The 143,268-nt window shown below is 44.1% G+C and overlaps 3 protein-coding genes and 5 long non-coding RNA genes across 15 annotated transcripts; 4 read left to right on the top strand and 4 right to left on the bottom strand.

The window, feature by feature from the left end:
* The first annotated feature begins 26,577 nt into the window (after positions 1–26,577).
* Positions 26,578–40,056, top strand: LOC116453148. 2 transcript variants are annotated; one of them, XR_004243692.1, is made up of 3 exons: positions 26,578–26,625; positions 33,735–33,987; positions 37,060–40,056. It is a non-coding gene; the product is annotated as an uncharacterized LOC116453148 (long non-coding RNA). The 2 variants fall into 2 exon arrangements; XR_004243690.1 differs by lacking the exon at positions 26,578–26,625 and having other exon boundaries at positions 27,039–33,987.
* Positions 40,057–52,120: 12,064 nt separating this feature from the next.
* On the bottom strand, positions 52,121–55,913 carry SDF2L1 (stromal cell derived factor 2 like 1). Its single transcript, XM_032128076.1, has 3 exons — positions 55,686–55,913; positions 54,761–54,957; positions 52,121–53,544 (listed from the first exon to the last, which is right to left on the bottom strand). Exons 1-3 carry the CDS (start codon positions 55,852–55,854, stop codon positions 53,266–53,268), a joined length of 645 nt encoding a protein of 214 aa, XP_031983967.1. The 5' UTR covers positions 55,855–55,913; the 3' UTR covers positions 52,121–53,265.
* Positions 55,914–56,184: 271 nt separating this feature from the next.
* LOC116452831 lies at positions 56,185–63,413 on the top strand. The gene is made up of 3 exons (XR_004243613.1): positions 56,185–56,270; positions 59,316–59,534; positions 63,327–63,413. It is a non-coding gene; the product is annotated as an uncharacterized LOC116452831 (long non-coding RNA).
* On the bottom strand, positions 59,608–66,218 carry LOC116452830. Of its 3 annotated transcripts, none has more exons than XR_004243611.1 (2): positions 65,588–66,218; positions 59,608–63,422 (listed from the first exon to the last, which is right to left on the bottom strand). It is a non-coding gene; the product is annotated as an uncharacterized LOC116452830 (long non-coding RNA). The 3 variants fall into 3 exon arrangements; XR_004243612.1 differs by having other exon boundaries at positions 65,599–66,218; XR_004243610.1 differs by lacking the exon at positions 65,588–66,218 and adding an exon at positions 63,815–63,921.
* On the top strand, positions 64,010–94,590 carry YDJC (YdjC chitooligosaccharide deacetylase homolog). Of its 5 annotated transcripts, none has more exons than XM_032127603.1 (6): positions 64,010–64,166; positions 64,781–64,953; positions 72,787–72,946; positions 73,655–73,754; positions 74,664–74,841; positions 92,895–94,590. In XM_032127603.1, the coding sequence occupies exons 2-6, from the start codon at positions 64,796–64,798 to the stop codon at positions 93,136–93,138; spliced, it is 840 nt and encodes a 279-aa protein (XP_031983494.1). In that variant the 5' UTR covers positions 64,010–64,166; positions 64,781–64,795; the 3' UTR covers positions 93,139–94,590. The 5 variants fall into 5 exon arrangements, with proteins under 5 accessions (XP_031983494.1, XP_031983492.1, XP_031983490.1 ...); XM_032127601.1 differs by lacking the exon at positions 92,895–94,590 and adding an exon at positions 76,305–77,787; XM_032127599.1 differs by lacking the exon at positions 92,895–94,590 and adding an exon at positions 76,272–77,787.
* UBE2L3 (ubiquitin conjugating enzyme E2 L3) lies at positions 78,659–96,701 on the bottom strand. The gene is made up of 4 exons (XM_032127604.1): positions 96,603–96,701; positions 88,088–88,183; positions 84,399–84,585; positions 78,659–81,367 (listed from the first exon to the last, which is right to left on the bottom strand). Exons 1-4 carry the CDS (start codon positions 96,627–96,629, stop codon positions 81,213–81,215), a joined length of 465 nt encoding a protein of 154 aa, XP_031983495.1. The 5' UTR covers positions 96,630–96,701; the 3' UTR covers positions 78,659–81,212.
* A 433-nt stretch (positions 96,702–97,134) lies between these two features.
* On the top strand, positions 97,135–102,829 carry LOC116453179. Its single transcript, XR_004243704.1, has 2 exons — positions 97,135–97,763; positions 98,312–102,829. It is a non-coding gene; the product is annotated as an uncharacterized LOC116453179 (long non-coding RNA).
* Positions 97,433–129,737, bottom strand: LOC116453178. The gene is made up of 4 exons (XR_004243703.1): positions 129,602–129,737; positions 124,244–124,390; positions 121,875–121,955; positions 97,433–97,506 (listed from the first exon to the last, which is right to left on the bottom strand). It is a non-coding gene; the product is annotated as an uncharacterized LOC116453178 (long non-coding RNA).
* Between the last annotated feature and the right edge of the window lie 13,531 nt (positions 129,738–143,268).

Here is a 143,268-nt window from a genome sequence, read left to right as displayed (position 1 = left end):
TCTGTCCATCTGCTAAGATCCATTATGCAATTTTTTCTGCATATTTTACCTACCAACGACTATCTCTGTAGGTGATACCCTACTCATCCAGCAGCAAGAAAGGAGCTTGTTTTCTGGACAATTCACCTGTTAGAGTCTGTTTGCTGAGCCCATTGAGAGGATACATTTTCTGATAAGGACATCTCTACATTAAGAACACAATCAATGAGTTTGTTTCACGCTCTGATTGCCATTACAGTACTTAGGTTTGGGGTCTGCAAGTCACGACCTGCATTCCTTATATAACATGGATACAGCAGAATTTCAGCAGCAATCTCCCTTGGACAGGGTAGTCACAAGAAAATAGCCTGCCTTGCATGTGAGAGCAGGTTGGGGAGGCAAACAGCTCTGTGGGGCATTACAAAACCAGTTTTCCAGTATGGCACAGCAGCCGACAGCTTTCCCATGTTCCCATGACTGTGTATCACGAAGTGTGTAACTGAGCACACACACTGCACAACCAACTCCAACCCCACACACCCAATTTCAGGAAAGCCTCCAAGAGCAAATATATTTCAGGTTCTTAGCTAATTCTTCTCCAGCACTGGAAAAGAACATGTGATATTTCCACTTAACCAGGTATAACAAGTTAAACATACTGCCACCAACACTTCACCAAAGGAGACCCTTTACAAAGGGTCTCCTACTCCTCTCATACCCCCATGATTTTACTATTTATGATTTCTCAGGGCAGAGGAAGCCAAAGCAAGAGTTTAACTATATTAGAAACCAAAGCAAGAATTATTAGGAGGGGTTTAATGGCACGTGGACATAGACTGCAGTCAGGTTCCAAAGACCCAGAAGACATTCCCCCATCAGTAAGGTGGTGGAGCAGAGGCTACGTGTCTGCCTCTTCCTCCAACTGAGAAATGCAGCCAGGACTCATAAGCACATACAGGAGTTAAGACATATGCAAATTGCTCCTGGAATAAAAACAAAGATGCAGAGACAGAGCAGCCTTAGCCCCAGCCAAGTCCCAGGTTAACCAGCCCCCGGCACCCTCCAGATGCCTCTAGACAGCCCTGGAGTCGCCAGGCTCTCAGCAAAGAGCAGAGGCTGCTTGAACTCGGCACCCCCGGCTGCTCCTGTGCTTGAGACACGAGCAAGCTGCACAGCCTTGGCATCCCAAGAAGACACAACAGCTGCCCAGAAAGCAGAAAAACCTTTAAAATGCATTAACTGCCTGTAGAGCTGCATTAGATCACTACTAACAAGCCAAAATAGGTTTCCAAATCAAAGGTGGTTGATTGCATTTTGCCTTCGTTTTCATCTTCCTTTTTTTTTTTTTTAAGTAGCTTTTTACAAAATAATCTTCAACTTTCCTAAATTGTTTTTTCCCCTCTTTTCCCCTTGTTGGTTAAATCTGGGCTGAGGTTTGATTGCTGTAGGACAGAGGTATGTTAGGAAATTTTATGCAAAGGACAAGAAAACAAAAATCAGAGGTATTTGGTCTGAAAAGAGGCTTTGTCCAAGGCATAATTCTTGTGTGTTTAAGGACAGAGTAATAGATTTGGAAGGATAAGTCATATATCTTAGGATTTTCTTCCCTGCCCCCTTTGATTGATTCATTCCAGTCTCTTCAGATCTTTGCCTGTTCCCACAAACCTGGAATCTCAGGATTGTTTGATTAAGTCATGGTTACCATGACAATAAAAGTGCCTCTGGCCAGTTTGACCTTTGACTGGATTCAATTCACTGAGAGAAATGGACAGAGACTATAGAAAAAGCTTCAGCTTCATGTCCACTACTGCATAAAACGGGCTCTCCCGCACTTTTAGAGAGCAAGCTGGCTGCCCTTTTAAAAACATAAATTGGGCTGGAATGCTTTGGAAGGCATTTCTAAGGTTTTGGTAACCAATTTTTTGATGAATATCACTTCAGATATAAAATGCACACAGTGGTATGGTTGGAGACTTATTTTAAAATGTGGTGTTTAGCACAACAAAAGCAAAAGCTGAAATCAGACTTTGAATGTCTGATCTATACCCACAGAATTTAAAAATTATGTCATATCCATATCCATCAAATATGTTATAGGTATTTGCAAACACCTAGTTCTTTGTAAATATGTGAACATGTATAAAAGAAGATTTCAGACTTGGGGCTCATTTCCTCTGATTGTAGCCCACCCCACTGCTGCAGGCTGCAGGCATTGTGCTGCTATTGCTCATATAGATAATTATTCCTTTTCAAATACTTTCATTGTAAATCCATTTCAGCAAAAATAAGGAGAGGAGGGGGGAGAAGAGAGAGATTTCAAAATTAAACCTGTTACGCGATTTGTAAATGGGCCTGACAGGATGACAGCCGAGTGGCTGCTGCAAGGCAATTCATGCATGCAAGATTGCCCGATCCCTGGTGGGAGAGTACGCGGTGCCCGCGCACGTGTGGGGCTCCGCTGGCCCTGCTCTCCACCTCCCTGTGCTGGGCAGCCCCTTGTTTTACTGCTTCCTCCTTGCAAAAGAGACAAATATATTCTTTGGTCTAGCTCAGAACAATAATTAAAGCCAGCTAAAAAACGGGCTTGCTTCTGGAGCCACTGGCTCCCCAAAATGCAGGTGGCAGGAGGAATCAAGGGCTCGAGCCATTTGGGAAGAGTGGGCTTCACTGGGCACACCATGGAGAGAGCAGTGAGGAGCCCTTCCCTGGTATATCCAGCCAAGGTGAATGTTATCCAACGAAATGGCACGGAGCCAAGCAGAGGGAAGTAAAATAAACCCAGGCACTCTGAAAACAAGGGGAAAAGGGTGTCTGGGCTGGGGCAATAGCTGCATTGACCTTGCTTGGGTAATAGACAGTGCTCGTTTAAAAGACAGACCCAAGTGGGCAAGCTGGAACTTAGAAATTCTTCTTCCCCAGTTAAAGAAATTTTTTTTTTGATTGATTTGTTGCTCATTTACTGTCATAAAGTTCTTCCTTCTTCTCACCTAGTTACCTTGAATTCTGAAGCCATGGGAAATGACTGAAGGGGATTATTTGTGCCCTCCCACAAAGGCTTTCGGATGCAGAATCCTCCTGTTTCCATGCTAGCCATCAGGACCATATCCTGTCAAGTGGCACAGTTTCAACAAGTTCAGTAGAGAGCTGCCATTGTTACAGGATTTTGGTTCCCAGACCAAGAACTGGAAGAGAGATTTGTCTGGGAGGGAATAGAGGATTTTGTTTGTCACTTTTTTCCCCCCCTCTTCTTTTTTGGCAAAAGACAACAGGGAAATTGTCAAGAAGTATATACAGGAAAATGATAAATCTGAAGAAATCTGTCCCTATTGGAAAAAATATTTTTGCCTCCAAGAGAAGTCAAAGTAAAATTTTGAAAGGCACTTACCTGACTTTCAAGGAATAAAAACTTCTAGAGATCCTCTGGCTTTGGAAAAGTGCATCTGAATCTTCCATAGTTCATAAATGAAACTCTTTGATTTGGATGAGAATGATTTCATCTCTGAAGAAATAGTGGGCACTCACCCCACTGGCTTGTTCACCATTCCCTGCTACAAGATGGGAGAACATTAATAAGCATAGAATATGCCTGATCCATCTTGGGCTTTCCCTCCCCTCATTCTTTTGATGCTGAGTGCTTCCAGTTGTGCCAGTCTGTAAACTCTCAGCAGTATTTTGTATTTTGCTTCAGTCTCTCTCTCCCTCTCTGTAAGATTTCATCAGCCTATTAGTGTTAGAACGTGAGTGTTTATTAAATCCAGATATCTATTTATCTATTGGTCTATCTTTATGCAATTCATATACATGTATGTCTGCTGAGGCATGGTCCTGGTTATAATGTTCCATTAGAGTGAAATGTTTACGTAAAGGAAACTGAGGAGTTTAGCTATTATAAACCTGGACACTGTCAGTTTACTTACGAGAATGTCACATGCAGCCCATGGCCAACCTTAAATTGAGACCCTATCACATCTCTCCTTTCATATCTGTCCCTTTACATCTTCACTTGTGGCCCATCACAGACACACCATGGCTTAGTTCAGATGCAACAAGAATCTTAATATCACGAGTAGCACGATTATTGGAAACACACTGTATCTGTGCAGGGTGAATATCAGACCATTCATTTTTTTCTGAGAGGATAACTATTTCCATAAACTCAGAAAATTATCACACAGTCTGTTACATCTCTCTCTCCCTCAGAAATAACTTTACACACAATAACTAATTTTTCTTCTTTATTGAATAAAAAACTACATGACAAGCCCCCAGTCCCCATCCATAGAAGGTAAGCAGGGATTTGAGAAGGGTTAGAGGAGTAGCAAGGGTTGTTGGGTGAACCAGAGGTACCTACCACATGGAAAGCAATTTGGAAATACATACCTTTTCCTACAAGCTGGATTCTCTGCTCTGGGAAAACACATTTTATTTTTAGATCCAGTAAACAACCAGATGTTAGGTGACCACCAAAGACAGGCACTGCTCTGTTTAAAATCCTGCCAGCTAGCCATACTCATTTCCAGAGTAACTCCTGGCACAACTACAAGCTGGTGTGATTTTAAACGTGAGCTCCTGGCTGTGGCCAGCAATGCCTTCAGCTGAGGAGAGGGAAATCCAGCCTTTTCCCCCTCATCCCTGCTGCCAAAGCCTGCTGATCGCACGGTGGCTCTCGCTTCCAGCAGCGATGCTCCTGCCTGCCCATTCCGCAGCCCAGCTCCCTCCTGCCTCACCCCCTGAAAGGCAGCAGAGCTCTAATGACCTCCCATGCACTTACATCTAACAGATATGTTCCTGAAAACAGAATCAGACCTCACACATCTACAACCACTTTAAAAGGTTTCTCACCACACCTTCTGCCCTCTGTTCTCTACACTCAAGTGGAAGAATGGCACAAAGTCCCCCTCACCCCGCTCTTTTCACCTAGTTCCTCCTGACAGCAAGAAAATCTTAGAAGAGCCAAAGGAAAGCTAAAGAAACAACTCTGGGTCCTGTCTTCTCAGGGAACAATTTCCACATCTGGCTTTTGCTGCTGCTGCTAGAGGGCTGGGTGCAGCTTTACTATCACTTCTCTTCCTCTGTGTCCTCTGCTTTCCATGGATCCATGCGGATTTTGTTTGTTGAGCCAGTCAATGGGAGAATCTTTCCATCACCAATTCCCAAAGACTGTCCTTCTTTCCATCGATGCTCACCCACTCATGAAAAGGGAAAACAAAAAATAATCACAGAATCTGTCTTGGTTCACCTCTTCTTTCTTTGTTACTCCCACCCACCAGTTTTATGGACTATCTTTTAATGACCACTGTGGGCTGATTCATGTGAGGACAAAATTGCAGGGATGCATTAGGCACATCATGTGTGACAAAAGGTGCATGATCAGAGGCTGAAGACAAACGTGCATTGCTGACGCCTTACTGGGACTATTCACAATTACACTGGTTAACATAAATAGTCAAAATTGGGCAACAGCATAACAGGCTCTGCATACTAAAATAAACAAGAGCTCTGTGGTAATGAGTCATGATATCCCACCTTAGCTGGTACACCCTTGTACCATCTCCGTGACAGAGAACTGAGATTATGTGCTATACCTCTGGACACATAAAGCAAAGCCAAAAGGGCTACTCAGTCCTTAGATAAGTCAGTAATAAAGAGGGAAACTAGCTGGCAGGTTTTAATCATTGATTGAGAAAAGCCACAACCTGATAAAAATCACTATTCGGATATAAATCCAATCTATGAGCTCTTAATTGATAACAGTTTGCTAGGGCAGTGCTCATGTTGAGATGTTTTACACCAGATCAGGTATCACCCTGTGGTATCACTCTGTGCCTTTTCCTCAGTGACGTGCCAGGTGTTCAGCAAAGCCAGGAAAGCCTCTGCTAAGTGCTCTGGGCAGTTCAGTGGGACCACAACCATGTGACCATGCCAAGAGTCTGGCAGTGCCCGATGACACCTGAGTTACTGTCCTTTGCTTACTCTGATTGTGACTTCTTCAAATAAATAATTCAGTAAGTTATTTTGTGAAAGTAGACCAAAAAGACAGCTACAATCCATTTACATTCAACTAGGGGAGAGCAACACACCTTTCTCCATGAGCTCCTCTGCTTTGTTACAATCCCCTCCTTCCCAGCAGTCATCTCCAGGGCTCTCTCAGTCCAGCACCACCTGAACCCAAATGGGTTCTTGGGAAATGGTTTCCCTTCCTCAGATGAAGACCTCAGGTTGCTTCTAACAAACCTTATCCCTTCCACTAATTATTCCCCTTGCTTTTGCAATCCCATTGCCTGCTCCTTTTTAGTCATCTCTTCCCAAATACCTCTTTAGTGACTAGAAGAGAACAGAAGCAGAGGAGATGATTCATACAAACTAAATTGGGGGTTGAACTTTGTTTAGTTCTGCATTTTTTTCTGAAACAGAGCAGGGGGAACTGCCAATAGAACCTCCTCAACCAGCCCATTCCCTCACTGCCACCCCAATGCTACCCCCATTTTTCTGCAAGCCACAAGAGCCACTGTTAAGAAGGTGGTGATTTTTTCTGTCATTCTGAGCCCAAAGAAAGTCTCTGGCTTGGCTGCATGCAAGGTGGCAAATTTAATTCTCTTCTCTTAACTGCTTCTTCACTAAATCTATGCTGCCTGCTAATCTCCTGCATCCCTGTAGAAAAGTCACGACTGACGACTCAAGTTGTCAAAACATCACTTGTCTTTTCCACCAGTGCTGGTGGAAGCATGGCTGTGCTCAGCCAGAGCAGAGTTGAGCGAGCTTTGAGAAAGTCCCTGTTTCCAATTTAGCACAGCTCCCAGGAGGTATTACATTTCCTGGTGCAGAGCAGAAAACGCTTTGAGATCCTCAAGCACAAAGCCTTGTTGTTTTATTCATTTGTACTGCTGAGCAAATTCTCTTTTCAAGGCTTCCAGTGGGAAAATTTCCTCCAGTTTCTCCATAGCAGAGTCCAGATTAAAGCTACCTTTACCCTTTTAAGGTCTAGAAAGCATGATTTCTTCAAAGACAGCCTTTATTTCTTGTACTCCTGGAAGATCTTTTTAATTGCAAGAAATACTCTCTTCCTAATTACAAAAGCATTTGAGCTCATCCTCTATTCTGTTGTGTTGGCAAAGCCTCTGGAAGAGTTCTCCAACCTGAAACTTCCAAGGAATCTGTTAGGAAACCCATCACAGCTTCCAGATAACAAGCTGCCAGCTTTATTAAAAGAGCAATGCTCGAGCAGGCTCACACTCGCATTGCAGTCATTCTTGGCACTCCCGCAGCCTCCTCCATCCAAGAATTCTGCACCGCTCATTCCACTGGCTGCCTCTTCCTACCATACCCACAACGAATATACCCAGCATCTCCCAGGATCACCTGGAGCACGTGATTTTTACAGCACCTCACAAATTGCATTTTTACAAAGACTCTCTGATGTCCTGCCCACTCCTCCCCAGGGAGCTGAGCAGAGCAGCAGCAGTCGGAGAGGGCTTTGCAGCACCAGCTGCGTGCAGGGTGGCTGTCTCATGATCCGGGGACAGCCTCGCTGATGTCCCACATGTTTCACACAACTGTCCCCAAGCACTGGGCTACAGTTAACCAACCAGATCCCAGGGTTATTCTTGAATTTTCCCCAGATTACCAGGGCAAGTTTGCTGCTGCTTCAAAACAATGTTTCTCTGATTACAACTAAGGCTGACAATTATAGTGATTTAAACCCTAACTAATTGTGAAGTACTTTGATCATGCTTAGCACAACTTGTGGTTTGTAGGCTGCAAATAGTTGAAAGGAACTCTTGGGTTCACAATTTCCTTGAATATAAATTTTATTTTTATATATAAAGTATTATTTAAATATTAAAATTAAGCTTATGTTTGTTTTTCCCCTCATTCCATTTATTCTTTGAATATTATTGCTGGTATAATTTTCTCTCCCCGAGCTTATTATTTACCACACAATTTGTTTTAGCTTAAACTTACTTTCCTTGTTCATTTGTTTTATTAAGAACAATTTTATAAAGGTGTTGCGGTTTTGTTTTGGGGTTTTTGTTTTGCTGGTTTGGGGTTTTTTTAGTCATGAAAGTTTTTGTTTTGGGGTTTGGTTTTTTTTTTTTTTTGTGTTGTTGCTCAGAGAACATGGGTTGGCAGCACAAATGGCTTTCTCTGGGGCAGAGGGAAGGTGTCCAGCAGCACTCAACTGACTCCAGACAGGGTTACTGAGAGGATCTCTGCAGGCTTTGCAAAAGTCCCAGCAGCAATTTGCACTGCACCAGTTCAGCCCATGCAGTTTTTGTTAACGTAGTATATGGGCAGTAAATCCTTCTATTTCTCTCTCCTTTCTTTGCGTTTTTAGGAGTTTAGGACACTTGCTTTGGCAACAGCAACAAGCTGCATCCGTTGGTTGCAGCCAAAGCTCCTCTAAATGCTTCTTGCCAGGCACCGCACATGGATCTGCTGTGCCTGCAGCATTCCTCGAGTACAACTAAAAAGTGGTGCAGATGCTGATCCTCTTTAGAGGAATTTTATGTTTCCCTCCATTACATTCTGCTGCTTTAGCCCATTCCCAGCACAAGCCTCCATCCAGGGCAGCCCTGGACCTTTCCCATCTCCAGCCAGTGAGTCCTTGCTTTCAACGGGGTTGCAGGTATGAGTGGCTGGTTCAAAGGGAGGTGCACATGTTGGCCCCATCCCCGAACTGGCGCCTCTCTGCCTGGGAAACCTGAGAGTTTCTGTCCTTGCTTATGAACCGTGACATCTGCACATTCCTCGGGCGCTGACCCCCGGGGGCCAGAGGTCACCCCAAGGTCAAGCAGTTTCCTCTTTCACCACCAATAGAGACCTTGACTAGAGGTAAATTATGTTGCAGTTTAAGGAAATAATTTGAAACACTCTTGTAATTATAATAAATTTTGCTGTTTACATTTTAATCTTCAACCCTTTCACCCTCTAGTTCTCTTGTTTAAGAAAAAAAAGTGGGGAATTACATATTTAACAGAAAAACTCCTGCCATGGTGGACAGTTGAATACATAGCTGAAGTTCCAATAGCACAACAGCTCCAAGGTCTTTGTCTGCCTTCAGCATGAGCATGCACTTTTTTAAGTGCAAAATCTACTTAAGCTTCAGATAAGTATGTTCATGCAGCAAGAACGGAAACATAATATTGTGTCAGGAATGTCACGTGATTCCCAATTCTCCATGTTGAGTAACTGTAAAGTTACTTGAAGAAAAATCTCAAGCACCTTACTCAGGCAAAATTCCAGTTGACGCCAATGAAATTTTACAGTAAAACAGATTTTGACTCATGGCTATGGCAAGAGCAGCTGTTTTACTGAGCATACGTTATCATTTGATCATTTTCTCTTGCAGCTCACAAGTGCTGATGGGCTTGGAAAACCTTTCTTTCAAAGGAAAATTATCAAATAACCTCAATAAAGTCCTGTTACTTTTCAACTGGGTACCATTATTCCATCTGATATTTTAAAACAAGACCCTGGACATGTACAACAATTCCTCATTTATCCAATACACACCGTTATCCAAAAACTAAGTTTAGAGCAAAGCAAAGAAGAAGCAGAGCAATTACATCAGCAAGGTCTACAGTGATGTTCGGAGTTGAGAGAATGAACACTTGAGGAAAGCAGAGAAAACAACAAAGCCACTTGGCACAAATGAAGACACAGGGCTTTCCTTGCAAGGTTATCTGAACTTTGTGCCAATCACTACCCTGAAAGAGAATGTACTCAAGTTCCATCTGCAGGTGTGGGGGGGTTTGCAATCCTACCTCACTCCAAGGACCCTGTCCGTGTGCTCCTGTAGCATAAGCACAACACGGCCAAGGAAGCAAACAGAGCAAGCGCAGTTGAGATCCGCACTCCAAAATCCGTGTTCTGTCCCAGATGAGATGCGTGTCTTAGGGCAGGCAACTTCACTCCTTTGCTACAGAAACAACAGTAGCAAAGGAGATACAACAATCACCTTCCTAAAATGCCTTGAGATTTACAATTGCAAGCTGCTATTCTGAACAACATGTGTCTGGGTCTATTGTGGCAGAGTCCACGTGTTTTGAGAACCTTGGATAACAACAGTTCATGAAGTGGTAAACATTGTGTTTAACAAAGAAAAAAAACAAAACACAGAGAACACAGGCTAAAGGCACTCACTCACCAGCAAGCAAAGAGGAATCTGCAGCAAGGAACAGTCAGAATAAAGTGATGTGGCCTGGACCTGCCAAGCTTAAAACCTGACCCCCAGTGCGCTGGGGCTTTCTGGGAAGGAGTTCCTATAATGGGAGGCTCCGTGCAGCTGGGTAAGTGCTAAGGGGCTTTGCACTTGCATGAATGGCTCGCTAACACCAGGTGATCCTAAAGCATAGGCAAGGTAAGGCACAATACAGCTTACTGGAAAGAGAAAAGGGAATATAAGGAATTCCTGACCAATCAATTTTTTGATCTTCATGTACTTTCTCCTGGGCTTGCTTGTGTGAATGAATGGTCTCTGCCACAGGAAGCTGCTGCCTATCAGTGCAGCTGTCTGCAGGAGCAGGGCCAAGGGCCCCCTTCAGTTCGTCCCCTCCCCGAGCACAGTCCTGCTTGGGGCAGCAGTGCAGCCCTGGCTGCCCCATTGCTGCTCCCTCCCCACACCAAATTCTGTGAGCTGTGCAAGTGATGGGCACACAGAGAGTTGTTTCTCTGTCCTCAGATGAAATAACTGAAGGGGTAACTGCGGCAGAGAGCAAGAGTGGACCTCTTCCTCTGCGGGAGGATGAGAGGAAGGTGCCTCTGCTTGAGAGCACAGGGAACAGCAAGACACTGCTCTGAAATTTGGCATGATTCTGCAGCCAGTGAGTGCCATCTTTGCGTTGACAAGACATGGTCTAAGTCTCTCTATCCTTTCTTTTTCATCCTGGGCTGCCCTTCTCTGGCCACCTGGAGTAGGGTACCGATATCTTGGTCTTCTGTCTTGCCAGAAAAAAAGGATCACTTTGTAGCAAGAACTGAGGGTGGTGTCCTGTGGCATTGAATAGACACTCTTCTTTGAGACACACAGGCAGCCTCCTCAACAAAAACTGTTTTGTCCAAAAGTGCAGTTCCAATCCTCACACTGATCCACATCAATGATTTCTACAGGAGATACTGTTGGCTGGGTAGGAGCTGGAAGCTCTCCAGACCTCTGTTCTGGACCTTAGTGGAAAGTCTGTTTCTTTAGCACTCTGGTGTACTTTTTGTGCTGCACTGACACAGCCTGACAGTGTAATTCTACCTGCATTCAAAATCAGCAGCTAAAGTCTCACTGCTTTCAGATGGAAACCGTCCCAAGCTCTTAATCTTAATGAAGTGTCCAAATTAGAAATTAATCAGCCTTCCATGTTCAAAGAGTTGGAAACAGTGATACTCTGTGTCTTCTTAAAACATGACAAATGAACCGTTTCTAAACACAGTGTATAAAACAAACCTGTACAGAAAAGCATTGAGCTGGTACACAAGCAGTAAAATAGAAACTCCTCTACATTGGACAGTACTGCTAAATCTGGTCAGTTCCCAGATCTGACCTCACAGTCGGTGCAGAGTATGGGAAATGAAACTTGGCTTCTGCAGTCCTCACTTTCCGTTCATAATGCCCATCTGTCGCTGAGAGATTTCTGAAAAGCAAACTCCATCTCCCAGTGCAGAGGATGTCCCAGTAATAGCTGGAATATGACTACAGGGACTCAGAGTTTTCCCCACCCTCAGTTTCTATGAGTACATTAAAATAAAACAGTCTCTTGATTTGGGATGAACCTAAGTAGATCACTCTTTTGGTGTACTGTGGTCATGTCTAAGTTCCTCTGATCACAGGTTGTCACAGAAATCATGCAGGAGTTTCCAAGGATGCTCCCAAGGAGTAGCAAAGATCTGTCATTCCTATCAGTAGTACTCAGAAAGCTCAGCAGCAGTGCTGATCCAGGGTCCCTCTGCACAGATTTGCATCAGTGGAAACAGTAGCAGACTCTTCACCAAAATGAAATGTTTTAGCGTTTAACTCCTATGAGATTTTGGGAAACAGTGTCAAGGAAGGAAAGGCAAGTGAAAACCTGTCAGTAGGCTGGACCACGTTTTTGTCCAGCCTTGGGCTGAACTCAGAATCCCACAGTTACTTTCCCCACAGGAGATGATGTCTCAGTCAAATTCTAGAGGCATGTTTCTCTGGGAATTCAGCCACGGGACTCCTGTCCTGCATTAGCTGTAAACATGAGACAAAAGGATGTAACTGAAATCCAAGAAGCCTGGACTGTGGACACACCAGATTATGAAAGCATCAGGGTACTGTGATCATTGGCAATCTCAGTGTTAAGAGCTAAGAACATATATTTAAGCAGATCCGTGTTCCGAAGATCCTCTTATTTACTTTTATGTTGACCAAGACACAGTTTATAAGATTCATGATCAAAACTTCAGCTCCCTTTCCCACTTTCTCTCCAGAGTGGAGAACTGTATGCCCCTCACACAGCTAACCAGAGGCCATGGATATGATGAGGCAAGACCAAGATGTTTGCTTTTTCCAGGAATATACAGGTACAGGACAGATCAGGGTAAGATGTGTCTGTGGTTTTATCCTCAAAGAAGGAAGCAAATGTCCCAGCAACAGACTCACAGGAACCCAGTATTACTCAGAGCATTTTCTCTTCTTGCGTCTAAAATATATGATCATGCATTGCCATGTCACAATAGGGATGTTCCCCCACGGGAAGATGGAGGGAAGGGCAGAAGGACAGATGTGGAAACATTCCTCTCAGAACCTTTCTACCCAGCTGAGCCAAGTCTAACATGCCAGTGATGGCTGTACAGTGCAGGAAAAGACAAAAGGAGCTTCTCTCCAAGAAGTACCCAAGTTCTTTCCCTTTCTTAGCAGAACAATTTTGGAAACCTGTTCCTTCCCTATCCGGAGACATCTGAAGTTTTATTTTCCATGTCATTGTGTGGAAGTTTTTAGGTTGGTCTGGATAATGCTTCCATCCCTCCTTTCTGATAATTTTTTTTCTTCTCTTACCTCCCTTAGTTTTAGTTCCTTGCTTACAATTGATTACTGTATCTCCATCTTTCATTTTAGTTTAGTGGTTAGAAGTCTAACAGAATGGGTTTTGCATCACAAAGACTCAATTTCATTCATTCTGGCTACTTTCTTGAAATAGCAAAGTTAGCTTTTAAAGTATTTTGGTGGATATTCAAGCAAATTCAAAACTCAGCAGGAGCTTAGGTATTCCTGTGGACCACAGCAGAGCATGGTGAGGAAGGGAATGGACAGAGCAGCTGATTCATCTTTCTAATGTCCAGATTTCTGTCAGTGTCTGGTACTCAGATGGGAAGTTAATACACTGCCTGCTCTCAGTTGTGCTGTCACGGTCACCTGCAAAGCAAAAACTGGTTGTGTTGGGATCAGCTCCTTGCCTGAGCTTTAAAGAATCACAGGAATGGGAATGGTCAGTCCCAGCCAACACTGAAAGGAAAACCAGAGCACAGAGAGAATGCCCTGGCACAGAGGAGCTGAGCTGATGTACTTCATGTTCTCTTCTGCCTGACTCCAAAGGGACACTCAGCTGTTCAGTCAAGGCTACCTACAACAATAAAAGGGCTCTAACCCCTGTGCTTCTTGTACAGGATAAACTTTGCCCACTCTCCCCTTTATTGAAACAACTATTCCTCTCCTGAATGAGTGCAAGCTGCTTGGGCTCTGACATTTCCTTCACTTACCCTTCCTGCAGGACACACAATTCAGGAACCCACTTCTGCTTCTGTTTGGGCAGTGCAGATCGTTCATTTATCTGTTGTCTGACTTAACCCTTTTCAGCTCCTGTATGCCCATTAAATGCAGAACTTTTGTTCTGTTGTATATGACAGTGTTGTTGGGAACTTGTCCTGATGCACTTGACATCTAAAGGAGGGAACTGCAAATTTTCATAGGAACTGAAAAAACCATGGTAGAGAAAAGAAGAATTTCACATCTCATATACAAGGGTTGCCTTACAATAAGTATGTAAAGCACCTGGCACCAGAAGCCCCCACCCCATCCGCTGCTGGGAGGCATGGTGGCAATGAGGGAACAGTGGAAATCTCACCAGGACAGATATTTATGTGAGTGACCTGTTCAGCCAGAGAAATCATTTTGAACAACAAGACAGCTTTTTTCAGTCTGAAGAAATCGGTACATTCACCCCAGCCACTATTTATTTTATAAGTGTCCTGCATATAATGAAAGGAACAATCTTTCTTACCATCTGCCTTGCTGAAAGGCACATTTTGTGTGTCGAACAGTTTCAGAGAGCTAATGGCAAAGTGCACATTACTAGCACAGCAGTGAAAGCATTTGTAAACATCATCATCATCATCAAAGAGGCCTAGAGCTGCAAAGGCTGTTTTTTGCCTTGTGAGTTTATGTCTGTAAATGACTAATTGGTAAAGTTTTATCTGCAGAAGGTGGTTGGTGGTGGAAGATATTTACAAGAAAGAAAAGCAGGAAATAATTCATCTTGAGAAGCTGAATCTAATCTGGGATGTTCATGAATTAAAATGGGCTCTAAAAATTGGTCTATTTTCTTTTTTAAAAATATGTAAAAATAAAATTTTACTTTTCATGAAATGAGAAATGAGAATGGACGGCCAGAGGATGTTAAAAACTGGGAAAACAGGTGAGAATGAGACCATATGTCTCTGGCATTTAGATCATGCAGGAGACACCACACAGGAGTGTTTTGGAATGGAGGAGCTGAGCACTTGCACCCACTTGCTGCACTTGCCATTAATTTATTAAAACCAAAGAAGATACCACATTTTGAGGGAAACAACAGCTGCACTGTGGAAAATAACCTTTTAGATTTTGTTTCATTATTTAGTACAACCTCCAAATATTCTTCTTCTTTGAAACAAAACCAAAAAGGAAGAAAAAGGTATTGTGGGCTGGAGAGCACTGTTTTCCTTTAGTTGTTAAAGTCATTTGAGATGAGCTTGGTGTTTAGTCTCCACTGCAGGATGTAATGCTCTACCTGTCTGAAATAGCTCTTATCAGGAAAATAATGCTCACTACCTCTACTGAAAAATTAAGAGGTGACTCTTTAAACCAGTTATATGATCTTTAAAAAGTACCCAAAATAAAGGAACAACAAGGATGCTGGAATCCCCATTAGTTAAATGGCCTCCTAGACTTTCACTGGGTTATGGATGTGTTTAACTAATAGAAAACATTGCCCAGTCTGATTCCTGTCCTAGAAGCAAAATAGGGATAATTTAGTATCAGGAGTCATTAATGTCATTTACTTACCCATTTTGTTATAGCTGTTACTGAATTTAAAATGCTACTCACAAATTAAATATTTTACAACCATTTTGCTCCTAATTAGTTGCAGATCATAGATTTCCTTTAAACATAATGGCTGTTTAGGTGGTGGGCTTTGCAATGCACATTGTTTTTTTACAATCAATTCTGACATTTTGAGAATTTGTTTAATTTTGATTAATTTCAGTTAAATGAGATGGGAGTGTACAATCTCTTTGGAATGGTCTGTTGTTTCAAAGTGTGGTTTAAGTGCACAACATCCTTTAGCTATTAATTTGCACACTTTGCCATATACATGTTGGACTTTAAGAGTCTGAATTAATGTAGCTTAAAGAGATGTTATCTTGATTGTTATTTGGATCAGGATAGTTTAACATACCCTTAATAAAAACAAATATCCTGTCACATAATGACCCTAAATTTTTAGGGATTTCTTTTGATGATATCTTTTAATGAAAACTTTAATTTGAATGAGAAATAGTGGAGCAGAGAGTGCACATCCTCTATATGAGCAGCAGAGAAAAGCCAGTTACTTTTTTCCAGCAGCTAATGAATAGCAATGTTAGGATGCCAGTGACTTCTGAAGGTTGTGCTGAAGCCAAGGTAGGTCTGCCAAGAGACAGGTAAAAGTAGTAAACAAACCTGATACTCTGTTTGAGTCTTCCCCTGGTAGAACAAAGTTTATGTGCATACTTGGAACAAACCTTAATAGTTTGTTTAAACTGTTATCAAGGTGTTCTTACTGTGTGGTGGTTTTTTTGTTTTGTTTTTGTCTTCTTTTATTTTGTTTTGTTTTAAATCACAGCTGTTCTACACCTTTATTCTCTTAAAAGTTTACATGGCAAAGAGAAAAACTGTCTGAGCTGGAACATAATGATGACTGAAGTTTCCACTGTTAGGTCTTAACAGAGAAAATTTTCTCTTAAATTCTGGACCTTTAAAAGGATTTTGGTGGTGTTCACAGCAAAAAAGTAGTTTCCTTCTAAGCTTAGATCAAAAAAATGTGCTACCTCTGGTGTCTGCCACAAAGGCACACCTTCATTGGTGATTTTAAATCAAGTATTTGGAAGAATTGCTGAACTGATTGCGCCCTGGGAATCTCTAGTTCCCTGTTAATATTGTCCACACAAAAATCAAAGCTTCCTTGAAGATAGTGCTAATTCCTCCCACTTTTAATCTGCCTCGTGGAATTGCCCAGTCATGAAATCCTTCAAACCTCCTCTGACCATTCGAGTAGCTGCTGTCCTTTCCTCCCCTTCCTGAAGCAGCTCTGCCATGTGACAACCTTTGCCCACCTCAAATCATGTGTGATGTGCTACAGCAACCACGCACAGGCTGCATTTGCCCCTTCCTTCCCAAATTCAAACATTTGCTCCCTGATCATCCAAATATTGATTTAAACAGTCTTTGATGTCATTTGGGGGAAAGCATTTGAATGTTTTAAATGTGGACTCAGCCCACTACAAGGAATACTCAGAGTATTGAGACAAACAGGGACCCTTTGCACTCTGTTAGCTAATGTCATATTCCCTGCAGCATTTGTTAAAATCATTTAGTCACAAAGATAACAGTGTGGATAAGGAATATTTTAAAATGTTTTGAAAAGACACTGTTATCTGTTTGATCTTAACAGATGACTTCTACAATCTGAATTCCATCTCCACGATAGAAAAAGCCCCTATTCTGTAAGAGAGTGTTTATAGAGAACTGTACATATCTGAATTTGTCCTGGGTTTGGTCACAGGCTCTTGACCAGTTTGAGCTCTGATTGAAAAATTAGTTCTTCTTCTGGATTGTTATTTTCCAGGTACAGATTTCAATTAGCATGAAGAAGCTCTCATTCTCACATAAATGTTCCCAGCTCCAGATTGGTATATTTAACCAGGACTTCCCAGCTCCTAGGTGTATAAACACCAAAATTTCATTGCTATTTTTTCCCCATTGACATGAACGGCAAACATAAACATGCTCAAGAGCTAGCAGTGTTGACTGAAATATTTCTAAAGGGTCTTCTACACCTTAAGCACCCTCCACTTTCCTGTGGTTAAATGCACAATATGCGTGAGACATGAAGAAAAGAAATTCTGTAATTGCAAAGATGATTTCTCAGGGCTTGTTAATTCATTTATTTCCATTTTTTCTCTTGTGCCAATAAAGTCTTGCTTAACTAATTCAGCATTTTTTATTACAAGTGATGAGGAATACTAAATTATAATGAAAGGTAGGTGCTCTCCTTGGTTAACCAGAGGTGCCTGGAAACTGGGTGTGAACTTATAAATGATATTTAAAATATAATTGAACCATTAATCCTTGATATACTTGAATAATTGGCACACAACTTGAGAAAAAATAATTTAGCAAAATGCCAATAACTATTGTTTTGGATTTGTGAGAAGAGCAAACCACACAAGTTGTAAGGGAAGGAGAAATTAATCTTGAAACAAAGTTTTTAATAAACATTGTTTAAAATTAAGCTTCACTGGTGCTAGTGAGGAATACAAAGATTAAATTTAACTTTGGAAGCATTCACTAAGTCTGCAAGTTTAAAACAAAGTTATATTGGTTAACACTAAAAGCAATGGAAATTAATTTTCAATTTAGTTCTAGGCTGCAATTCAGTCGCAAGCCAAGCAAAGCTGTGAATGTTTCTATCTGCAGTTTGCTACTTCGTTTTGAAAGGACAGTTTATGAGATAGTCAAACTAAGATCACAGCCACATGTTCACCCCTCTAAAACACCTTAATTTAAGCTGAAGCTTCATGAGCCCTTTAAACTAAACTGTTTGATAAGCAAACCATAATTTCATCATTCCATTTACATAGATCAGCTCCTTTTAAATATACCAAGTGCATCTGCACAACTGTTTACTGATGGGGTTTTAGAGTTAGAAAAGGGGAGGCTGATTTCAAAATTTAGCAGAGAAACAAAAAGCTCTGCTAACTCTGCCCAGAGACTGCTCTGACACCTCAACAAACACAGAAGTATCTTCATGTTTAGCACCTATTTTACAGATAGCAAAAGAAAGAGAAAACCTTTATAATTATTTCTTTCCATATTAAATTCTTAACTCAGAAGTGAGATGTGACCCTTAGATAAATCTCCCACAATACCTCACTGATTCCTCCCATTTGGTCAGGACTAAGAGAATCATATTAATTGGCAATTCTGCTTGGGGGTGGGAAAGAGGTGGGTTTTTCTTCAGTTACTTCTCTTGAATGTCAAACAGATTAGTGCCCTAAAATGCCTGGGAGATAAATATGCTGCAGTTTTCAAACAAATGAAATTCCAAAATAGTTTGTTAAGGTGAATTCAGTGAATGAAGGAAATAACCATCCTTTTTTTTCATGCTCTCTGAACTGCAAGTCGTTTGCTTTATGTTATTTTAGGTTGGTGTTGAAGGGTTTTTTAACTATTTGGGGGGAAAAAAGCAGCAACTAAGAAATAGATTTGGAAAGAAGGAAAGAACTGAATCCTATGTTCTGCTTCTGATTAAGTTTTGTGAATTGTCTTAATTTAAAAAATATATAAAATAAAATAATCTGAATGTTCTTATTGACACTAAAACAAAGAGTACTCCCCTGAAAGACAGAGAGTGTAGGTTTTGTAGCTGTAGTGCTCTCCTAAAACAATGCCTCAAATCCGTCGCAGCCCGGCTCCCTCCTCTCCCTGCCTGTCTGAAAGCACATTTTAATTGTTTGATAAAGCAAAATGACCTTCTTAATTTTGTTCCAAAAAGAGGTTAAAATACAAACCCACAGAATTTTGGAGATGGCCATGTCCTAGGGATTTTAGAAAGGCATTTTATTTTGTCAATATTTTGGTTTTGAGTGTACGTACAAAAGCTTGTAGAATGTTGAAAGGATGAAATTCCTGAAATTATCTAATAATGAAGAAGGTTCATTCTATTAAAAATCTTGTTTGTTACTAAAAAACATAGGATTTCCTATAAAGAAATCGTCCTGGAAAACTTCCTATTGCAAATTCTGGACAAGGTAGAAATAAGTGTTGCACATTAGTATGAATTAATATAAAATGTTTGGGCAGTTTGCTGTAATAAAATAATTAAATAAAATTAGCAAGCATTTGAACTAGGATTTAAATAAGAACTTTGAACTAGGATTTTTACACAAAACTATATATTAAAACCTGCTCTTTAAATCTGATAGTATTAGATATAAAAATAATTTTAAATACTCTTCATGGGTTTTTTTCCATGTACTGCTCCACTTAAATTATCTCATTCAAAATAGTGCACTTTTGAACCACTAAACTCATTCTTAAGTTAGTGTTACACTGATAAACTAATTTCAAACAAATGTTATTCAGTGCCAACACACAATTTCAACGAGAAGAAGAATTACAACAACAAATACCAAATAAACTATTTGACTGCTAGAGCCTCTGTGAAATCTGAGAAAGGTGGATTTCTCAAACAATTATTATAGGAACTTCGGGTTGTTTGTTCGTTTGGAGCTTTTTTCTGTTTGATGCAGACCTTTTACTGATGAAACACTTTCGAGTTGGGTTTTGGTTTTAAATTTTAGATTAAAATGAAGCTTCAAGGCACAGCTATGAATTTTCTTTTAAATGATGACTCAAAATTACTTGCTTTCTAAGGAGAGAACATAACTATTTGCTTTTATACCCATGCCAAACCTCTGCAGTATTTCTTTGAGCTAACCTTTATCCCCTTTCTGGACTTGTATTGGTCTCTGCTAGAAAGCAAGTCAGCTGTAATTACTTACAGGTGAGTTATTCCATCCTAATGAAATAGCTCTATGAAAACGATGTTATTGAATTGAAATGTAGATGGCAGAAACACATTGATTTATTTTGCATGGATTTTTTAATGCTTAACAATCGCTCCCTCTCCCCTCAACGCTAAAGAAATTAAGATCCAGCAGAGAGAGAAGTGAACATGAAGTTCACTTGTAACTTAGACTGGTATCATTTTTGCACAGTTTGGAGACAGAATGAAAAATAAACTCAGCTTAATAGTTTCCTAAAAAAAAGCCTCAATTTTTGTTTCAAAAAGCCCAGTGCTGGTCACAGCAAGGCACAACACCCTTGCACTCTTACCTTCATCCTGACATTAACTGAAAGATGAATTTGTTTACTCTCTTGTGCTTTTTAAAAAAGTGTGGATAACTCCACCCATAACCCTACAACTTCCCACTCACACAGTCCTTTTTAACCTTTTAAGCACTGCTTCTGACCCTCCATCCTCCCTGCCACTGGAGCAGGCATTTTCAAGCCACATCCATTTTTATTGACCAGAACCACACTGAAACCTCCAGCTCCTAACTGCAGCCCCCTCTGAAAGTGTCCCCAACAGCTGTAAAAATAGGGGCTCTTTCCACACCAGCCTGACACTGCCCTGCCCTGGGTTGGCAAAAGGAACTAACTGCCCCCTGCATTTGTCTGCAGGGAGGGGTGGCTCCTCCGGGGCTCTTTTTCCCCTCTCTCTCCCCCTATATAGGTGTATGTATATACATATATATATATAATTATTTTTTGTGCGACGGAGGGACAGGATTTTGTTTTGTTTTTACAGCAGCCATCCAGAGCCCTGGGTATTGATTTTCGGGCACATGAAAGGGATTTTTTACAGGCCTTCCCTGTGGAAGGGAGCAGTAGTAAAAGGTGATACCACCCACTCCGAAGGAATGCTGTGCATGCAATTAGGAGCAAGCTCCCAGCCAGGGGGTTAGAATTCAAAGCAAGGGAAAAGCTCCCCACCTCCCACAAACAACAAATCCATTAAAACTACCAAAGCCATCAATACTAATCAATGCATCCAGGGGCCATTAACTGTTTCGTTACTCGGGGCTTTTCTGCCTCACTCCCTCACACTCCTCCTTCCACGGCTCCGTAGTCCCGGGGGCTGCACCCCTGTGCTGAACCCCCCCACTTTTGGCTTGCTGGCGGATGATTTGACCACTTTTCCCCTCGCCCGGAGCCGTCCGGGCACTGCCGGCGCTGCAGCAGCCTCATTAAATACCATTAAGTGCCACTGACTTCAAAGGGCTGGTCCGGAGCGGCGGGAGCGCGGGGCCGGCTCCGGGCGCTGGGGCAGCGGCCCCGGGGCAGCCCCGGCCGCCTCCTCCCCGCGGCCCCGGCGCGCCCGAGCGCGGCTCCCCCGGCCCGGCCCGGCCCGGCCGGAGAGAGGCAGCGCCCAGGGGTAGCAGCGAAGTGGTTAATCAATACCAGGGCTGCAGGCAGAGGAGGGGCGGGGTGGAAGGGGGATAAAAAATGCAGAAAGGAAGGAAATGGAGGGAGTGAGAATTAGACTCACTATAAAACCTCCTCATTCTGATTTACAAAAGAGAGAGGGGGGAGAGATGGGGGACGAGTAAAGAGGGGGGAGAAGAAAATGTGAGCCGAAGAGCACAATGCCCCTCTTTCCTGTAGCGGGGATGTGTGTCGGGGTTTGGGCTGGAGATGGGTTTAACTACGGGTCCGCAGCCGCGGTGGGATCCGAGAGCGAAAGCATATCAATGTAAAACCGATGGAATTAAACTGATTTTTGCATTAGCTGCGTCGCTATTTTTTTTTTTCCTCCCATCCAATCCCTCATTCATAACTCGCATTTAGTGACTGGTTTTCTCATTGCCGCTCCCCTCCCTCTCGGACACTGTCAAGTCGAGCACAAGAGCCTGCTTTGTAGAGGTTCGATCAGGAGAGAGCTGAGCTCTTTGGGCTGGCTGCATTTCGGTTACATTCAATCAGTTTTGAAGCTATAGATTGGATATGTTTATGGAAACATGTAAGGTATTTTTGGCCATCTGCTAGCTAGGAAATTGTTAAGATTATTTATTTTTAGTAAAAGGTATGAGATTTCTCTGCCTTTCTTGTTTTCAATTCTGCAGATAGGAAAATACCCTGAAGAAAATATTGTATTTTTATCACATTAAAACGATTGTTTGGTCTAAAGAAAGATGTGGTTGGCGGGGGTGAGTTTGGGTGCATTTTAAACTTTTAGAAATCGTTTCTGACAGCTTTTAAATTACTAAAATGTTTCGGGGGATGTTTTTTTGTTGTGAATAGTGCTTTTGGTCTTGTTTTGTTTTGTTTGTTTGTTCCCTTAAAAATCCTTTAACAAGTTGCATTTGTTGAAAAACTATAAGAATCTGGGGGAAAATAGAGAAACAATTTGAATTTCAGCAATACCTAAACACATATATCTGGAGAGAGATATGCATATATGTAACAATTTTAAACTGTTTTATTCTCATGTGTCTGAATGAAAGTCCATTCAAAGAAAACTTTTTTTTTTTTTTTTTTTTTTTTTTTGTAAACTACTTGGGTAAAAATATGGGGATAGTGAAATATCCCATATTTAAGGGGCAAGTTTTAGGATCATTCAAATCAGTGTTTAAATAAAGGGTCCACTTAATTTTTCATGTTAGTGTGTTAAAACAGAAAAGTCAAGGTAGCTGTGCTAAATGAGAAGATAATTACTATTTTAGTTGAGCTCAGAGGAGACTTTGATTTCCAGCCCCTCTGAAGCAGTGGTACTGATTTTTTGAAGCTGAAGCAAACCAAAAGTCCAATCTGTTTAAGTTTAAACATGAATAGTCAATGCTGCCCTGTGAACATTTTATGAATCTATTTGTTCCGGTCTCCCATGGAGTTTTATCAATTAGTTTTGAATCCAACCTTATAGTTTCATCCACAGAAGCAAATGTTTGCAGCTAGGGAGCTGGGAATAAAACACAAAACACAAACCCCAAATCTATCCTTCCTATATGTAGCAATCTTCCACAAGGATGAAGTTTAAAGTTAATTTATAACTGCTTCTGTAAATATCTTCGGAAACTTCTGTGAAATTTTTCTTGCCCTCCTCTCTTCTCTTTGTTTCTGCCTGTCACCCACACCCACAAAGCATATGCATGTTCAAGACCTAATTAAGAAGGGTTTATATGAGTTTGTACATGTGTTTTCACACAGACGGTAACGGTGGAGCGTGTTACTGTGCTGCTCGTGTGGGACTGCATTAACCTTGCAGATGGGGAGAGTATTATGAAAGAAATCGTAATTAATAGCATTAAGAAGCTGATTAAAATAAAAAACGCGTTATTGCAGCAGGGGTCTCATTAAGGAATAGTCATGCCTGTCTGCCACAGATTTAAGAACTTTCAGCCACAAGGCCTTGAACTGAGGCAGCTCCAGTTTAAGCAAACGCAGCGGAGACTCCACCCCCAGTGACATCAGATTGAGTTACACTGCAAAAACACCCCAAGGTCTGGAGAAAAAAAAATCAGCTTTTCTCCCTTTCCTCCTTGATGTTTAAAAATTATAAAAACGCCATTCTTCTCCAGCATTGGACAATTGCAAGGAGCCCTTCTTGAAAGCAAACTAACAGCAGCACAAATGTCTTTCCTCAGCCTTCCTTTCCAAAGGGAGGGGAGAGCACAACTGCACATTTGCAGCAAAACACCACCAAAAAAAATCCAAAGAATTCCCCAGTGTCCCCCAGCCCTGAAACACAAAAATTAAATCAATCAATCCAGCATTACAACAGAGCAATCCTCCTTTCACAGAGCAGGAAGGAGCCCGTGGAAAGGGCTGTGGGGCACAGTGACAAATCTGGGGCTGGGGACCGAGGGTGGGCGATGGGGACCTTTCATTAACTTTATTTGCGATTCAGAGTTAAACTGACAAACCATTTCAGAGTTTGCTGCAAAGTTACACATTTTTCACGTAAACATCCAAGGCAGTCCTTTCTCTAGGATGTGTCATTTCCTGTGTAGCTATAATAATATATTAAGTAAAGGGATAGCAATGAATTTACATATTTACATACGTATAGACGCTGTGCATAGGAAAGATAGCAGGATATTGTGTAGATACAACAGCAGAAATCGGCGGAAAGCATTTTGTTAAAAAGTTTGGGAAATGACCACACTGAAATAAGAAACAGGCTTCAAATATTCTTGGCATTCAAGAGAAGGCTGGCAAGAAAAGATTTACAGAGAAGTGTGTGGGACAGGAAAGGCTCAGTGTTTAAAGATTCGGGGAGGTGGATGTCATGCTCAGGACACAGGTCACCAAAAAGAGCTACAAAACCAACTCAGTTCTTACCTGCTCCCCACGGGCTTTATTTTACTCTAAATCGTGCAATGCTAAACGTGTGGCAAGGCATAAGGAGACTCTCTGGCGACTGATAGCGAGCTGAAGGAATTAACTACAGGGATACAGGGGCTCACCTTTGCACCAGGAAGGACATCTTTCTTTTTGCTGTAAGATATCTACTTTTTTTTTCCCCCTCTTTTTTTCCCCAAGCAGTAAAGTGTCAAACCCACAAAGGAAGCGATATAATTAGTGCTGGTACCTACTACAAACTCGGATCTCTGAAGAGAGACCAGTGCAGCTTTTCAAATGTCTACCATTTTGAAATCAGAAAAACATTTTCTAACAGACAGAAGAATCCCTCTTGAATCCCCCCTGGCCCTTTTGAATTCACGCCCTGCCTTACATCAAACGCTTTTTTGCTGATTAACTGCACAATCAGGTCCCTGCAGATCAGGGGAAGAATGGAGAAGAGAAAAGCAACCTCTTTTCCAGAGAACAATACCATTATTTCAGCTCCATTGGACAGGAATGTGTGATTTCACAGCCCACTGCCCTTCTCTCCCATCTCCAAAAACACTGCCGGAGATCCACTGCTCCAAGTCCCCACCCATTAGTACCCAGATCCAGCATTTACAACTTGGGTTCAATGTTTGTGCGTGGGGGGCTACACACATATACGCATACATATATGGAGAAAATATCCAAATCAGAACCAACTCCCAAGCCCAAGAATAGATACAAAGGAAGTTTAGTTTATTTTTAAAAATAGCTAATATCCTTCTTCTTGTATAATGCAAAATTTTAGTTCACACAGACAGAAGTTATATTTTTGGGCTGGATTTGGTATGAAGGTAGTGAAAAAATGAAAGGAAAGGCTATTTTAAAATTAAAATAATGCAGGAATTTAGAAAGAAATATACTTAGTTTTTTCTTTTTTAATACAGGTAATTTACTAAAATGGCAATAAATACAGTTTATTATATTATTTATACAGTTTAAGAAAAAAAAAGCCTTCATGCACACAAAAGTGTATGAAAGTTTAGTGCTTTCTCACTGCTTAGTTTGTTTGCTGATAAGTTTGTCTCACTGATGTATGGCAACATTTCCATTTTACAAACATCTGTTGAAATCAGTTGTTGAAGAGGTGAGGAACTATGTATTTGGAAGGGGAAGCAACCTCACAGTCGTGAGTTTGTTAGTTAGCAATATGGCAGAAACCTTTCCAAAAAAGAGACTCACCAAGACCTTTCCCTGTGAGAGAGACTCTCACAGTCAATGACTCTCTCAGTCTTTTTTGATTAATGTTGCAACGATTCCTATGTTTTACAATTTGCAGGGCAAGAGAAATGCTACAGATCTTCCCTCCCTAGCCCTTAAACTTTGATATCCCCTGATTTCAGCTCAACCGCGCGTACAAAAGGAAAAGCTCTTGTCATGAAAGTGCACTGAAGTGACCTGGTGTGTTTCAGTCGGTCACAATTAAATCCCCTGCCTGGCTCAGCCCGCGGCTGCGGGAGGAGCGGGAGGGGAGCGTGGCCGTCCAGGGCGCTGCCCGCCGCACCGGGAGGGAGCGGAGCAGCCTCCCCCGCGGGCACGCACCCACCGAGCCCCCCCCGCAAACGCTCCCCACCCACAGCAATAATTACTATTCTAAATTTGACTAATTTAGCAGTTTGTTTGGCCCGAGCAGAGGTTGCTTTTCCTAATTGCGGGAAAGAGGTCCAGCTTTGAAACCGAAATAGACACAAAATAGTTGCAACCTCTCGGGCAGAGCAGATTTCCCGCCCCCCCCCCCCCCCCCCCGACCACATCTCTCCGATCCGGGACGCCTGGGGATCAGTTTTGTTCCCCCAACACCAGCACTGCCGAACAAAAGAGAGAAAGAGAGAGAAAATAATATTTGCTCAGGTCCCCCCTCTGTTCGCCTTTGATTTATCTGTTTACAACCGGGACCCCCTCAGTTGAAACAAAAAATCAATGAAAATGTAGTTGGAGAAAAGGCGGGCAAACTACTGAAAAAAAAAAAAATTTGTGAATGGAAGAATGTGTTTGTGCATTCATTGTTAAAATAAAGAGCGTGCCGTGACGTAAGCACCGGGCCGCCAATGGGCGCCGGGGTAATATTTTTAAACATCCTCCCCGGGAGCCAATGGCGGAGGCGGTGGCAAAGACTAGCGCAGGGCCGGGCCAATGGCGGGGGAGGTATGCTAATGAGGAGTTGGTCAGGCAGGAGCTGAATGTCAACTAGTCAAAGATGGAGGCTGGAGCGGGGAGGCCATGAGGTTGGTACCGGAGGATTTGCCCACGTTCGGATCGATCAGGGACCCGCGCCGAGGCGCGCCCGGGGCGGCGGCGGCGGGAGGCGGGCGGGGGGTTGCGGAGCCGCGCCGCTCTCGCCGCCTCTTTTGCGCCTCTTTTGGCAACTTTCCCCCCCGCGGCGCGGGGACCCGTCCGTCGTCCCTCTCGCCGCCAGGTACCGCGCGGGGCCCGGGGCCCGCCGGCCCTGCCGCCGCCCGCGGCCGCATCCGCCCGCCCGGGCGGAAATGGCGGGAGCGCGGGCCCGGGGGGGCGCGGGGTGCCGGGGGGCGCGGCGCTGACAATGGCCCGCGGGGCGAGCGGCGGCGGGACGGGGGCCGAGCGGCGCCCCCCGCCCTTGGCTGCGAGGGCGCGGGGCGGGGGGACCCGGCGGGGACCGTGGGGCCAGGCGGGGGAGGGGGAGCCGCTTGACGGCGGCGCCCCTCGCCCACCTCCCATGCGGAGGCTCTCCGGCGGGGCCGTGCGCTTCCCAGAGAGGTTTCCGCGCGGAGCGAGCAGTGCGGGAGCCCTTTCCTCCCGCATTGTAAGTGTGGCGATTCCCCGAGTGAAGTTTGGCTGGTCGGTTTGCGTTCTGGCGTGCGATCGATATGAGGTGCTGAAAGCAGCGGGCGGCCGGAGCCGCCGAGGGCGGCAGCGGGGTTGGGGATAAAACTTGCGAGCGGCAGGAGTGGGGAATGGGCGCCTGTTCCCGCCGGGAGCGGAGCGGGGACGGCATGGAGCGCATCGCCCGTGCGCCGAGCAGCGCCGGGAGAGAGACGAGTGCCGGCGGGCTGGGCTGGAAATCTCTAGATAGTGGCGAGCTTTTTTTTCCCCCCTTCCTTCTCTCAAACATTTCACCTATGCAAACACTCCTGAGAAACTGACTGGGATCCCACGAATGAAATTCTTGTCGCCGGAGCCGAGCTCTGCCTCCCCACCCCCAGCCCGCGCCGAGGGCTGTTTCACGGGAGGGTTCGCGGTTGCTGCCCGCTCTCATTGTGCCACAGCGCTCCTCCTGCAAAATACTATTCCCATTTTTAAACGTAGCAAAACTGCTGTCTCTCTAGATACCACGTAGAATTGCTTTGCTAAAAGATCCCGGTTTAGAAGCTCGCGCTTTTTTTTTTTTTTTTTCTAAAACCCCCAAAGAGCGAGGCAATAAGTCACATGCTATCTCCAGCCAGTATTTATATTGGCTTAATATTTAAATCTCGTAAAAGTAATGCTTTGCTTAAATAGTCCAGAGTTTTTGCAATAAACCAGGGTGCGCAGCCCAAAGTGTTTCTTTGGCATTCTTGCACTTTGCCCCAATTCCACTCCGTTTCCCTCCAGTGTGTGGTCTTTGAGTTGTGTAAGGAAAGCTCGTACCCTCGAACACAGACCTGGGGCTCTGGAATTAAGAAAACTTCCTAAGGTTTAACGCACATTCTTTTAGTTTTCCTTTTCTTTCCTTCTTTCTCTCTCTTTCTTTTTTCCTTTTTTTTTTAAAACATCTCCAAACCAGCCTAAATTTCTGGATTAGGGGTAAATTATTGTTAAGAAAAAAAAAATAAAAAAGAAGGAGGAAAAATTAAAATGAAGTGAGAAAACAAAAATGATACCATTTAAGATTCTAATTGGGTTGGGATGTTTCCAAATCAATTGGCTTTTTGTTAATACCACTATGATAAAGTGACAACTAGAATTCATGTAGTGCATTTTCTCACTCAGCCCAAACCCCCCCCAGAACCGAATCAGTTTAATTCATTTTAGCACTTGGTACGATTCTTACTTGTCTATACAATTCATGGAAAGTTGTTTTCAAGTTTGGATTTCTTTGCATAGAATTTCTTTGCATTGTTTGAAATAAAAGAATTTTATAATTTCTCAAGTGATTCTTATTTAACAAATAGTTACATTTTCCAGCTTTAAGTTTGAAATTGTCTAGAGAAACAAATGGTAAACAGTTTGAGCCTAAAGACTAACAAGTTGACTTTTAAATGTTACTTATTGCTAGAATTATTTCAAATGTCTGATTTGTAATGATTAACTGATGTTTTTTCCTTACTACCCATATATTCTTTTTGAAAAGGGAAAAATTACAATAGTAATGTTTTCATGAAGCAAGCAGGTGATTTTTAAAGACCTCTCACTGGTGGATGGCAGTTGTTTTGAAAGCTTGTTTAGATGCCTCTAAAATAGCAAGACTTCCTTAGCAATTGGAAGTGAATAATTTAAGGTACTAGAAGCATGTATGTAATAAATACCAATTATTTTAACAGCTGATTCAGATGAAAGCAAGAGAAAGGCTATTAACTCATCCTCCATTGTGTCTTTAAGACTTAGTTCATTACACTTACTTTTGTAAAATACTAGGGTGCTGAAATGCAAACAGGACAATCCCAGTTCCGGTATTTGCTTTCACATGCTCTAATGCAGTACATTTACTATTGATAAGGAAAAAAAAGTCCCTAAAGCAAGCTCATCTAAATTCTTGCTGAAGTTAATTGAAGAAGCAGTTGTGAAATATTAAAATCTAATTTTAAAGAATGACATTGATTCAATGTGGTTGTTGAAGAAACTCCTTTTTTTTTAATGTAACAAATCTGTTTTAGACTAAAACATGCACAGAAGCCATCACTTGGAGAAGTTTCTAACTGATTTATCATTTATTTTGGAAAGTCTCTGAAGTATGCTGTTGTCCAGAGCCCTTTTTCTGTTGTACTACTGGCAATTATGATGAGCAGTGCAATATTAAAAGGGCATTGGCTGGCAGAAACATGACCCCCTTTAGCAGCCCACCCTCTTCAGAGTGGGCAAACAACCCTAAAATAGATGCCTCCTCCAGTGTATTTATGCACGTGTGTGAAATAAGGTTTTATACATGTGGGAGTGGTTTTAAATAAGGAGTGAGATTCTGGGTTATACATTCTTATGTGTCTGTCTATAGAAATGGGTTGGAATAATTTAAACACATCCTATTTCAGACGTAAGCTCCAAACATTTCTGGGAGCTTTCAAGGTGTCCCATTACCTGCTTTGTTTACCAATAGCTTGTGAGTAATTAATTACTAATTTCTACACTCTTCCATAGAATATCTACACTGAAATTTTTGATGATTTCTTTATACTTTCTCCCCTTAGAGAAATTTTATCCTATGTATTTAAGGTGGTCCCTATTAATGTCTATATAGGTATTTAATGCTGTTGATTTGTTTCTAAGAATCTGTGGTGTTTATGCTGTAATTTTTGAGTGGTCACACACACAGATACGTGTGAGATTGGAGCACAGGCACTAGGTATTTTTGTACACAGGTCTCATCATTTCTGTAACATTTTCCATAGCAAATCAAAGCACTGTGTATTTATACCATTCTATATATACACCACACCCCCCAGGCTTTTTCATCTGTACTGGTCAACCATGATAAAATCACAGCACAATTAAGAAAACTTCTGAAGGCACAGGAAAGGGTTGGCACTTTCTGTGATTTATTTAAATTGTCTAGTTCAGATTCATTGACTGACCAATTTGGGTTTTATGGAAACACATACGTTTGGGGATGCTGAATTATGCCCCCTCTTGTTTTATTCTCCATTACTGTAGAAAAATATTTTGTTGTATAAAACCTTTATAACGTACCGTGCCTAGATATACTGGGCATGTAGCAGAAGACTGGAATGGTTTGTTTAACAAGCCATACTAACAGTGGTCTTTTTCTATCCCTCTCCCCTTTTTTCCTCTCTTTCTGTCATTTTTTAAACTAACTTTTTGTTGTTTTCTTTTTTTTTTTTCTTTTACTTTGTCTAATTACGATTGCAAATAAACTTTGTCATGCAGAGTTTTATTGGGGCTAAACATAAAAACGTTATTGTGGTTAACACTGTAGTGTAACAGTCCCTTACAAAAGGATGCAGGGACAGCTGTGCAGAACGTGACAGTGGCTGCTGGTATCGCTGGCTCTGACAATGTTGCACTACTGTCTGCACAAATAAAGCAGTGCAATAATATTGTCAAAGCATTTGGTTCCAGTCCTAATACATCCTTTATGATCAGTTACTGTTGCACACCCAGCCCCTGACATTATGGCATTCTGTAGTTATTTAATGCATTTTAGTAGGGAACCAGCCCCCTACTCTGATTTCTTCCCTCCACCACAAAGGCTCAAATGAGCATTAAAATACCAAGATCATGTAGAAATTGCTTTAAAAAAAATCCCTACCCTTGTGTTTGTTTGTTTATTTTGTGTTTGGGTTGAGTGGTCTGTATGGAAGTTCCTTGGGTTTTGTTCCCCGTTTTGACTGCTTCAGTGTACAAAATGGATTGCCCTTTCTGCCACTAGCTTGGGTTTGTGTGTCCAAGTTGTAAAATAAAAAGCTGGCCTATTCACATTTTAAAGCCCTCTTGTCCTCCTTCAGAGCAATCACCACCTTTAAAAATATCGTGACCAGCTTTGAATATTTTCTTCCTTTGCTCTAAAAATTAGGGGTTTATGAACGTAAGGGTGTTACTGTTGTATATAGAATTCAGTGACTTGAATATATACACGTGTATTTACAGACAATTTAATTTTTGCTTCCTATTGATGTATTTTTCAAGTTCCATCGTATTTCACTTTTAGAGAAATTACTGTTAAGATTAAAGGAATATTGGTACCTTCATTTTCATTTAAAAAAAAATAGTGCAAGATACCTAAACAATAATCAATAGGATTTGAAAGACAATCTGTCCCTGCCCTTCCCAATAGCAACGTGGAGCGAGGCTGAGAGATGCAAGGATGATGTAGGCCTAGGAACAGGAACACTGCATTCAGAATTGATCTTTAAATAACAATATGTTGGTGACTGTCACTCGTGGTGTAGTTGGAGGCAGATGTGGTATTTTCGCTTGCAGCTGCTAAGAAAGGGGTTTGGAGGGCTGGGGGATGGGACCTTCCTCTCTCTCTCTCTCTTTTTTTTTCCTGAAGCCTTGAGCTGTTACCTTGGGAGCAAAGGGTGGGGGTGGGGAGAGCCGTCATATTGGAAATCAAATCTAGGTAAACGAGTGCTTTCAGATTGCACAGCACATCCCAAGCCAGGCCAGGATGTGCTGGTGAGTTAGCCATGGGGAGGCAGAAAATGGAGGACCACATCCTAAGGGGGGGAGCGTGTCCCATTTTAGAGGGTCGAGGAGAAGCTGAATCCTCAATAACTCACTCCAGTTCTCCAATGAACGAGGGAGCAGACAAAAGACACCTTTTCAGCCCTTCTGTTTCTGGGGTGAGCTGAAGGCTGTGTCCCTTTCATGCCCAGAACAGAAGGCTAAGCCTCCATGCCTGAACCGGAGGGGCACGGTGCTGGTGGCCCATGCGGTGCACACCCAGGCCTCAGTGGAGGTAACCCGAGCCGGCATGGCTCCCTTTCTCTGGAGATTTTCTTTTCATCCATCTCTGCATTGTAGCATGGTTGCTATTTTTGTGTGTGCTAAGGAACGGAGAGGCCTATTTAGCTTTGGGACTTTCCCCTCTTCTTCCTTCTAATTCTTGGTTAATGAAGAGGTAGGAGAGAGTGAAATCTCTAAGGGCTTTGCTAGGGGGGTGTCTTCCCCCCATGCCATCAATAGAAGCACAAGAGTGACCAGGATGGGAGTGCGAAGGGCCTTTTGGTGCCCCTGGCCAAGGAGGAAGGGAAGAAGGGTGGACCAGCGAGGAGCTGGAAGCCACCGTGGAGGAGGGCAATGCTTTGTTCTCTGTGTGTGTGTGCGCTCGTGGAGCCCATCAGCAAGTGGAAATAAGTGCTAGTGAAAGCCTTGGTGGGGCTGATGCTGGGCTGTAAGATGGCCTCTCAGACATGCGAGCTTGCCTTGTTTGGAGGTGGAGGAATCACAGGGGGAATAGATGCATGGTTGTTTTTCTGTATGAACTTATGTCTTTAAAAATAATATGGTCATTACACTTCAAAACCTCCCCTGGGTGTGGGGGGAATTTGAGGCCTGTGATACAGGGAAAGGCCTGTGTGATGACAAGGACCATATCCCATTCGCAGAAGGAGAGGGACAACTTTCTGAGGGCTCCTGGCTCTGGCTGGGGCAATGGAGCCCGCAAACGCCCTTTGCTGAGCGCCAGCTCTCTGGAAGGCAGGCCCCAGGGCTGTGGGGGAAGAGGACGAGGTTCCCTGCAGATTTGGGCCTGGGATGGAGGTTACACATTCCAAACCCTCCCTTCCCCACTTTTTCTTTTTTTTTTTTTAACCCTGCCTGGCTGAGGAATGTAACAGCGAAAAAAAAGAAAAAAAGCACTGGAGGAAAGAAAAAAAAAAAAAAAAGAGAGGGGGGATTCGGAAGCAAAGGCCCCTTCAGGAGTCTGTATTTGTGCAAGGGAAACCATTTGCATGTGTGTGGAGATGCCAGAGTTTGTCTCCAGTTGGGTCGGAGGGGGAGGGCGCGGGAGGAATGCGGGGAATCAGGTCGGGCTGCGGGGGGAAGGGCTCCGGCAGAGCCTCCATCCTGTTGTTGCATAAACTTGTTAAAAGAACCCCTCCTCTGTGGAGGCAGCACACATAGGGTATTAGTGTGGTGGAGGAGGCCAGACCTGCGCCCTGGCTACACAACCAATTGGAGCGGAAAGTGAAATCAGATGGTTTAAGTTTTCAGAGGGATTTTTTTTTTTTTTTTCAGGGGGACTTTTTGAGTCATTGCATTGAGTGCTAGATCTGTGTTAAGGTCGCTCCTGCTCTGGCCGCTCTTGGGTGGTTTGGGGAAGAGAGGAGGCCGGGCGGGGGCAGGAGGTGCCGCTTCCCCTCGTGCCGTGCCACTGGCCCCGGCTGCGGAGACTCGGGCTTGGGGCCCCGGGGAGAAACCACACCCTGACCCTGCAGGCATGGGCGGGTTGGGGGCAGCCGGGTGTGTGGTGAGTGGAGTCTGGCCCTTGCCGTGGGGGAAAGAGTTATTTGGGGGACCTCAGGATCAGCCCCACATGTTCTGTTCCCCAAGCCAAGGCCTTTCACTTGCCCTGTACATGCAGGGCCAGCGGTGGGATCGGCACTTCCAGGGTGATAGTATTTAGCCCTATTTTCCTCCTGCATTTAGTACCATAAGTCGTCTTTTTTTTTTTTTTTTTTTTTTTTTTTTTTTCCATCAGACAGCAGAGCGCTGGTAAACACCATGCAGAAAAGCCGTATTGTGGGGTTACAAAGTCTGGGCTGTTTAAGGAGCTCTGTCATTCCTTTTAATGGAGCTCACTGACGCAGATCTGGGTTCTGCCAGCCGAGGAAATATTGCTGCTGAGAAAAGGGTTATTGAAACCCACAAACTAAATATTATAAGCAAGAATCAAATGGCAGGACATTCTGGAGTGTAATCCCTCCTGATTTCAGGAGAAGGGGAACATATTGGTAAGTGTCTGTGGGTGACAGAATCCCTGAGCTTGGTGGGTGAAACACACTTGGGAAGGTGATGTTTTCAGAGAGGATTATCAACCCTTACTCTCTGGAGTCTCACACCTGGACAAGTTGACTCTTGCATGGAAGCAAGAATCCCCTTTTTCTCTGGACAGATTTGTACAAACTTGCTAGATAGACTTAAGGAGCCAGGACTGGAATGCTAAGAATTTTCTCTCTCTTAAAAAAAAAAAAAAAAAAAAAAAAAAAAGAATTAAAAAGGCAACACTTCCCAGTTTTAAAACAATGATAAAATTATTAAATAGGATGGAAAACTCTAAATCAACTTTCAGCCTACAGCTGTTTCCAAAGTGTTTGCTTTGACCTTTGGTAATAGTGTCAATTCCGCTGCAGAAAATATTGTAGACTATAGAAGGTATTTAATTGCAAGATGGCTTTTAAATGGTCTCCTTTCGTCTGGCTAGAGGACTCGCTGCTGTGACTGGGAAAACAAGGCTGGACTGTGCCGTTCTATGTTTTGTGAGATTGTAACTGAGATGAAAATTTAAAAAAACCGCTTGCCCTGAGTGGCATCTTTAACCACAAGAGAAACAAACAAGCAAAATAGCAACAAAGGGAAGGAGAAATGGCTCCCTAAGCTAAACCAGGGAAGGCAAGGTCTGATCTCATGAAGAGCACAGGCCTCTCAGCTCCAGAAACTCAGCTCACTACTTTATTTATCCCAAGGCTTCATCGTGAGGACACTTCAGTCTATTTGTCTCCTAACACCAGAAAAAGGGGACTTAAACACATAGCAAAGGCTCCACTACTGTGGATTCCCTCACACGCACTGCCAAAAAAAGAGCTTCCATTATTGAGCAACATATAAAGTGTTATTTCCATACTAGTCTGGGTGACATTTCCATTTAGTTTCTATAACTGTGATTAAAGGCAAGAGAGGTTTCTAAACATATCTAGAGATGCTGAGCCTCACAGTGTATAAATAGCATGCATTTCATAATCTCGTGTTTAAACGTTTATTTTAAAATAACCCCCATATACATTCCAGAGTCTCCCTGCTATAGGACATAGTGCAACCCAGGCTTTGCATATCATTTGCAAACTAGGTGGAATACTATTGGAATACTACTGGAGGCTGATTCAGTCTTTATTTTTCCTGTTTTGTTAAAAAAAACCAAACAAAAACCAACCAACCAAAAAAGGCAATGTGTGGGGAGGCCTGTGCCAATACACCACTTAGAGATAAGGACGTTTTTGAGACACATCTAGGCTCTCAGCACAGATCCAGAAACATAAAGTAACTTAATTGCCTTTGCTTGGAACTTGTGGCTGATGTTTCTAATTACATCCCTTACCCTCCCCTGCCAGTTGTAGCTTCTGCAACTACTGAAGTATTTAAGTTGTAAGGAAGTCGTCAAATTGTGCTTTCCCCCACACTCTCCATGCATCAGTAACATCACTTCATGTGCAGATTGTGTGTTTCCACTGTAAACTTGCCAGTGGGTTTGCCTCTTGGGCCACTGGAGAAGTTAAATTGTGTGTATTATGTCTAAGTCTTGTTTGAGATAACATCGAGGCTGAAGAGTGGAAAAGACATGGTAAACAATAAACAAAATAGACTGGACGAGAATAGATGGAAAGGTAAGGCTGAGCCTAGTTGCATCATTTTTTATGTTCTCAGTCCAACTGGATGTCTAGGTTGCAGGGGTTGTTGAGAAGCAGTGGCAGGATTAAACCTGAGGTTTTACCAAGGTAACGAGAATATAGAAGTTTGATAAAACTCAATTCTGAGCTGCTTTCAGCAATCTCTGTGAATATAGCCTTTTAATTTGAGTGAGCAAAGATTTAATATAAATAAATAATGCAGAAAAAAGATCCCTGCTTTCTTCCACAAGCATCACAAAGGATGGGAAGAAGGAGGAATTGGGACAGATTAGAGATTTTTTTTATTGGGCATTAGGAAAAAACCAAACACTGAATGGAGCTTGCCCAGTTCCTTTTTCTTTGGCAAGTCAGGCAGCATCAAAGAGGATGCAGGGCTGCCTCACACCAGCATGCCAAAAGCCAGGGACCTCTAATGGCAAAGACCAGATCAATGTGGCATGGATAAATTAGCCAGGAATCCATGAATTAGGGGATTGTCCCTTCATTACACTCCTATTTAATGCACTGGAAAGCAGAGTGAGAAAAGAGAAGCTTAATGTGTCAAAATCATGACCTGCTTTGGGATGGCCTGGGAATGAAATTTCCTTCCCCTTCCTCTGGACTCTCAAGTGTTCCTACGTGACAAATGCGCTGGGGCAGGTTAATTGGGAGCCAGAGTGCAGAGGAAGAGTCTAGTTGGCAAAGCAGCCCTGAAGCTGGAGGTGTCTCAGCCCTTCCCTGGGAATAATTTCTGTGGCTGTTAGTGTGTTCAACACTAAGCCAGCCCCAGCTGAAGATTGTGCCTTCCAGCCTTGGACAGAAAAGGTGCTGGGGAGGGGGAAGAGAAGAAAAAGCCAAACAAAACAAGCTAGGGCAAAACACTCGTGCGTCTCCAAACACTGTTTAACCTGTGTGCATAAATGTGAAGTTAGTGCTGGAGAGCCAGCCCTGGAGATCCTGTTTTGCTTTCTAATTTTTGGTGTGTACTTAATCCCGTGATTTCCAATGAAGGGAGGGATATTTAAAACACTGGGCTCTCCAAGTAGGACAGTCCTGGAAAGGAAGTTCTCTGAGGGCTTGATGCCTGTTACTAAGAGGCTCAAAATACATCTATCAGTTAATCAAATAAATAGCACTTCCCAGCCTCTGACAGCTAGGCAGCTAATTGACTGAGGCTATTAATAAAGGAGAGAATTTTACACAGAAGAAAGTGAGAACTGGGGATGGAGGTATAGAAACTTGGAAAAAATCCATACTGGAGTTAAATGTGTCCTGGGAGAAGGGTGTAGCGCCCATGCATGGATTCTGTGGGTCAGAGATTTACTCTATTCCTGCATCCCCACTCTCCCAGGAGCACATAGTGCTGTGATCCATAGGGGCAGTGCACTGCTTTCTAACTTTTTACCCCTTCCCCATTTGCAGGCATGGAATGAAGCTCCCTCCAGTCACCTGCTGCAAGACACATTATCCAGCTTCCTAACCTTAAGGATGAGACCCTATCAATATTGCCTCTGCTTTTGTGATCAGGGTAGTAGTGCAATATTGCTTATAGGGTCTTTTCTTTTGAGGGTTATTCTTCATGGAGAGAAGAAAGCCACAGCAGGAAAAAATAATCCCATGTGCCCACCAAGTTAAGGGAAAAGTTGTGAAATGCTGAGCGTTATTAGATAAGCTAGTAATTGTACAGAGATGTTATTTGTGTCAAATAATCGTGCTATTCTGGTGACTCAGGTTGTGAGTAATGGGCATATTTTTGATGCTATCACACAGGATTCAAAACGGCCTCGCGTTTAAAACACAAGCAATGATTGAAACCAGAGAAACCCATCATGGCTCTTTTTTAAAATAGTATGAGTTCTGAGACGTTTGAAGGGTGTCTATATTACATACTGATGTAAACACCCACCAAAGGATGGGAGGAGATACATAGCAGTACTTGCTGCTTCTGTGCCTGATCCTACCCCGAAAACCAGTGTGGTACGAAGCAAAGCGCAGCACAAAGAGGCCGAGGTTCTAATCCCAATAACCTCCGCGAAACAAAGCTCATGCCTCTGCCCGACGAGCGCGGCCCGCCGGGCTCCTCGACCGTGCCCCGCACCCGCGGCTGTTCCAGGGTCGGGCGGCGCAGCGGGGCCGGGCGCTGCCTCCGGCCCTTCCCGAGGGCTGCTCTCTGAGGTACGTGGGAACGGAGCAGGGATGGGGGTGTTAAATCTCCTCTCCGCTTTGTGAGGATCAGCTGGGGGCTGACAGCAGCCGGGATGGCCGAGTGGGTGGCCCTGCCTTCCATTTCAGGTGGTCCCCGCGGTCCCTTTCGGGACCTCAGGGGCCCAGGGAAAGGGGTGGTGGGAGGGGACTGAGGGCCGGATCAGGGCGCGGCGGAGCAGCCGCTGCCGCGGGGTTTTCCGTGCCGGTCCTCGGGCGCCGCGGGGCCGCTGCCGCGCGTCTCCCCGGGGCGGCCGGGCTCGCCTCGCCGGCCCGGCGGGGTGCGGGGCAGGGCCCGGAGCCATACGACGGGGGCCGTGCCCGCTGCCTCTCCGTTGTACCGCTGCCGCTGCCCTCGGTTTAACTCCCTCCCCCCCCCCCCGAGCTGCCCCCAGCATCATTCTAATGGGAGGCGGCCAGCTCGGGGACAAAGCCAGGATCTTTCCACCCCACTCGGGCTCTCCCTCCGTGCCCCCAGCCCGGCAGCCGCCGCAGCTGCTCTGCCAGCGCTGGGACCACCGGCCGGGCTGCCCCTCTTTCCCTGTTGCACTACTGTCACGGTCGCAGCGAGCAGTGCAATAATGAAAGGGCGTCAGTGCGCCGGGGAGCGGCGAGAGCCGGGGACGAGCCGGTGACAGCGTGCGGGGACGGGATGTCCCGCCGCCCCCCGAGAGCCACCTTAACGGGGCGGAGGGGATACACACGACACTGATGGACGGACTTTGGTTGTGCAACTTTCTTTGTTTAAACACGCAGCGGCGGAGAGCGTGCGCGCAGGGGCAGGGCAAGGTGAGCGCCTCCGCGCACCGCTTGCCCCGGGCCCGCCGCCGCTCCCCGCCCCGCCGGCCCCGGCCGGAGCCTGGCGCAGCCCCTCTGCTGTACCCGGCCAACACCAAATAAATAAAGTGAGCCCTGAGTCCCCTGTCCCTGCTTTTCATTCCTGGGGGTTTTCTTGCAGGTCAGCAGCCCCTCCTGCCTCTCTGGCAGCCCCTCGTAGATAAAAATCCCCTCGACGAGTTTTTGCCCTGCGATCCGGTGTGCTGCTCACCCGTTTGGTCTTGTGGGGAGAAGCCGAAAATGCGAATAGGAAACGAGACTGAAAAACTCGAGTCGTGCCCTAGTGCTGGGTTCAGCCATGGGGGAGCACGGGTAGAGAAGTGAGTGTGGGGCGGGAGGGGAAGGGTTTGCAATAATGGAGATGAGAACAGTGCTTTGCATCTGGGAGCTGTGCTGTGAAGGCCAAGAAATAGCCCTTTGATTATTAGTGGCCATGGTGAAATGGATACTTCTATAAAAGAGGGCTGGGGAGGCGTATTTCCTTTAGCAAAGGACCTTTCCGCTCTGGCCTTTTGAACCTGTGCTTCTCCCTGGCACTATTTCTGCTTCATCATGACTTTTTGCAGAGGAAGGTGAGTGCAGAAAGCAGGCTGGCTGTCGGAGAGGGATGCAATCTAATCCTGATGAAAAGGCTTTTACAGTCTATGCTTCATTTCCTATTTTGGGTTCTCTCTATCTTCCATCCCTCACATGCACAAGCAGATACAAAAGCTGAATCCTTCCCTGCAGTCTTTCTCCCAGGGAAAAGTCAGCCCCCTCCCCAGCTTCACCTTCAGGCTTTGCGCACACAAAATGGCTGCAGCAGCCTGTGGGTGGGCATGGAGAGCTCAGGAAGCTGCTTTTCTTTTTCCCACCCTGCCTGCCCAGGAAGCCCTTCTGCTTTTATTTTCTGTGGCATTTTGCTCTTGCATAGCTCTGTGCAAATCCAAGGGGGTCTCCAATGTGTAATCTATGCATGGAATGGGAGCTGGGGAGGGAAATGGCCAGTTTGCATGAGAAGGGGACCTGTCGGGCCCCAGTGTTTATTTTTTTGCTGACCTTCTGGGGATATGGTCAGTGAGAGCTGTGACAGCTGCTGGAAGCGGCAGGGGCTTTGAAGATTGTGAAGGTTGTGACCTCGAGGCCCCTTTCCTCTCTCTGTCCCGGGAGCTGCTGAGTCAATCAGGGAAAAGGGGAGGTGAAATGGGGGCTGCTCTTTAGCCATTTTTCAATCGGTGAATGAAACAGGAAAGGACAAATGCAAGAAGAAAAAAGAGCGATTACTTCCACTTTGGTGCATTACTGAGAAGGGGGAATCTCTCTTTGGCAAAAGATTATAACAATAATGGGAAACCACTGTGCTCCTAAGATCCAACACCTTGAATAAAGGATTTAACTGGGCAAGGAGCTGATGGCAGATCAATAACAGTAAATTAGGGGGAAAGCCTACAAACTCCTTTAAATTAGGGGGGAAGCCTACAAACTCCTTTTGGTTCAAAGCAAGAGGAAATCCACCTCTCGTTTTCACCAGATATCAGCTCTAGATAGAGCAGCAGCAACGTTCCCAGTTGGCCCAATAGCTCCCACCATCTCCTTGACCCTACACTAACACATCTTCATCTTTGCTGAGCTCAGCTGAACCCTGTGGCTGAGATTGCAGAGGCCGCTGAGAACGGCTACACTACACATGCCAAAATAAAGAGTCAAAGTACATTGTGTGGGGCTGTATCCTTGATGTGCATGTGCTTTCAAATGGCACAAGCTCCCCTGGCAATAGACACCCCTGGGCAGCCCGCGAGAGGGCTCTCACTCAGCCCCAGATCCCTCTCTTAAGCTCAGTGAGAGGGGTTTAAGTCTTTTTCAATTTCTGGATAACATGATCCTACAGATCTTTCCTTTTAAAATAGTAATCAGAACAGCAAACAGAGCACCCGACTTCGGCTGACCAATACACAACAGAGGCAAAGAAAGCAAACAGCAGGCTTTTCGCTTAGTTTACACAGGGGGCACTTAAATACTGTATTGGTTACATAATACCATTTGGGGGTTGGGGTTTTACACATTCTTCTACTAAATATATCTGTGAGATTTGTTTTAAAGTGATCAACATAAATCCAGCCACAGCTTTGAGGCTATGATTAGACCTAATACCACTGGTAGCTCATAGCATATTTACTAAAAACCAAGGCACAATAGAATTTTTTCCCTAGACCTGCTGATCATCACTGCGCTCGCTCCACTGCAGCAGAGGGTGTACATTGCCTCTAGAAGGGCTGCCATAGACAGCCGCTTCCCTGCAGGAAGCACAAGCTGCTGGGTTTTAGGGCTATATCCTGCCACTGCTCCACATCCAGTCCTCAGAATTCATCTCAGCACAGACTGGATAGGACATGTTCTGGCCATTACAACAAACTAAGTGCTAAGAAAGAGGATGAAACACATTAAAAAAAAAAAATCTAAATCCTAGCTGCAGCTGATCAGGAAAAAGGTATACACTGTTAACTCCTTGAGAGCCCTGTTCAGATGGGGTACCTGAAAGTACATTCCCTTCCTGGAAAGCCCTCCAATAAACATCCTGTTTCCATCCAACGGGTGTAGCAGGTGGCCAAACTGCTCCACTGGAGGCTTGACAATGGCATTATCTATCCAGCTTTTCAGCTGAAGCCTGGCTAAATCTGTACACAACTTCTGAGACTCCAGCTAAACCCTTCCTGGGAATGGAAAGCTTCCCCAGGCAAAGCCTGGATCTAGCAGCCCTGCATTCTTGCAAAGGACACATCCCTCTGCTCAGAAGTGAACAGATGGGGAGAAAAGTCTCAAAGCATCAGAGCTTTAAAACAGTGCTCTTCTCTTTAGTGTATTGTCACCAGAAGCTCCATGGGCAGGGATCTCTGCCATAAGGAACTAGCAGAACAGCGGGTGGGTGGCTAATTGAGAATGGAAGTTCCTTAGGGCAAACCAAAATAGTCTTTGTGGCACTGCATGAAACTAGGTACGGTGCCTGGGCTCAGCATCAGACACCTACTGTGAAACTCCTGCTTACTCACTTCACCTGGGAGGTAGGTGAGCCTTTCACACATCTTGAGACACAGAGAGTAATCAGATGACAGGGATAAGCCACTGTCATGGTGCAAACTCGAATGTATGTATCATTTTGCAAGAATGTAATAAGTCAAATGTTTTAAAGAATCACCCTGCTACTACTTCAACAAATAGCAGAGCCCTGCCTTCCTCAAACACTGATATGCTAAGAAGTAACACCTTTGCCAGGAGTTGCTACATCTTTGTGAGCATTTTGCCCAATTAAAATCTATAGCGATTTACAAAAGTACAAAAGCCACTATCACACAGTGCTAGAAACAAACTGGTTTGTTCCACCACTGTGAATTCCCATCATATCTCAGAACAAGTTTGGGGTGATGGCCATCTGGGTTTACACAGCCCTCCAGCACAAAATTCTGTTACTTGGTTTTCTATTCACAGCAGATACACCTTTAACACATCTCTAAATTATTTTGAAAAATTCAAACAAAAGGGAGGCTATGCTCTGAGAGGAGAAAATGAAAACCTTCCTGTTCTGAAGGAAAAGGGGCTGTCTCACCAGCCCTAGAGAAGTATGGAGGTCACCTTCACGCGCAAGATGTTTCAGACACCAAGAACGAGCAAAGCTAAGGATTTCTCGCTGCCTATCCCCAAACACAAAGTGATTCACTTAGGACATTTATAGCAGTGTTCGGAACAAGTGAAAGGGTAGTTTTGGTGTTCCCCGGTTGAATCTCTGTCTGAATTCTCTGATCAGATCCCTTCTTCCCCTTGTTTCCCTGTTCATGTGCAGACAACCTTACTGAAAGGTAAACTTTTACAGGAAGACAACATAACAAACTAACAACCACCAATCTCCTCCCCCGAAATCTCACATATACACAAAAAAAAAAAAAAAGAAAAGAAAAAAAGAAAAAAAAGTTTTCCACTTGCACCCTTTATTACGGGAGCCGGTGGGGTAAGGGGTCTTCTTTAAATCCTGGACTAGCTGAATGAATGGCTCTTGGCACCACAGCGGGTGGGGTAAAGCCCCAGCCTGCCTCTCCTCCCCTCTCCGGCGGCGGAGCGGCTCCCCGGGCCGGGGGAGGCTCGCCCGGGCTCCGCTCCGCCCCCGCTACCTCGACGGCGCGGCGAGCACCCGTGCGGCCGCCGAGCGGCACGGGCAGCCTCAGCCGCGCTACCGCCGGCAGGAAGAAAGGGTTTCGGTGCCGGGGACTCATTTTCGGTGCTCAGGAAAGGCCAGTGCACCGCAGCCGGCTGAGCCCGACAGCTGCTGCCGGGTGAAACCGGCTCCCGCAAACGGATTGTTTGGGGGTTCCGAGGGTCTCTGGCTCGTGGCTCTTGAGAGGACGCCGCTGACAGTCGGTACCACCGCTTTGCTCGCAGGCTCTGACCAAAAGGAAAGCTTAAAGACTGAGGATCTTCCCCCTCGGTGACACAGGGATGCAGAGGGCGGCCCCCCTTCCGTCGGGGAAGGTGTGCTTGAAGCCACTGCCTTCCCCTCCGTGAAAGGCTGACGCAAAAAGTCACGTCCGCCAGTCCCAGCAGAGACGGGGAGGACAGGCTTGGGGGGGGAGGGTCAAAGGGGACACCGGCTAAAACCACTTCTCGACATATACATCTCGAAATTTTTTATTAACTTGGGGGCACACAGTAACATAGATTTGGGCGGAGGGGAGACACGTCAGGAGTAAGTATTGCTCAGGCTATTCAGTCACACATTTCCGATTATCTCTGCCCAAAATCCAAGAACATCCTTCCCTGGCTGTTCTCTATTCAATTTAAACCCACCGATGCACATAAATACCCCGGAGACCAGCCTGGAGAGAGCTCGCTGCTGATCCGACCGTGCCGTCGGGAAAGCTGCTCCCGGGCCCCCCGGGAGGCTGGGGGGTGACCCCGCTGCTGCACTGAGTTTCATCGCATTTCCCGCAAAGAAGCGAGTGAGAGTCTCCCACCTACAGCCGGTCAGTCCCGGCGGCGGAAAGCACGGAGCAGAGAAGGGCTGCCAGGCGTGAGGAACCCCTGTCACCCCGCAGTTTCGAGCAGGGGCTACAGCACCCCGGGCCAAAGAGGCGTTGGCTCCCGGCAGGACACCCAGCCTCCCTCACTCGGGCGGTAGCGGCCGTGCCCAGGCTCCCACCCGCCCCCGGTCACCCCGCAGCCCCTGGACAGCCGGACGCAGAAGCCCCTGCCCTCGAGGGACAGGGTGGCCGCCGCCATTTTAACCTGCTCCGAGCAGGCCCACAGCAGAGAGGCAGCGGGTGATCTTCCGCGGGGCTGTGGAAGAAGGATATTGGGGAGGGCAAGGATTCACCTGGGCAGCCCTGGGCACGTCACCCAGTCTTCCTGCTGGCTTCTTGGACACCTGCCCCGGTACCCAGAGCACTGCTCACAGACAAGGCAACGAAAACCTATAATATTCTCTTCCAGATGGGACGAAGAAGTACCGACACGTTTTTGGGGTCACTCAGTTCTGCAGCTACAAACTGTGTGCCGCTCATCAGTCCCAGCCCAGTACCTTAAGCATAGCTCTACCTATTCATTCCAAAAGATCCCTGGACTTTAGTTAACACTTTATGCAGATTGAATTTTATTTTAGATTAGGTATTAAGGAATTCTTTCCATATAAACCATAGTGTCTCAGACTGAACAACAATCATTTTTCCTTCGGTTTCTTAAGGCATCAGATATAAAAAAAATATGATCTAGTGTCAAGGTGGTTTTCTGACAAGAACGATCTAGACTGGGCAAGTTTCCTATGCAGAAGAGCACAGAAAGCAGATTGGAAAGAAAAGCCACATTCAGCATTATTATTATTTTCCCTTCAAAGCACCTTTTAATGTAACATCCCACTCAGCACCAGCCTTCCCAGGGTCGCCCCACGCAGCATCTCCCCCTCGGTGGGGCCAGTGCCCTGGCACGCAGCCGGCGCAACCTCCGCTGCCGGAGCTCCGCCTCGGGGTACCAACCAGGAGCGTGCTATGGGCAGAGCAGCAGCTGCCCTGGCGGCAGGTTAGTGCTGAGGATGCTGAACCACCCTCCCCTGGCCAGCTCCCATTGTACATCCACTCCACGCCTGCGCCCTGCCCCACGCAGCCCCCGCCCCTGCCCTGCTGAGGACCGCCGAGCTCGGAAACCCTCCTTCTCCGTCACTGACACGCATATTCACTTTGTTCTGATGCTCCCCACATTCGGGACCCCACCTCCCCGTCCCGGCAGAACAAGCGCTGCGGGGCTCACTCGCTCCTTGGCTCGGCTTTCGGGTGTCGCTGGGCAAGAAGCTGGAAAAAGCTATGTCATATTTCCAGTCCTGGGAGGGTTCTCAGGCTTTTCTCTGCTACCCACCCCCTGCTCTCCTGGAGGACGGTGTCTCTTCAACTCCAGCTGCCGCCTCCAAAAATCACAAGTACCCCTACCTTTTTGAGTAGGGAGGAGGGAAGTTGTACCCTCCCAACTGAGAATTTACCCCTTAAAGAGCGAATCTATTCCCGCCGGTCGGATCGCCCCTCCCCGCCCCTTGCCGAGCAGCATCCCTCCTGTCCTCCGGCGCCCGGCTTTAGCCCTGGGAATGGCAGTTTTCCTACGGGGCATTACGAAGCACTTTTTCCCCCAGAGCCGAGACCGAGGAGCTCCGAGGCTGCTGGGACTTCTTAAGCAATATTTCAGTTAATTGCTTACAATAAACAGCCGCCCATCTCATGAGGGAAAACAGCGCCCATAGAGAGAGACAAATATTTTAACATTTTAAACTATTTTGCCCTGGAGACTGAAGTCTCTAAGCTCGACTGAGAGCCAATCTCACCGTAGGTTTGTATTACTGAGGAAACGCAGCACAATATAAACGTGTTTTGCTGTGCAGCTTTATAGAAAATTGCCTGCAGCTCGACAGTAATCATCTGCACATCCTCACCCAGTGAAGGCAGAGGTAATGCGTTCAAAAGTATAATATTTGCAAGAGAGAGCAGATGGTGCTCCCTTGGGTGCAATTTCAGGAGAAGCCTTGCATTCTGCACTTCTCGAGGTCTGTTTTACCCGCACAGGTTTAATGCTATAAGAGCTCTGGTTTTTTTTTTCCTTTGGCAACTGAGTCACAAGCACACCCAACGCTAGCCCAGAGTAGGATGTTGCTGGCACGAGTCATGACCCTTCCCATTTTGAACAAGTGGGGAGGATACAAGCGGAGTAGACAGGTGATTAAACACGTGCCTATGCAATTATTTTACCACATCACCTTCCGTGTGCTCACCGAAACCAGCTACCGAGCTAGATGGGTTTGTACTAGGATGGGAACTGCTGGGGATGCATTAAGGCGTGTTTGTCTCACAGTGTCAGCAGCCGGACAGGGCTGGAAGCCCTCCCACAAGCTGTATGAGAGCACGGTTAGAACAACCCTAAGCACGAAGGCCTCCGGGCGTCCTTGGTGGGGGACAAGCACTCAGGGCGTCCGTGAGCCTCTCGACTCCCTCTCCCGGGCAGGTACTGACTGAGTCGCTGCTGTGTTTTCTCGGCACAAGGAGGCACAACGATTCTGTTTTGCAGCCTTTCGGGCTCTTGAGCTACTGGGCTTTAAACCTGCCGCCTGGCCAGAGGAAGTCGGGTGAAGGCAGCGGAGGAATCGCCCTCTCCGCCGGCCCATCGGACACAGACGCTGCCCAACGCAGCCCCGTCCCTGGGCGTCGGCCCTGCGGCCAAGCACCGCCGCGCCCAGCCGGCGAGAAGCTCGCCCATGGGAGACGTGCGCGCCCAGGACTCCCGCCGGGGGCCGGGCTCTGCCCGCAGCCGGGGGCTCCGGCGGGGCCGGCGCACGCCGTGGGACCTCCCCGCTCCCTCCACGCCCCGCTGCGGCGGGCGAGGCTGAATAAAGAGACGCCGGTCGTGCCCGGCAGACAGGAGAGGAGAGGGGTGGGGGCAGAGTGAGCCGTGAGAACAGTTTCTCTACGACAATGAGGGTCTCCTACCATCACCCAAGGATCGCCCCTAGCAGCGGCTGGCACGCAAATAACTGGTACCCGGTATCGCGGAAGGCTCCTATGCGAGAGCATTTTTCTGCTACACGTGAAAGAATACCGGCAGGCTGCGGATGCTGAGAAACCCAAATTGCACCGCCGGGCAGACATGCAGGGAAAAAAAAAAAAAATCTACGTTCTTTTGGCACATGAACAAAACCCTCGGCAATAACTGTGCTGGCAGGAAGGGGAGCTGGACCCGCCGCTTGCTGTCCCCACTGAGGACGGCTGGTGGGGCGCGACGTGGGTGACCGATGAAGCCAGCGGGAGCTGCATCCCCGCAGGATGGCTGGCAGAAGCCTCCCAGCGGCTCGCAAACCGATACCGTGTTAGTAAGAGACGGCAGCTCGGCTTTCATCCTCATGCCAAAGGGAATCCTCGGCGGATGGCACAGGATCTACTCCAGGGGAAGCGGCCCAGCAAGAGCCAAGGAGAGCCAGGTGAGCTACGCTAGGGATAAGAGGTGTTCATGTAACTACCACTGACGTGCAACCTATTCTAGCTAGGAACAGCTAGATAATTTCCTTTTAGCTTTTACTGTCGAGATCTTGCGAAATGCAATATGTTTTGTTGTACATGACAGGACAAGGAGAGCTCCCTGTTTAACGATCCTTTCGTGTATTTTCTTCTCCCACCGAGCAGAAATCGGTATTTAATTTTACAATACAGACAACTGCCTTAAATGTATACTGTAAGCAAACAGACTTCATCCTTGGCCGCACTTCAACGATCCTAAAGAAAAATAGTAAACAGAAACGCCTGAAGCACAGCTTCAGAGCTTATGCTAATGTTTTAAACTTCCTTTTCTAATAACCGAGCAGTACATGACTTGGCAGAGCGCACCTAAGGAGACACGGCCGCACGGGCGGTCTTGAAGCAGCTGATCACCTTAGCAGTGTAACGCGGGGGAAGCGGATGTTATTTGTTTCCCCCCGAAGAGTATAAATCTGCGGCGATCAAAGCCGCGCTGCTGAAGCCCTGTCGGGCTGCCAAAGGCACACGGCTCGCAGGCAGCCGGCAGCGCTGGGGAGCGGCGCGGAAGGCGGAGGAGCAGCGCTGACTAGCGGCCGCCGCTCCGGGCTCCAGCGCCGAGAGAGCGAGAAACGCGCCCGCCCCTTTCTCCTCAGAATGGCCCTGCTCGCATCTACCCCACGCAAGTTTTTATACAGCTCATCCACAGGGCTGTTCCCCAGGCAGGACGGAGTAGCCATCAGCATTCAAGCGCACAGAAGAGAAACTCTCGTGTAGGGGCTCTCTGCGGGCACCGGCCAAGCCAGGCAGCCCGATCCTTCCAGGCTGCGGCGGCCAGGCAGGCAGAGATAGGGCTGTGAAGGCATCAGCAGAAGAAAAACAACAACATCGGGCACCTACTGTGTCTTATGTTCAACCGTGGTTTGAGTTGCACTTAGATTGACCCCACCTACTTCAATTTTCACAAGTACAAGCACACACTTGTACTACTAATGAGTACTCTCAGAAAATGAAGCTTAGGTGAATAAACACATGACCCTCACGAAGATCAAGCAAGGAGCCACAGATCCGAGCCAAAGCTTGACAGTCCTCCAGACAGTCAAAGCCAGCATCCACACATTATTTTTACAATTAAAAAAAAGCACATAGGAAGTAATCAGGCAGCTTTGCAGCTTGCATGCATTCTGATTAATCTGTAATGTGTTTTGTAAGGGTTTGGTACCCTTGAGATGTCACACAGCTTCTAACACTTCTTATCCTAATGAAGCAGGACACCATTTTCCCCAAGGACTGAAGACAGATGAATCCCTCTCAGATCAGCAGCTTGAATCAGTATCAGAGCTACCACAGGATTCCTCTGTGAGCTTTATGCTAAGAATTAGCACAATACCAAATATAGTAAAAAGGTTTTTTTAATCAGTTCAATTTGATGCAATTTAAAGAGAAAGAAGCATTGAATGGTGCAGCTGCTGAAGTCTACTTTTCAAGGTGCTCACTATATTCCTTCCTTGCTCATACACACCCAAAGTAAAACATTACTGTCCTCAGAGAAATTGGTTGACCATGTCTCAATTGATTCCCACACATTACTGCAATTACAGCAAGTTTGATTCAGGAAACAGATGAGAAGGAGCTAATGCTGGGTTTCCACCTTTTGCATAGAGAGTAAAAAGAAATTATTAGGTGTAAATACCACACACCCTACTGAAAAATTTATAAACATGGGAGCACTAAGATGCTTAGAATGTCCCTGGAATGAAAGGGAAGAGGTATACAATACTTATTCCTTTAGAGTCCTAAGGTTTTTTAAAATGTTTAAAGTTCATTACTGTTTGTGACCTGCATGCATAAAAAACCCTAAGGTAAAGTTCGAATTGCCTTGTGTTTCCTATGCAACTCCAGGTTGGTGAGGTTGAGTGTTTTAGTTTTGCTTGAGGAAGAAAACCATCTCCTGCGGTTCCTACCCCACAGGGTAGAAACAAGCACAATGAAGAGGAGAGTACTTCCTTAGCTTTGAGCATTCCTGTTTGAGGGTAACTTTTTTTTTTTGCTTCCTTAAAAAGCCTAATGACACAATCACAAGTGCTGTCTTGTAACCCCAAAAACATGGATTCCTGAAAGGCAGCTGATGAAACAGCCATGTTATGGAGCAATTAATTATCAAAGGTAATCGATTGGTGGCCCAGGGCTGGATTACAGGAGATGTTTTTGAAAAGAAAATTGCAAAACCAAAAGGGCACAGATGAGAACTCAAAACTAGGAAAGAGGGGCATTAGCATCAGACACCCTCCATACACAAATCTCAGACAGGCTCTCAGCCAGTTCCCAGCTGCCAGCAGGGAATTTAACAAAGAGGCAGCAAGGATGCCAAGCAGAGAGTCAGACACCAGCAGGATGCTGCTGCTGGAAGAAGATACTGCTACAGTTCAGCCTCTGTCTAGGACAGGTGTGAAACATGGTGCATCTACAGTGCCAGCTACTGCTTCAGTGCTGGGGAAGGCAAGCAGAAGACAGAAGATTCAGCAAAACTAACAGGCTTAAAAATACTGCTGAGTAAGAGTCATTGTTACAGGCTTGTTTTGACTGTATTTTTTTTCTCTTTAAAAAGATATGCTAATTTAACCTAATAAGAACAGATACATCCAATTAATATTCCCAATCACAATAAATTAAATTATGGTTATACCACTTAAATACAAACATTGGTTTATATTTAGCCTCAACAGTCAGAATGAAGGATCAATGAGCAGCACATCCTTTCCAGCCCATTGCAAGAACCAAACCCGGGTCTCATTCATCCTGACTGAGAGTCAAAATGTGAGGCAAGTGTTCATATGTTGAGCAGTTATACAGAGCTTTAAAGAGCTTCCAGAAATAGAGAAAAAAATATCTGTAGGCACACACTTGCCTCCAAAATTAACACATCTAAGGAAGTCTTTGTCATTTCACATTGAACTAGATATATACATATGTGCAAAATGCACTGAGATTGCTTTCAAGACAGAGTAGTCTTTAGCAACTATTCCCGCTGAGAACAACTATAAATACAGATCCCTCTAAATCTTTCCCCAAAAGCCTTTCCGGTTTATTAAAGGAAGAGTACAAAGCAACACCGGTGTACCTTTTCAGAGAGTTCTTGTAGTAGTAAGCAAGAAATGGGAAAGCATCTGTCAGTTATTTGAAAGAATTATTTCCTGCTAGCATCAGAAATCAAAACAAACAGTTTTCCCTTAACCTTGAAGCATATAGAGGATTTTGACAGGAGGTATAAAATTTATCACCTTAAAATAAAGGCAAATAAAGAAACAAAACCACATTCCCAACTTTTATATCTACAACTCTCAGTATTTCATGTTTTACCCTAGAGCCCCAACAGCTTTGGGCAGATGATAAAATCATATAGAAAACAAACACCACCACACAGCAATAAAAAAACTGAGATTCTCCAAGGCTCTAGTCCTCACCCATGGGGGAAGGACTGAAAAGGTGAATTATGAGCAGCCAAAGTAAATAAAGACACCTGAATCAGACTCTAAAATCTCAGTACTTGCATGTGAGCACAAGCCACTGTTTTTCACAGCTATAATTTTTGCACTTCCTACATTAACATTAGCCTGAATTTAGCATGCTAGGAGCACCAAGAGTTCTTTAAGTACTGTATTACACCTTTCCAAAGTAAGACATACTTCAACTGGACTTACTCGAGAGTCCTCCAGAACAACATTTATAGTGATAAAAATTGGGGGAAAAAACCCCAACCAAACAAAGCCCCCCCAACTATTGCAATACATGCCCAAGAGAAATATTAAGGCTAAGTGACTTTTTACACTGGTCAGAATCAAAAGCGAAGGAAACTCAGTTCACAGGAATATTGTTGCACATGTCTTTAAATAAGGCATTCATGGGTACATTTGTGTGTGGCAGCTTGGTTTTTTACAAATAAAAGTTACAAATATTTTTCAAAACTGAGAACATATCAGAAAGTAAGCAATAAGGACTAAAAGTCAGTTTTTTGCAGCCTCACCAAATCAATTTGGCTCAAATCCAAAACAGAAAGCCAAAGATCCAGTGAGATCCCACTTAAGCATAATAAATAAGACTGAAAACCACCTTTGCTAGGGACAGAAACATCTAGGCACAATCATTGGGTGGGGATAGTACCTGGCGCACAGACCGAGACGAGCCCCATCTCGGCCAGTTTAGTATCCCAGGTGCACAAACACTAAGCCCATATGGTGTAGGCACAAAGCATTTTAGCTCTTAGTGACAGAGAACTCGCTGCCAAGACTATTTCTTCCTCCTGTCAAATGCTATCACATTTTTTGTGTTTATGTATATACCACCTTCAAAAGAAAAGCTCTCCTTCTTAATAAAGAAAGAAAAAGATTGTTTATGCAGGTTTGGTTTGTTTTTAAAGAGTTATCCTCTATAGCTACAACCTCAATACCAATTAGTCAGCAGTATCAGTGAACCTGAAATACTAATCACATGGAAGTTTACTTCTACTACAAAACAGCAAAAGCCAGTCTACTTAATCTCTAAAATGCCTGCAATCCTTAGATACACACATGCAACTAAAATTAGTAGAAAAACATTCTTACCTTTTTCTTTGAAGAAAAATAACAAGGTACACAGAAATGCTGTTACAGAGGTTCTTTGTTCCACAGGGTACGGGGGATCTTCCCTAGCAGGAAACTCTTAAATAAAACCTGGAGCCAGCCTGGACAGCACTCCTGCACGAGGTGCACCCAGCAGCCAGTGGATTTGTAAAGCTGAACTCAATTGCCTGCTGCACCCTCCCAACACAACACCAACACTGCAGCTCCTGACTGGAGCTGTAAGAGCAATAAATCAGTTTCCTGCTTCTTTAACTGATTGACTAATGAGCACCATAATCAGGAAACTATTTACACATGGAAACAAGAACATGCGAATATTCTGACTTTTCTCACTCATTTGGTAAGCTTTTCATTTGAAACAAAATCGCAAATATATGGCATTTTGAATTTTAATCAGTATTTCCAGTAACACTATGTAAAAAACACACTGAAGAATTAGTTTCTCTTTTCACAGAGGAACACAGAAATTCTGAACTTGTTCAATGAAGATTCCTTGCTAGGACTCCAGTGCATACCAATCTGTCAGAAATCCGTGACCAAACCATTGTCTCAGATTTTTTTTGCTCTTCTAGATTCACACATAAAAAACCCCACATAGGCATACACCTCACTATTTATTCACCTGGATTGTCATACTGATCTTGCAGAGTGACACAGAAGTAAGCCAAATTCAACTGTTCCTTTGCACCATAAGAAACTTTATAAAATTCTAGTATTAATTAAGCAAGCAGCAGTTTTCTGCACCTGTTCATAGAGCAGAGCAGCCTTACCAATGGACAATCAGCTGTACCACCAAAACCAGAACACCTGAATTTCTTGGATGAAGGGAAAATACTACAATTTTGTCTTCTTATTCCAACATACACAATATTTTCAAGTCTTCCAATACAATACAGAATGAAACTCTCATAAGATATTGGATGCAATTTTCAAATGGATACTTTTTTTTAAACTCAAAGACTAAATAGCTGACTGCAAGTCATTCAAAAGATAGCATGTTTCAGAATAATTTTTCCCTTTCTAGACTCAATCCATCTCTTCATCAATAACGTTCTTTCACTAGGAAGTAGAAATCGGTTTCCAAATATTTAATTATAGTTGGAAAAAGATTACAAAATACAAAGTTTTATTGTACTTGAGACTAGAGAAAAGTATTACTTTCATTTTTCCATTTCCTTCAAATTCGAGAAAAAGTAACAACCAAACAAATGACAACAAAAACTAACAGATACATGAACTAGTTTCACCAATAAAGCTTGGAAATTCAGAAAGGATTTCACCAAATAAATGTCAGTGGCTGAACCTGGCAGAAGCCATTCCTCACAGAAGTGCTGCATTCCTAGAATGAACTAATGCCCTTCAGTAATACAGAAAATCAGTCACTCAGGCAAGGCAGGACTTAGAAGAGACCAAGGATTAGCATCTCCGAACACTGGAGTCAAACGAAGCCTTTTGGATCCCGTGTTAATTCAGAGCTCATCATGCTTTGCAGGGTCCAGACTGGGTTTGATGAAGACTCCCTCCATGGCTTTCCAATAGTTGTGGTGGTTGGCAGCAGGCATGCCATGAACTTCCCGCTGACCTCTAATGGGGTGGCCGTACTGCTCCCCCGTGATGGACAGGAACACCTCAGTCCCCACGTGCTTGAAGCGCACGGCATCCTCCCGCTCCCAGTAAGTCCCACTGCACTGCACAATCCAGAAATCCAGGTCATCTCCTTCGCCATCATCCCCAAAGGCACTTACTTCCTGTTAGAGACACAAGCTTCCTGAAGTGAGAGTGTAAGCAAACACCTCCAGGACACACACATATCAACCACAGACTCAATAGAGTTTAAAGACAAGGATGGGGAAAGAAGAAATGCTGTTGTTTTGCTTTGTCAACAGTCACCAAAGCCAGAAGCAGTAAGGTTCTACCACTAAAATCTGAACACAAAGTGCCAACAAACTCCAACCTGTAATCTGAGCAAAAAGTGCCAAAAAAACCCCAAACAAAACAAAACCCAACAATGACAGTTGAACATTCTTACATTAATGACAATATATGAAGTGTCTACACTGAAAAATGAAACCCAAGGGGAAGTTTTAGAGTCAATCTTTTCCTTAAATAATTCTTTTGAAATGTTATTTTTTCATCACTTTTTAAAATAATCAGGTTATCTAGACACCCTACACAGAGCTGGACCTTATTGGTTCAGCCACTTTACTCATGGTGAAAGAAAAACCTTTTCCACAAAGAGTCAGATCTTCCAAGTTTGAATGTAACAACCTATCTACATGGCCTGATGAAAGACTGACATGAATAACAACAAAAATCTTCCAACAATTGCATTATTTAAGAGAGATTTTCAATCTTGGAGAAGTATTTGTTCAAGGAGAAGACTGGGGCTGAATTACAGTTAGAAACTACACTCTTCTAGATATGTACAAAACTATAAATAAATATGATTGCAAGAGCAGATTCGGTTTTCCTGTGGAAGGAGGACAGATAAATAAGAACAATGAAATGAAATAGAGATAGCAAGAAGATAACTGGGACTAAGAGACTGGATCACCAAGGAATTTGGACATAGGAATGCCTAGAGTTATAAGACATGATTAGTTGTCTTGCTCTAGAGCAATCTTCACAATGTTGAGGGAGATACTCAATCTCCTGCATCTTGAAACACCAAACATTTCAGAACAGTCTTCCCAGTAGCAATGGTGCAGAAAAACAAAATGCAGATTTGTTAAAATTACTATGAAATACCAATACTGGCACATACTAATTTTTACCTCTGTCAAGAACTGAAATACACAATTTCAAGATGCAGAAAAGCATATACTTGAATCTGGGTATGCACAGACATACTGCTTCTGGCAGCTGGTACCCAAGTCTGATTCTCCAAAAACACGAGTAACTGGAGAGACTATTGTCAACAGCATGCACTATTTATACAAAAGCTTAAGATTTAAACCAACTCACTTGGTTATTGGAGAGTGGTGATGGGAAGTGATGAGTGTGCAGATTTTTCCCCGTGTTAACATGGGTAAGTCGTATGGCTTGCCCACATTTCACTGGTGTCCCACGCTGGCAACTGCTGTCACTCTTCCCACGGATCCGCCAGTAGCTGTTGGCATCATCTGAAGCTTCAACTCCTGTCACTGACTGCTGCCCACTTCCTGTTTGAATAGAATTAAATGACACAAGACTTATCCCACCTCCCCAATTCAAAAAGACATGAAAGAACTAAAGAAATTTGCTTTAATGTTCTCGTGCCTTCATGTTTACAAGTTGCTTAATTCTCACAGTCCACTTACCGACTGCAAAGGTAATGCAGGTACCAAATAATCTTTCAGAGGGAAGCAGTGAAACAGTGTGTGTTAGCAGATGCAAACTGTCAAAGTTCATGGTGAACACACAAAAAAACCTGATCCACGACAGGTACTATTCACACCATCCCACCTTTATCAAAAATACTACCAAGGTCTTTGTGTCCCCAAACAGACCAACACCCTCGTTGCCAGAACAGACACTGGGAAGGTACAGCTGAGGCCCTTGACACTGAACAGGGCTTACCTCAGGGACAAGGGCAAAGCATCCCTGTCACATCCCGACTCCAGGGCCCACAGCGCAGCTGACACGCCTTCCAGTCCCGCAGGCCTCAGCATCCTCCTGCCCCTGCCATGTCTCCAGCGCACCCCTACACCCCATCCCTGGCCTGCCGCTTGCCTCTGCACCAAGGACACGAACCTCGGGAAGCTCCAACTTCCTCCTCCTTCCCCGCCACCCTCAGTGCCTGCTCACCCCCGCCATTTCCCTGCCAGGCACCGCCTGTCCCACCCCCCCCCCCACTTCCTCGCTCCTCTCACAGCCCGTGCCCCACGCTCCTCGGCCGGGCCCTGCTCACCGGAGCCGTACTTGACCTCGTGCGAGTGGAGTCGCACGCTGTGGCGAGTGTTGAGCAGTTTCAGCACCGAGCCGCAAGTCACAGCGCCCGGCGCCGGCTCCCTGCCGTGGCACAGCCCGGGCAGCAGCGCTAGGAGCAGCAGCGGGAAGAGGCGGCGGCCACCCCGCATCGCGCCGCACCCGACCGACCCCGCCGCCCCCCTCAGCCCGGCCGCCACTGCCGCCCTCAGCGCGGCGCTTCCGCTCCCCCGCGCGGGCCCGCCGACCGCCCCGCCCACCGCCGCACTCAGCCAATCCCCGCCCGCCCCCCGCGCCGCCGCGCACCCCCATTGGGCTACGGCGAACAGGCACGGGGAGAAATGGCCAATCAGAGTCCTGAGCGTGGCTGTCCCCAGGGGAGGACGCGAAGGAGAACTGCGGGCGCTGCTCCCTCACGGGGCAGGGCCGGGGCTGCGCTGCCGCCGCCCCCGGGCGCCTTCGCCCCCGGGCCCGGAGTGGAGGCACCTGCGGCTGCCGGGCCCCCCCGGGGCAGCGCTGACACGACTCTGCGGTTTGCCCTTGCTGAGAACGTAGCAGGAGAGGTCAGGTGTGTCACTGCTGCCCTCTCGTCTAACGTAGTCTGGGCTGTATGAAAAGTTATAGCCAAGTCAGGCTGAGGGGTTGTTAAAAGGCCTTGGGGGAAAACGTGTTGTGGGTAGGACTGTTCAATTATCATCAGAGCCTGGACAGAACAAATGTCCTCACAGCGAGAGCCGTGCCAGAGACAAACCGGGTCTGAAGTCACAGCCCAGGTAGGGGCAGTGTTTAGACACAGCCTCGGGGAGCCGCAGTTGGCGCTGTCAGGTCAATCAGCCCCTGCTGTTCCATTCAGGCCACTTCTAGCTCAGAGCTGGCAGGCGGCACAGTTAGGTCTGCTCCTCCCTGCAATTCTGACTCTTAGAATGGAGTAAATATCTACCCATTTTGGAGATTTACGGAGATAAGTAGCACAGTGTTGAAAAACAAAGGGAATTCATGTTTGTGAAGTGACTTGGATGATAATACATCACAGCTCCAGTAATTTCTGGATTATATTAGAGCTTGTAATTATAGGGCATAAACACTTCACAAAGAAGAACTAACAATGGTTGCTGTAACATTAAGCTGTAGCAACAACGTAACATCTTTGCTTTTGGATCCCAAAATTTGCCTTCTGTGCTTCAGTCTCTTGCAAAGTTCTTATAACAAAGAGATTATTAAGTTCTAGTTTGTAGAAAAAACACCTGCATAAATTAACATACGTACTGTCCTTTATTGCATACATGTTGTCCTTTATTGAAGAAATACTCCCCACCCCCCCAAAAGAAAATCTCAATAAGGGGCAGCCATGGACAAAGGACACTTGAACTCCTACATAGTTCAATAGCTTTTGCCTCTGAAACTGCTCATAGGTTTCACACATGTACCACATCACAGCCTTATGTGAGTCCCACATAACACTGTGAAGAATGCAATGTAATTCAAAAGAGCAAAAGATTTTGATCTTCTTAGTGGCAAGGAGACAGGTAGAAGGAGGGCTCCTGTCTTGGGACTTAAATCTTTGTAATAAAGGTATTTTATCCTTGCAACAGCAAAGAACTGAAACACTGCACTTGATATTACAGGATGATTTAGAAAGCACATTAGCGTTGCTGGGTAGTGCAAACATCATAAGATGCTCAGCTGACTCTCTCTTCCACCAGTTCTGAAGCTGCAAGGCTTTTTCCTGCCCATGTGATACCACTCAATTGAATGGTTAGTTTTTTTGTGGTAGCTTTGGCCCATTTTGCATAGCTGTAGCTACATTTAAGAAAAATCTCTTACTTAAATGCCAGGTCAGCATTAAAACAAGCTCAAGTACTTAACTCAGTCACATACATATGTGTCTATACACATACACACACACACAGAGTGTGCTTTTCTCAGGACTAAAAACTCATTTCCTAGTGCTGGAAGTATAAAGGTTTACTCATAGAAAAGCAAAAAATCCCCCACTGATAGTCAATTGTCATATTTTTATGTCATTCTAAGCAGCCTTGCTGTTCTAACTAAGACAACAGCTCACATTTGCTTCTGTTGTTATAACTGGGGAAAAACCAGATGTCTGTGGTTGCCATTTTAGCCGTGGAAAATCAATCATATGGGGCTTTAGCTGGCACCTGTCTATCTTTCTGGGAGGTCGCTCAGTCTCAGTGCATTTAATGCCGTTTACATGGTGCTCCCTACAATGCTTTTCTGTCCCACTTTAGAAACATAATTGGGTTAGAACGGTTGCCATCAAAGAGCCCATCAATGCCAAACACCCATGGCAATTAACAATCACCTCATTGCGACAGGGCCCTCTTTTGTTTCTGGTAGATTGCTGTAAGCTCCAGGTAAATTGCCTCAGAAATTATGTGGCTTCACATCGGTCATGGGAACATCAGGGTTTTTTTATAGGAACCTCTTTATGATTCTTGTTTATACACACAAACAAAATAATTCAACAGTGCTGTAAAAGGGGAGAATGTAGAATGTAACTACGAAGCCTTCAATCACTTAATCTGCTCCCCCCTCCCCGATCCTTGTGCACAATTGATTTTCAAGCATTTTGGAAAGTCCTACCATTTCCACTCAGGTGCAGCTGTAGGTACAACCTGGCCCTCCCTGAAAAAATGATTGAGATTCCTGCTTTTAGCATGCAGGAATGAAAAATCTGTGGCACAAGAAAATTTCAGAGGGTGTATGCTGACCCAAAGCAACAGATTATAGAAAAGGGATATAGTTTTTATGCTGGCCTTTGTTTAAGATGCTTCAAACTTTCTGTTTGCTTTTCATGGCTAGAGCAGTTACTGACAACTAAGGTAGCAGAGCTGGCAACTCCTGGGTGTAGTCTGCACCCCAAAAAGCACTGGTGCATCTTTTGGCATAGACAGCCCTTGGTTTATGGGGAGCACTGCCGCAGCCCTGCGTTCTTTCTCAGACCAACACAAACTGTAGGCAAAACAGACAGGGACACTTCTGAAACCATTAGTACCTGATACAGAAACAAGTCCACATGAGCTCTTCCACTGGCTTTTCTCTGCATCTGGTCCCTTCTCTGATATCAATAAAGATGAACTGTACTGAATTCAAGAGAATAATTGTAGACAAAAAGGTCTGCAAAGATTCTGTGCTTTTTTCTGTCTCCTTCTTTCACTCCACACTGAGGAACAGCTGGTTATAAACCTCACTTCAGATGAAGCATTTGTCTCCACTGGCATGCCTTACAACAGAGCTCTTCCAACTGTGACCCCTAAGCCTCATACAAACAGTGAACAGGAGTAATAATGATAAAATGCTCCCACCCGGGGAGAAATCGAAGTGACAAAAAATAGCTTGCCAAAAATTTATAGAATTCCAGCATCTTATCACTCAGCCTAAGTTGTTTAAGGACTAGATTACCAAAATAATTTGCTTAGATTTTTGCATTCAGTAAATATAAACAATGTAAGAATAAGCAGAGTAAGTAAATAAGCAGAAGAGATTTACAAAAAAAAGTGTTAACGAATACATACATGCATATTTAAATTGAAGGTCTTTTCATCTGGGGGAGAAAAGTTGACGTTTTTTAATTGCTGTCTTCTATTTCTAGTCTTGGAAGTAGAGGGGATTTCCTGGGAAGTTCTGCAGAGTCCTGGCAATCTGTGTCCATCATTGTCTTCATCTCTCAGCCACTCTCCTGACTGATGCTTGTCCTTCAAGAGCGGGGGATCTCCCCTCAGAACGCCAAAGGAATTAATCTGCCTTTCCATTCAATCAACTGAGATTTTTCACGTGTTTTCAGTGATGCTGAGAGGTGACAACAATCACTGTAAGTGATCTGCCAGATTAATTTGCATGTGTAGTGACATTGCTGAGGTGTTCCCGAAGTTTGCATTAATTCCTTTTTTTTTTTCCTTAACATAAGGACCTGCCTCTGATATCTTTAATTCATTTTAATGACTCCTTATCAACATCTGTAAAAATCAGGCTCAGACTTAACTCTGCTTTTTTTTAGACAGTGTAAATTGAAGCTGAGGAAGTTATTTAGAATTTGTAGTCATGGACTGGAATTGTTGTTTTGATGACTAGCTTCTATTTTAGAATAAGAATGTAAAAATACAATGTATGTTACATCAGTTCAGGCAGCTTTTAAAATAACTTAGTTCTTCATGGGATTTTAAAAACCTCTAGACATCTGTTTCAGTGGTAGGTAAATATGAATGTAATTCTGAAAATTCCACTGAACATTTATGCATCTTTTATATAACCTGCCCTTTTCTCACCTCAATAGAGATAATTTCCTCTAGGAACCTTTATCATAAATACCAAGAAATGAACTCCAGATAGTATAACAACTTTCAGAGAGGTCAAACTGAATTCCTGATGCAATCAAACAGTTCATGGAATCAGATAGTGTAGGTTAAGCTATTAATGTGTACAGTTAAACAGTACCTATTTTGGACCCATCATTTAATTGTCTAGGAGAAATATCCCCCATCTCAACTCTTTTTTGACCAGGTGTCTTTGTATATTTAATAGACCTCAACATCAGGAAAAGAGGCATCTGGAAAAGGAATGTGCAGGCTTTACATCATGTCAACCCCAGTTAGAAGGCACAGATGCTGTAGCTTAGTTCATATAGTTCATATTCAAATATAAATTTTTGCCATGCATTAGACACTGAAGGAAATACAGCAGAGAGAAAATAACCCTCTGAAAAAAGGGAGAATGGATTAAAATTCATTGCCAATGAGGCACAGCACCGCCAAGGACCAGAGACCTGCTGTGTGCAGCAGGAAGGATTTGAGTTTGGTGCTTTTAACAGTCCTTCATAATTCAATGCTGAGTGTCAGGTTAATAATGTCACAATGCCAGATTTTGCCTTTCAGCCACCTTGCTAGGACCACACACCTTGCCAAGTACTGGCATTATTTTGTGCTGGTGTTAATTCAGGTATTTCAGACACTGGTGAGGGAAGGTGACAGGTACTGCCTGGCTGTGTCACATGGTAAGCAGGGAAGCCTTTCACTCTTAGCAGATGTATCCCAGAGTTTGGGGATTTCAACCCTTTTGGATGCAAGATGGACAAAGCTGTTCTATGGATGAAAAACTGTAGTTTAAACATTTCTACAGAAGCCACTGAACTTCAAAGATTTAGACTAAATCTTTGAGGCTGGGACAGAGAAAAAAATGTTTACATCCTTCATTTTAAAAATGGATTTTACTTTGTCTCATTTCAATGCCTTTTACAATTCACACTTTCAACAAAATTTCATGCAAGGAAAAGACAAACCAAGTCCTACTGTGCTACCATTGTAATCCCAAATGAACTAACTAGCTGCAGCCAAGGGAACAAGAAAAAGAAAACACATTTTTTATGTCAACGTGTAAACAGACGCCTTGTTGGAAGCAGTAATTGTTGGAAAACACTTTTGTGAAATACAGGAAACTCAAAATTTGCTACTGAATAACTCAAAGTTCAGGGAAAGAAATTCAAGCTCAAAAGCAGTGAAGCACTTGAGGATGGTGAGAGCCCCTACTGGCTTTTGCAGCTGAGGTAGGGCTGTGTTTTGTTTTAGTTAAGCTGGAAGATGCAGCCTCTGCTTAGTCCATGTCTTGGCTTATGCAGCTCCACCAGAAATATTGGCCAGTGTTCCTGTCTTCAATGCAGAGGAAAGACTATCCAGAGGGAGCTTGCCTTGCCTTTCAGCTCGAGGTTGAATTTGTAAGGGCCTTTCCCCTCTGGGCTCTGTGGGGGTCAGCTCAAGGGCTGTCTTGGCAGCCAGCTGTGTATGCAGGCTGCAGAGGGAGCACTGCTGCTATCTAAGGGGATGTGGCACAGGGGCAAGATTTGCTTGCTGGGCAATGTTTGCTTCCAGTCACAGGAAGGACAGCTGGATAAACAGGTATGAAATCAGGAAAGAAAAGCCTCTAGGAAGTGCATTAAATATTTAAGAAGGATGTTACCATTAATAGCATTAAATGCATACTAAGGTTAAGAAGGCTGAGAAGCCAAGCTTTGTCTAAGATTCTTATGTAGTGCCTCTCACCTGTGTAGAGGCAGGGAGCACTGACGGTTCTAGAAAGAGGAAAAAAACCCCAGAGTTTGCATTGGCAAGGACAGGAGGTACTTATTTTATGATTCATTACATTATTTCAGAGTTGTGCTGACTTCAGCTGTTATAGTAACAGCACTCATCAGTAAGTGAAGCCTCTTGGGGAATGTGGGCAGGCTGTGACGTTCATCTCCCAGAAGGGGAAGCAAGTAGCAGTTGCACAAATATCCCCTCTGAAATACCAAGGACACTGGAAGCCTTTACAGAACATCAAAAACTTTTCTGTAACAGAGCCATACGGCTATCAAATGACAGAAAAGCTCACAGGAATTGCCTCAATGAAGATTTAGCAAGTTGTCTACAGCATTTTAGCATGATTTGTTTTGAATTTCATTTTGTATAATTTTTTTCTAAGAGAAAATGTCACTGAAGAGGCAGAAGGCTGTCTCCAGCTCTCACCATCATTTCCAGTAGTCAGTGTTCATTTTACATGAACAGGGAAGGGCAAGAAAGAGTAAGAAAGTGACAAACAGCTGATGTCCACTATCGATGGACAGCAGAAGTCTCCCATGCTCCCAGTCTTCCAATGCTGCCCATTTCAAGGCCTTTAGGGAGACCACAGCCTAGGAACCAAATTCTCCCATGAATAATATTGCTGCCACCCATTCTGCTTTTATTTTTCTCCTTCAAATTATCCAAATAAACTTACAAATTATCATCCAAAACTTAGCTGCCCCTCAAATCGCCCTCAGTCTAACAGAAACAAAGTTCTGTAGCAGTTTGCTACATGGACTGCAACTGATGAGAGCCTAAAGATAACAGGGCTGAACCTACCTCAATTCAGTGATTCCAAATTCCTTGTTAGGAGACAGATCTGGAAAACCACTGCTTCCACAGGTGTTCATTCCCCCACATAGTTGTTTCAAACTTTAGCTCCAAAGTGTGAGAACAGTGGCATTTCCTCTGCTGAAGTCTCCAAAGTGATGGTTCTTCCTTTCCTGAGGACAGTCAGTCTCTGGCTGTGCCTACAAGTCATGTCCTTGACTTTGGGGCATGGGCACACTAGCTGTCTTTTAGGAGTTGAACTCTGCTGAAAAAAGGAGACGCCTGGAGGCTTTGGTTTCTTTATATATTCTTTGTACAGGAATTAAGCAGCAGGATAGTCAGTCAATTCCCACAGAAACAACCCTTAAAGCCTTTTCCAACCCATTTCACTCCAGCTGCTCTTCCAAGAAGCCCGTGCTTGGCTTGACAGCTGTGTCTTCACTTACCTCCATGCTGGCACAGGTTCAGAGGTGGAAATCACCATCTGCAATCATCCATGCAGGAGTCCTAGTCCCACTGTGATCCCTGCTTCCTGGAACAAATTAGCAGCAAACACCAAGGCAGCTACACTGGATCCATGGACATGTTACCATGACACTTTCTGAGTTGCCACTCTCCCTACCCAAACATGAGTTTGGTTTTCCTCCTCCAATGTCAGAAGTAGGGGAATGTTTTGTGATAATATTACAGACCAAGAAGGGGGTTGTTCTGCTTTGATAGAATGTCATCCTCTTCCACAGGTAAAAAACGCAGGCTGACAGTATCTTCCATTCTCCAATTCTCAGCTGAGTACTTGACACTTTCACTTTCATTCTGGTAGATCCAGAATAGCTTTTCTGCAATAAGAAAAAGCAGTTCAATGCCAGGACAAACAAGATTTTACATGCAGCCTGATGGAGAACTGGCTGACATCCAGCACTGAATGACAGCATATTAGAAGCTGCCCTTCGTGAAACTCTCGTCTGTTCTCCCTGGTGCTCTCCGGCCCAACACCAAGAGCCATGGGACCTCCTGGCCAGGGTTTGCTGCCCTGTGGCTCTGAAGTCAGACTGAGTGCACACTGCCAGCAAGCCAAGGTGGGGGAAAGCAAGCAAGTGGCTACTGTGACCGTCACCGATTGCAAGATTACATATCCATGGCATCGTTGGAATCATCAGTTTTGCGCTGAAGCCAGCACAGAGCACGAACTGAATTGCTTGTACCACCCTCAGCCAAAGGCGGGTCTCACCTCGGGAGTCTGGAGCAGAGACCGCCACAGAGAGCGGCACGGGTCCACACCGGGGCCGGGCCGTACCGGGCCGTGCGGCGCTGCGGGCCGCCGCCGCCAGGGGCCGCCGGCGGAGCCGCCCCGGTGCTCGTCGCGCTCGGAGGCGCCGGCGCTGCGGCGGGGCCGCTCCGTGCTCGGCTCGCCGCGGGGAGCTCCCGCCTGGGGCCGCTCGGCAGCGCGGGCAGGGGGATGCGCGGCGGGGCGGCGCGGGCACAGCTCCGCCACCGGGGCCAGCGTCCCCCCCGGGGCAGCGGCGGCCGCGGCCGCCCACACCTGGCGGCGGCCCTGGGACCGGGATCGGGCCGGAGCGGAGGTACGCACTGCCCCGGGCGCGGGAGGGAGGCTGGCGGGTCCCCTGCGCCCCCGCCGCAGCGGGAGAGCAGGGCCGGGCCCCTGGAGGCCGCTCCAGTCCCGCTTCTCCCCGGGGACACGGCCCGCACCCGCTCCGGCCGCGCCGGATGGGGCCGGGGATCGGTGACCTCAAAGACGTCACGGCTGCGGGGTTGCCTCAGGTGATCCGCACCCGTGCCATTTCACTGGGTGCCGCGGGCGAGGGTGTGCCCGGGAATGGAATCTGAACCCCTGACGCACCCTCGGTCAATTAAATCATCCCACCAAGTCCCTGACCTTTCGTACCCTCCTCATCCCCAGAGGTACAAATTGCACGCAAGGCCTTCCCCCGCAGGGGAAGGCAAGGTTGGTGCTTTCAGTCAGGAGCAGGGAGGGACGGTGTGAGCCCGGCGGCCACACGCAAATCCGGCCACTGTGCGAGCTGCGAGACAGCGGCGGGCTGAGGTGGAGCAGGAGGAGTTAGTCAGGGGCTGAGTCACGATTGGGTTCGCCCCCGGTAAGCCTGTCTTTTCCTGCTTGCCTGTGATCTGCAGACTGCTGATTGTTCCGATTTAACCTCCTTTACTTTTTTGCCAGGGATGACATCTAAGGATGCTTCAGGTGAAGCTAATAGTAACTGGAGATGACTTTGGCTATTGTCCTCGGAGAAACCAAGGCATCGTGGACTGTTTCCTGGCTGGTGCGATATCTAACGTGTCCCTTCTAGTCAACGGAAGTGCTGCAGCAGATGCAGCCAAATTGGCAAGGAGGTAAGCTACTTTCTTTAGCTCCGTTGTGGACAGCCTCCACAAAAAACCATCCCTGGAAAATTTAGAATTTTGTAGCCCCAGAATAAACACTGTATCACTGCTCAGGCTGGTATAAGAAAGCTGTATTCAGACACACTTAGTAAGACTCTTCATAGTAAAACCAGTGATCTGCCAACCAATACCCATAATGGTCTTTCTCTAGTTTAGCCACTGTGTCTTTTTTCCCCCTCAGGATAGGAAGGCACTTCCACTATTTGACTGGTAGAATTTGGGTTTTTTATACTTTCTCCTTCCGCACTCCTAAAGGATGCGTCATCGGAATGAAAGTGCACATTATATATTCAGACCAATCTGCTACCCCTAAAACTATTAGAGAATAAAAGCGCAAGTCTTTAAATCTCATTTAATTTGATCCATTTTACCCAGGCTGAACACAAGGTCAGCCAGGCTCCTTGCAGAATCAGGGAAAGGTATGATTCTGCAAAGGCTTATTTATAAATCTGGGCAGTGGAAAACCTGATTTTTTTTTTTCTACCCCATAAACCTTTTTATAAAAGCACATTAATATTTCTATTAATTCTACGCTTGATAAACACATCTGTAAAAAATGCATACGTAAAGAAAGGGATAATACCTTGTACCTACCACCTTTACTTCTTCACCAACTTCAGAGGCTGCTGGCACAGTTAGCTCTGCAGCAGATCAAATGCTATGTGGCAGTCTCATAGACTAGTCCAGCAAATCCTTTAATAGGAAGCATTATTTGTATTTGGGAGATAAAACCCAGCTAATGCTGTGGGCAGGCACTTGGAAGCAGGAGTATATCCTGAAAGAGAGAACATCAGGATTGAGAAACAATTTAGGAAAGCAGAAAAGGAAAGGAGCTGTACTGCTACTAAATAAACTGAGACCTTAAGCTTCAAATGCAGCTGCTGTGGGGGAGAGCTTCATGAGAGTCCTGCAGTCCTTGTTCTCACTGAGCATCTCTCCTCACTTTGCTATGGTTTTAAGGGTACTTGAAAATTGCTTGTAGCTTCTTTGGTGTAGGGTAGCAGAAGAAAGCCAGGGTATGGTGTTAGTGGCAAACTGGTCTGTAAAAAGGCTAGAGATTCCACACAAACATCGAGGGAGGAACTGCCTGGGAATGAAAAGGGGAGGGGCACAATACCACTGAGATTCTTAAAATCCTATTAGTAAATGAAACAGAAAACACAGAGAAAGCCAGCACATCTCTCAGACACAGAAGCACTGTGAAACCCTTTAAACCCCAGTGATCTGGTAATGTTGTCAGCTATTTTAGCCACGGTCTTTAGCAGGCTTTTAAAATAGAATCCACCTGGCCTCATTTCCATAGCCAGGAAGTAGGCCATGTAATCAGGGGTTTAAAAAGCATATTTGAATCCAGGTCATGACACTTGTGCTGGCAGCTGATACAGGTTTGAAAAGACAGGTTGGAGGGCACGGGACAGCAGAGGCTGCAGCCTGCTGCTACAATTTGATTTTTTTTTTTGGTGGGGGGAGTGGGGCAGAATGTAATTTTGAATTGTCAGTGTGAATGAAATGCATTTAAATCTATTCCTGAGCATATAAGCAGGGCGACTTTGGGAACATCTGTCAGCACTGAAGATCAGCAGCCCAGGTTCTACAGTTCCTCATTTGTGTAACTCTCTGCAGGTGTGTTCAGCCCTACCCAGACATGGGGGAGCATTAGCAGGTGTGAAGAAGAGGGCTACTCAGGTTCAATGCAAGCCCTTCAGCTGCTGCTAATTGGCATCTGTGTGTGTAAACAAACTCCTGTGTCACCCCTGAGATATTTGTTCATGTTACAAAAGCTGATTCAAACTCTTTCTACGCAGATGACAAATAGGTCAGACTTACTAGAAATGTCATTGAGCTCTCCTCATCTTGTGGCGCAAAAAGGGGAAAGTATCACTTGCTTGACTGTCTTGCCACTATTATTCCCTCTTTCCCCTGCTTGGTGTCATCTCCCATCCCACTGTAAATATTGAGGCTTTTTATTTTATGGGATGGAAGTCTACCTATTTTTTTTTTCCTCCCCATGTTTTTCTTCCCCTATTCAGCCTTGACCACTGGCATAACCAGGAAGGGTGGATCTATCCCCAGCTGAAAGAAGAGCCTTGAAGCAAGTAGTTTGTCCTTTCCTGGGGCACATTCCAGTGCTGTGGAATTTGGCCTTACACACAGGTGGTGCCAGGATTGTCAGTGATGGACTGCTGCTATGGCTGCTTGATAAACTGTCTCTGACATGATTGCTTGTCACTGCAAGTCTTTAGCTCTCACTCCTCACCTCGTTTTCAGTTAACTGGACACAGGCAGAGCTAATTAATAAGCAGACAACTTTTCCTTCCTAAGCACCTCACACTACCCTACAATGTTAGGACTCAGCATCCTTCAGAAAGGAGCACAGTTCCTCTGAAATGACTTTCTTCCTTTCATTTTCACAATAATTCTGTAGTTTCTGAGTATACCATCTGTTGCCCTGAGTCTTGATTAGAAGCCTTAGCAGACATGTGATGATAGTCAGCAGATCTTTGTATCAGCTCTAACACAAGCCAACTGCAGAACAGCAGAACCAGGTAGTAAAAGATACACCTTCCTTTACATTCAGGCTCAGGATCTTGGGCTTTCCTCATTCACTGTCACAACTGGGCTGAAAGAAGGGGCACACTCATTTCTGGCAACAGAGAGATTTCAGCAGAGTCCTGATCCATCACCAAATGACAAACCTATTGATAGCATCTGCCAGAGCAAAACATAACCAGAACAGCAGGTGGGAGAACAGACTGCCATTGTGGGTTGAGGGTTTTTTCAGTAACTCAAAACTTTTCTATTTATGTGGTCTCCACTGACTCTGATTTCCTGCTTATCCATATAATATAATCTTAATTTTCTACTTAATAGGCCCTACCTTGAAGTCAAACAGACTTCCTGGTGATTATTCCAGAGCCTTTCCCAGAAACTAGAAGGGTTATTTTGTAACCTTAAATGAAGAGATGCCTTAATTTTTCCTGAGAAGGATGGAGATAGAAATAGAGTCACCTAAGACAGTTTTCTGCCATATCCCCCACCCCTTCCCTTTATATCAAACAGCTCAGGTATCACTGAGCCTTAGGACCCTTTTCCATTTGTTTGTGTCCAGATAGCTTATGAAAAGTGACGTATTTTAGAACACAATCTCAGTCTTCCTGGGTATTTTTTTGCAGTTTAAATACTGAACATCAGCTGAAGCCCCCACAATATCTGGGTACAGTTAATGGAAGAATTTTAAAAAGCCACATTTAATTGCTCCCTATGTTTTCACTTCCTTTCCCATCAACACTAATTGCAAAATGTGTGTGTAGATAGTGACTTAATTCTGACCCTCCCAGTCAACATCTGACTAATTTAGAAATCTCTCATGCTTTCTCATCATCCTTTTGTTTGACTGTTAATCACACAGCAGACAGTTCCACTGCTGAACTGTTTGGCTAGGGGTGGGACCCAATCTGAAGCCTAACACTAGAATCCCAGATCATATTGTCTTTACTGGCAATAGTCCATTTTACTGACGTAAGGCTACAGACACAGGAGCTGCACTTGATACAAAGATGTAATTACAACAGAAACTCGGGTCCCTAAGCTGTGTTACAGCACCAGTTCTTAACATTGCGGAGGCTTAAGAGCATTTCTGGCAGAAGAAATAGGTTCTTAGCAGTCACAGAGCAAGAAAAGATGCTATTTGATGAAAGACAGATATTACTGAATGGTAAAAGTGTGTGTGAGGAAGTATGCAGAAGCCAACATGAGGAAACTGAGAAGTGCATGTTTTTGCTCAAAGCCTTGCTTTGTCTGGCTTCAGACACTTGGGTGTTCATGGAAACTGGATGTTTATATGTAGATATTTACATGAGGCTCTGACTTGGGTCACCCTTGGGCTGAAACCTGATGATCAGCAATTTCCTGGATGATACAAATAGGATGTTGAAGGTGGGATCTGTTTACCTGTCCAGGGAAAGGGTAAAGTGCCATGCTTATGCCAGGGCATGTAACCTTCAGCAAGGCAATTAGGACTGTGCTTAGCAAATCTCATAATTCCCACAGCTATTCCTACTCCCAGGAATACACAGAGTCCCATGGCATGGCCAGGCAGGACCCAGGACACTGTTACTCATCCACCAAACTCAGAGTGACTCGGTGTAGTAACCATCTCCAGGGTCCCTTTGCTGCCAAGGATGTGAATGAACAGGGATGGCAGCTGCACATTGCCTCAGCAGAGACATTTGTTCAGAGCACTCGTGTGGCAGAACAAGCAACTACGTGAAAAGGAAGCAGTCTAAGCAGTTTAACTGCTTGTATTTCCTCTCTCTTTGATAACTGGGCTGGGCCTGCTGACTCAGAAATCTTTCCAGGGTGAATTCCTTCTTGCTCCTTGTAGCACTTGTTGTAAGGATATTTCCTCCTGCACAAGCCTCTCCTTTTTTTCCTCCCACCTCTACAGGGAATGGTGAGAAGAGAACCACAGAGGTAACAGCCAACTGTCAGTGCAGATAGCTCACTAGTGGATTAACCTCAGTGGCCTGAACCTCTTCTCCATAAACTCCCAGGCAACTCAGTCTAATGATGCCCCTGCTGTAGGAGCACACACCTGTAGCTACTGTCCTGTGGCTTTAACAGGAGTGAACTGAACCCCTGTGCTAAATCCTGCTTCACATCTCTGCACTCCCTGTGGCACTGGGACAGACTTGCAAACATAGACAGGGGCCTCTCCAAACAGATTGGAAGGGTCACTGCCGCTTAAAAGAGTCACCAAAAAGGATTTAGAGACACCAAGTAGATTCTTCACATCATTTTGTTTTGACAATGGGAGCTGTATGCAGAAACTAAACTGTTGCCTGAAGCCCAACGCCAATCCTTTTATTTTGCATATTGTGTGAACAATTAGCAGTTCATGACCAGCAGTGGCCACCAGGGCTCACCCTGTCCCGCCTGGAAATGGCTTGTGTAGAGCAGCGGGGATGAGGCCAAACCCACAACAGCTGAGCTCTGGTCCCAGGGCAGCATCACATGCTATATAAGCTGCTTGAGCTGCTGGTCTTAGCATCAGTATTTCAGCCAATAAATTAGCAGATATTTTACAGTCTTTTGAAAGATATGGGCAACTACAAAGTTGTTGCTTTCTTTTTGTTGTTGTTTCTGTGGCAGAAACAATCATACACACTCTGAAAAATGGGTCCTTTCAGGATATTCCTGCACCTTGACTTTTCTCCCTGCTAGCTTGCAGTAGAACTCTGCTGTACCCACTGAACTGTCCTCCTTCCCATATCCTTACAACCTTCCCCTCATGCCTTCCTTGGTGCACCTCCCACAAATGAATATTTCTAAACAAGTTTCTCATGTGTGGCATTTTGAATTTTTTTTTTCAGTGCTGTATCTCAGAGCCATTAAACACAAGCAATTCCTCTCCAGACGCCTCAGCATGCGCAGTCTGTCCAGGCAGGACTGACTCCACGAGAAAACTATTAAGATATTCAGCTGGTGTTAGGCAGAGCTCTGAAACATGCTCTAATGTTACAGTCAGGGTCTCCTCTTACCCGAGGACAAGGCCAGCTCTCTCTGCACTTCCACATTCTGCACATTCCCCAGCTCTGGGGCTGGGTTTGGCTCTGGTGAGGAGCTGCTCTCATGTTCCCCAGTGCAGCCCTTGGCTCCTTGGTGTCCCACACCTGTCAGAAGGACTTGCCTTCTCCTGGAAATAGCTTCCCTCACAGCATTTGAGGCATTGCACAATTGGAGGCAGTTCATTTGATGCTTCTGGGAGACAACACTGAGAGGCTCAGCTGTTCATTTCTTGCCCTCCCACAACACATGAGAAAGAGAGTACTCAACAGAAAAAGTCCATCTGCTGATTCATGGTAACACATGTATCCTTTTTTTCTTGCAAACAGCACTGGCAGTGGTACAAATAATACTTCAGCTGATGCAGTCAAGAGCTTCCCAGAGACAGGATAAAGATTCTGGGGTGGACTTCTAAAAGAAAACCATAAGAAAACCACAGGCTTCCCATCTATCTTTGGGCTCATGCAGGGTGCTCAGCAGGTCACAGGATGGAGGGGAAGCCCTCCTGCCACAGTACCCTTTCTGCACTGTAGCTGCCTCCTGCCCTGCCCTGCAGCCTGTCACTCCCAGTGACACACCTTCCACTTCTTGTGTTAGCCAGGAGTTGGTGTGCTCAGGCCCCAGCTACAATGAACATTTAATATCAGTGAAACAACCAGGCCCTGCTGTACAGAAATCACCAGATCAGAAAAGCCAGAGAGGACCTTTCTCCAAAAGCTGTTTTGCTCTGTTAAACAAACATTTGAGCTGCTTAATCACACACTGGACTCATTTTGTTCCACAGAGCTGTGCATACAACTTGGCTCCTAATGTTTATATCTTTGAGAAGTAGTATCTAGCAACTGTCTGCACCATCTACCTGGATCAAGACATGGAAGAGCCAGCAAAAAAGGACTTTCAGTCCTGCAAGGGCCAAAGCCTTAGGACCTGAAGGAGCTAAATGACTCTGACTTGGTCTAATCCATCCACAGTCCTGTCTCCAGTGAGTTGGTGCTTCACTAGTCAGCCTCAGATGTCAGACGGAATGGGAAGATCTCAGTTTTCCACACTTTGCCTAGATGGAGATTGTTTTTGTTTTCTCCTTGTGGTACAAGGGCTGTACTAGGGACAGACCACACCTAGTTCTAGGAGCTCCTTGCAAAAGTTCCAAGAAGAATTTAAAGCATCACAGACTTGTTGCCTTGAAATCCACTCTGCACCATGGCTCAGACTGGGCAGCACAGACAGAATATTGCAGTCCTGTCATCCACTGACTGGGTCAGCCAGAGGCCACGGGTTGTCTTGGAAAAAGTTTCAAAGCATCATTTTGGCTACTGATTCTGAGGATTTCCAGAAATGCTAATGAAACCCAGCACAAATCCAAGCATGCACAAGTCCTGTTCTCACAGGGGAATCCACAGCACAGACCAAGAAGGAAACACCAGCACCCTGCTAAGCCCTGTGGCTGAGGGGAGCTCTGCAGCCACACCAGCTCCATGGTTCCTTTTTTTTTTTTTTTTAATGTTACAGAGTGCAACTGGTTAATCAATCACTAATCCTTCAGCTGTGCCAGGGAGATGCTGCTCTGTACAGCTCAGTCTTGTCACTCACGGAGTGATTGCTTCAGTAGACAGAAGCCTGGCCACTGCAGGCAATTCCAGCTGCAGCCCCTTGGACCAGGAAACCCTTAAACTCAGACAGTATTTACACCTATAGCCTGTGCTGTTGCCATAACAGCTTCCTTGGGCACTGTTTATATATAAATGACTGGATTCTACTTAAGGGCAGCTTTAGGAGTCATCAGGTAAAACTCAAATGTCTCACAAATGTATCATCTTTAACAGGGTGTACAACTCAAGGGGAAACCTAGCAAGGGCTAAGGAAGTGCTTTAGGAAAGGCTGCAAGGTCTGGATTTTTCAGTTAGCTACCAGTGACTGCAGTTACTGGAGTCACAGCAATTAGCCCAAGACACCTTGTGCTGTGAGCCAGAGTGGGAGCAAGTTTTGGGGGCACCCACAGGCTGGCCCTGGCAGAGTGCACAGGGTGGTTACCTGGAGATGTCCTGCTCTGGCTGGGGTCACTCTGCTATCCTTTCTAGCAAAGCAGAGATACAAAGGTGTACTCCAGTGAGTACAGCAACACCTCTAAGATCCGTCTAGTTCTTACACTTAAATCTCCCCCTCTTTGATCACAGTAAAGGAGGTGCAAAGCTTAGCAGATATTTAATTCTTTTACAGACACAACATCCCAATAGGCCTGCATGCCAACCTCTCCGAGGGCTCTCCTGTATGTGAGGTGCTCAAGACAAACTCTTCTTTGCTCAACCAAGATGGATTCTTCCATGGAAAAATGGGATTCAGAACAGCTCTATCAAAAGGTCTCCTGAATATGTCAGAGGTAGGTGAAAGCCACATACGGCTGTACAACTTGCCTTCCTGATACAAATCAGCCTGATTTTATCCCAGCACAGAACAGCTGAGGACCTTTCCCAGGTCCCATCTGTGAGTAGGCTTAGAGATGAATCCTGCCTGTGCAGCTTGAGCTGGCTTTTAGGTCCTGGGCCTCATTCTGCCAAAGGCTCTGCAGCCTTTGAGAACACATTCCTCCCTGATTCAGTGCCTGCATACACTGTTAACTATTTATCTGAGGAGGCAAAAGGGGCATTGGAGCAGGTATTTGCAAGGAACCTAGAGATCAGTAAAGAGCAAATTACAGAAAAGTCTTAAGTAGGCACCAGGCTTTTCATCGGCTTGTGATAGGTTTTGATTCTCTAGGGAGATGGCTGGTTTTGCCCCATGAGCAAGGATGAACATGTCCAGGTGGTCAAAACTGCATTAGTTTTAAACAGAAATGGGTGTTCAAATATCCTATGTATCTAGAACATCCCAGTATCAGCACCATCCCCATAAGCAGTACCACAAAGAGCCCCGTGCCCAGGGGAGGCTCTGGGCAGCCCAGCAATGCTGCACATCCCTGTACAACCACAGCACCTGGTGCTTCCCAGAGCCAGGGCCCAACTCCTGCCCAGTGAGGTCCCAGCAGCCCCATCACTCCCCTGCTCTCAGCCTCTGCCAGGGCTTGCTCTGACCCTTTTCTGCTGCACAGGTGAAGCAGGAGCTAAAGGCCCAGGTGGAGCTGTTCCATGAGCTGACAGGTCACCTACCTCCTCACATGGATGGGCACCAGCACGTCCATGTTCTCCCAGGTAAGAAGGAAATCCTCCCAGCACCAAGCAGGTGAGAGGGTGGGCTCAGAAGGGACTCCCCCTGCCACAGCTCCATGTATGGGCAATAAACTCCACCATGAGACACCTGCTGGCAGTTTGAATGTTCCCACCTGACCCCACAGTCCTGCCCAGACCCAAACTCGCTGCTTGGAGCCCTGGGTCTTCCCATAGCAACACCAGGGCATTAATGGCACAAATGGCCCAGGTTCCACCTTTTCCTTCAAGGAACAATAATTCTCCTCAGCATCCTTATTCCATGTTCTCACCCAGACTGAAGGAGGAAGACCAAAGCCAGCAGCAGACTGGCCAGTTTAAACTGGAATGTTGGAGCTTGCAATAGCTGGTGGCTCTTTCAGATGCTACAAGAACCCCATCCTGTCTGTTGTGTTCCGACCCCAGTCCCTGCCTGCAGTTCCCACCTTTAGAGACGATCAAGGATCTTTTGTCGTTGTTTTGCAAATAAAGTAATTGTGGTATGCAGATGGGAAATGGAGTGAGAAAAGAATCCAGGTTTCCCCACTCCAATACTAACTGCCTCTGGATAACACTGCTCCGGCTGTACAGGGACTTGATGAAGAACTTGTTCCTGACAGTGCAGTCACTTCTGGTGCACTCTAAGACCAGAGTCACTCATTTAGAAGGGGGGCTAGACTAAAGGCTCAGTGCCGAAAGGAAGAATGACAAGGCACCTACAGCAGAAGTTCAGGGAGAAATGTTTCCTGTACAGAAGGTGACTCCCATACAGATGAATTTCAGCAGAAGATAAACCAAATGGAATTTTATTTTCTTAAACACAGGAAAGAAAGAAGCCTCTCTGCTAACAGCTTGCAGGGCACACGAGAAGCTGGTTATCCAACTCCTGACTGCTGTCTCTGGTTTTACTTACAGAGGTCAGGCAAGTATTTGCAGAGGTGTTAGAGGAATATGGGATTAAGTACACACGTGTCCCAATAGAGCCAGGCCTGCATAACTGTGACTGGATTCCACCATCTCTGATGGACTTTTACCTGGGAGTAGAAGAAGATTCTTTTAACACAGTGGATGTGTTTACAAAGCATGGAATAAGGTAAGACAGGTGTTACTCATCCTTTTTTGTAGTAAAACATTAAGATTGTATCAGTTCCTGATAGTATCTTTCAAAAATGGAACACCACCTTTCTCTTTCCTCTTAGGACTTAAAGAGAGGTTCAGCAGGAGCACAAAAGTGCCGAGGGGGCACAAAGGCTTAGGAAGTTTTGTTTGAAGGAGATGAGTCATTTTCCACTTGAAAGGGAATGTTCTTTCCAGGATATGCTTCTCAGCCTTTCTAGTGAAGCTGCATCAGCCTGGCATCTGGAATGCCAGGAGAAATGCTGCATCAGCACTGGAATTTTAAAAGTATTTCTAGGGAAGGTTTTCAAGAACTAAATTTTCATCTTCCAGTCATAGTAGAGAAAGGGTTTTAAGTAGCAGGAAAGATATTAACTCAAAGCAAGTATGTGTTAAGGGGAAGCAAGGAGCTCTGAGAGTTGGCAGTACCACAGCTGGTGATCCCTGCTCTAAGCAAACAGCCTTGTCAGTGTCCTGCATCTCAGGGGCCAAAGCCAAAAAGCTCAGCCCTTCCCCCAGTAAAATCCTTCTCTTAAAAGCTTATACAGTGTTTTATGGATTAAAGGCCTTTCACTATAGACCCTGCAGTCACCTCTCCTTGGGAGCAGATATCATTACTTCCTCAGTCCACTGGAAGCATTATTTTCTGGGAATTTTTTTTTTTTTTTTTTTTTTTTTTTTTTGTATCAGTTCTTCTGAACACCAGCAGCAGGCTGGCATTTCTCCCTTCTCAAGAAGAGTCGAGCTGGGCTCTTCTGTGATCATTCAGGTAAAGGCTCCAGCCTCGATTTCTTCCAAAAATGTTCTCATTCTGCCCTCACATGCACTGGCTCAGCTCTCCTGGATTCATCCAGGCACTTAGAACTGAGACTTGCAGCCAGACTGGAGCAAAGAATTGCGTGAAGCTACTAAGAAACAGCGTGTTGGTGGTGTGCTCTAGGAGTAACATTTTGTCCAGTTATTATGGCTCTTTGATACATTCTGGCAGAAGGCTCCTTTAGCTGGGTGGTTGCTATTTTATTTCAGTCACTTTTGTTTCTAGTTAGCTGAGAGTTATTATTCAGGCATCGGTTGCTTTGATAGTGTGGCATTTCTCAGTTTAGTGCTGCTCTTCCCTTTTGGGAAAATGAAATGCCCCTCTAAGCTCACAGATGCCAAACACCCCATGTGCTGTGACATGGTGCATGTCAATACTGTCCCAGCAGCAGTGCTGGGGCTGTGCTGGGCCTTGCTGTCCCTGCAGAACTGCTGCTTGAAACAGGATTCTGGTTTCAATCAGGAAAAGTTTTACTTTTGTTTATAGTTAAAAGTTTTAAAAACCTCCTCCCCCTTTTCTATCTTACATTTTAGGTAAATTTTGATTCCTAATCCACTGGATGTAACACAATTCTCTCCCTACCTCTTTAGCATTAACACCAGTGTTCCCCCCTCTGGCTCCAGGTGGCCAGACATTTACATAGGCCTGAGCACCATGGGCAGGAACATGTCTGTCAGCAGCATCCGGAGTGCCATCGACAGCGCTATCCTGGAGCTCACGGCCAAGGCACCGCAGGGCAGGACAGTGACAATTGAGCTGATGGTGCACCCGGGGTACCCCAGTGTCCCACCCGTCGGCGGCTGTGGGGAAGGACCAGATGATTTCTCACAGTCCTGGGAACGCCTCCATGAACTCCAGACATTAATTAAGCCAGAGCTGCAGAGCCATTACAAAAGCAGGAATATTCAGCTGTGTTCATTCAAAGATCTTTAAATAAATGAGCAGACATCCATCCATCCATCCATCCATCCATCCATCCATCCATCCCACTGAAAACAGGCAGTTGCTAATGTCCAGATCACTGTTAACCAGTGTCACAGCCCTGGTACAGCTCACAGGAGCTGTGAACAGCCTGGGAATGGACACCACCACCCTGTGAGCAGCTCCAGGTAGTGGCCCAGAGCCCCAGCTGCCAGTTTTAAGGCCATGTCGTCAGCTCTAAATGTGCCAAACTCCTTCTGTGACACCCCCATCACACCGCCCCAGTGGAGCACATGCTCCCAGGGCTCAGCTCCTGCCAGCAAAGGAGCAGCACGGAGACACTTGGCTGTGAGACACTGCAGCACAGCAGCCTGAAGGGTCTGATCATTTCTCCTTTCAGACCTAATGGCAAAGCAAGAAACGTGCTGGGGAGCGGGTGCTGCTTTGGAGCAGTTACTCATTTTAGGTCACCCACAGGGGCCTGGACACCCTCAGCATTTGGTTTTCTGAAAGCAGCCAGTCCCTGCCCCCCAACTCATACCTGCTCACCGATGGTGAGGGGTGCAAGGACATGTCACCCTCAGAGCCCTCCTCTGGTTGGAGCAGTCGGGTCACATGGGGCCCAGTGGGGTCTGCAGCCACCTCCCAGGAGCCGCCTCAGCTGGCAGGAATTGTGTCTCTGCCTGGTTACATTGCCTCTTGGCATTAAGCCCCCCTAGGAAAGTAACATCAGCCACAGCCCTGTTGGAGAGACTTTTCTGGATGACTTTGCAGGAGCAGCAACTGTTGACCCATCTGCTATTTCAGTAACTGCTGTGTATGAGAGCAGCAGCAACTGGTCCTGAACTACCCACTGCCCCTCAGGACAAGCACGAGCTCTGCCAGCCATAAGCATGGCTGCGAGGGGAGACGGTCCCTGTATTCGTCCCTTTTATTCCCATCACCGGAGCATTCGAACTCCAACAAGCCCCAGTAATGCTGATACATTCTTAAATACAGCCCTGTAATTCCTGTAGGACTTTCACAGGAGAAGAATTATTTTAGATTGTTTATACTCATTCTCTGCACGAGTGATCTATTTAATATAATCAGTTTTGTTAACCATGTTTTTTAATATTAAAATGTCAGTATGATCATCCTTTTAAATGAAAAATAAACTCAGGCCTTTTCTATTGCAAAGCTTCAGGAGGCTTTTGGGTTTGGTTTCATCTGGTGAGTGAACTGAACCCACTCACCTGTCTGCTCCCACACTGCTGGAAAGGCCTCCCTTTCTATCATTAATAGGAACTGTCTGACCTTTCCTATAACGTCTGAGGAAGTTTTTGTCCTGTACAAATAGGAAAAACATCAAGGATGATGTAGAAAATTTTTCCCGATTCTTTCCTATATTATAGAAAGTGACTTAGATGTCTGAGCCGGGGCCGAGTCAGAGCAGGGCAAGGCGTTACCCCTGGGGATGCCTCGGCCCCAGAGCCGCTGCCGGCGCTGCTGCCGGGGGGCACCGGGACAGACCCGCGCCCGGAACGCTCGCACCCGCCAGCGCCACCCCGTGCCCGCCGGGCCGCTCTGCAGCCGGTGCCGGAAAGCAGAGCTCCATCGCTCACAGAATCGTCACCACATTCTTATGGATACTTTTAAACCTTATTATAAACACTTAAATTACCCAAGTTCTAAGCGCTGAATTGGCTCTGATCGCGCCCATTAGGACGTTACACACCTGTGGAATTCTGGATGCATTTCCTGGCAGCTGAGCATGGAAGACCTGAGGGCAGCCATACCCAAGTGCTGTGCTATGAACAAACAATGGATTTTGTAAATTATGTATTTTTAAGTGAAGAGCATTAAACCCCAAATTTCCGTTTAATCAGAGAAATGAATAAAGAACTACTAAAAGACTACTCAACAGGGAACCTTTCAATTGTGTAAAATATCGGGGAGACAAGGAAATGCCTCAGTGGTTCTGTGAAAGCTTTAAAGACAACCCAGTTCAAATTAAACCACTACTACAATCCCAGTTAACTCCCAGACCTCTGTGAAAATAAAACCATGCCACAAAGCCTTTGAGAGCAATTTTTATTAGGGTAGCAGAATGGACTTGCAGAAAGCCTATACCAGTACTCCTGGGTGTGGTTTCACCAGTGCGCTGCTTTTATTGTGGATGTTCAACTGCACGTTTAGAATTCAGCATGGCTTAGGGAACCAGAGAGAACAAGAGCTTGATTTCCTGAGTTATCATAGGACTTCGCACTTGGATTTCTTCTCCTCAGCCTTCAGCCACACAGGTGCTGGATCCCTTTGTTCAGAGGCTGCCACAGACACGCGCCAGCACTTTGTTTACACATCTCACAGTTTAGCAATTGGACTATGAAGAACACACCAAGAGAACTGATAGCAAGATCTGTCTTCCGTGTGACCTCTGCAGCTGGAATGGGAGCAGCTGGTGCGGCACTGCATGGCTCGGCCGGAGCTCCTGGAATCACACAGCCCTTCCGTCCCTTCCCAGGCATCCGATCACAGCAAGGCAGACAGACGCAGTCTTTGACCTGAGAGGCTTTACAACCACAGAGTAACTATCGAGTAGCAACGAGGGCAGCAAACTAGTGCTACAGTTTTGTTTCAAATAAAATTTAAGAGAATGGTAAGTTTCCATGCCAACAGACATGATCAAAGGTACAGTGACTCAGGTGATGCAGAAGTTACACACTTCAGTTTGACAGATAATTTGGCATTATTTTATTATGAATCCGAGTGAGCGTGAACTAAACAAAATCAGTACCAACTTTCTGCAAATGAAGACACAGAGATGTGAAAATTTGGTAATAGTGCTCTCATAAGCCTGAAAACACTTAGGAAATGCAAGTTTCTGTAAATAAGGTGAATGTGGTTTAACTTTATTTACCTGCCAAAGAATCTGTCTAAGAACACTTAAACATAAAATTTCTTAGCTCCCTAACTTATAAAAAAATTTACTTTCAACAGAGGTGAGGTACTGGGCTGTCATTGTTTACACTAAATCAGAAGTGAAAGCCAGAGGAGAGGGATGAATGAGGAAATAGCAAATACACAAGACATTAAAACCAAGAGAGACCTACTGCTTGACACACTAGTTCTGAAAGGTTGCAAAGGCAGAGGCTGTATTAAAACTGAATTTAGGAGTACAGGCAACCACCCAGGTGTCAGGGGTTTTTTGACTCAGCTTCCTGCACATCAAAATGATATGTGCTCCCAGATACCGATGGAGCTCTGGAAATAATCCATTCACTCAGTAGCAGACCCCAGCTGGAGAGGGGGAGACAGCAGGTTGACTGTGTGGCAGTTTGTCTGTGGAGCTACGATCACACTCTGGGCTGGGGAGGAAAGGCAGCAGAGGCAGCAGAGACACGGCAAAGGATGCTCAGCTCTGAACAGAAAGGGCTCCCTTCCTTCAGCATGCGCAGGAGTGCCCCGGGGCAGCCGGAGAACGGCTCTGCCCGATGAAGCTCGACTGACACTGAACATTCACTAAATCCCCTGCCCGTGTGTTGGAACACAGCAGCAGCAGCAGCAGCCAAGCACACTCTGTCCCACCTTATTGCTCAGGCCTGGCCTCGCAGCGGCGCCGGGGCTGGGAACGGCTCAAGGGCCATCCCACAAACAGTGATGCTCCTGATGCATTCTGAGGGAAAACGTTCAGAGAGGACAGCAGTGCTGCCAGATTTAATTCTTGAATTCAAAATTAACATTTCCAAAATAATGATTTTAAAAGACAGTTTGTCACTTTGGTACCCCTTGGTCCCCAGTTTCTGGAACTCTCCTGGACTGGTTGCAATGTTGTTCTGTGCACATTTCCCACTACTCTGCATAGGTATTAAAGATAGAAGTGAAGGAAGTTTGCAATCACATTCCACTACTTGTTTGCTACAGATTTTTTTCCCAAAGTTTTCCAAAAGCAGAACATAAGCCATATTCTAATTCAATGACGCACACAAAAACTTGGGTTTCCCCATTTAATAGACATTGGCCAGATTTACATCAGACCCAGACATTATTTCTGATTGGTTTTGTGGGGTTGGGTTTTGTTTATTATGTTACAAACTGAAGTTCAGGGGAACTTGCAACAAGTCCCACAAAGCACAGTGCAACATTTAGAAAGAAAAGTAAACGAAACTGCCAAACACTCAGTCATTTTCTGCCAGAACTGGGATATTTTTCCTAAGACATCACTTTGAGGAGGGAGTTAAAATTCAATGAATGAACTCAAGATAGTGGGAACTGCAAGGAAAAATAAGAAATGACAGCCACAACCTTTTCAATTTAAGGGCAGAATATAAGTCTAAGATATTTTTGATAAATTCTGACAAGAAAAAGAAAACAGCATACTTTAAAGTATATTGAAGCAGTGATTTTTAAACAAAGAAAGCAGAACTAGAACATCTTAAATTTTAATCCTTTCTTTACAGGTTACCTAGCCCACTTTTGATTAAGAAAACTGTAGAAAGTTAGTAACAGCCACAAGTTCACACCGAAAGGTGGCACTTGTCAATTTTCCATAGAGTCCTGCTTTACGGGGTGTCTCAAATGCACTGCTCCGATCTTCTATCATAGGTTGCTGACAGCACTTGTGTCAGATTTTAGTCCACTGGTCGCTTTTCACCATATTTCTTTGTAAACTCTTCAGCGTTCTTACAGAATTTTTTACGGTCCTTAGAGTATTCTTCAGCTAGGTCAGCCCGGAGGGGGTGCTCGGGCTGTGGATCATTCACCAGTGCTATGAGGGACTGGATTACTGTCAAAAGAAGTACAAATACCGTCAGAGACTAAGATGGTTAATTTTTCAAAATCAAAATATAAGTAAAATTCCCTGTAAGAAAAGAGCTTTAACTGCATTTAAATACATCCCCATAAATCTCGGGCCTTTTCAAGTGCAGGGTGTGAGTAAGCTGCAGTGATATGCCAAGATTTAGTTCAATGACCATGAATGAACACCAGAAAATCGTATTTGTAAACAAAAGCAACATGAATAGAGACCAAAGTGCACTACAAATGATTTCCCATGTAACTGGCATCCCATCTAAAATCCTCTCCTATGGCTGAGGAAGAATTGAAGTTCTCAGACAAGTTCACTGAAGGGATTGGGTAAAGATGGAATGTGCACCATGAAGCATTTCCCAACACCTGTCACAGTGATGCAGCTGTGACTGAGCCTCTTCTGGAAACCCTTTTTTCCAGCTTTATTTCCCTATGGTTCTTACTTCTCCTGTGAATAGCAGGCAAGTCTTCCCTTTACTCTCAACTGCCCAAGGCAGCCACCAGTAGAGATGCACTGGACAAACAAAGGGGTGAGAGTGGCAAGGTGCTCACAGCAATGTCACCTTCCGAAGAAAAATCATTCTTCAGGAAATGGAACTGCACCTGACATTTACACAGCGAACCTCACACCCCACAGTGCCATTTACTGCTACATTTTCCTCACACACATGCCTCACAGCCATTGGAAGCTCACAGGGATCGGGGTCCCACTGCCCAGCCACCCACAGGTGTCAGTGTTCCTGGGCAGGAATGCAAGTTCTTACAATGCTGATCACTCCAGCAGATGCTGGAACACCAGAGTGGCTTTGTTTGGGGCATCGATCTCAGTCTTCTCCACCCATGAACAAACCTCAAAACAAATACTCAAAGCCACACTCAAATCTGACGTTCGTTTCTAAACTGCTAAACAGGAACATATCTTACCACAGATCCAAGTTTAAACTGCAACAAACTATCTAAGGAATGTAGAATTGATACCAGCCTCCTTCACAGTAACTCACCAGTCCTGGCCTGACAACTGCCATCCCATTGCTGACTGCTTATGAAACCAGCAGAAACACGGAGTGGCAATCCCTTCTCACTGAGCAAAGCATGCAAAACACTACAGAGGAAATGTGTGTTCGATAACCTTCATAACAGTAACAAGCCAGAAAAAAACAGACCTGGCAGAACAGGAGCTGCCTCAGTATCCACAGCATTTGGAAACTATCCTGCCATAACAGTTGTTTTTAATATTAAGCATAAATTAATAAAAAGTACAGCAGTAAGATGCACATTTAGTATGTGAAAGGTGAGTTAATGATTTATTATGAACCTAATCTCTTCACTTTTTTGACACCTGCATGAACAAAACCAATCACTTTGATGCTGTACTAATAATGTCACATTATTTCACTGAGAAAAGCTGAGTGATTTTTCAGTGCAGAAGAAATTTGAAGAAAAAGGAATAGACATTTAAGCAGGGTTGTAGTAACATTGTCACAGGTTCATAGAACCATGTAGTAACAACAGATGTTGACACTAAAACAACTAATTGAAGAAAGAGTTAAGACAAACAAAAGACCACAACAGAACAGACCATGAGAGATTTGCAATACTCTGATACCCAGGATTGGTTCCAAATTCTGGTTTTAGCACAGCTTTTATTCACTCTCTTGGATAAAAATGGAATTGCTACTTCTCAGGGAGACACTGACTATTTTCTGCATGCAAACAATTGCTTCAGTAGTTCCAGCTAATGACAGCTTGTTTTTCAAGCTGGGTAGAGACACAGAATTCCTTTAAGTTAACTAGAAAAGGCTGATAGGGCCAAGATGGCTGCTCAGGTGCTACCAGAAACCTTCCACACATTCCTTCCACCTCCTCTCTCCCAAGGATCTTTGTCCTGTATCATCAGGGATAAATCTACAACAAGTTTAAGATCTTGGCCGTCCTATTTCAGAGGTTCATTTTGCTGCCACCTCCATTTTCACCAACATTTGGCTGCTTCATCTCTTCTAAAACAACAACAGGAATTTTCCTGTTTTGTCTTTGGGCAAGATCACACAACTGGAAGTACTTTCATTAGCATGCAGGAGTACACAGAAAAAAGAAATCTTAAGTACAGGACTGTTTCTCATCAGGAACACAGATCATGTGAAAACAACCTTAAAGAAAAGCCTGGAAGAGAGAAATATTTTCTCCTGGTGTCACTGAAGCTCTAGCACTGCCCTAAACTGCTACTCATTTGAATGAATACTCTTAAAAAATAGGCAGTTTGCTTTCTATATGTACAATAATAAAAGCTTAATACCCAACTACTCAGTAGCTGCCAGACAACACAAAATTCTCACCCCAACAACTAATGCAAGCAACAACAGGAAAAAACCCTACTTATATTACACTCAAGTCTGCCACAGAACCTGATGAAACTTTTTCCTTACTATATTTAAATTCTTATCAAAGACACTCTACACAGCAAGCCTGAGAGCAATGACCTTTTAAGAACTACAAGTTAATCTGTGTTATTATTTCAGATTTTGTTTATGACTCCCTTGATATTTCAACCCCTATGCTCAAATCACTGAACCACGTGGCAGATTTTAAAATATACAAAGCCTTGAGGTTTTACACCCTTTCTTTCAAACATGCAGAGATTTATTGAACACCTCTGGATTCTAACGTCACTGATTAAAAAGAAACACAGAGTAAGCCCCCACCAACTATCAGCAGAATTTTAAAGTATGCCGAGGACACTTCCTTAATGAACTCCTCAGTCATGAAGAGTTTTGTGGTTTCCTGGAGCTGGAAATGCCACTTCAGTGCCAGTACCTCACAGTCCAGTAACAAAATGAGATCCCACAAGAGCTGTACTCTGTGCTCACCACATGTGATTCATGACACAAGCCTTACAATGAATATACCCTCAGAGCACTGAGAAGCTGACAAGTGAAACATTATTAGCTTTAAATTCAAAACACACTACAAAGTTTCTCAGTACCCAGTTCTTTTTCCACACGGAGTCCTACCTTGGTCAGTTTTGGTTGCTGGCTTCCAGTTTTCAGCACTAATTACTGGCAGACAAACCTGCCCCTTTTCATCAATGTTAGGGTGATAGATCTTTGTTTTAAATGTAATCTTAGGAGGTTTGAATGGATATTCTGCTGGGAAGTTGATTTCAATTCTGAAGGCTCCTTTATCATATGGAGGATTGTCCTGCAACAAGAAGGCAGAATGTCAGTGTGGCACATGCTAATGGACTCAAGGGAAAAACAGACTTGGATTTCTCTGATCTCTTGAATGACCTCTTTGAAAGGCACTTTCCACCAACACTACTGCCAGGTTTATGTGTCAGGAAACATCAAAACCTATGTGAGAGGCAATGCAACCTGCACATTTGCATCCTCCCTGGAAAAAGCAGGCTGCCATTATCCTACAGCTGGCTGACATTTCTATTGGTAAGAAAGCATCCAACTCCATTTACTTCCAACCCAAGGCCCTCTCTAGTAAGTAGTTTTATTCCCAGATTCGTGTTTCAAAAACCATAGTAAACCCATTCCAAGACACAAACAGCAAGCCTGACAAGAGAAATGGGTTTCTGAACAGTTATTTTGTGTGTCTCACAACATGGTGGCACAAACAGCAAAGCAATTTGATTTGTCAGTTCTCCCTAAATGTTTCAAGAACGTTTTTGTGCTGACTACACAAAAATCTGCTGAGCATTCATTGGTACTAAAGATAGATATTCACTGTGTTTGCTGATGAGAACATTCTGAATTTGTATGCAGTTTTAGCACCCACTCTTATCAGATCAGTTTTGAAGGAGCAGGATGAGAGAACTGTGAAGTGAGCAAAGCAGTTCTTCATGCTAAAACAGAAAAAACAATGCCCAGAATTTCACTTAGAAAACCCTGTTAGACTATTGATACTGATGCTTCAGATACTGCACAAAAGAGGCAGAACAAAAATAAACCATTGCTACATTTAAAGCCTATGAAAATACTGTTCTGCACTGAAAACATTAACTGTGGAATGAAGCCTTTCCAAACACTCTGGGAACATGAATCAAAGGATGAGAGTTTCCAGTTGGTGTAAAGTATAATCACACACATTCTTCATTAGCAACCAGACCATTCCCTGCAATCAATTCCACTCCAGAATTTACCAATACTTGAGGGTGGGGAGCGTTCTATTAAAATATTTGTCAACAGAAAACATTTAATTTTAGGCTCATCCATGTGGTGAATTTTAGGCTCAACCATGTGGTTGTGTGTTTGTAAGAAACACAGCACAGTTTCTGCCAGGAGGAGAAGCAACTACAGCAGTTTTAAAATCACTTTTTACCCAAGCAATCCTAAAAGCTTTGGAAGTTGAACTAATAACTTGTGGTGGTGGTGGTGACAGCTTAGGTAGTCACCGCCCTCTTCGCCTACAGCTCAATTGTTCTTGCCTCCATCACGTGCTGTAATTTGTGAGGATGTTCAGTGAACTGACACAGGAAGTCACCTGCCTTAAAAACATCCATTTTCTTCACTGTACCTCACCAACACATTGAGCTAAAGATGTAAGTAGAGTATGCAAGCAACTAATTTCCAATTATTTGTTGTATTTGTTTTGACACTGACAAAGAGAAACAGAATTTAAAATTCTGAAACACAACTTGCATTCACCTGGAACATTTCTGCTCTGCAAAAGTTTGTCCATAGACAGCAGTTTTGATTAAGTGAAACAAAATTCATAGTACACCAATGGTACCTCTTACGAGAACAAGGAGCCTGGGCTAGATCATTTGTTTTGATGTTGAAATCAAACAAACAGGGTACCTTGGCCACCCACAGGACACAAACTACTTCATTCTACAATTTAGAACAGGAAAAGAAGTTGACCAGATATCTTCAATTTGCTTCTCAATTGAGTGAGCACCCTTAAAAACTAACATTCATTCTGGAGAACAAAATATGTTACCAACAAGAGCTTTTAAAGCTTTACAGTTCACCTTTACATTATCTTTCACAGTAATTCTGTATGAACACTATTAAAAATAGTAGCCATTATCTTTCACACCTCCATTAAGCAGCTGACCAAGAAATGCCTAGTTATAGCATTTAATAATCAGTAACTGGTTAGTCCTGCTGAAGTGTGTGTCTTTAAGCCCTAAGCAAGAACATTTGCTGAAATGGAAACAGCATGTGAAGCAGAAACACAGAGAAAAAAAATTAAAATTTCAATGAGCTCATGTATTGCATTTTTAAGCCATCAGCTCTGGTACCAAAGCTAAAGAGACAGTAACACTAAAACACCTTTTGCATATCCTCAGAATAAAAACTTATACTACTCTTTGAACACAAACAACACATTCTAAATTACTATAGGAAGTGTAATTTCATAACAAAATTCTCCCTTAACTTTACTAGCAGTGAATTTGAGGCTATTTGCCCCGTAACAGGGCATATTACAAACCAAAAGGCAGGTCTGGAGCACAGTTCACTGCACCAACATTTAAACACTTGTGATGCTGCAAAGCTTTGCAAAACAAACACCACACTCATCCTCTGTCGAACAGAAACTTAAAAAGAGGTGCTGCACACCACACATTCCTAATCTTAACAGGAACAAACAGGTATTTTTGTGTTTTGCTTTATTAATCATATTTACCAACCTTATACTGCTTCAAAGTATTATCAAAGCACTAAACTGTTACACACGAACCACAAAGTGGCTGATTAAAGCAAGCTGTTCCTCAGCTCTGTCAAATTTCAGTGTCAGATCCCGCTTGCTTTGTTTGCAGGAGTGGTGTCAGCCACTCCAAGGAATCACTTGCAGGCACATAAGTAAACAGTAAACGTAATGTATTCCACAGCATTCAAAGTGCAAAAGCCCAGCCATTACCTCAGCCTGTGCCATGTGAACTCCAGAGCAGCCTCTGACTAACGAGGCACGGGCACTGCTACAGAGATGCCTCATAGTCTTACTCATATAATAAAAAGACAGACTTACACTGGTTGGGGAGGCTCTTTGGTAGCACTCACAGAAAACCACAACTGCTGCCCCCATGGCCCATCCCCTATTGCTGCAGATTAAAAATAGCTCTTAGAACCGAGCCAGCCATGTGGGAAATACAAGAGGTGAAAATCCAAATGACTTTCAACCAAGAAACCAACACATCGCGTTTCTTGCTCTACCCTTAGTAACAAATCCCTCTCTATTTGACTAATAAAAATGGTTATCTACTTTGATTAAACACTCTATTAGAAGACTGTAGTGCTTTTAAAAACATTAAGTGAAATAGGTTTATTTTGGCACTAACTAATGCCTAAATAAAGATACTACTTTCTTTTAAAGAGCTCACTTCTGAAAATCCTAACCTTTTCCTTGCATCGAATTTTCCCCAACACTCAATTTTATCCTAGTAATAAATCTAGTAAATTAAGAAAACACATATTAAGGAGCAAAAGTATTTCATATTTCCTTTCTTTTTTCTACGATCATGTAGATTTTGTACTTTAGGCTGAATGTAAAACCAAACTTCACTTGCTTCCCCCTTCCAACACCTCTCCCAGCAGCTCAGTGCCATCACTGAGCTCCAGCCATGTGTCAGCCCAGGCCTACAATAATGAATTATTTCATGGTCACCAGCAGCACTACTGAGCTGTGGATTTATGAGATACAAATGATCCTCATTTTATTTTAAAGCTCATAAGGAGTAGTCTGTACTCACAGGAACAATAAGCCCTTGCCAGGTCAATAAATTAGCTTCATCAACCTGGATATTACGGAAGTTTTTCATTCCACATTTGCGGATTTCTTCAAGCTCCTGAAAAGCAAAGCAAAGTGTTAAGTGTAAGTTATTAACTGTATTAAGAAAGATGCTCACACTTATTTTTCAAAATGCTTAAAGGTCAATGTGGGTTTCTTTAATTAGTGGTGGCAACCCATACAAATAGAAGAGAAAATTTTGCACCTGTAAAAAGTAAAATTCCCTGAGATAAGGTACTGAAACACTTTCTGATATGTGAGGAAAACACAAAAATGTCTTGTTATTAACATCATTATAGACACAATGAAGCAGAAGTATTAAAAAAATACATTTAAAAATGTTTTTCTATCCCAAATATAAATCAGTGCCTTTAGTCACAGAGTATTGATAATACTGCGAGGTGCGGAAATAAAATGCCTCTTAGGACTTGTCTGAAGGAGAATAGTGATTTGGAAGAACTATTTCGTAATAGTTTTAAACAGGGATAAAACCACTGAACAGGCCAATTATTTCAACTGAAAATTAATAAATTCCTGCATGAACAGCTTAAATTGATCCAAACCCAGAAAAATATCAATCTAAGCCAAACAAGCCTTGTTTAGAGCAGTAACTTGGAAAGATTCAGCTTTCTCCCTGTTTAGTACCTCAAAGCTTACAGTACACATTAAGATTCCTCTCTTTAAAGCTGTGTCAGTCTTGAGCAAGGTTACCTTTCTGCACCAGCAAACTATTTTTAATCAATTAGCGAACCAAGTATCACCAAAATAAGTATTTCAGCATTTTTATATTTAAAATGATGTTTAAGCCCTACTGTAGGGACTGTTTCCTAAAGTATTTCATAGGACCTAAAAAGAAACACCTCAAGATTCCACTTTTATTTCCCCCACAACGATTACAGTCCTTTGCTGTTGACCTCTGCCATTTTATCTTTAAAGAGAATTTAACCAAATATGAATTCAAAAGTCATCCACAGCAAAACATAAGTTTCCCAGTGCTTTCAAAACTGCAGCACATGCCTGGTGGCTGCATAGGTTAGGAAAAATGTTGCTTATACAGCAGCACTGGTGTGCTCTGACAGCACTCAGCTCTGCACTGGGTGCAGGCATCTTGCAAAATTAGGCTAGATATAATTCAGATAAACCCACCAATTACAAGCAAAGGCACTACACACTGAAAAACCAAGAAAGATCAGTTTTCCTGCTATAAGTGCTGTACTGTCCACAGTTTGTTTTCCACAACAGCTCTATGTTCATCTTGGATGAAACCTTTCTGCATTTGACTGGCAGATTTAATACCTGCAGTAACGTCTTGCATGAATTCAGCATCATGACAAAATTCAAACCCAAAGGGAAAATGAGAATTCCAAATGCACATGAAACAAAAATCACGAGAGCCACATATCAGAAAATGAACGTTTATATTCCTACCCACTGCGCCTGCTAAAGAGCATAGTCTGAACACGGAAGTTTAACCTTGGAGGCTTGGATACTGAACTGATGCCTAACACTATCTTCATGACACTAACACTGACTACTTAGTCTAGACCCATGGATTAATCCCCAAATTCCACTGCTGCTCAATTTATGCAATGTCACAGACAGTTTGGGCGTATTTTTTAAAGAGCTAAGAGGATTATACTATTTCCTTAAAGGAGGAAAACATAAACCCCCCAAAAATAATCCCATGAAGCATATTTATAGGGATAGAGAGCAAACCAAAATATTCAAAAGAAAATAACCTTTATGATCGCAGCTCTAAAAGGTGCTTTATCATCACTCAAAGTGCAAATCCCCACAGTGCCCTACTCTGAATGCTCCTGCACAAAGCAGCAGCTCAGGGAGAGCCAGGCGGATCCCCGGGCTGACTCTGCCCCGACAGGGTCAGAAGAGTAACTTGCTCTGAACTGAGTTTTGCTGCTCACTCCCATCACATACAGAACTGTGAAGTCCTGGCAAACCACTACTCCACAGCATGTAAAAGGAATAAATTCCATTCCACACTAGATGTAACACATCAAACATTGGGAACAAAATAAGCTAATTAAGCAGTGGGTATTTAAGCATGAATAAACGTGCATCATCCCAAGTGCCTTCACTCTAAAACAAGGCAAGGAAAATGGGTTTAGACTATTTGCCAGTTACTATATTAAAAACATTATGCATATGACAGAAATCTCCCCCATTATGCCCAGTGCGACTGCAGCTTCCATGCAGGAGCTTTTGTCCCAGGTTCAGACAATAGCATTATACTGCTGCTGGCCCAGAGAGCAATTGTCCAGATGCAAAAAAAGGAAGGACTATGACTCCATAATTCAGGTATGTTATTAAGCTAATAAAACAAATTAGAAAAGCGTGGCTTCACATTTCTGGAAAATTAAACACCTACATTTAATAGTTAGATTCAGGTTAAAAAACTGGATGCTGAATTAAGAAGTGCAAGAATCCCATACAGAAACAATTATAAAATTGTAAAACTTTCTATGCAATGAAAAGTTTAAAATAAATATGCAAATTTTTTCCCACTTTTCCTCAAGTCCACCACATGAGAGAGGGAAATAAACAGTACAGAGGCACTAAAAAACTAGACAAAAATTATTCAGGCCATCTTCCTCTTTAAACTGACATGTGAGGCCTTTGCAGGAAACCACTTCCAAAATCAAACCCGTGGTAAATTACTGGAGTGTGTCAGGCCTGTACTCTGCCCTTCTCCTGCGGGAGGAGCTGACAGCTGAGTGAGGGACAGCCAGGGATAAACCCGGCAGTTCCGCGCCTCACACGCAGCCAGGACTGCAGAGGTCAGGGACAATCAAGCCACCTTAGCCGGGCACCCACCTCAACTACGGGCTTAGATTGCAATTTATAGTAGAAATTACTTTTCTCATACTAGGAGGAGTGTTTCAGACTTCATATGTCACTCCAAATGAATCAACTCCATGGTGGAGCTCTTTACAAACAGCTTTTTAGCCACTACTGTCCCCACAACTGCAATGTAACACTACACAAGCCGTGCCTTCAGGAGCGGTAAGAGCTTCACCATTCACAATTTAAGAGTGTGAGGGGAGGTTGTTTCAGTTTTTTCTTCTGGCAACTCCCAAAACCCATAATAAAGATCTAACTGCCTCAGGGCTATAGGGAGACAGACACAACTGCAGTATAAAAGTACTGTTAAAAAAGTGAATGAGCTACTAAATACTTTCAAGCAGCACAGATTAAAAGCTAACAATACGTTTAACATGGGCTTGAGCACCTCCAAAGGGACAAAAACTACTTTATGAGGTAAAAAGATAAACTCCAGATATTTATTTCAAAGTAATACTTACGAGTCTAGGCAGACAGTAAATAGATTAATTCCTTTTCTTGTCCTCCACCCCTTAATTTTGTCAAGTAACATAATTAAAGGAGCACAGGAGGAGCATAACTAAAGGTTAGATGACTGCAGTAAGAATTTCAATCAGTCTTCATTCCCCACTCTTTTATCAACCTTGCATGTGACCTTGCTGCATTGGTTTCCCCAGTTGAAAAACTGAAATATCTTAGTTCATGGGGTCTCTTGAGAGATGATATTTGTAATTTGGAAATGTTCAGACAAAGTGTTATACACAGCACATCAAATGGAGAAAACGTTGTTTCAGAGGTGGTACCTGATCTTCAAGTATATAATGCTGAAAGTAGTCATAAAAGTACATACTACTTCCATATACAATCATTAAAGGTTTAAAATTGTCATTTTCAATACTGTGTAATCATTTGTGCTGCTCAAATAAAAAATCAAATGTTTGAAAGCAGAAAGAAAAGCAGCATCAGCTTAAAATGTAGCTAAGTCTTTTAAAAACCCTGCAACTGTTTTGTCTGTGCATCATTCAAGTTTTGGGACTTCTCTAAAAACCCAAGCCAGATAGGAAAATGCAGTGAAGGCAAATATTTGTAAGAGTGCAATCCCAGAATACAGGAATAAGTGTAAGAGCTCATACTGACTTTAGTAAGTTCTTCATCAAGCCCAGAATGCTATTAAATTCACAAATAAAAACAAAAGTCTCCTGAAATAACTCTAAACCATTATTACAACTTATATTTACCTGTTCATGAATACAGTCTCTAAAATATGCCTGTAAGTCAAACAGCTCCAAAACACTGATCAGGAACTGGCCAGTTTCACTTTCTGGATTTACAGTACAGAGAAGCATTAATAAAACACCTTAAAATCTGATTCTACCACACAAAAAAAAATTCCATCACAAATCCAACCAAAAAGACAAATAGAATTTCTTATAAAAATCAGCAGTAAGTTTCCTCTGCAACATTACAGCCCATATATTCACATGTCTTATTGACTGAGCAATTCTACTTTTTGGCAAAGTATTTTCATTTGATTAAAAATCCTTTTGTCAGTTCTCAGTTTCAAAAAGGGAAAATGCATCGATATTCTCACTTCTGCCTAAGGACAATCATACGTTGCTCAAAACCATATTTCCCTGACGTTTAGATCAATTTAGAATTATTTTTCAAGTATCAGAGTTGTTCCAAACCCCTTTATTTGGGAGCACTACAGTGTTTACAGGACCGCAGCATCCTGGAGATTGCAGGCCACCTACCTGGGTGTGGTCCCATGTTTGTGTTTTATCATGGAGTTAAACAGTTGCATAAATGTTTGACTATGCAACTACGGAAGCAGAGTAAAAACAATAAAATTAAAATAATTGTCTACGTATCTCACTTCGTATGTAAAGTGTTATTTATTCTTTAAATCTATTTTCAATTTCTAACGCTAGAGATACTTTTGAACATCTAAAAACCAGGAAACCAAAGCATGGATCTTACAGACACCTGAGCTCCATCCCAGGCAGCCACCATGGAAGGACACAGCTCCACACCTGCAGCAGCACAGCCTTCTCCAACAGCACCCAGGCACTCTGTGGGACGTGCAGCTCAGCACCACACGTTACTACCCCTGCAAGTACTCTGAGTGTCCAGCACCAGAACAGCCTAACCTCTGCAACTCCCTACAGCATTTAGCTATGGATCCAGCATGGAGAACGGCTTCTTTTACATCAGTAGGTGGCAACTGTGCAAAGTCTTTCCTTGAAGTCTCTGGCATGACTCCAGGAGATCCACGTTCCCCATCATACATGTCTGGAGACAATTTCCTTTCTACAAGAAAGGGCCATGAAGCCCAGTACTGCCCTTCAAAGAGAAGCCTTAGATCCTCTCCTAAATCTAATCACTCCATATTTGCCTGTTTTAACCCTGAGAGACTGTCCACAACACCGCATCCTTGACAAAGCTTGTGGGCTTTATTCCCACTGCTCACGTTTCATGAGGAGTCAGGATTCAACTAGGGCTCTTTGAAGAGGTGTAATGGTGGCTGACAGATCAAACCTCCACCTCAGATCTGGAATATGAGTCATTAGCCATGTTTCACATTTTTGCTAAGCTAGGTGTGCTCCTGGACCGGCACACCTCCACAGAGCTGCTGTGAATCAGTGGGGAAGACTTCATTTAGATGGCACTATTTGATGGGATAAAGCTCGTCAGAAAGAGGCCATAAAAAAGGTCTTTGGCCTAGGGAACGTGATTTGTTCAAGCACACCCTCAGATAACAAACCCATCTTGATCTCTTTATAACGTGAATTCATGTTTAAAATTGAACGGTACAAGTACAATGGCAAAATTTGTAATGCTTGTTTCACACAGAGGTTTGTGAACTGAAGATGCAAATGGCTTCCCCAGCTGGAAAAGGGCATCCATTCCCACCTGGACAGTGGAAACGACTCCCAGTTTCCTACAGGCAGACTGTGTTATTATGGATGTACTACATCCAGTCTCTTTGAGCCATGGTGATTAATATGAATAACTATGATGCATGACTTGAGTCCAGAAAAAATGCAGTACTTCAAAATGCTGGCAAGACCTTAAGGAAACAGGAATTGCTTAATTTTATATAACTATAAAAGGTTGAAGGTTTAGTCTAATTTATCAAAGACAAGCTTGCTTATTTAGCTCAAAGAAAAGACAGTTAGTGCTTATCCTAAATTATTTTAAAGGTAATTGAGTGACACAGTGAAAAACCCTATTTTCTTTAGTTATAATCACTCATCATTCCAAGACCCTGACAAAGACACCCCAAAGACTCTTCCCAACTGCAAAACTTCAACAGTGAAAGACTTTAAATCAAAGTGGACCTGTGAATTTGGGACTTCAACAGTGATATCAGGTTGATACACATGTGAGTTTGGACCTTCACATCATGCTGCAGCAATCCCGATGACATCATCCCTACGAGAGCTCTACTTTGTTCCTACGGAGATGAATGGCAAAACCAGAGCCATTTGGGCTGCCTTGACTCCCCAGAGCAGGAAGGGAGCTGCTTATTTAACAGCCTCTGCAAGCTATGTGACAGAGCATCCCACAGCTCTTGAACTGCATAAAAACCACACACAACATGAACAACCCACAGATATTAAGCAATAAAAACAAAAGTGAAAATATAAGCAGTAAGTTATCAATGTCTCCTTCATTCCCACACCACTCCCTCCCAGAAACAACTGCCACACCAATTTTCTAGAAAATAAGGTTACATTATCAAAACTTCTTTTTATTGTATTTTAGTGGGAGACTGAAGTCCTAACTAATGCTTCAGAAGTACAGTGAAAATAAGGAGAGGGACTGAAAAGCAAGAGGCACTGAAAATATTAAGAACAATTTTTCTTGCCTTTCAGATTTTTATTTTCTATTTTAAATTTAAAAATATTTGAATATATATATGTTATTCCAACCAGAGTAGTAGTAACGTACTTTTGAACAATTACTGCATTTTTCCAGAATAGGCAGAAAAGCTGCCTTACAAAAATAGTAAACAGCCATTTAATTTTATATCTGAAACTAAGGGAAACCTATTTGAGTATAAAGCAACAGACATAGTGATTACAATACTAAAGCCCTGACAAAATACAGCAGCTATCAAAAATGAAATAAAAAATGAATTCCATCTCACCAGGATCCTTAAGGACAATGAAAGGTTTATGCCTACTGATTTTTAATAGATATGAATGACACTGCACACAGTGTATCTACTATTTAATTTTTAAATGCTCCATAGAAGATTTAAACCAACAAAATGAGCCTTATAGAAGCACTGCTGAGCTATTTGTTTCTTCCAAAATATCTAAGTTATAATGGTTATTTATATATCTGCACCATTAAGGAAATGCAACTTCAGGATGTGCCACAAACATGTCCTGGTGAAATCCCAGCCCTGCTGGGGGTCCACATCCTTGAGGCCAGCTGTAAAACTGGTATTAAAGGATTAAGTTTAACAGAATCACCCAAGTATCTGTCAAATCCCAGTGCAGTGTTACTCTGCACCCCACAGGGGCAGGTTTTTTAATAAGGCTGAAACATTGCTCAACAGTTACAGGGTCTTTTCCCTCCATTTCCCAGGACTGGCCTGTAAAGTTCATTGATTTCCTCACAGGCACTTTGCATGCAAAACCTGTTGCGTTCTGCCACAGCATTTTACAAATGAATAAATTTTATGTCACTATGTACACATGTTCTAGGCAGACCTCACTGCTTACAGTTTGTGACGTTAATTAGCAACTAAATACAGCACATAAAATACATTTGTGTGCTTTGGGGGCAATGGTTACCATTTTCCTTCTAAGAAGTGCCTTCCTTCTCAAGGAAAATAACGAGAAACATAATCCCGAGTAGTATTTAAACCTAAACTATACGTGCTCTTGGTTAAAGCCCAACTGGGGCCGAGTTTCCATTTCCAAGTATCATCCACGGTTCAGAACAAATAAGAGCGAAGACAAAAACATTACCACGTCCGCAGCGAATGAAGAAACTTCTGAACCCAGGTCCATGTTTCTGTGTGATAAACCTCTTACTCATACAAGGAAGAGGTTACTCTCCGAAACAACGAAAACGAAATTATTTCATCCCTGGGCGTCTGGGGACGGTTCCTCACCGGGGCGAGCGCGGGGGAGCGGCGAACCCCCCCGCAGGGAGGAAAGGAGGAGAGGGCGCTTTCCCTACGAGCCCTCCCCGGCAGGGCCACCGAGCCGTCCCGCCGCCCCGGGGATGCCCCGGCCCCGGGCGGCGGCGTTTCCTTCCCCCCGTCCCTTCCTCTTTGCTTAGTCACCCTGGAGCCCCCCGAGCGAGGGGGTCGGGGCGGCCCGCGGCGCCCGCCCAGCGCCCCCGCCCAGCCCCGGGCGGCAGCCGGGCCCGCGGGGCGCTGCCAGAGCGCGGGGCGGCGGTGGCGGGGGGGCGGCGCGGCCCCTCACGGCCGCGGCCCAAGTGCCGGCTGCTCCCGCTCCGGCCGCTCGGGCGCGGGGCGCCGCCGAGGGGCACGGAGGAGGCCGCCCCACCGGAGCGCGGCGGAGGAGGCGGCCCCGCGCTGCCGGAGGAGGCCGGGGCGGAGGGGCAGCCGCGGGAGCCAGGCCCGCCCGCCCGGCGGCCCTGCCCGGCGCTGTTACCTTCATCAGCCTCCTGCTGGCCGCCATCTTGGCTCTGCTGCTGCGCCCCACAATGCATCGCGGCGCGGGCCGGCCGCTAAACCCTGCGCTTCCTGGGGCGGTGCGCGGGCGGGGCGGGGCTTGCGCTCGGCCCGGCTCGGCCCGGCCCGGCCCGGCCCGGCCCGGCTCGGCTCGGCTCGGCCCGGCTCGGCTCGGCCCGGCTCGGCTCGGCCCGGCTCGGCTCGGCTCGGCCCGGCCCGGCCCGGCCCGGCCCGGCTCGGCTCGGCTCGGCCCGGCCCGGCCCGGCCCGGCTCGGCTCGGCTCGGCTCGGCCCGGCTCGGCTCGGCTCGGCTCGGCCCGGCTCGGCTCGGCCCGGCTCGGCCCGGCCCGGCCCGGCTCGGCTCGGCCCGGCCCGGCCCGGCCCGGCTCGGCTCGGCTCGGCTCGGCCCGGCTCGGCTCGGCCCGGCCCGGCTCGATTCGGCCCGACTCGGGTCCCGGCCACCCTGAGGTCTCGGTGGTGCCTTTTCTCCGAGTGCCTTTTCTCCGAGTGCCTTTTCTCCGAGTGCCTTTTCAATCCCCAGTCACTGATTTATAAGTATTGCTGTGCCTTTTTGTATTTACTGTGCATCCCCCAAATTCGGTACCATCTTCTTCGCCGGGAAAGAGACAACCACTTATAGTTACAGGTTTTCCAAACAGGCCCATATCCTCTTCAGAGCCCTTCATAACCTCTATTTCTTAGTTTCTTCAAATACTCCGAAGGGAGAGGGGAGGGCGTTTTCAGAAGAGGCATCTGACCACAGAACCATCCTCAGCTCCGCTGGTGTCTGATGAAACCACCCTTGGCCTTACCTCACCTTAACCAGCCCAGTCCAGCCTCGCCCCCTGCTTCCAGCGTCCTGCCGCGATCTCCGAGAGAAAAGTGCTGTGGACGAGGAGAAAATCCACTGTCACTACTAGTCAAGATTGTCATTTGCCGCGTGCTTTTTAGCCCTTTAATGGGAGCTCTTAGCGTAGCTGCTGCCAAGCTCTGATCCTCCCCAGCTGAGGAGCAGTTCATAGTCTCACCACAGAATCCAGCATCAGGAATCCTCAGGTATCCAAGACACAGGGCTGGCAGATATGGCATGGGACATAAGTTACTACATCACATCTAAAATGCCACCAGACGTCTGTGTTCAGGTACCTGACTTGCTCCCTAAAGCATTCTCCATTGGCCCAGTGTACTCAGGAATTACTCCAGGACTGCTGCATGTGTGGCCTCAATTCCCCTTTCCCCCACACTTGTGTCAGTTCATGTTCTCTCTTGATCTAACACTTGTTCTACAGAACAAGTCACCAAAAGAAGTTCTGAGCTCTAAAATAAACTTTACAGACTCAGACAACCTGAAAAGGAAATGTTGTGGTTATTACAGCAGGCTTTCAAAAACTTGTAAGAATGCAACAGTAATTTTTAATTACGAGGCACAGGATTATACTCTTAAAATTGGTCCTTGAATAAGCTATTTGCTAATGAGTATTTGCATTAATACAGTGCTTATTGCTACAAAACTCAATCAACATTTGTTAATGAAATAAGCTATACAGCACCTACAGGAATCACCTTTATTGTCACCTACTTCATATGCATATTATGAAATAGTTTGTAAATAGGTATTAAATATATTTGATGATCACAATAACTTTATTCTGTTAGATATGTAAAGATCTTTGCATTCATTTTACTCCAGGAAAATGGAACCAGCGGAAACTGAAAGAGGCAGACCCTCCTGGGGAAGCAGTGGAGAGATGCGAAGCGAGCCTGTGCTGACTGGGTGGAGAGGTTACACACGCGCCAGGCACGCACAGGTTGTGTGAAACCAGAAGCTGCAGAGACTGTCTGAGGATTCTTGATGTGCTGCTGAAGTGGGGTGCTGGTGATGAAGATTTAAAACTGCTGACATCTGATAAAAGAGCTAGTTCAGATTCTATGATTGTGAAATGTAGAAATACCTAAATCTGATACCATGGTAACTTGGAAGAAGAATTCTTACAACTGATTATCCAGATGTCTACAAATATGAAAAACAAGCTGCTTCAGATACTATCCTGATTTCTTTACTTGCCAAAACTCTATTTATATCTTCAGCTCATCTTTATTTGACTGCATAATTTTCCAATATTTACCACATATCTTCGCAGATTCTCTAAAGATTTTTTTCCCCAAAATACAATTATTTGGGCCCTCATCTATACTGCATTGAGACACAGAGGCACCAAACACCAGAGAGTACTAGAAGCACCACAGGGAATTCTGAAATTACCATCTGTAGTTTTAATCCATGAATTTAGAGCTTGTAAGAGAGTGTCAGAACTAGCTGGGATAATTATAAGATAATCCACATTTCCTTTAACAAGACAAAAATACCACCCACTCTATAACTAACAACAGCCCAGCCAGCTCTTAAGAAATTGGTGTTGAGTGTAGCTGTTCTCACAAATTGACACTTAATGTTGAAATGGTTTATTACAGCAGAGTGTTTGAGAAGTTTACGCAGAACTGGGCACATTTCACACACCTGCTGCCAGTACCCTGGATCCTTCCAGTGCCTGGGTCAGGCTCGATCCAGAGCAGATCTGATGGTGCCAACACTCGTGCATCTTGTGGATGACCAAGGACTGTGCAGTTGTACTCCCAGTGCTAGATCTCACCTGGATGCCAGTTCCTTAGTCAGGACACACTGTTACACAATCCTGGAGAAGCAGCAGGAATTTCTTCAGAGACAGAATTTCATCAATTATACCTCATACTCTTCTGTCAGCAGCAAAACCCAGGCCGTTCGTTACATTGCTTGGAAGATGGTTCTGCATTTTTAAACTTGCCTTTTGGTGCGGTTTCTAGGTCGTATCCATTATTTTACTTGACAGTTAAGAGTGTCCAGAATGTGGGTTTTAGTGCTTATCCTGTCATATCTTCAAAAGACTGGACACTATACTTATGCCTGCCCTCTGCCACAGAGAACTTTCTATCATATTTCCACTGTTTTAAGCAACATAACTGTTCCACTTCTGAAAAAGAAATTGTGCAAACAGACTTTGTGAACAAGTGAGCCACAAGAGCCCAACCACTGAAAACTTTAGAAAAGATTCTCCTGGCTACTTTACTGTTATGGAATGGCCATCTGAAAGAAAACAAAAAAACCTCATGAAAACTGAAAGGAAGAGAAAAGAATAAGAAAAAATTTGGTTTCTGTATGAAAACTTGGTACCTCCCCATTGTGCTTATAAGAGGAACAGGTCACTACACCACAAGAACAGCACAACAGAACTAGGGAAGGTAAAGAGAAGGGCAGATGTGGTGATCAAGAGAGTGCAACAGTGACATACTAAGAGAGACTAAAGTGGCTGGGGCTCTTCCACCTGCAGGAGAGGAGGCTGAGAAAATATGATCAAGGCTTATGAAATCATAAAGGCAGTGGCTAAGGTGAGTATGAAGCTGTTATTTGTCAGCCTGGAACAAAGGTACACACACAGAGGCTGATCAGGCATTACAAACAGCCCAAAGACAGGGCCTTTTTTCACAGCAGGTAATTAATGTTTGGAACTCCCTACCACAGGCTGTAGCAAAGGCAACTGTCAGCAGGTTCAAAAAGAAACTAGTCAAACTGGGTAACAGGTCTATACATGGATTAAAAAAGAGAATAGGCATGGAATAACCATCTAACATCTCCAGTTGATGCCTGGTCATAATTATGGATGCTTGGAAGTGTGAGGTGACAGACTGTTGGCTTGCATGGTGGTCCCTAAATAAAGCATCCTCTACTGCCATGGACAAGGAGAAAGGGGTGGGATAGGTAGACCTCTGTTCTGGTCCAGCTGGATACTCCAGACATTCAGGATTCCTTGGATATGATGGTTTCCAGAATATAGACAGAATTCAGATTTCAAATGGGTTCCAATACCTTGAAAATACATCAAAGGGACCTGTAATCCACAAGGGCAAAATTAATCTCTAGGAGCAAGGTAAAAGGTAAAAAGATAAGATGAAAAAATAATTAATGCCTTAAATAATTATATGCCTCTCCATTGGAGTTGTTAAATCTAAAATGGTTAAAAAAAAAAAAGACATAATTTATTGTTCTGTTGACAATCCTCCATCCTTATTTCTGGCCAACAATTTTAAGTTTTTATGTAGGTTTTCTTGTCTCTTCAGTGTCTTAGATCTCTAATGACAAGCATTTTAAAGCAATCAATTATGTATGATGATTGTCATCTGACATTTGTTCTGTCTGGTAAGTATCCATTATAGAATTATAAACTCATTGTCTTCCTCCTGCATTTTGTGTGTCATGAATGTTATTAAAGTGATTCTGTCCTATACAGATGCCTTTCCCCTTGAACGCAGTGTTTCCTAACTTTATAAAAATCTAAATGCATTAAGTCCCCCTTTGATTCTGGACACTGGTCTAGAGACAGAGAGGGTGTCAAATGTACAAAGTATTACAACAATAATACTGTGAACTTTATGCTGCTTTCTATTCATGCTTCGTTAGCTTCTATCAGCCTGAACCAGAGACAGGTCCCATGGTACTAGAAACTCTGAATATCACAGTGAAAAAGACCATTTCTCTCTGAAAAAAAACCTGAGCAGCTGTGACAGTCAGGGACTATCACCCCCAGAATGCCCTAAAGGGCCTGGAGGGACTATGGAGTGTTCTTCAAAATAACTGGCTTGGAGGGAGGGAAGCTCTCTGGAAGCAAGGCAGGAGGCAAAGCAGCACAAGCACAAGGACACTAAACTGCTTCTACTGCCCAGCAACTGGAAGAAAGATCCAGGTAATGACACCAGACCACTTTCAAGGCAATTAGGTCTTGGCTTCTTTCAGATGAGGCCACTGAGACACAGGAATCAGTAAGAAACAAGTGTTCCTTAATTCTAGAGTCTCCAAGACAAGAGGCTACAAAATTTAGAGTGTTCTTAGCTCCACATGGCTATGACCCTTTTGATGGACCTAAGGAGCACCCTGAAGCAGAGCTTCCTCTAACTACTGGAGAAGTGGCTTAGAGATTTTGAGACTTGGATGAGGATGGTTGATTTGAGGGAGAGCTGACAGATGGCACATCCCTCTAATGTGATAGAAGTTTCAAAGGATGACATGGTAACAACCTAGCCTCCATAGCCAAGTGAGCTCTTGCAGAATGCAGATCATGAAGTGAGATTTTGCAGCAGAAGCATGAGCAATGGAGGAAAAAGGGATGGTCTTGACAGAGGAATCTGTGTCACTGTGTTGGCTGATAGACCAGGAGATACAGAGATTCCTTTTAATCATGTGTCAGTACCTTATCCAAGAAATCTCACTCTAGTCAAACAATTTACAAGAAGTATAGTTGTTGGCAGGGAGCCTCCACTTGTGCTGGCTGTGTACATACCAAATGTGGTTTCTATAGCCAGAGAGTCAGCTCAGAGACTCAAGCAGTGATTGAAGACTTGGATTTTAAATAGTCAGACCTACCAAATTCTACTTCAAAGTGTAGTATAAAAAGGAAATTCATGTTAGAGGCAACACACCATCCTAGTAGGGAGAGACTTCCAAAGAGCTCCAAAATGTTTAACACTTAGGAGCATCACCCTGTTTGAACAGAGGTCACTTGGATGCCAAGCAGCAATTATTTACGTGCTGTGTACCCTAAGGAAAGGTACATGCAGAGGTCTACTGGTCTGTGTTCTAAAGCTTGCAACCCAACCCTCAGCAATGAGCAAAAGTGGAAGTGTGACCTCAAGATGTGAAATGACACATTAACCAAGAGCAGCAGGAGCGAAACCCAGCACCAGTGGGATTTGTTACTCCATCAGTTACATCATCAGTGAACGTTTTGTATATCAGCTGATAACAAGGACGGTTAATGCCGGAAGATCTTCCAAAGGACTGGGGTAAAGGGTGGCTCACAGCTAAATTATATGTGGAGTATTTTAAAATAAGTGAACATTCAAATATTTGAATTAAATAACATTATTTAATATGATTATTTGTTTAGACCAGTGGAAGGTTTACTGGTTTTTAAAGCATTGTTTTTTTTTGTATCTATCTCATTTTTTGTTTTGAGATACAAATGTGTTTAGTGTTTGGTTCTTGTAAACATGGATGTTGGAGATGGCTTTCTTGTGATACAGGCTTACTTAAAGCAACATATTTCTTGTATTTTTTCATAATTTACTTTTAAACCCACTATTTAGTGAAGGATAAACTAATAAAACCTTACTAGAGTTATCTTGCCCTTGCACTGTGTTTAGTTTCATAGTTAACTCATGAATTAATCTCTTTGATGAGAAGGGGATTTTGCAGATATAAAGTGATAAGGTCTAGTGTGGGTTCTACTAATTTGTGGGGAGAAGCCAGTCTGTCCCTCCCAGATGTGGGGACACTTGTGAGCCAGTGTCATCGTGCACTGGTTTGGCTTCTGGCCTGCCTGTACGAGTACCCAAAGACCTATCAGTAATTTAGAAGGTGCTTTTAAAATGTTTTCAATTTGTGAGCCTTAGGTGGTTTTACAGCGAGGTACAGAATACAGGAAACTTCACCTTACTACTGGCATAAAACTGCTCCTTGGTATTCCCTGAGGATGTGTCAGAGATAGTCCCTGTTTATCAAGAAGGGGAAAAGGAACAGTCGCTCCCAGAGCACACACAGGGAGCAGTTTCCGAGGCTGACTCGGGGCTGTGGGGACACCATTAGGTGGCAGCAGAGCCCGGGGAACGAGCCCCCCGCGTCCCTCGAGTCCGGCCGTGCCCCGAATGTCCCTTCTCTCCTCCACGGCCCCAGCGTCGCCTTCAGGGAATTTTAAAAAGAAACTTTTAAAGCAAAACACATGCTCTTCATCAATGTGATACATTGCAGCTCTTCTTACAGCATATAAACTCTAGAGAGTTTCCAGTCCTTCAAATACTTTGATACTTCCCCCTGTTTCTACTAATATGTTTAGCCCCTTGAGAACACAGGTCTGCAAAATGACCAGGCTGAGTGGCTCTGCCAGACACACACGCAACAATCCACAGGGTGGTCACAAGGTAATCCCAGGAACTGGAGCCCACACACTCATGCTTGCCCCACTGCAAGAAATGCTCTTTCACAGCAAAGCTGACACAGGTTGCATGCACGATGGGTGCCCTTTTCTCCTCTACTCTTAGCTCAGTTTGATGGAGCAGACCCTGTGGAATAACATAACATTAACCCAAGTCTAGTTTCATAATTCCAGTATTTCAAACCCCCAATATTGTTCTAACCAAGAAAAAGCAGCAGTGTCATCCACTGAAGGGGATATACTTTACTATGACTTTTACCCCTGACCTTTCCCACACAGCACATTTCATTCCTGTGACTCAGGCACAACTGTTAAGCTGTCACATCCATGCAGAAGCGGGACTTAGAGCTGGCATTAGCAACTTGCTGCTTATTCATAGAGTCAGGACAGTGACAAGAAGACAGATCCCCAAAGTAAGGATCCAGCCCTTCAAGCTGGCAAATTTAGAGCATGCTGGTTAGCAAAGGGATTAATTTGTATTAGTTATTTGTCTTCTTCATGGTGTTCAGTGGATATGCCTTTACTCCTTATTGCCTGGAGGAAGAGATGTGATAAACATCGTTTGGCAGGGAAAGTTTAGATTGGATCTTCTTACAAAAAATCACTAAAGAAAATAAATCCTTATGTCACGTATTTCCCCCACATGACCAAAAGCACGTCCCCGGTCCAAATGGCATTTCCCATTCTGTAATGGGTTCAATTCTGGCTATGTGCAAAGGGACAAATACCTCCAGCCCCTGTCTCCATGGGTGCCTGTCCAGTCACAGGGAGCCCATCCTTTCACGTGTTAAAACAAGAGAGTAACACATACAACAGTCAAACCACAAGTGGACTTCTGTCCACATGATGAAGAAAGCAGTGGAGTGAGTCAGAGGAATTGTTCTGCCACCTTGGATCTGGCTCCCAGTCCATGATTTTTCACACTTGCTTTATTTAAAGGATCCTTTCTATAACAGGTGGAATAGCAGTGTTTCTCAGGTGTTGACTGTTCCATCTGCATTCCCCAACGCCCCTTCAGAAAAACAGAGCAGTGGCAGAAGTATTGGCAGAGCAAGAGATGACTGTCAACTTCTGCTGTCTCTTCTCATAATTCCCAGAGATTCAATTATTAAAAATTTAAGAATACTTTATGTTTTAAGTCACCTTAATTTCTAGTTCTTTATCACTATACATTGTTATCATTTTCCTTCAGATCATACTAGCGACTTCAGAAAGCTCTAGCACAACAGTGTCTATAACTGATCTGTGAAACCCCAGGATCAAGAAGTTGTTATTTTTTTATTAATGGTATCCATCTCAAAGTAAGAAGATATGAAGAAAGTTCTTAATGCTTCAAATAATCAAATGACAAAGTAGGAAACCATCTAAGTTTTAAATCAAGCTCATCAAACATGATCTCTGAAAGGGCTCCCAGGTGACAAGAAACATGGCGAAGACCAAAATAATTTTTCAGCAGCATTTACATTGTATTCGATATTGCAAAATAGCTCTCCAAACTCTTAACAGAATTCTCCATTGCTTACCTTACCCTACTAAAGAAAGACAAAGAGCCCAGGGAGAACAGAGCTTCCATGGCTTATGGCTTTTAGAAATTACCTGCTAAGTGTGTAATTTTAAAGTGATTGTCTTCCATTAGGGCTACAGTAAACAGCATGGTGGAAAATTCTATCTGATTAGCTTTTCTAATGAGCTGCAGGAGGTTGTGGAGGCCAGAGCTGTAGAATCTTAAACATTTCATCACTGATTACAAACCTGCCTCTGAATTAATCAGATAATGAAGTGCATAGATTTAATGAACCTTATGCTGATCAACAAATTATCAGTGATCCTTGCAGATTTTTGGCAGGCTAAAAACCTTTTTTATAAGATTTCCTAAAGTAGAAAGTTTATAAAAAGCATGTGCTCTATATATAGTTTTTAATGCAATAACCAGTAGGTATAAACTTCATAATTTACACAATTATTTAATTTACAGTGTGTTTAAGTTTCTGTTGGGACTCCAGGGGGGCTGTTATTATCACAGATGCAGTTTAATTGAGACAGCAACAATTAAAGATGAGCTAAATCTTGAGAACTTTTAACTACAGTCTCACTGGAACAAGTGGAGCTCTGACTCTGGAAATGAGAGAACAGGTTTTAGACATTGCAAATATTGGTACTGTGTGCAAGTTCAAGTTCCTAAACCCAAACCATTCCTTTTGGTAGAACTACTCCCCATGCCAGCACTAAACTGCTTCTGCCCTGGCCTCCTGGTGTCCACCCTGCATTTTTCCCCCTCCAGCCATTTCTTTCCCCTCCACATTTCGTTCCTGTTGCTAGAGTTTAATGACACATTTCCATTTTGCAGAACAACTGGCCAGCTCCCCAAGCCATTGTCCCTGGCTGGGCAGGAGAACAAAACAAGTGGATCCCACTGGGACACAACCCCACATTTGCCCTGTGCTGTGCCTGGCCAGCCTGGGGCCTGCTCCCTGTGAGACACAGGCCTTCAAGGCACAGCCAGAAATGGGCTCACATGCTCTTTCTCCTGAATTTTGGAATGTTCTGCTCTTTTCCTTTTCTGCTTAGTCACCAACTTAATACTCACTGAAAGATCAAAGTTATTGCTGTTAAATATACTGCTCTTGGCTACTGACAGATCCGGAGTATGGACTAGATAGACCTTTGCTCTGATCCAGGATGGCATGTCTTAAGTTCCTATTATCATTGAAAATTTACTTTCCCCAAAGGGATGTGCTTGTAGAAGTCCATCTATCAAGTGATTCATGAGAAGTGGACATAAAAGAGAACTGAATATGACTAACTGAATACATTAAAAAAATTAAACAAGTATCCCTGGCAAAGGAATACTTGAAAGATCTTAAACAAAAACACTAAGAACTTGAATTTGTCACCTCTTTACCCTCTGTTTTGCATTTAAAATGGTTGCACCTTTGATGAAACATTTTTTTAATGTTATGTATTGCCCTTTTCTTATAAAAACATATGTGGCTTTTCCTTTCTATCTCAGTTGTTTTGGGTTAAAGAAGAAGAGGCAATTACAGCAATATCAAAGAATGAGACAGAGGCAATCGCATGGATCAAATTATTATCTCATTGAAATCCAGGGGCCTGTTACTTGCAAGTTCAGTCAGACCAGGATTCATCCTCAGTGTCTGGAACAGTGGCAAATTAGTTTTAATCTTTGCACATTTCTCATCTGTGCCCAATATGATTTATCCTGCAATGCTACGTTCTTGGTATTTGTCTGGATGGCTTTTAATAAAGATTGAATAAAAGTCCCAAACTTTTTTTGTAAAGTAAATTTTGTAAGAAATTTCATTTTTATTTCAATTACCAACTTCAAATGTTCAGAGTCACTGTGAAAGTAGAGCAGAATGACAGACTTTTGAAAGTATTTTTACAAAGTTTGCTGCTGAGTAGTGGGGATAAGCTGGATTTTATGGCAATAACCATTTTACACATTATTCCCAATATCAGTGTGTATCTTTCAAGTGGTGTCATTTGTGTTTTGTAAACAGGTATCATTGTGATTCTCATGGGGCACAGATCAGCCAATAGATATGTGAGAGGTAGAATGGCACAACACTGACACTCTCATTAAATAATCAGATAATCTCATTTTTCTGCCAACTGCAGATAAAGCATTGCTTACTGTGGGTTTGAGGGTGACACGTGTTTCTAAAATGTCTTTTTATAATCACAACTTTGAACATCAATTGTCTCATTGCTTTGGAGTTTTCATGAAAGGCTTAATTCATAATGTTAGAAACCAAGACCTTACCAGTTTCAGGAGATAAGGATATATATTTGGAAACAGGAGATTGTGTTTATCCTCAGGAAATATCCACAGATTCAGAAATGAAGCCCCGCTATTTAATGTAGTACCCTTTGCTATAAATTAGCCCACTATATCTTATCCTGTGTTAGTGTACCTAAGGAGTGAGGATTTTAAAATACAAATATAAAATAGAAACACCATTTACATTTTTGGAGTCTTGCAGCTTCCCTCACTACTTTTCTAAATTTAATGAAGACTGTTCTTTCAGCCTTTCCTTGCAGGTCATGTTTTCTCAGTTTCTTAGCACTTGGGTCTCCCTCTCTCTCTCTGCCTCCCCCTTTTGCTCTTTTCAGACTGCAGAGTCCAGATGAGATCCAGCAATCTGGCCCGAGTCTCACAAGTGCTCAGTTGAGCAGAGCAGCCACCCCCTATTTCCATATGTGCCTTTTGCAGACACATTCAGTCTGGGATCGATGACAACTCTTTATGCCATGCAGCTACTGACCAAGAGGAAAAATCATTCTTGATTTTCAGCTGATTAAATGGCTGAGGGTTACCAAATCTCCATGTGTGCCAGTGCTGAGCAGGCTCGGCGCCATTCCAGCTGTGGGCTATGTTAAGAAGGCAGCCCAGAGAGGTTTGTTTGCTAAAGCATCATGATGGGTCAAAGAAAGTTCTTGGCAGGCAACACAAGCTCTTGGGTCAGATGTTATGCAGTCCTCTTTTATATCTTGTCTTTTAAGTATAAAATTCTTGTGAAGTTCTTCAATAACAAAATTTCAGTTGCTCTTCTATGTGTTCTTCCAATGTCTGAAAATCTACAGGCTGAAAATCTAGGTGCTTTTGTTTACAGATGCTTGAATTCACATATTTGCTATTGAAAGTTATTGCCCATCCATTTAACAAATCTAACATTTCCACATGGCTCCCACATTCCCGCACCTCAAGGTCCTTCAGGGCACACAGCTAAAATTAGATGGGAAGTCTGAAAATGGTGTAGACAGATACTGCATTTATCTGTGAGAGTAAATCTTTAAACAATGGAAGATACGCAGAAAACTAATGGGTCAATGTATATTTGTTATATGAAGCTGAGAATTCAGGAAAGCCTATAAAGTTGTTTTTCTTTGTAATTTTCTCTATTTTTCCTATGTCTTTAGAGAAAGTGTTTTGGGGAATTCAGTGGGCATTCACAAGCAAAAACTATTGCTATGCAAGTGGATTAGAATGTGGGTGAGGCTTTAAATAGAATAGAATAGATGATAGAATAAACAGGAATAGAGTAGAAAAGAAGAAAAATAGAGCAGTTTATAATAATAATACATGCATGGAGAGGGCTAAATTCACTGCTGGCATCAGTTGCTCTAACTCTCTTGATTTGAATTAATTTCTGTCCATTTACTCCAACCTGACCAGATGTGCTGGCCAAGTACATTTAAAAGCTTCCAGAGTATCTGGTCACACAATTGAGGACTCTCTAGATTAAGTGCCTGTACAGATTTGAGTGACCCAACCACCACACACTCACCAATCATGCAGGCTTGCTGGCACCTTGGACCTGTGGCTGCTTTCTGAGTTGTACAGAACTGTGAAGGCTGCAAGTCAAATCTACTTTAGCTGAGCAAAGCGCCTTGGATGCCAATTTTTGAATGTATAGCTCTATAAATCTCAGTATAGCCTTTTGAACTGTATATTATTATAGAACTGTGGGAAATCCCTTTTGGGAGAGAAGTGGCACAGTTGATATTTATCAGTACAAAATCTATTGCAACACACTGTCTCTTTCCTTTGAAATAAAAGGCTTTGAATTACAGATGATCAACTATATTCACACCCCAAGCGAAACCTGAATATTTCTGGCATTTTGCCAGTATCGGCTTGGGTGTGAAATATTTGACATTTTGCATTAATTTTTTACAGTAATAAAAGCGTTTTCTCAGCTAAAATCTCCTTTGCCATCCAGGAAGTGCCACTGGGTTTGCAGCTACTCCAGACTCCTACTCAGTAAATCTATGTCCCATGACTGAAGGGAACTGTTGTCCTGGGCATTGAGCTACCTGACCACATGCAGATGCCACCATGGTACAGTCATTGACCCCACCTACAATTTGACAGGTTAGCAATAAGCAATACTTCGGGATATATTTTGATAAAGGTAATTGCATTAATCTATGCACGTGACCAGTGGAACAAGGCTGCTGTACATTCTGTGTGCAATGTGGCTGAGTTAGCACTGGCACAGGCATCTTACCTCAGCACTTCCAAAATCTCTAGCTCTGCAACCTGAATGTAGCATTAACTTATCTTCCTCTCTCATATATTGACATTTCTTTCCTTTGGGGAAGGAGGCATAAGATTTTAATGAACTGAGAAAGAAGATGTTAACCTTGTAAGAGGGATCAGTCACAGAGTGAATTCTGAGTTCATCTCTAACACCAGTGGTCATTTGAATATTGCTGCTAACAGGGCCAGTATTCCTCTCTCCAGGAGATGAGCAGTCACCACACTAAACCCCACTTTGGTACAGTTTTGGGAACAGAGGCTGGCCAATCTGTGAGGACTCATGGAGCAAAGCCTGACGGATTTCAGACCACTGAGCTGCCCAACTCCTGCTGAGGTGCAGTGAGGGAACAGATCACTCCACCTCTGCAGGACCCTCCTGAGAAAGCAGACCTGTCAGTCCTTTGACCAGTACTTCCAATGTCTCAACCAAACTGTTTTAGCTGTAATTAAATAGAAATAGAAAGGAGGAATAAATATTTCTCTCCCTGCCACAACAGTCACTTCTAGCATTCAATTAATCTCCAAATAGAGATCTGCCACTTGGAATTTCACAGGAGAGAAAGAATGCTGCCACTTGTGGATATGAATTTTTACAAGGAAACACTTGCAAGTACGAAGTTTAGGCTCTCACTTGTGGCTCATGTAAAGACAGCTACCCTGGGCTTGATTTACAAAGGCATGAAAGCCCCTCATGATGCAAACAGAAACCCAAGACTCTTGACCCTCTAAAGCCATGATCTGAACAGAAGTTTTGTGCTTAAATTGCTTAGAAGAATTTGTAATCACTTTAGGACTTCTATCCTCTTCCTATAGGTGAATCAGGAATGGTTTCATACTTCAAATACTCTCTTACTTGAAAGGAGTAAATAACTGAGTTTTGCCTCTTTAAACAGGAAAAATTGCACTATGAGACACAGTCCCATGAGATCTCCAAGCCATGTGAGCTTCCCTTCTGGTCAGGGGACACTGACACTGTCAACAGCAGAATTGCAGTCTGAGAAAGTTTTGCATTTGGATGCTCCCCAACTTCCATGTAACCCTATTCTACAATTATATTTCTAACAAAAAACAATTGAAAAAAAGTGTAAAAAGAAAAGTCTCTATACCTTAAAGGTGTTTAATTCTATGATAATGGATCTATATAGGCATCTGCTGGCCAGAAGAATTCCCTGCTCATTTATGATGTTAAGGGTTGGGATATGTGACCTAGTGGGCAGGAAATTAGGCACACACACAACTTATCTTCTTTCTGATTCACACAGAAACAGGATAAAGAAAAGCTTGTGGTGGAGGGGAAGAGGATGGAGCAAGAGGGAATGAGAGACAGAATGATCACAGTTGTTCCAGCTCCTCATCACATTGTTTTTATCCATGACCACCTCCAGCGACAGATGCTTTGCATGGGCTGAGGATGCTTTGGGAGAGCCCTGGCCTGTATGAAGAACCAGGGGCATGTGATACTCAAATGAGAACAAAAGGCACTGTGAAACCCGTGTACACTCCATGCTGCCTGAAATACTGAAAGCCACTTTTTAGGAGACAATTTACAGAAAAATAAAAAAGTTTACAAACTGGTTTATGAGACAGTTAAATGATTCTTGAGGGGAGGTCTTTATAATTGAATTATAAGAACAAAAGAAATCTGAGGAGCAGGCAGAGGCCTTAAGGCCCTACATACTTGACCTCATTTGGTTTAATTGCACTGCTGGCTCTCTCACTGTAACCTTCACTTGGACAACAGTCTCTGGAAATCATTTAAACTCCTTGCTTCAGTTGCCTTTGCTAGTGATTTAGTCAATAATTTTATTACCTCTTTGGTAAGATAGCTCTGAGTGCCCGAGTCTTTAATTAAAAACCTCTTAGGTTTGAATCTTTTAGCAATATGAACATATTTATCCAAGATCTTTATCAGAACCTTCTATAAATTTTGTAACTTTCTCCTAATCATCTTGAGGATACTGTTTTCCACTGTGGATGAACCCAGGTCCCCTTGCAATGTCCCTCTGTCTGGAGCAGGGCGCAGAGCCGAGGGCAGGCTGAGCTCTGCAGAGCTCCTGGGGCAGCAGTGAGCTGCCAGTGGGAGGGTGGCCAGGGCAGCAGGCAGCAGGCAGCAGGGACAGCAGAGAAGTGCCTGCAGCTGGGGCTGAGTGGGGCCAAGGGAGGTACCACAGCACTGGGTGGTACCCAGTGTGCTACCCCTGCCACGTTTGTTACTATAGCCAGGGGCTAACAGGGTGCAGATTTTGTCTTCCTGTGTGCTGCTAGTGGCTATAGCAACATTGATGCCACAGTCCCCAGGACTTTTGCCTTCCTTTGTACATAGCAAGTGTTAAATTTGAAGCAAGCCCTTCCTGAAAGTCTTAGCTTCAGACCGACTTTTTCATATCTGCCCTCCATTACCTTCTTTATGTTTAATATTTAGGTCATTTCTTTTTAAATCAGGTCCTGTTCTTCAGGAGGGTTTCTGTTCAGCCAGTGACCTTCCTGAATCACAAATTCAGTGCCACATGATTTCAAATCCAGTGATTGGAAGTGAATGCTTGCAAAGCTGGAAATAGTCATTCCTCTTCTGAACATGCCTGTGATGTTCAGTTTTCTGGAAGCAGAGCAGAGGCTAACAATGAAATGGGCACCATTAAGACACTAAAAGTCCTGGTAAACTGATTCTATCAGGGCTCAGTGCTGCTGTGAGAGGGCTGTGGAAGATGGTCATCTTGGGAGCATGTTTTGGAAACACTTGGGTCTGATCCTGGCCTGTCTCATGTTCTGAATCTTTATACAAAGCGTGTTCCCCGTGGTCCCTAGGCAGGCCTGTTCAGCCCAGCTGTAAGGATGGAGTTCCTCCAGTGAGGCCTGCCAAGGAAGCTCAAGCCTCCTTGCCACAATACTCAGAGGTGGCAATTTTTTCACCTGTCCATAGTCTTCCAGCTTCCTCTCAGGGCAGGATCCACCCAGGCAGACCTGCAGAGGATTTCTTGAAGGCTACAGCACCCAGCAGCAGGCTACTCTGGCTCCTCACTGCCTGCAGGCAATGGGAATGCTCAGCAGTTCCCTGTGGAGGTTCTCCAGGGCTGGAGGAAGCCTCCTTGCACCTCCGTTCCCACATCAAATTTGAGAACAACCTCCTTCCTACCATCAGAAGTTCAGCCAGCTCTCTCATAGGGAAGATCCTGAGCCCTAGTGCTGGCTGTCACACTGTCCTCCAGCCCCAGGATAAGGCACAACCTTCCTGCCTCAGTTTCCCTTTCTGCAAAATTAGGGTAATTGTGGTGGACACCTCAAGGGGGAGGGGGTGCAGAGAAATTAATGAACTCTTTGTAAAGTGCTTTGAATATGAATACTGCTGTGGATAGTAAGTGCTAACTATCAATTATTAAGTGGGAGCCAGGTTTCAGGAGCTTTATATCAGGGAAAGGTTAAGGAAGTGTAATAGCAGAAGACATGTAATGAAGCTCAGCACTGCCCCGTAGCACTGGCTATGAAAAGCTAATATCCACAGCAAAATTCCAGCTCCGTAGACTATGCAGAGTATTTTGCTCTGCTGCTATAATGATGACACTTAGAATTAGACCGACATAACCTAGAGAGCTCTGGGGACTCATCATCTCTGAGATTTCACTTAATTATTGGCAAACTCTGTCATTTAGTATCCCAAGCAGGCTGCGCTATGTATAACCAACACATCTAATTTGATTTCATCTTGAATTGCTCCTATGAGTGGTCTTGAATGGAACCGCATCTGGTATCTTGGCAACGTCCCTTCTTCTCTTGGAGAGAGCTGTCCTTGAATCTATAAAATGGATCTCTTACGGCAGGGGGGTGAGTGTGCACGTGTGGTGGGGGGGAACCCTCTGGGAGCACACAAAGGGAGGCTTGGCTTACATGCGCATTTGGCACGTTTAGGTTTTCAATACTTTTTTTACAGATAAATTATATCCATGAATCTTGGTGTAAATATTTTTTTTTTGAGCTAGGGCAGTGGATTTAAGAAGCACTTAGGACACTCGATCCTTAATTGAAGCTTTCAAGAAGGAATTGGTTGCTGGTTTGTATGGACAAAACATTATTGCTTTCCTCTCTGTGATATAAAATTAGAGGGGAGGGTGGGGGATCAAGTGTACATTTCAAGGAGAAAAGCACACTGATCATGAAAGTATAGTCAGAAGGTGATTTTTCTGTGTAACCTGATGGGGTTCAGAATTCTGGCATGTAGGACATAAGGATCACTCAGCTTCCCACTAACTCAGGATTTTCCTGTCCAGCCAGCCCTCCCTCCTGGCAGCTGGCTTGTGAAGAGGAAAAATCACCCCCAATTTTCATGTGCAGCATAGAAATGAGAGACAATTCGCATCTCATTTCCTTCTTCAGGGTTTTGGATCTTACAGTTTACATGGGGACATGCCCAGGTGAAAGAATGAGTGGTTTCCACAGAGGATGTGTATTCCACTGTGCTCATGGGGGAAATGTTCAGATAGAGCATATACATACATACGTGTGCCACAGTTTCAGTAACTTCTCTCAATTTCTATTACTCTCTGATAAAACCACATTTTCTGAATTACAGGAACTTATTTGTCACTTAAGACTTGTTGTTCCCTTTTGCTACAGCAAACTTAAATCACTGCAGTTATTCCAGGAACTGCAGTATCCTACTGGTCAATAAGACCCAATCCTCTAACGCTGAAAGCACAAGGACTCTTGTTCTATGTTTCCAGAGGAGGAGTATCTTACATTTGTGATATAAACTGCCACAGGGAATACTCTCCCTTTGCGTCATAAACTGAACATCCTTAGGAGTCATGTTTCAGAAGAAGTATGGTCCTTCCAGCTGTGAAAGACAGAAGCATGTCAGGAAGAAGCTCAGGATGAAAATGAACTAACAGTTCAGGGTTTTTTTATGCTCTGGAACTCAGAAAGTGACACTTTTTTCAGTCTTCTTTTGGTCATTCCCAGACTATCAAGTTAAAATTTCAGGAGGACTAAAATACAGATTAGAACCTTGAACACTACCAACGACTTGGTAACTTGGTTAACTACTTGCTTACTTGACAAACTGATATTCACAGAACTTTTTATTTTCCCACAGGAGGATCCAGTCTTTCCCTATTCAAAAGAAAGTTGTGGTCATTTCTTGTTTTAAAGACAGACCTTTTACCAGCACCTAGGATTGCACAAACTGTTTATTTGCAATGATAGTGTCTATTTACTCCTTTATCTTGCTCAGTTCTCTCCAGCACAGTGAAACCACAGTACCACACGCACTTGTGAATATACTGTGTTTGAGCGGTTAAAGTACATTCATCAGCTCTAATAAAGTGCTCAGTGCTTCCTGGATGTACAGGATATGAATCACATAATGTGAAGAAGATGACCACATAGCATCCTCATTACTGAGCTGGATTAACGCTCTGCTGCCTGCAGAGCAGCTGTGCTGGTGTGTTACTCTGCACATTTCAACAGACTGAGCAAAAGGATGGAGATGGATGCAATCCTCTCCTTAGGCACACAGGAGTTAATTATGAAAAGGTGTGATTTTTGATTGGTATTTTCTTGTGTAATGACATTCCTGACTTAACATGGCTTTGTTCTGACTGTTCCTCCCAGTAACAGCATGATTTCAAGTACAGAGTGATAATTGCTATTGATATTTGCACTTCAAGTTTGGTCAGATGGAGGAACTTTTATGACCTTACAAATAAATGGAGAAAAAAAAATTATGCTAACATCAGGATATTTTTGGTGATTAATAAGGGGAGCAATGCTTGGAATCAGGATGGAGTTGGCAGTGCTGCTGGGAGATCTCCAAGTAACCTCACTGCAGCAGAATTCCTGCAGCCTGAGAGCAACACTGAGTGGGACACTTGCAGTTTGTGCACTGGTTCCGCTACACTTCAACAAAGCTGGACTAACTAGCAAAGAAAACATTTATAAGCATCTGTGAAAATGAGTGATGTCAGGATAAAACTAATCAGAACAAAGGGACTTGTGCCTATTTTGAAGTATAAGTGGATCTGGTTTTAATTGCTTTTTTGAAAACTTTTGCTCAACGTGAGCCTTCCTTCAATTTAGAGAGTAAAATACAATTTTTGGTTACTATTAATATTCAAACCATTGCTGGCACTGTGCAATGGAACAGCTTTTTTTAAAAAATTCCAAGGCAGTCCTTTGATTAAAAAAAATGATGACTGTCTGACTAGATAATCTCTTAGGGTCTCTGCCAGCCTTATGGTTCCATGATTTGTCATCACTCTGGAAAGGTCTCTGCTCTCATTCCTATCTGTGTAGCTGCACTGTCTTCATTTTACACAAAGAAGTGATGTGGAGAGGCTGAAGTAGCTTGCCAAGAACCAAAAGGGGATCAGTGATCAAATCAGGGCAGAACTCAGGCTTTGTCTTTTCCTCTGGATAACCAACGAGCACGGCCTCTGACAGAACTGCTCAGTTGTCGGAGCTACCTTATCTACAGACCCTGGTGCCTGATCCTTCCAGTCAAATGCCCATTCCACAAACAATTGTTTCTATTAATTTCTTTAGCAGTCCTTCATCCTCCTTCTTCCTTCCCATCTTTTTCCTAATTCCATCTCTTCACGCACCCATGACATCACCTGCATGCCTTCCCAGGCCTCCATTGCCACTCTGTTCTCCAGGTCAGTATTCCCATCACTTCCTTCCCAATGGCTTTGATTTGTGGGAAAGGAAAAAAGGCTGAAGAAGAAGACTCAGACTGTGCTGGTCTTACCATAAACTGAAGCTTATGAAAACTCCCATGAAAGAATTTAACACAGAATTACCAGGAAATGCCAGGAACGTTTCAGACTCCCTCCTCCCTGTCACCAACAGGTACAACATGCCAATGCATATGACACGCTCACAGCCACAAGACTGCAGAGTTCCCGTCCTTATTTAAATCAAACCTGCAACAAGCCCTCAGTATTTGGGTTCCAAGAAAAATGAGGACGGTACAGTCATTTTTGTCTGTCTGTTCCTTGTCCCAGTAATATTTCAACTGGATGGCCAGTTTCTAGGAAAATGTTTCAAAGCTATTAAGATCCCACATGTTTCATGAAAGTGAGTGTCTGGACAGAAGATGAAAGCCTTTGCCATAAAAAGTTCTTATGCCTCTTAACAAAGATCTGGAAGAGGATGCGTGGTTGCCCATCCTGCTCTGAGTTAGGCTCAAATATCTACATTTTCCTCAGTGAACAATTTTTGAGTCTGAGTCTATTCTGGAAAGCCTCTAGCAAGGGGATGCCTCATTACCTCCTGACCAACACAGAACTGCCACCTAAGCTTTTCCTCCACACCCTGCTGTCACATCAGCTTGGTATGGAACACAGTTTTAGGGAAATGTAAAAAAATAAGGAAAATAGAAAAAGGAAAATACTTCTGGGTAACAGTGACAATATCAGCTCTGTATCCTGATACAGACAGCACAGCAGCTGTCTATAGAGGCAGATCCTTTCAAAATTTAAAAGACTATTTGGAGAAATCAGTCCCAATAGTCCCATAAGCACAGATCAAAACACAGCAGTGCTGGATGTTGCCAATTCGTTGCTGACAATGCTTTGTGTCACTAACCTCATTTAGGAACATGAGATGGAAAACACAGTCCTAATACCTACTTATCTCCAATAGCCTCTGCCCCTTGTTCGTTTCATTTTTGGTATAAATCTACACTACATGCCATATCCTTTCGTGAGAGCCAGGGACCGGGGGCTAAATGTATATGAATATCACCCAGACGCAGCCCTTAGCCTTGAATGCAGGCCGGGAAGCATCACTGCAGTTTGAAATGCCAAACGCCATCTCCGTTCCAGCCCTGCCCAGGGCACAGCGGTGCTGAGCGCTCACGGGCACCGGGGCCGCACACCGAGCTCGCCCTGTGGCCACCGAGTGCCACGGCCCCAGCGCGGCCCGGCCCCTGCGGAACCCAGCAGAGGGCACTCCTAAACAAGCGCCAGGAGAAGCTCTCCCGGGGCAAAGATCTCGCTCCAGCGTGGTTCAAGGACTGGCCAGCTCGCCTTTCACACACACAGGGGCATCCAGAGCGGAAATCCTGACAGAAAATCCTGAACTTTAGGGGAAAAAAGCAGAGACATTCGCTGGCGCTTTGCTCCCCCGATGAGTGTTTGGTTTGCCAGGGGAAAAAGTGATAGTTTTCCACATCCTCCAACGCATGGCTATGGCTCCGAATGCAGTATTTCCGCCAGGTTTTCTGGCAGTGCCTAAGAGCTAGGGGTTGTATTTCAACATGTATTAAAAAGAAAGAATACAGGGAGGGGCAAAAATCTTGTTTTAATGGGAAGGGAGAAGGCAAATATGGGATCTGCAGTCTTTGCTTCTCTTTACATTTTGTGCAAACTGGTCTCTTACTGGTTAATCTTCCCCTGTGGCTGCCATCCTGCCAGACCAGCTCATGTTGCCCTTCCAACCACACTGCAGTGAAAAGGAGGTTTAAAAATCCATCAGCACTCACAGAATGCATTCAGCAGTGCTGCTCAGTCCCCCCTGCCCTCATCAATAGCTCCTGCACTTTGCACATTACGTGGGCCACAACTGTGCCAGGATAATTAGGAAGTACTGAGAGGGTTTAGTTCTGGCTTTCCTATTTTGGAGCTGTCCTTTTCTCTGCTTTCAACTGCTTATTTTATTTACTCTATGCTGAATACTCTGTCCCTTGACCTTTCACCTTTCCAGGAAAGTTTCTTCAGGATTTTGCCAAACATGCCAGGGTAGGGCAGAGGCTGAGCCGGGAGGAAGTCAGGCCTTGCCTTTTCTTCCCAGCACGCAGGCTCTGAAGTGTGCTAGCTCACAGTAAATCTTGCTGCCACTTGCCAATGGGCACACATAAACATCACAGCAAAGGTGTAAGAAAGGCTTTGTTAAACCTTTTGGGAAATAGGATGCCATTTAGAAGTTAATCCCAAAGATTCAGGGAGAGTTGGAGCCAGCAGAAGAGTGTGGGAAAGTGTATGAGAGGCACTTTTATTTCTGAATCCAGCCAGATTTTATATCTGCAAGAAGAATTGAAAAACTTCTCTTCCCCTCATCCACAGGAGAGAAGTGACAGGTATTAAAAAAACCTCAGCTGACTTTGGGGAAACAAAGGCACTAAGAATCAACTCTACATACGTTCCTTTGGCTTCAGGTTTAAGTTAAAATCACTTCTTTCTATCAGTAGGTTTGGTTCTCATTTAAGTTACAGCAATGTTTATTGTGGCTCAGCCTGGCTGCACAAAGGCTTGTCCATCTATTGCTGGGTGGTTAAGTTCTCAAGTTTTGAATTCTTGCAGGTGATTCAAGGAAATAAGATTTAGAGGCTTTAAAAAAAATTATTACTTGTAAGAGACAGACAGATTGCAAACAAAGGGCTGGTTCCTGCTCCTGTTGAAGGCATGGAGTTGAGGCACCAAAGTTCATTCCTGACTGCCTTAGGTGTTCAGGGAGAAAGAAAGAAGTAAGAGAGAGCTGTAAGGCTAAAAGCAAGCACTGACTTGCTATAAGACCTTCATGATTATCTCTGAGGGGAGAAACATAGCTTGTAAAAAAAATTATAAGAGGATAACTGCACCTTCTCCTTCATGAAAATGAGCAAATTCCAGAATGTTTCTTCTGCCTGCTATGCGACTTGCTTCAGCTTCATTTCACATGCTGTCTCACACAATAGCCTCTGGGGATCCTCAGGAAAAAAAAATTTAGCTGCCTCACCTTCTATGCCCATCTCCTGCCTTCCTGCAAGAAAATTATTTGCTTCTTCCCTAACAAACTAGTTTCAGTTGTCACTGTAGGTAAGGTTATGTCAACACTTCTATTATAAACTCCTCTTGTCAGGAATTTACAAGTCGGCTGTAAAAATTCTCTTTGCACTTAATTCTGGCAGAGATGAAGAAGCCCCAGGAGCACATTTAAAAAAAAAAAAAATCAACATTTACATAGCAGATTTTAACACTTTCCAAGAAATGAATACTTCAATGATAATGCAGACACTGTATGACCAGACAAAGACCTAAACGAATGGGTCCAGTCAGGGAGGGAATCCTCTACTGAAATAGGCACCTTGGGGTGCCCTGCACACCAGTGCTGCAAATATGGAAATGTCACTCTAAGTGCTACCAGATGAGTAAGAACAAAAGTGCCCTGGAAAAACCTCATCTACTTACATCGCAATGATAAAATGCAAGCCATCCTGTTTAGCAAGGGATACATCCTGTCTGTCATACCAAGAAGTTGAGTTTAATGTTTGAAAGTTTCACAGAAGTTGAGGAAGGGTTTTTTAAATCTGTCTAAAGTATTTATCTCACCTTCATCCTCATCTGAGCACCTCATAACCACCAGCACATTTAGCTTTCCTAGTGCATTACTGCCGTTTATTTTCATTTCAGAAACAGAACAGTGATATGGAGAGAGGTTAAATGATTTGCCCAAGGTCACAGAAGACAAGCCTCTGCTCTGGGAAAGGCACTTGCCCATGTCTGTGATCCACCCCAGCAGATTGTCCATCCTCTCATGGCTTGCTAAGGGGTAAGAGCAATTCCTCGTCCTTAGTACAGCTGTGAGCCTGCCGTTCCTTTTCTCTTCCCTGGGCCAGTACTTGGCAGGATTGAACAGTTACTGGCTTCATTCTCAACCCCCACTGCCACCCTTGTTTTTTACGGGTCTAAGAGGAACCTGAAAAGGTCTGATTTTGGATCTGAGGAAGCGTAGAGCCTGAATTCTTTGTGTATTGGAAATGTTGCTGCTTAGAGGCTGAAACAGAGACAGGCCAGGATTTGCTGCACACACAGAGGTGTGTGCTTTTACATTCTGTCCAGTCTCATATTGAAAAGGAGGAGTACATGGCACGAAGCTAAACTCTGGAAGTCTTGAGAGAAAGAAAGGGGAAGGCTAGGAGAAGGAAAAAGAAGACAGAGAATAAGCAGTAAGTGTTTTTAATACAGCCTTTAGTTCATTTTCAAATGCTATAGGAAATCAACAACTGAAAGAAATTATAATAATCCAGTTAGAACTAGTGCAGCTTCAATAAGACCACATTTTTAAAAGTATGATTCCAGCTCTCTAAACTCTTCCACATATTTAATGCATGCAAATATCTACACTCATGTGTATGACTCTGCAAAGTTATGTTTGCAGCCTTGCAAACCACATTTTAAACAAAGACTCAGATCTGCATCTTTTCCCTCCCTTTAACAGTTCCAGTACACGCACAAGGAGTGCTGCTTCCTCTGGTGACACCAAGCAGAACATGCACTAACCTGGGACACCCCAGGCCCAGTTCAGAGTGAACAACAGTGTCAGTCTGCCAAGGAAAGGACCAAATTCTGTGGAACAGAACAGGCCCAAGAAGCGCAAAAGGAATTTACAAAGCAAGATTTTCTGTAATATGGTCCATTGGCTTTTGATAATAAAAAACACATTGTAAATGGCCAAGAAATTAATCTTTAAAAGGCAGCTGTAGCCCATGTGTATTAACTATTTTTCAAAGACATTTCCTCTGGATTTTTGTTACCTTCTTTAATACATGTTTCCAGCCAGCAGAGATGTTATGCTCTGTGGGTGAAATATAATATGCATTTTTAAAACATTTATAAATATGTATACACCCTATGGATTCACACGGCACTGTAGGAGCTGTCTTCTGGTCTGCAGTCTTTAAAAATTAATTACAAATATACTAAGGTGTACGTTCAACACAATGCATGGGGATTTAGCCACATAAAATTCATTAAGGCTGATGAGAGGTGTGCAGCTAAAGCCCTGCATATCAAGACATCATGCATAAAGAAAAGCCTGTCTAATTATGTATTTACTTATTAAACCAGAACAGCTCTGAATGGCATGCATGTTTATCTAATTTTATTTATTCCTTTTCAAAACAAATGAAATGCACACATAAGCACACATGTGCGCACACACCCCCCCCATATTCTGCAGAACATAGAATTTTTTAATTTGATATGCTAATATGTTGAAAACTCAATTAAAATTATTCTTCAGCTATTGTTATTTTCTGTAACAAGCGAGATTAAAACATCCCTTGAGGTCACAAACTAGGAACATGTAAATAACCCGACTACGTGGAATGGCACTTTTGTGGTAATAAAGGCATTGGTGGCACATTTTAGTAGAGTTGCAATTGTGACTCAAAGCTGGGAAATTCTCACTTCACCTACCTCGTTTCCTCAGCTCTCACTTTTGTCATCATAAAACTTCTTTCCTCTTCTTAACAGTGGGGCATGTAGAGGGCACACAGCCTGCATTAAGGGAAAGCCTTGGGTTTAGCACATGCATGTGGGTAGAAACTGGGTGTTTCTCATTAGTTGTCTTAATTTCTGGACAGGAAGGAATGCATTTCATAAATTGTTTATTTTCTTCTCTAGATTACAAGTGGGTTCCTTTACTGAATGGCTCCAACATGTGTTTGCTGCCAAGTTCAGGATCCGAAGATGTTGCTCCCAATGTCTCTTCTGAACACTTCAATGCCATCTACTAGATCATTGTGTTAGGGGCCAAGTTAAGGCCAGCAGGGTAAAGGCAATTTATAACCCACATAGTGACATCAGTCTAACCTAGCAACCTCCCTAGCAACACTGCCAAAGCATCACAATGTGGCCCCCATAGCTCAGATGATATGAAGATAGCAGCATTGTTAGGGTGGGAGGTTGCCACTTTGGCCTAGCAACAAATAACAGCCTGACCTTGGGATCTATTGAATGCTGAGAAGCCAAGCAGAACAGAGGGAGTACCACCAAATGAAAACCCAAGGGTTCCTGTCTATTTCTTTTATGTAACCTAAACAAATTCTTCAGAGGAAAATACGGCAATCCTTCCAGACACGCTGCATGCTTATATATTCAACATTGCTTTTCCACATGGCTTGTTAAGAGCTGAACAGCTTTTACATTGTGGTTCGGAAATCATAAAACCTGTGTGCAGAAAAAGGATGAATAAAGAAATCACTACAGCCGATTCAGAGTGGTGACAAACAGGCTGTGTGTTGCTGTTAAAGTGCACTGATGTGAGGACTCCCAGCCCCAGGTATTGCACAGGGTAATCCGCGAGCCTCACACACACTGGGCTTTGGGCTCACCCAAGAAATCCAGCTGTAACCAGCTTATATGCAGCATTTTGTCACTGAAAATAATGAAATGGATATAAATCACACCCCTCCTTCCTTCTCTTTCTTCTTGTTGCCCATTCAGATAAGCCCCTTCTCCACGCCACTGTGCCAGCTCTGCACAGGCAGCTGCCAAAGCAAGGTAACACTTCTCTCTCCCAGATACACGTCAAGACTAGGGCATCCTCTAAAGATGCTGAGGAGTTGGACCTGACCTGCTTGATGTTTCTGGTTTCTAGCAATGATCCCATACTCCTGGTGTTTGTAAGTGAATACCACTTACAGCGTCTTGACAGTTATAGTGATTCAAAGACAACTGAGAGAAACAAATGGCAACTATGGAAAAACTAAGTGATGCATTTGTTTCTGTACTGGTGGCCCTGAGCCAGTGTATGGTGCTGGAGGTCACCTGATGCTGAGCTTCCAGACACCATATGGCCTTAAGAAAATACAAAACAGTATTAGCCCAGCAGTTCCTAGGAGAATCATAACCCTTGGAATTCCAAAGCTATCCTGTACAGTGACCACTTCTAAGACCAACCAGTGGGGATAAGTCACCTCCCCCTTCCTGTTTGCTGGCTTTAAGCTACCAGCTGGCCAGTGAAGGGAAGCTCAAATTGCAGCTGCCTTCACCCTCTTTAGCTGTCAAGATAAACAGATGACTTTGGTTTGCAGCAACAGAACATGGAATATATATTTTCAAAACCGTAATTTCTCTTGAAATTTCAAGGAAACATGCTTTCACATATGTGTGGCTCTGCATGTGGGTGTGTGAATACACACACACTTTTATATAATTACATATTTTTAGCAGGTTTTTTTAAAATTTCTTTTCATTCCTTCAATTTTTGTGCATTGTTTCCCCCTTGTATAACACTCAGTATCACTTCCAGTTTATAACTTCTCTTGAGAGAGGAGCCACAAGACACAAATAGCCAATAGTCTACTTGCAGCAGCCTTTTACAAAGGGCCTGATAGAGCTGAACTGGACATGGTCTGTCTGTCCTGCTGTCACTGCTGTTGTAACCACAATTGTCATGTGGGTAACATGAAGTCAGGGACAATTTATCTTACAAAACCTTAGTGCAAGTTTCATCACAGAACACAGCATCTGCCCATTAGCTCCATTTCTATTTTCAGCCAAGACTGTGACACATTCAAAGTCATTGTATGAAGTGTGTGAAAGTTTACTCCTTTAGATCTTTCTTAAATTATAAGCTTTAAGTACATTGAAAAATAGTGAGTATTGGGAGAAACCTCTCATGTGTTAGTGCTACTTCCTTCATTCCATACTTTTTCAAACTCAAACCGGCCAGCTGTAAGCTTTTTTACCTCCTTGACCTTCCCATAACAGCCCTTGCTGGAGATGTGTGTATCCAAATGGTGAAGTGGAGGTTCCAGTGGTATCCAAAGCAGTGTACCTACCTCCCTATGATGCAGATGTGCTGGAAATCCCACAGACATGAAGGAAAAGGAAATTTCAGCTTCTCAAAGTGCTTCCCAGCCGCACTGCTCTGTCTCCTTCTGCTGCCATCTCTGCCCTATGGTCTCCTTCAGAGGTTAACTTCCAAACTGTAAAAGAATGGGAGGAGAATGGGAATGGGGATGAATTCTTATGAACTGACCATATGACTTTCTCCATGCATTTCCTGCTAAGCTTCTTGGAAAGTGCTGATAATTTTTCTCTAGTCCTAATGTTGGCCACAGGTTTCCCCCCAGGGCTCCACATCAGTGTGAGCCCTCTTTCCTTTTTCCATGTAATTTCCTTCCCTCTTTGAACCATACATCCTAGACGAGGGACGGGAGCAGGGTGGGGAAGTAACTCCTCCACACAGGGCTGCCAGAGAACGAATGGTCAATACTGGCTGTGTGTCTTTTCCTTGGCACCATATTTTGCCAATCTGTAGAATAAAATGTGTGAAATACACTTGCAAAAAACAGCTGAGAAGCTCATTTCCTCCTCCTTCCTCATCACTCAGCACGTCTACAACTTCAGCCTGAGTTCTCACCAGTCCCAGCCATGGTGTTCAAAATCTCCAGCCCCAGCTCTGGCTGTCCTCTGCCCTCCCACTGGAAATCAAGCCCAGAGCAAGAGCCTGGTGCAATGAGTAACCCACGGGAGATTCATCAGGAAAGTTACTTGATTTCTCTGCTTACAGAATTCAGTGTATTCATCATTTTGCCAGTTCTGAAACTGAGTAACTTTGGCAAATACCAGAGTCAGTCTCAGCTCCTTAGAGGAGACAAAAGACTTTACCATTAATATTTCCAGTGCCAGCTCTATTTTAGATGATAGAGGCTAGGACTGCATTGTGTGGTTTTGGCATGTGTATAAATTTAACATTCTTGATATCCACGCTTTTTAAAAAATGAAATCAGTGTCTAAAAATAAACACACCTTATTAAATACTTAAAATTCCTATCCTTCCCTCTAGAGACCATGCATGACTAGCATTGAAGCTGGGTCATTGCTACCAAAAGAACGGAGCATTTCTGATCAGCAGTCCCTGATCGCATCAATGAGCTGGTGGGGCTGGGGGAGATTATACCAAATTCGGGATGTTTGGATCTGGGTTTTGTTCCATCAGTTAATGACAGATGCAGAATCTGGGATCCAGTTTAAGCAGACTTCATCTGTGTTCAGTGCCAATTTAGGTGCCTCTTTGGTGTAAATCTGGGTAAACCTCGTGCACAAGTGCTGGGGAAAACAGGCTCACCTGAATGCCTTCATTCTTGCCCAGGAGGGAAAAGCAGTGGCCCTGTATTTGTGAGAGGAATGCAGGGATATATAAGGATCTCCAGTGGCTGCAGTTAATGCCAAGGTCAGCTCCAGCTGACACCCGTGCCTGGGGATGTGGGGGAAGGGATGACTGTGCTCTGCGGCCAAGCCACAAGATGTCAGAAGATTGCTGTGCTGTGCTGGGCTAACGCTGTGCTGGGCTGTGCTGTGCCGGGCTGGGCTAACGCTGAGCTGGGCCGTGCCGGGCTAACGCTGAGCTGTGCTGTGCTATGCTGGACTGTGCTAATGCTAATGCTGGGCTGGGCTGGGCTAACGCTGGGCTGGGCTGGGCTGGGCTAACGCTGGGCTGGGCTAACGCTGTGCCGGGCTGTGCTGTGCTGTGCTGGGCTAACGCTGAGCTGGGCTGGGCTGTGCTGTGCTGTGCTGTGCTGGGCTAACGCTGAGCTGGGCTGGGCTGGGCTGTGCTGTGCTAATGCTGCGCCGTGCTAACGCTGAGCTGTGCCGTGCTGTGCTACTGCTGTGCTTTGCTGTGCTGAGCTGCCCTGTTGCGCTGTTGCACTGCTACCCTGGCAAGGCATTCTGCATTGGGGCCTGGGAGCAGCCTGGAAGCTCCTGCCATCATTTTTCAGGCCCCCGTGCTATCCTGCATCCTTACCACACCACTCTGCTTCTTGATAAAAAGATGTGAGCAAGAAAATAAGGAATTTGTCCCTTTTCATGACTTTTCCCAAGTCCCTATTTTACAGCTTGCCAACTCCCTTGCTGTATACCTACATGCAGGTTCCTCTTTTATATGTCACTTTATATGGTTAATTGTGTTTGTATTCTCCACAGGGCTCTTGGCCATTACAGCACACTGTGAGGTCACTGATTGACCACCGTGTTTTCAGAAACCTGCCTCACCATCCTCATGTAAAACTGAAAACGAGTGGTAAGCGAGAAAGCAGCAGTTTTCAGGAATGCTCACAATGAAAGGGTAAACAAGATCTTACACAGAACCGTGCCTGGGCTTGCATCCAAACACAGTGTGTTACAACTTTAATATAAAGGGATGGCTGTAAGATGCATTTCATTCTCGCTGCATGCACTCTGCTAGTGAATGCTCTGATCAGCAGACACTAACTGTGTGTTGTGCACAAATCCTGCAGGAACCTGCTGGTGAAATAAATCCTCTTCCCACACTTACAGTACACCCCTGTGCCAGTTTTTGCATGTCAAGCAGCTGGAGCACAGCCATGTATGTTTCTAAAGCAGCAATGATAAATCCACGAGGTCCAGTTCCAGCAGGTGGTATTTGGGGTGTATACAATTGCTGGGAAATTTAATCTAATTTCATTTCTTTAAAATATTCCTTCAGGTCCAATCTTGTTCCTAGTGAATATCTATCTCATGGATTGATAGAGCACTGTACAAGTGACTCCCATTTTGTTGCCACTGTCAGATCAACCCCAAAATGGTGTCCTGCTGCATCCCTCTCCCTCTCACACCAACACGCTGCCACTTACTTGCCTATACTTGCAGAGTGAAACTCTTTTATGGAGAAGCAATTTTTCCAAGTGCAAAGCTGCCATACACAGACGATATGTGTGGCCAAATCTGCACAATTGACAAGGTAAAGTGGCAATTTCAGGGCCTTGTTCTTTATTATTCTTTTTATACCCTTGCTTTGGCTGTAAGGTATCAGCCACCTGAACTGGTAATTCTGATCACTCTCTGTGTGAAGGTGTAAACAGGAACATGAGTCACTTACTCATATAATAAGGGAAGAGTCAATCCCTTATTTTTCCACTCTAGAAACTGTAGTGCCCTACAGAGAAAGTGCTGCAAAAGCTCAATGGCTTTAGACAACTCCAAGTTTAAAACACTTTCTAGTAGTATATGTTATGCCTGATTTCCCAAATGGTTGTGCCACTCCCCACCAGCCTATCTCCATCGACTTTGGTGAGCCCTGCTAACCCACATTGCATGACAGCACCAGCGGTGCCATGAGAGGATGAATCATGGCCACTGAGAGCCTGGAAACTGCTGTGAAGCTGAATGTGCTGCATCTGGCCATCCTTATGAAACCTGGTGTTCTGCTCAGGAGTCTGTGCAGCAAGGGATTCATTGTTTCTTCAGCACTGCATCACCTGTGCCATACAACTAATTCTCCTTGGGTTACATTTTCAAGGAGTTGGGAAAAGAGCATTTAAAAAACTCTGCAATTGTCCTGTACTGTTATTAATATATGAAAAATAGCTTTCTGAGTCTCCTCACTGCTACACTCAGCTGTGGTCTAGTAGGAATCCCATCCTGTCCAGCACCTTATTTTGCTTCTGTATCCACGTTCCTGAGTTTCTGGATACTAAATGGATACAGTATAGCCTCACTTTTGATATTAAGTGGCATTTGCACACCCAGGTCTTCGGTGTCATGCTAAGATCTAAGTAAAAGAAGAAAAGCAGAAGACACCAGAAAAAAAAAAAAAAAAAAAAGAATAATATCAATATTATTAGGGTGATAGCTCATTTGCCAGAGCAACATCAAGAAATACAACACACCCCTCAGTACATCATGTTCCAGTTTCAAGAAGATTCATTGCCATGGGTGTTGAGGTGGAATGCAGAAATGGGTGTCAGATACTGGAATGCAGAACACAGGTACCATCATACAGGGTGTTCGTACACATTAAACATTGAAATATTCAGTTTGGAAGTGACTGGAAGTTTTCGTTCCACAGATTTGGAGTTGCTGTATGAAATGACAGGAAACCCACCAAGCTCATGTTCACATAAAAAACCCCACGGACAGATGGCACCTTGTCTTTCTGGCAGCGTCAGCAGGTTGGACAAGGATTAAGCAGGTGAGTGGAACACAGGCTCTGTGGCTGCCACTCGTAGAGCTCCCCTGCTAGCATTGACTTCAACAGAATTATGATTCTTTGTGAACAAACCCCAGCCCTGTCCTGTCCCCTCCATGCTCTCTCTGTCAGGCCTGCAGCTCATTAGTGGAGCAGTGCGGGATCCCTGCATTGTCACTCTGCATTTGGCGCCTTGTAATGAGAAACTTTCTTTATTCTGCTCTGTCAGCCCAGCGCCCAACTAGCAAGGCAGTCATGAAAACGAGTTCTTTTGGAAACATGGTGTGGGGATGAGAGGAGGCAGGAAGTTAATGAGCAGTGAACACTGAATGCAATTGAGGAAGGAAGATGTTTACAGGTAGGATCCCACAACCCCGTAAATCAAGTTCTCTGTCCAACCTGTAACTGGGCATTTGGAGTTGAGCACTGATGTGTAAGAATGAGCACAAGCTCTGCAGGACAAGGCTGCAAATCCTGAGCTTCTGTGCAATGGCTCTCATCCTGTATTTGATATCATCATCAAGTAATCATATTTTAATGAGGGAGTAGAACACGCTAATTGTTTTTATTCTGCTATTCTGTATAGCTGCAAATAAAGGGACACCAGGGAAGCAAGAATTACAGCCCTGTGTTTTAGGATGGTGCACACTTGCTCGATACACAGCTTGAGTGCTTTGTCATAGCCACTTCATTTGTATGATGTGCTTCGTATCCTATGGCTCATAACAAAAAAATAGATGGATTGCTTTTGTCACTGTTGCACCAGACTGGTGAGGAAAATACTAATGGATTTGGTAGCTTAAAGTGAGTGTACATCAGAAAATGATGGCATTTTTGTTTTATCTTTACAGCACATTTCCTGAGACTATCTGGAGAAAAGCTGCTAGATACCAACTACACTCTTGTATTTTAAAAAGAATTGCAAAAAAGTAAAAATAATGCTAAGAAGAGTTGCTAGGTACAAATCTGGTGCATAACTAATGGAAATTTGTCTTCTGTTATAAATGAAGTGTTTGGTTCTGTAAATTTTGACCCCTGTTTCAACATGTCTACAACTGATATTCTGGGACACATTTTAGAATCTTCCAAAACCAAAAACTGCTTGGAGTTTGGTAAATCCTGACAATTAACTAAATTCTTGTATTTCAGCTAAGTCCTTCCTCCCATGCACTGAGTCCTTGGCACACCTCAGGCACTGCAGTACCTTCCTGTTAGGGCTCTCTGGCACTTGCAGAGCTCTAAAAAAATGGATTCCAGCTTGAAGCAAAATTTCTGGTGACCGGTAACTTGTCCCCAGCACATGGTGGTGGTACCTTGTCTGAACGGCAATTGAGGGCTGGCTGCTTGCAGGGCTGCAAGAAAATAAAAAATAGCATTAATTTCTGTGATATTTATTTCTATGTCCAGGATAAGACAAGGGAAAGGAACTGCAGATCTGAAAAAAAGGTCCCTATAAATATTGGCAATTATTAAAAAAAAATTCTTATTACTCAGTAAAATCTTGCTGTCATATATGACACTAAACCTTTGAACAAGTGAATTTTCACACTGCTTAGAAGGATTTAGCACACTCTTACTTTTTGGGAAAGTTTTTTAGCAAAGCCAGCAGGCTGGGGCTGAGTACTGGCATGATGGATCTTTTTAGAAATAACTGTTAAAAGAAACTGTGTTCTGCAAGTCCAACCCTTTTACAGGGGAACAAGGACAGCAATGTGTGAGCACTGCTGCATGCTGTAGTGTGGTTTTGTGTCTCACGTTGGCGGAAAAAACAAGTCGATGGTGGCACAATTTGTAAAGCAATTACTGCTCCTGGAATTGATAGTCTGGCGCTGCTAACTGGGGTCTAACGGAATCAGGTGTTTGATGGCAGCACTGCCCAAACTAGGACAGACAGCAAATTAAGTGCTGTCCTGAACAGCAAAGAAAATATGACTTTTTTTTGCTCTAAATTAGCAACACTGAAGTTTTTATTTGGACTTCAAAGGCTTACATAGAGACCAAAGCAGTGTGTTGCTCTGTGGTCAGTTTACATTAAAAAAAAGTAACAATGCTAGATTGAAAAGAAAACAAAAAGTCACTGAATTTGCTCTTGCATGGAAAAGACCACAAACTCTGGCAGCATTTGCCACTGTGCCATGTGACCGACCTTCCCCTGCCCGTAGATGGTGGATTATCATCAAAGCTATTTGGGCATATGCACATGACCTCACAAAAATGTGCACTAGCAAAAATATACTTTTTCTCAAGCCAAAAAGGGAACAAAATTTTAAAAACCCCCAAACCTAAGACTTGCTCTTGTGCTAGTGATTGGATTAGGTAATGACTAATTAGATGAGGTCATCACTTGCTATGTCATGTATATATAGTACTTATGGAGAATTTACTCATTCTAATTAACAGAGTAGAAATAGTTTTTTGACAAACTTCATTTTCCTGAAACTAAGAGCCTTGAATTTGTTCCACTTTTGATCTTTCTTTGGTGGCTATGTTTGCTTTACATTAAAATAACTTCTAACATTCCCATTAAGGATAATCCCTCCAGCAGCCACAGTATGACATTTCTATATTAATCTTTTAAGCATTTTAGAAAAGCAAGGTTTCATGTTTTAATAATCACAGTGTTTTTCTCTGAGGAGTTGTAAAAATTTATGGGGCTTTTCTATCCTATTTGACTTCTACATCTTTAGAGTTTGGTGCTAATGGCCCATTCAGCCCGCTTACTCTTTGACTCCTTTTTTATTTCTTTTTCATCTTCATACAAAAGAAAAATTGCTTCCGTGCCTTACGCTGTTGCAGATGCTGTTCAAGTGGTAAGTAATTTCAATCCAACTGGCTGAAAAACCCGCAGTTCACCCTCATCTCAGAATCACTTGGGGGTCTCCAATGTAGACATATGCATACAAACCCCTTTAATTCATAATTAAGAACAAAATGTAGCCAGTTGTTTAAAGCAGGAAGAGCAGCAACATCAATATATATACACACATTTTTAGCAGTTTATCAGCTCATCTTAAAAAAGTACATTTTCCTGCTCTAATATTTTATTTCATTCTTGCATTTTTAGCAGAAAAATAAAAGTAATAGATGAACTATATTTATTATAAGATGACCATAAAAATGGCTCTCCAGGGCCCCTGGAAGCACTTTTGTCCCATACTACTCATACTTTGTTCTATGCAGAGCCAGGCAAGACATTGCAACTAATAAAAATCCAACCATGCAATCACAGTAACAAAACAAGCAAATTCCTCACTCTGTCATTGAGATCTCTCTCACTGCTCACAATTTCACTTCCTGAAAGCCAAAAATCTGGGCCCTTTTGGACAAAGTAATTTCCAAAGAGGAGAGAAAACATGCCTGCCTTAAGTCAAGATTGCCTCTGGTGATTTCTGTTGCTGAAATCCCTGCAGAAGAGGAGTTATAGCATCTCAATTAGGCAAGTCTCAAAGCATTTGTGGTTACAGAGAGCAAAACAATATTCTCAGTTCCAATGCAAGTGGAAGACACTTAGTGAGATCAATTTCTTGAAAGCTGCTTCACTTGATTTGCACAAGCAGCATTACTGTTGGAAACAGGGGCTTACTCCTTACTGAAGCCACCACCTGGCTGCCCCACAGAGAAGCAAGGGGTCAAAAAGGACAGAGAGAATAAAGAACAGAGCAGTCAGCAGCACATCAGAGTGTTTGATAGTGAAGGAGACAGGAGTTTCAGAGGCTGGGAACGCCCACCTAGGAAAGTGTAGTAACTGTAGAGGAGTGGGAAAATGTAATTTCTGTTGCATATTCAAGACTGTAATCAAAGAGATGAGTGCCAAAAGATCTGCAGCATCCAGAAATTGTCAGGGTTGCCACAGGTTCCTCAGTGATCTTATCCTGAATGTTTCATAACAGATAGAACGATAGCTGGAATGCATGTTTAAGAATAGACAAGGAAAAAGCAACGCTGTTTTGTACCAGAAGACTCAAGCCCTGTTCAAAACCAGCAAGTAAGGGCATGGTGACAGCTCAGTCACCACCAGCAGCATCAGCCCTGCTCAATGCCCTGGCAGCCAGCAGGCAGATGGGTCTCCACTCAGCACAGCTCTGTGATTTACTGCACGCAAACAAAGCTGGAGTAACTTGAGTGCCTCCTGGATGATTTATAGAGGCGTGGGTTGCTCATCTAAGCAGAGGAGTGCGATGCAGAAATGCTTGTGCTCTAACCAGTTTCCGATGTGGAATCCTGCGGCCCAAGGCACGTCAGGTTGTTTTTCAACCTCTGTGCAAGTTCCCAAATCTCAAAGTAAAGCCCAAGCCTTTCTAGACGTGCTGTTAAAGGTTCCAGGAGAATGGAAGCTTGCAGAAGGACCCAGCTGTTCCAGTGCCTTTCCTCCTGTGTATCCAGCTCTCCCCTAATTTAGCCCCTAAGAGCGAGCGAGTATTTGGTATGCACAAAGATGCAGTGATGTCCTTCAGGAGCCTCTGGGAGAGCTGGTGCAGCGGATCTGTTGTGCAGGATGCAAAGGGCAGTGTTGTTGTTGTTCATTGGTTTCACAACCACATAATTCTGGTCCTTCATCACTCCAGAATCTTCTTTCAGCCCTTGTCTGTCTGAGCACTTGGAACAAATATTTACCCCTTGCTTTCTTTCTTTGTAAAATTACGAGTGTAACATTTCTTGCTCTGCATCCTTCTCCAGTGTTTGTAAAGCCACTGAAAAATGCTACATTTTTACTGACAAGCTAAAGGTATTTTTCAGCAAATAGTGTTGATGATGTCTATTGTTTTACTCTCTATGTCAAGTTTGATCTTCAGTGCACATTTTGGATAAGTAGACTGTTATCTGGAGAATGTTATACCAAGGAGTGGGGCCAGCATTAAGGTTTAGAACATTGAATTTGTCACCAGAAGTTAAGAAAAAGTTGAAAATATTTTCCTCTGATTCAGCCCAGAGTCCTGCTAGAGGCACTCTTAGCCTGTGAACCCCATATAGGTGGTACAAGGTGGCCACTGTGACATCTTTTGTGTTCCCAGTCAATGATATCTGCAATTGCCTGTCCTTGCACCATCCTGTCACACATCACTGGTTAGAGCAGGCTAAAAGCTGCTGTAAATGATGCACTGGCCCAGGGGCAATAGAAGAGCACCAGTAATTCCAGCTTTAACTGGGTTTCTAGTATGTTGCTTTTTTACTTGCATTGTCCTTAAGCTAAAACAAGAATACTGCTGGAGATTTGTGCCTCCAAGAGAAACAGAAAGAAAAAAACAATGCAAATACTAAAAAGAGGGAGCAGCAGAGAGTCCCCATTTCCATGCATAACCTCTGAACTGGTACTGGAGATCTGCAAGAAAGCGTCACTCAGCCCTCGGTGCTGATACAGACAACAATGAAACTAAAGTGCCCCAAACATTCATAACCAGTCCTCTGTCCGTCCCTGAAAAAACCCCAATCCCATGTTCTTTGTCCTCTGAACTATAGTCACCTTGCATTACACGGTAGGAAATGACTGGCCAGGCTTTCCATTGCCGCTGGCACTAATCACAGAAGATGAATATGAACTGACCAATGGTGTTTATAACCTTGTTTAACAATGTCAGGCACTGGGCTGGAGTCTCTCTCCCTTTCATTCCAGTGGCTCCAGTGCAGTAATTTCAGACTTACACCAGCACCGGTGAAGTGAGACTCAAACAGAAAGGTGCTTTTAGGACAGAAAAATCCAAACACACTTTTGAAAAGTAAAAAGAATGAGAAGTATCAGAACCATGAGTCAGAAGTATGAGAAACAGTGAATTTCTTTTCTTTGCAGCTCAGGTGTACCCATGAAAACAGCACAGTGTATACTAGAGTGAGAGGGTCTGGCCTCTGAAGCAGATCCCCTTGCCAGCAATAAGAAAAACGTGTTTCACCCCTCTATATTTTCATGAACACTTGAAAAATCACAGTAAATACAGTTCATATAGTTATCAAACATGAAAACATATCTCTGGCGGTAGAGAAACTTTTATCTTGGGTCACCAGTGCCCTGCTGGCACTGTAACATATTTATTTTTCAGCATTCGGTGACCTTTGATACCAGTAACTGCTGAGGCTGCCAAGCTACCCATGGGCTCTCCCATGCCAGTCTTTATCTCCTTTGTATGCTGGACAGTCTGGAATTGAGCTCTGCCTGTTTGTGAAGAGGTGGGCAGGGGAGGGAGCCAACCCTCTGGGGACTCTGCCCTGTCAGTGTGTACCTGAATGTTCTGTGTGTGCCTGTGTGTGTGACACTGATTCTGAGGCCCCTGATACTCAGCTAGTACACACCTGTGTCTGTGTGCACATACTCAAGGGCCCTGTAGTTTCTTTCTCTCATACAATATAAAGAGCGGTACTTGCACGGCCATTGGCTATAAAGGGCAGCCTGCAGCTGGGCTACAACATATCCAGTATTCTGGTGCCCACTTTGGATGGAAAAAGAGCCTTTTCGTAGTTCTTGTGATTATATTCTCTACCACATTAATTAAAAACACTGCTGTGACCTGTCCAAAACCAGAGTGCTCCCTGGGTTTGTACTTTACTCTGGGCAGTGCCAGTTTTTGGGGAGTTTGTGCAGCCTGGCTGCTCTAGCACAGTTCCATTTTTTCAGCTAAGTTCCCAGGTGCAGAGGCACATGTCACCCTGATCCAGCCGTCCCAGCAACAACAGGACATGGCTCACTTTCACCTAGAACGTGTTCTCACTGACTGAGAAAATGCCAAGCTAGGGACGGAGGAAAAGGTGGTTTTAGTTAGACCTCCACCAACTAAATCAAGCTAAAATTACATAGGCCCTTTGCTTAAGTGCCACTGCCTGAGAAGCAATCTCATTACATGTGACACATAAGCTTAAAAGCATTCAGCTAAAACCAATCCTTCTGCTGTCCTTGGTCACTAACTGGCAACAAAGCTCCACATTGACACCAATCTGGCAACCTGTAGGGTTTGCCCTCTATTACGTTTTGCTTCTATAAGCACAGCTATTATTGGAACTGCTTACTTGACCATATTGCATGCTTTACCTCCGTCTGACAATAATTCGTTCTTCCAGCTTGCAACATTAATTACTTACGCATACTATACACACTGCCTTTCTAAGTACATGCACACGAAGAAAGCAAAAAGATTTCATGTACAGATGAATTTGGTGGTGTTTTTCCAATTATTTTTACCTAATGTGAGGAAAAGAAGAGATTTCTAGGTTATCTATAACTTGAAAGTCATCACCAGAAATACTCAGAAACGCAGCATATCAACAAATACTGGTTGGCTCTGTGGGTAATTACAGAAAACGCAAAATATACCTCTGTGTTTCTATGCTGCCCAATAAACAATAGAAGCAAAACCTCACTTAAATATGTATTTATGGATGGACATGTGTACACACACATATATGTACTTATATGTAAACAAACAAACAAAAAATGGGACCAAGAAAAAGCTGGTCAAAAATATACGCATGTTCTTGATGATTAACACTTTCCTATCTGTAACATCAGAAACACAAGACTGGAAGACATCCTGGCAGCTCAGAAATTCCCAGCCACTACCAGCAAGGCACTATACATCCCTTACACCCATGGGTCAGTATCTGTCTGTAGAGCGTAGTTTTCAGCTCTCTCCTCTTGTTGGAAAGTTCAAGTCTCTTATGATTACATGGAGTATCCTGACAGACTGATACCTGTCCTAACACCTGTGACAAGATCCTACAACAGACATGATGGTCCAGCAGTGTCCTGTGCAATGCCAGCAGTGCCTTCCCATTGCTGCTGGAAGAATCTTGTCTAGGATCACATTTGTCATTTCTCTCACTGCCTCATGCACTGATGGTTCACAGTCATCCACTGGCAAACTAATACAGAGATCTGTTTTCTTTTTTTGATAGTGTAGTCAGTTTTCTTCCTTAAAGAGAATCTACTTTTCTTCATAAAGCTCTGTATAGCTAATAGAGAGACTGATATATCCACACAACAGTTCCTCTTATCCTAGATCAAGAATCCAAAAGAGGCAGGATAGAGCTCCACTCTCAGGGAATCTTCCCCTTTTTGGTGCCTGCAGAAGAAGCCCTGGATCAGACTAGCTTGAAGAAGATGCTTAGTTTTCAAGTGTTAATGGTGAAGTGCATCCCAAATGTATTTTTGTTTTTGTATGGAATTGCATCCCTTTTCCATCCCTTTTCACCGCCTTCCAGCCACAATACTCTGATGCTGTTAATAATGGTGCCTCTTGACTCGTTTATCAGAACATTTCTTTACCATTCTCCATCTTAAATGACAATAGATCATTAGAGTGAATATTAAACAAGTTCAGTCTTGAATTACTAGAAATCTCTATCCCAATAGCAATCAATTGGCATCTCTCCATCAGACAACTTCTTATGCATTTTACTGCTCTTGTACTAATCCCCATCTTCTCCGTCTTAATGAATAACTTCCCATGTGGCATCATATCAAATGCTTGACTAAAATCCATATAGATTAGATCTACTACATTTCCTCTTGCTTAGACAATTGGTTATCTCTGTAAAGATAAAGTGTCCAGGACAAAATCAGCATTGTGGTTGCATTTTATCCTGTTTATCTTCTCTTGCGCTCTGTCTTTTAAAAAAAAAATATATTAAATATGTTAAATATATTTTTCTTCAAAACTCTTCTGAAAGTCTGAGATGGTCTCAAAACCAATGAACTCAGTGGCTTCTTAGATACCTTTCTAATAATTTTTATAATAAAAGTATTATATCTACTATTTTCGAATCATGCAAGAGCAACCTGCAACTCAGAAATTTATTTCAAATGGTTGCTGCCAATCTGGTACTAGTTCCTTTGGAGTTCTGGAATGAAAATAACTAGTCTCCCTCACTTGAAAATGTTAAGGTATTTTAGGTTTGCTTTCATCTTTATTGTGATAACTTCCATTTTCTTCCTCTCATTCCAACTAATGACGTTGGTTTTGCGCCCTTCTTCAACTCCACTGTTCCTCTTAAAAGCTATGGAAAAGCCTCATTTAGATTTTGGGTACAAAAGTATTTTTAATCTTTTCCTTGTCCACTCTTCAAAGTAGCACCAGTTCTTTTCTTGTTCCCTGTTTATACATGGCTGAAGTAATGTTTCGTTTTTGTTTTCATCTCCTTTGACAACTATTTGAGACTTATTTTCAGCAAATCTCTCTTTATTCTGAACACACACAGGTAGTGGGTTTGTTCATCGCTTGTTTCCCTTACTCTTATTACTCTCCCACAGTCCAGTGCAGTGATGCTGTTGTACAGACTGTATTAACTAACAGGGTAGACATAGTCTAATACAGATGTTTTGTTGATAGGTACAGAGTGAACATATTTGCAATGAAATTCACAGGCCAACAGAAATCAAAGATCTTGTCATAATGGAAGCAATGTTTTTATCTGATTAGAGTTGCAGAACCCCTTGCCTCAGCCCTGCCTATGCCAGAATGTCTCACAAAGCGCTTCAGCTTCTAGCAACAAAAACAGTGCAAGTTTCTTCTCTTCCCAGGAAATGAGAACTTTCTATCAGAACAAACAGAGGTAGAAGTGGACAAAATAGTACCTTGTACAAGCACTAAACCACTAACCTAATTTTTCAAACTGCTACCTTCTGTTGTGTTTGGTTTTTTTTTTTCAAATTGTGTTCTAAGCTCATGATTTTGAGCAGAACCCTCACAAGGCAAAACAGTGCCGAGCTGAGGGAACCTGTGACCAGCCACAGCATAAAACTAGCTCTGAAGTGGGGACCTTTGTGGCAATTTTTGATACTAAGGATTCAGGTTACATTTACAGTTTCTGATTTTCCTTCACGACAAATGTATTTCCAAAAATATTTTCTTTCCCTTTTCAAATGTGGAAAAATTACTTGGTGAATTTGTTTCCTATCAAGTTTTGAATTAGTAAAACAGGAACAGATATGAGAAATTAAGGTATCATTACACAAAGGTCAAAATGTAATGCTCTGTGCCTCATCTACTAACTGCAGTCAAAAGACCAGAAGTAGCAGAGTGGGGGAACCAACTAATCCAGTGAATGATGAAGGAGCTTTACTGAGGACGTACACTCAAGAACAGCACATTTGCAGCTAAGAGAGAAAAGATTTTCCAAACCCATCTTAACATAAAATTGGAATTTCCTCCATGGACACTTCTGAGTTTGTTTGAAAAGACCTTCCAGATACATACATCAGATTGTAGAGGAATATTTCTACGGAGGGGACAGTGAAATAACTTTTTCATTTCATGAGCTATCACCAGGTGTTCTGATACTATTCAAGCAGTTTCCTGGGTCATTGCAATGCCTCGCTTGATGCCTCTTTCAGTTCCAGACTGACATTCTGGCCCTCAGGATTTTTCATGGAGCTGTCAGGACTACCCCACTGCTGAGACAATGAGTGCAAACCTCTGCTAAGAAACTGTTTAAATTTATTTTTAGAGCCAAATCATTATTTATTCTTGAGGAGCAGGCTGGTTACCCCTTGCTTTAACCTTGCTTTCAGACAAAAGCCCAAAACTGGCATTCTCTGCCCTGTATATTTTGCTTAGTTCCTTGAATTGCAGTTTTTCGCTTTTCATGCCAGCTTTTCTGCCCAGCTTTACCCATCGGTTCGCTACTGTAAACAACTGTTTTGCCTGCTAGATGGCACTGGCCATCCACCAGCGCTGGGACTGAAGGCAGGTGGCACTGAAGAGCCGTAAGGGCACATGGTCACCCTTTGGTCGTTATTCTGTTTACTTTCTGCAATGGCATTTTCTTTGCTCAGATTACTTCACTCCTCACCCACAGCACTCGCTTGCCACTATAATAATTCTACCCATGTCCTCTTCCTGTTCTAGGATGAGTATAAACTTGCTGTTAGCACTGCTGGAGATGCTTCTGAACCCATCAGTTTCTTGAAAACTGAAAACGAGCTGAAGCCCTGAAAGTCGTCTGGGTTTCAGTCACTGACTTGAGTCTAAGTATTTTGCAAACAACTTATTTTGTGGGGGGATACAATTAATTTAACTTGTCTGCTTGAAAGCAGCATTACAGAGCTATTTGTGAATAGATACTAAGGATACAAAGATGGTGAAATCTGCTGGTTCTTTGGATTCTGTTCTAAATTCTGTTTGTCATAACTACCTTAGATGTGTTGCATTCAATGTACTCAACAACACACCGAGGAGGAAGTCGAAGCTTTCAGCTGTATCTACAGAGCTCCCGGCACAATTCACTGCTGCCATCCTCTCCGTGCTCTTTTCAGTATAAGTGCTAGAAAACTCACAGTCAAACAAAACTAGAAAATGAAGTTAATGACATGTGTCCAGCTGGAAGTAGAAGAGCCTCTTTCTTCAAAATATTCACAAGCCCAAACCATCCTTCTGAACATGCCCACTGTGCCACAGTATCTGCAAGCAGAGTGCCATTACCCTTCTAATCCAGCCTTTCATCTGAGCATGCTGCTCTCTGCACCCAAGCAATGAGTTTGCTTTTCACACACAAGGGCACATTTCACCAGTGCCAGATGTGCTCACAGTGGGTGTGATTTCTCAGAATTTGAGGGTGTACCCTCTGTTTGGATGGCAAATTCCCTGGCTGTGGTTGCTTGGAGACATTACAGGTATCATGGTATCTGCCTTGCGTGCCTGTAGATGTTTTCCAGGTAGGTGTGGCCATACTTCAACTTGGCTCATCAGATTCTCCACAGATGTCCATGGTTCTAGTGACAGTGCCAGGTCTAACTTTCTCATTAGTTCTTTTCAACCTTATAATTATCACCTATATATGAAGCTGAGTGCAGTGCTGTATCATACCATATCATTTCTAGGTGCCAGACACCTAATTTCTATCTTTTTTTTTTGTCTCCTCTCTACTGCAAGTGTGTCCATCTCTCCATTTCCTGAGGGATGCTGCAAACTGATTGTTGTCAAACCTAGAGAAGATTCAAATACAAGTAAAGCTTTTTAGATTAAACCTTGTGGTCACATTTTAGGATGTTTCTGTCCAACTTCCCAAACTTCTTCCTCCCCTTCACTCTCAAAAGTTAACACCTGCCTAGCAAAGTTGGCAGACAGGCTGAAATGTTTGTGCCTCAAGCCATTCCTGTGAAAAACCTGGCACCTTTGTTCAAATGTCTGATGAAAGCGGGTTTGAACAAAGATGTTGGTTTGTGAACTGGCAGAGCACACAGATTGTGCTGGGGTGGAAAGCTTCAGCGGAAGGAAGGAAGATGAGGGCAGATGGTGGCATTGTTGAGGTCTTGAGATGCCACACAAAGATTCACAAAAGTGGGTTTTTCTAAACCCAAATGCCTAAACTTACTTGAAAAAAAAATTATGATGCATTTTGCCCTTGTTTACATAGTGCAAGGACTTCTGTGTATTTGCTTACCAATGGCTCTGGCACAGCGTGAAACAAATGGCTACCTACACCTCCCTGGCTATTTGCAAGGCCACTTAGCTTTAAAATACAGCTCAGAGCAGCACCAGCAATCTTAAATTAACTTTCCTGGTGGGGGAAGAGTCTTGAATTGATCCTTATCTACTTCACTGGGTCTTGTGCTGACAGTCAGGTTTGCTGTTCTCGCCACTGTTAAAGTGTTCTGCTCTTTATTGGGTGTACTGTGAACAAACCACCAGTCCAGACCCTTCTGATATGGCTGTTGTGATTTGCCTTATCTTTATTTGCTCCTCAAGCCACTTTGGTAAAGCTGAAGAAACCATGTCCTGCAAAAACTTTGAACTCTGGATGAGCAACTAGAAAATATCTTTATTATCAGGGATGGAGAGCTTAGTCTGCAGCTGGGATCCAGCTGAAGGGCATGTGGACTGCAGGGATCTGCACAGGAAGTGGCTGAGAGAGTCACTGGCATTGTGGCTATTAGGGAATTATTAGACATATGTTAAACGTAGGCTTAGCTTCACTAATGAATCGCCTTGCTGAGGCTACAGAGAATTTTGGTTATGGGTGGCTGTGAGGGCAGAGAAGGAAAGGAAATGTCGTGTCATACTTGGAGCTAACACAGTGATTCCTATATAGGATAGTGGAAGTATTCCTGTGCACAATTACAATAAAAATGTTTGTGTGCATTGCTCCTGTTATTATGGATTAATTAGCTATGGAAGGGAGAGAGTGCTACGAAGGGATAATTCAGATTTCTGCACAGATGTGCTTTGTGGCAATGGACAGTAAGATTAAGATGTCAAATGTTAAGTTCACTTAACATTCTACAAAGTAATAGGTTGAGTTTGCAGGCTGGGCACAGGCTTAGTGGAAGCATCTGAGTAGCCCTTCTTACTCAGTGTGATTACTGATACGCTTTAAGTTAAGCATGCGTGGAAATCTTGCAGGACCGGGGATGCAAAACACAACTTTCCCCCCCGATATATTTCCAGTAGGTAAATAACTAAAAAAGAAATGCACAAAACAAACTTTAGATTCTATGGGTGCAAAGGCCACGTCTGCATCTGTGCTCTGAATGATGCAAAATGCAGTGACAGTCCTTAACACATAGACATGAGTGACAAAAAAAGCTAGTATGCAAATAGTGCTATACATGATGTTTCCTAAATTTGTGTATAAAACTAATTTCAGATTCCAATACATGTACAAGCTATAATCTATATAATTTCTCTTAACACACACTTGAGGGCTCATCAGTGATGGGAGAAATAATCTTAATAAATGCCTTTTTTCATTGCTCAAAACCTGGGAGGGAGCAGCAGTATTTGGGATGCCGCGAGGCTCCAAGTGGTCGGGCTCCGGGCTGGGTTTCGGGGTGTGGGTGGCAGGGAAGGGGGGGCGGCTCGGGGAGGGGGGAAGCCCTGGTCCCTCGGTCGCAATTATTCAGATCCCCGTCCCTTTCCCAGCCCCGCCGCAGCAACATTTATTGCAAAAGCAGGAAATTGCTTATTACTAAACTAGCTGGCAAGGGAGCGGAGCCGATGCTGTTCCACACTGGCACAGCACTTGCTTAGCTGCTGCTTTCCCTGCCTCTCCTTGTTCCGCTCTTTCTTCTTCTTCTTCCCTCTCTTTCTTTCCTCTCTCCCTCGTTCTCTCCTCTCCTTTTTTTCATTTTGGCTTCTATTCAAATGTGGGTCAGGGGTGAGCGGCTCCCAACGTCACAAGCTTGCAAGATGGCGCTGGGAGGAAGGCTGTGAGATGAGGAACAGGCTGGTATAAACCGAGAGGACAGGAGAGGGAGAGGAGGAGAGGGGAAGGGGAAGAAAAGCTGCTGCTCCAGATGCAATAAGAAGGTAACGCAGCGCGGGGCGCGGGCGGGGGCGCGGGTCCCGCGGGGCGGCCGGGCGCTGCCGGGCTCTGCGGTGCAGCCCAGCCCCGCTCCCCCGCTCTTTATTTGCAGCCCCAGTGATTTGCCCATCTGCACGGGTTCGCTCGGGAGAGTCGCCGGGGTGGCGGGGATGTCCCCTTTTTCCCTGCCCTGCATCAGCCGTGCCCGGCACCGGCGGTACTTCCATTGAAAAAAACCCGAGATGGTTTCTCTGCTCTTGCCCCCCTCTCTCCGTGCCCCGGCCCCCCTCCCCTCGCTCTCCGGGCGCGCTGCCCCGTTGCTTCGGGAGCCGGGGCGTGCATCGGTGTGCTGGCCACCGTGCCTGTCTGGAGCTTGCAAATGTTGGTTATTTGGTTGAAGCGGCTGGAAACTTTCCCCCTCCTCCCGTGCCATTTGTGTATGTGTGTGTGCGCGCACGGGTGTGTGCTGCCCCTTCCCCGGCGGCGGTGGGGTCGGGGCGGGGGGCCGCAGCTGCTGCCCGCCGGGGCCGGCAGGCATGGGGCTGACCGGCGGGGCGCGCAGGCAGCCCCGGAGCAGCCGCCTGCTCCCCATCGCCACTCGTCCCTGCAAGTGAGCCGTATTGTATTTGATTTGATTTTATTTTTTCC

The sequence above is a fragment of the Corvus moneduloides genome, chromosome 18, assembly GCF_009650955.1.
Source record: "Corvus moneduloides isolate bCorMon1 chromosome 18, bCorMon1.pri, whole genome shotgun sequence".
Lineage (NCBI taxonomy): Eukaryota > Metazoa > Chordata > Aves > Passeriformes > Corvidae > Corvus > Corvus moneduloides.
This window is presented reverse-complemented; position numbering and strand designations above follow the sequence as displayed.

Coding starts and splice junctions, on each gene's coding strand:
- UBE2L3 (XM_032127604.1), bottom strand. CDS start 96,629: ATGGCGGCCAGCAGGAGGCTGATGAAG. Junction 88,184..96,602: donor CCAGCAGGAGGCTGATGAAG/GTAACAGCGCCG, acceptor TTTGCTTTTCAG/GAGCTTGAAGAAATCCGCAA. Junction 81,368..84,398: donor AGCAACCAAAACTGACCAAG/GTAGGACTCCGT, acceptor TTCTTTTGACAG/TAATCCAGTCCCTCATAGCA.
- SDF2L1 (XM_032128076.1), bottom strand. CDS start 55,854: ATGCGGGGTGGCCGCCGCCTCTTCCCGCTGCTGCTCCTAGCGCTGCTG. Junction 54,958..55,685: donor CGAGGTCAAGTACGGCTCCG/GTGAGCAGGGCC, acceptor CTATTCAAACAG/GAAGTGGGCAGCAGTCAGTG. Junction 53,545..54,760: donor CACCACTCTCCAATAACCAA/GTGAGTTGGTTT, acceptor TGTCTCTAACAG/GAAGTAAGTGCCTTTGGGGA.
- YDJC (XM_032127599.1), top strand. CDS start 64,796: ATGCTTCAGGTGAAGCTAATAGTAACTGGAGATGACTTTGGCTATTGT. Junction 73,755..74,663: donor GCACGTCCATGTTCTCCCAG/GTAAGAAGGAAA, acceptor TTTTACTTACAG/AGGTCAGGCAAGTATTTGCA. Junction 74,842..76,271: donor TTTACAAAGCATGGAATAAG/GTAAGACAGGTG, acceptor CTACCTCTTTAG/CATTAACACCAGTGTTCCCC.